This window comes from Pangasianodon hypophthalmus, chromosome 3 (genome assembly GCF_027358585.1).
Source record: "Pangasianodon hypophthalmus isolate fPanHyp1 chromosome 3, fPanHyp1.pri, whole genome shotgun sequence".
In the NCBI taxonomy this organism is placed as follows: domain Eukaryota; kingdom Metazoa; phylum Chordata; class Actinopteri; order Siluriformes; family Pangasiidae; genus Pangasianodon; species Pangasianodon hypophthalmus.
In genome coordinates this window covers 16,837,288-16,981,466 of record NC_069712.1, presented here as the reverse complement: position 1 = coordinate 16,981,466, position 144,179 = coordinate 16,837,288, and the positions used below count along the sequence as shown (strand labels likewise).

The 144,179-nt window shown below is 38.1% G+C and overlaps 1 protein-coding gene and 1 long non-coding RNA gene across 2 annotated transcripts; one reads left to right on the top strand and one right to left on the bottom strand.

Annotated features, from left to right (window-relative positions):
- Positions 1 to 40,263: 40,263 nt before the first annotated feature.
- On the top strand, positions 40,264 to 112,149 carry zgc:171482 (zinc finger protein). The gene is made up of 7 exons (XM_026933003.3): positions 40,264 to 40,628; positions 55,006 to 55,110; positions 65,170 to 65,262; positions 77,851 to 78,010; positions 85,903 to 86,133; positions 91,149 to 91,245; positions 107,660 to 112,149. The coding sequence occupies exons 2-7, from the start codon at positions 55,006 to 55,008 to the stop codon at positions 107,682 to 107,684; spliced, it is 711 nt and encodes a 236-aa protein (XP_026788804.1). The 5' UTR covers positions 40,264 to 40,628; the 3' UTR covers positions 107,685 to 112,149.
- Positions 97,701 to 135,840, bottom strand: LOC117596359 (uncharacterized). Its single transcript, XR_004577499.2, has 3 exons — positions 135,240 to 135,840; positions 134,521 to 134,581; positions 97,701 to 98,496 (listed from the first exon to the last, which is right to left on the bottom strand). It is a non-coding gene; the product is annotated as an uncharacterized LOC117596359 (long non-coding RNA).
- Between the last annotated feature and the right edge of the window lie 8,339 nt (positions 135,841 to 144,179).

Genomic DNA, 144,179 nt, shown 5'->3' with positions numbered 1-144,179 from the left:
ATGATCATCTGATCATGAATGGATGAACATTGTTTTTTGCATTGCAGTTGCCCACAACCTGGCATACACCTGCTGAGTTGGAGCCACGCTGTCATTTCCTGGAATCATGCAGCGGGAAATGGCTGGAATGAATTCCAGCACGATGACCAAATTTCCACATCCTGGGAGCACTGCGGCCACATGCACCATGAGCTCAGGGGTGAGTGCCCCTGCTCCTCTGTATCTGGAGACAGTGTGTCCGGACTGGGCGAGGCAGCAGAGTCAGCAACTCCACACCACAGTGTTATCTGGGATAAAGAATGGGCCTCCGTCCTGGAATGCTCAGGAATGTCTTCACCCCAAGGGACGTAAAGAGACTGCAATCATGGAAGGGAAGAGGGAGTAGTGGACCATTTTAGTAAACATCTTGTAAATAAAAAAAAATATTTTTAAGCAGTGTGATTTGTAAATAGCCTGTGGTGCTGCTGTGAACAGTTGAAATGGCTGGCACCACTGGCATAGCAATAATGATCACCTTATTTTTTAATAACAAATTCCTTCTAATGGGTAATTTTTTTGACACCCTGTGGTGTGAATTGCTTTATAAATGAAAATGTAATCTGTGCATATTAAAATACACTCAACAATTCTGCTCTATTTAATAGAAGGATCGTTAAAGTACTTCCCACATTATAGGAATTCCTTAGCATGACCAGACTCTGTGCTACCTGGGACACCTCATATAATTAGTACAATTATTTCAAGACCTCAGAGGGCTGCTGTGGCCTCTGGCTCTTCAGCCACCATAAATCAAATGGCTGATCTGATCTGACTCCCTAGCATCACAGTGCCTGAAAAATGTTCCCCTCTGTTTAATGTGGTAAGCTCTTACTGCCATAAATCTTCTGGTCTGTGTCTCTATCACCTTGTGCACAATCTCCTTAACTGCCAAACTGACAATATCCACAAAGACAAAAACACTGTCTGCAGATGCAGAGGAGTGTGAGAGAGAAGTGAGACCAGTAACCAATCAGAAAGCATTAGAGAGAAGAGAACATATATGTAACAGCCATGTAGACTGAGGAGAAACAATTTCTATGCTGCCTCTCTGCCCTACTATAAAGTTAAGAGTGATTAAAAAATCATGCTGTGGATTCCACATAGTCTACAGTGTTCGTCAAGGTAAAGGACATACCAGTCCATTCACAGAGCACCATGTTCAGTTTCAATTCAATTCAATTTTATTTGTATAGCACCTTTAACAATGGACATTGTCACAAAGCAACTTTACAGGAATAAATGGATAAAAAAAAATATATATTGTAAATATGTGAATTTATCCCTAATGAGCAAGCCAGAGGCGACAGTGGCAAGGAAAAACTCCCTGAGACAATATGAGGAAGAACGCTTGAGAGGAACTTATAAATTATAAAATGCAATTATAAATAAATCCCTCCTGTTATTGTGTACTATATGGACAGTGCAATTGTGCAACCAGTAAATTCATCACAGTTTTCGCAAGAAGTCCGGTTGGTTAAAATCTATCCACTGTCCACTGATGGAGTCCTGAGTACGAAAGTCCTCGTGGCAACTGCAGCCCCAAAGCCACTACAGCAATCACAGTCCCAAGCCATTACAGTACAGTACAGCTCCCCATATGCGATCCCCAAGCCATCTCCACAGCCCCCACGTGGCACCATCCCCAGCAATCCAAACAGTTCTTCAGGCTGTCCATATGGGGCCACCCCCAGCAGCAGCGAGTGAACTCAACCGATGAGAACTCCAACCAGAAGTAGGGCACCAGGATGGATCAGGCAGGTCCATGTATATACATTCACACACTCGTTCATACTTGGGGCAATTTAGAATAGACAATCCACCTATTTACATGTTTTTGGGAGGTAACCGGAGAACCCAGACAAAACTCACACAGACACTGGGAGAACATGTGAAACTCAGACAGTAACCCATGCTCAGGATGAGACCAGGGACCCTGGAGCCAGCAGCACTACCTGCTTTGCCGATGTGCCACTTTCACTACATTTTGTACAAGAAATCGGCTATGTTTACTCTGATAAATATCTGCAGGCACATTCAATACTTATTGCAATAAAGAAAGAAAGGATGCTACCTCTTGGCTGTCCAGTCACCAAAAAATTTTTTTAGATGTGTGAGTCAGCTCCCAGTATTCTTCTCAAAGAGGCATCTCATTTGTGAACCACATGTCACTCTTTTTTAACTCATCAGTAGTAAGATATTGGTTACTATCATTTTTTTTATTATTTTAATTTTTTTATTATAATTTTTTTTATTAATTACAATAAATACTGTTTACTGATTTTTGAAAGAAACACAGTCAATTATTTATATTTAGTGCGGAGAGTTTCAAGTTGGCAGAGTTCTTGTTAGCTTGGTCCAGACCTGTACGAACACACGACAATGCAACATTATAAGTCTATTGTTTGAGACTTTTAAACTTGTTAGACATTTTTAAACTTATCTTGGATTTATATTTAATCTTTACTACAGCACACTTTGTAAATATTGAGATCTTTTATGAACAGATATTTCATAACAACATGTGTCCACATGTTGTCATACCTTTGGGAGGTATATTTACTGTATCAACTTCTTATAGGAGCATGACATTCTGGTGGTCTTCATTCAGAACTATTATGAAGCACTATTCTAATTAAACTCCACTTAAATTACAAAGCCCGTATGTAAGCCAAATTAATTTTGTAGTCATAGTTAATGTCCGCAACTTAAAATGGTAATCAAATTATTAAGCACTATGTATACCTGATCTAACTTTCACAAAGTGTTGTGAATATGTTTTTAGTAAAAACGAATAATTGTCTAAAGCTATAAAAGCATAATATTAAGAACACGCATTGTCATCAAAAGCTATGCTGTGCTGATGATCTTCCCAATCTTCCCAATTATCAGGTGGTTGACAGGGTACCTCCTACTGATTCCATAACGTGCTGACAGCCTTCTAGAATGGCAGTGGTGAGGGAAGCTGTTAAGCTAAAGAAGGCCTTCTGAGTAATGCTGATGCTAAAATAGGGGTCCGATTTAATTGAGTGGTATAGGAGAGGAATAGTGGCTGTGACAAAAGCTGTTGCAAAAGCCAGTGGAAGGAGTTTGGAGAGGCCATGGAAAAATACTTTTGGGTGGCCCCAAAGATGATCTGGCAAACCATTTGGAGCATCTGGAGGGACAGACAAGCACAAACAAGTACAGGTGAGTGTTGACCTCTACTGGAGATACTGTTGAGTGATCAAAGAAGCACTTTAAGAAACTCCATAACCCAGTGGACATTCCCTCACATCAGAAGACCAGAAATCTCTGGTGTTTTGGAGTCCATCACTATGTCTGAGATTATTAAAAACATTCAAAGCAGCAAGGCTACAGGGGTGGATGAGATTTGGCTGAAGATGTTGAAATCACTGTGTTGTGTACTTAACGTGTCTTCATGGAAGTTTGCATGGAGATCCTGGGGCAGTGCCTTTGGATTTGAAGAAAGCCTATGATCCTGTGCCTCAGCATTTGTTTTGGGTTGCTACCTCATGTAATCCAGCTTCTTTATGAATGTTGTGAGAGTTCCATATTTTTGGTGTTAATTCAAAATTGTTTAAGGTGTGTCTTTTCTCTCCTCTACTGAAAACTTCCAAGTCAGCCTCCAAGTCCAAGGCCATGGTTCTCTCCAGCAGAAGATCTTGTTCATGAGTGACTGAAAAAGTGAGTGGCTTGGGCAGTGTTACACTCATTGTACCAGTTTCTGGTGGTGAGGCAAGAGCTCAGTTATTGGACAAAGCTCTGTTTTCTGGTAAATCTATGTCCCTATCCTCAGCTATGGTCACATCCTGTGGATAGTGACTGAAGGAATAAGGTCTCCAGTACAGGTGGTGGAAATAAGGTTCCTCCACAGGGTGACTGGGCTTTGTGATGAGGTGAGGACCTTGACAATCCAGGAGAGCCTCAGAGTAGACCTAGGCCAAGGGAGAGGTGATCCATCAAGTGAACAAGGAGGGAAAAGGCCCTGGAACATACAGACAGAACATTGTCTCAAAATGTTTCATGTAACACAGTAGTGTTGAATGACATAATAGACTTAGAGCAATACTGTAGGTATGATGACATTGGTATAATGAGGGATTGCAAACAAGATTTCAGTGATGCCATGGGAGGACTAGAGGAGTCAACTACACATTTCCTATATAGTAAGCCTCAATCTGTGCTCAACCTCACAACCAACATCATGCTCAGAACACTGGGCCAACATAATACACCATACAGTATATAACAACATGAATACCAATGTCAGTAAAAAAAGACTTTCTTAAGGTGTTATTTATCCAAGTTACTCCACAACTCTGGTAACTTGCAGTCTCCCACTTTTGCAATTTGCTCTGCTTTTCTGGCAGTGTAATTTTGAAATCCAAAATATGGCAGATATGGTTAAATTTTGTTGAAATGTTGAAAGTGGGACTTAGCCAAGTGGAAGTGAGATGGCACATAAAGTATGATCATTAATTAAAGTGATTTTATTCTTATTACATTATTTAATGTAATGCCTGTTTTGTCATGATCCAGCATAAATTAAGTACTGAACATATCATGATTATGACCAACTCATCCTGCATGGATGGTGTGAATCCAATGTCATTTGGAAATATTTTGTCTATTATGACAGTAATAGGTCTAGATTTCAAATAAAATCATCATAGTATGAAAAAACCACCTGGTGTCCATTCTGATACAGACAAAATAGAATTACTGTATGAACCTTTAAAATGGCTTTTTGCTATTAACACATAAAAAATCCTATAAATAATATCAGATAAAACCTTGTTTTTTTGTTTGTGTATGTGTGTGTGTGTGTATGTGTGTGGGCTAGTTAGGCTGAGCAATGTGTGGACTGTATAGCTCGCTTGTGCCTGCTGGCTCCTGGATGGAATAGATGTGCAAAAGATTGAAAAGATTTAAAAGTGCAGCTGAGTTCATCTTTTCACAGAGATCTCTAACAGACATGTTTATGCAGAAGGACGTGTAAACAAATCTACTGCTTCCTGTGAAAACTGACTACACCTCACAGAATGTGTGTTCACTTATGCATTCACCTTCCATGCACACACATGGAACAGTTGCACCAAGATTCAATTCTGTGTGTCTCCTTTTCATCAGAATTTAAAAATGTTGCTCCAGCCAAAGCAAATATAAAAACATAAACACAAAAACAAGAATTCTAAGAGACACAGTTCAGGGAGCCTGAGTAGCCTCTGGTTCATGATTTAGCACGGTCTGCACTGACCCACACAATGAGAATAAGCTTTGTCATACAGGGGTCAAATGACGTTTGTAAAATGTGTGTGGTCTTTGGGCAGGTTGTAGTGGACACACACAGAAACATTGGAGACTTTTCTTAAGCCTGAATTGTGGAGATGATCTGCTTGAGCAAAACTGGGAAAAAAGAGTCTTACAACAAAATGTTTGTCACAAACCTACAAAAAATGTCTTATAACATAATAGTTTATTTGTGTCTATAAACCAAGGCATTTTATAATGCTGTCATAGTTAATAAAGTTGCTCTCTATTTCTACATGTTTCTGGATCTAGGTTCCACATATGGGAACAGTGGAAAAGAAGTTTTCCGAAAAATGTTCTGGGCTGAGTTTTGAATGCACTTCTATCAATTTCACACTGTGCAAGTTATGTCCTCTAGCTGGTTGGTTCAGAATTGGCAGGCTAGTGTAATACTCTTGGCCTCCCTTCCTTTCGCACGCAGCTGTCCATCACCACTAAATACCCTTCGGTTAATACAGGATTTAGGAGCTCTACGCAATTCCTATAATATAGTATGTAACTTTTGATGTATACTTAATCCAAATGAGTCACATGTGTGTGTGCCATTTCATCATGCCACAAATACTAATCCAATTGATCAGAATAGGCTCTTTAAAGCATGCACTGCACATGCATCTATGGGTTCAATATAAAATTACATATATCAGCCATTTCAACTAAATGATTGAAGGCCATTTCATAGAGCACACACTATGAAATATTGGCTAATAGAGAAAATATGTAGAAATGCATATCGAGCCAAGATGTTTTTCCAAGCTACCTTTGCAGTCTAAAAAGATTCCTGAGGCTACTGTTATAAAACACTCTTATGTCTATGCAAGAGTATGAACGACTAGGGTATGAGTTTATTGGACACTAGGTTTTGGCAAGCGTTTTTGCATGCAGGGAGAAAAGCACTGAAATAGAGGCTGTAATAACAGACTTAGATATACATACAGAAGTAAGCATACATACAAAATGTTAATGCCTCTTATCCACTGTGTTTCTGAGTTTCTGTTGCTTGGACAGGGCTCAGGGTTCAGAGGTGCTGTTTGTTGACTCAGGAAGAGGACCACTGAGAGGAGAAGACAGATTCCCACAAACCAACCTACCTCTGAAGAGCTAAAGTCTGTCAACTCAGTTAAGAGGCTCCAAGGAGAGAAGCAAGCAGTAATAATCGACTTATTCACCAGAAAGCTGGCTTTATTGGTTTCCTGTCAAGACCACAGCCTTTGAGCAGAATTTATCTCTCCCTGAAGCAAGCGGGAGATAAGCACAGTCTTTACATAGCTGCATGTGTTTACAATGCGCAGTCATGTCAAAGCAGTTTTGTGCCTCGTTGACATTTAGAGCCTGCAATCATGTCCTGGGTCCTGCAACTTTACTATACCCAAGTTAATAAATCTCATGAATCGATTAGAATATGTGAATTTTTGAGCCAAATGAATGGCCCATACATTTCTCACCTTGACATGATAACCTCTAGCCAATAATGATACAACAGATTTTAATATTAACCTTTAAAAACATGGGCTGGGTAGTTTCAAGGTAAACCTTTTAGCACCTTTTTCTAGGTGCAATATCAATAGGTATTACACCAAATTCTACAAAACAGCATAAAGGAACCATAGAAGAAGCTTGGACATTCAGGCATTCAAGAGTAAATGCAAAGATGTGGTAATGTTGTCAACTGGCCAAACTACCTATGTTTTACCTTATGTTTTTGTGGCTTTGGTTTACTGTAGCTACTTGTGTATTTTCCATGCTATGTCTTATCCAGTTTGTGGATCATGTTTAATCTAATCACATTTCATCTTTTCTTAGAGAGAGAGAATGTTAAACTGAAGATTCTCTCTTCTGGAAGCTCCTGGGCTTTTTGCTAATCTACTATCTTTAGAGGGAGCAGAGTTGGAGCTATCCTGTCATAGCCATAATAACTACATTATTCCCCTGAAAAAGAATAGCCTTATAAACATTCCACAAATGATACAGTTTACACCTTTTATGTAGAAGTGCCAGTAGAAGAGGACTTGCTCATGTCTAGGTAACTTCTATTAGCTCCTGAGGAATCATTTTCTACATACCAATGTCTGGCCCAAAATATGGAGCAGGAATTTTAATACTCTGTACATTAGAGCTTTTCTCTCCATGATGCCACACAGGACGTCTCACTCTTCTGTCTAAAAAAGTTGTATTATATTTCATAGAACAAGAGAACCAAGAATTTTAATCCTCTTTGTGCTCTTTCTAGCTTTGATTAAGCTTTTTATATCCGAAGCATGGCTCATAGCTTTGCAACTCACTCAATCACTCACTCACTCACTCATTCACTCTCTCATTCACTCACTGCCATGCCCTCTCACTCATTTAGTCACTCATTCTCATTCATTCACTCATTCACTCACTCTCATGCACTCTCACTCACTCATTTAGTCAAAGTCTCTCATTCATTCACTCATTCACTCACTCACTCATTTAGTCACTCACTCTAACTTATTCACTTATTCACTCACTCTCATGTACTCTCACTCACTCATTTAGTCAGTCTCTCATTCATTCACTCATTCACTCACTCTCATGTACTCTCACTCACTCATTTAGTCAAAGTCGCTCATTCATTCACTCATTCACTCACTCACTCATTTAGTCACTCACTCTATAACTTATTCACTTATTCACTCACTCTCATGTACTCTCACTCACTCAATCACTCACTCACTCTTTCACTCACTCATTCACTCTCTCATTCACTCACTGTCATGCCCTCTCACTCATTTAGTCACTCATTCTCATTCATTCACTTATTCACTCACTCTCATGCACTCTCACTCACTCATTTAGTCACTCACTCTATAACTTATTCACTTATTCACTCACTCTCATGTACTCTCACTCACTCAATCACTCACTCACTCTTTCACTCACTCATTCACTCTCTCATTCACTCACTGTCATGCCCTCTCACTCATTTAGTCACTCATTCTCATTCATTCACTTATTCACTCACTCTCATGCACTCTCACTCACTCATTTAGTCAGTCTCTCATTCATTCACTCATTCACTCACTCTCATGCACTCTCACTCACTCATTTAGTCAGTCTCTCTTTCATTCACTCATTCACTCACTCTCATGTACTCTCACTCACTCATTTAGTCACTCAATCACTCATGCACTCACTCACTCACTCATTTAGTCACCTCTCATTGATTCACTCACTCATGTTTAGTAAGTGAAGTTTCCCCACAATAATATGAGCTGTTAAGACTCAAGTAGCCTTCGTTTGTGTGTATCACTGTGGAGATGGCTACAGGCAATGTAACACTGGTGTAGCTATACAAAATAAAACCGAGATATAATCCTGTTGTTATAGATAAAGATTCACAAGAACATCCAATTGGAGTGTTGTAATAGAGATGTTCAACCAAAGAAATTGAAATGTTACTGAAATAAGACTAAGGTAAATAATAAATATGTAGTACTGGACAATTGTAGTGATTATTTTCATGTCAGTGGTTTTCTACAGGGAACACCCTCCACACTTATGCAGAAATCTAACTGCTTTGGTGACTGTGTAGTAATTAAGAAGGCTGAATAAACATTTAAAATTAGTGACCTGTGTTCTTATACCCTGGTGTTAACTAAAATGAAATTCTCAGCTGAGTAGATGGACTTTAGAAGGTATTTACATGAGCTACTACTTGTGAAGAGAGGGAATATACTCAACAGATGCAACTATATGCATGTATATCCATATATAGACACACACAACCATGAGCAGAGATTATACAATCATTTCCTGCATGGTCTGTGAAATGATTCTCCACTCATTAGAATCCATTATCAGGAGAAGCAATGTTTAACTTTTGCATCAGCCAAGTGTTGAGTGGCACTTTCACACTCTCTGTTCCAGGCTATATCTGAACAGCAAAATTCCTCATCACTGGTTCTTCATGTAGTTGATTGCATGCTCATGAATTGATTCCGTGACAAACTGGTGTTGATTAATGATATTCTGCACAGGTTTTGAGACAGACATCTGATTTGAAATTACAAGCTAACAGAAGATACAAAAAACAAGAAAGCGATGCATCAGTGTCATTGCCGCCTGACAGCCTCAGGGTCCCTGGTTCAATCCCAAGCTTGGGTTACTGTCTGTGTGGAATTTTACATGTTGTCCCTTAGTGTGGGTTTCCTCCCACCTCCCAAAAACATGCTGGTGGGTAGGTGTGAATGAGTTTGTGAATATGTGTGCAAGGTGCCATATGATGAACTGGCATCCTATGTGGGTGTATTCACCCCTAGCACCCAGCGTTCTCTGGAAAATGCTAAAGATCCACCGTGACCCTGACCAGGATAAAATGTTTACTGAAGATGAATGAATGAATGAATGAACCCATTCTGGCCTGATACGGGAGATTTCTACAAACTTCCTAGTATACATGATAATATAACTTTAAATGTTTAAGTTGTATGAGCTAAAATGTTAGTGGTCAACTTGAGCAGCAGCAAGCGATAACAGATTTTGGTCTGATAGGATGACATTAATAACATCATAGCCTCAAACAAACTTAAGTCTAGAGGCTATCACACTTGACTTATGCTATAGTCTACCAATGAATTTTTACCCTATAATAGACAGTTGAGCCTACAGCCTACAGTCTTGCGGCTCATTTTGAGTGATTTCAGATGTACAATTGGTCACTATGTTTGAGGTAATATCATTAACCAGGTTTGCATTCAGCAAAATTTCCAAAATTTCAAAAACCACAAAAGAGACCTGAAACTATCCCAAAAAAATTGGGCATCAGAAAAGGGAGATGACTTCTTTTTTTCTTTTTCCCCTTTGCGTGGGAAGCAAGGTCATCTTTCATGATGTACAGACATTATCTCCATTTCCATAATCCCCTTTTCCCTCTCCTAATCTTTGCAATATATCTTTCAATAGAAATGGTTATGCACACCATAGGCACATTGTCTGCATTTACAGTTTATTAGATTTCATTCTGATGATGTGCTATAAAACAAGATTTTGGTGGCCACAAATTATACTACGGTATTTTTTACTTATGCTATGGTATTTTTTGATCTAATAGTTTTTAAACTAGCTCACCCTGGCAATCCTGTCATTAACTGTCCAGTCCTCTGCTCATGTCTGAGACAGAATGATTCCTGCCCCAGTGGGCCTCTCCCATTTTTGATCACTAGGTGTACCATGCACAATGCCCCATGACTGTGCAACATCTAGAAAGGTGAGCAAATTAATACAACCTCGGTTTATACACCGATCAGCCATAACACCAAAACCACCTGCCTAATATTGTGTTGGTCCCCCTTGTGCCACCTAAACAGCTATGACCTGTCGAGGCATGGACTCCACAAGACCTCTGAAGGTGTGCTGTGATATCTGGCACCAAGACATTAGCAGCAGATCCTTTAAGTTCTGTAATTTGTGAGGTGGGGTCTCTATGGATCGGACTTGTTTTTCCAGTACATCCCACAGATGCTCTATTGGATTGAGAACTGGGGAATTGGAGGCCAAGTCAACACCTTGAACACTTTGTCATATTCCTCAAACCATTCCTGAACAATTTTTGCAGTGTGGCAGAGCGCATTATCCTGCTGAAAGAGGCCACTGCCATTAGGGAATACCGTTGCCATAAATGGGTGTACTTGGTCTGCATCAATGTTTAAAGTAGGTGGTACATGTCAACGTAACTAATCCACATAAATGCCAGGACCCAGAGTTTCCCAGCAGAACATTGCCCAGAGCATCACACTGCCTCCGCTGGCCTGCGTTCTTCCCATAGTGCATCCTGGTCCCATCTCTTCCCTGGGTAAGTGACGCACACACCCCCGGCTGTCCACATGATGTAAAAGAAAACGTGATGCATCAGTCCAGGCCACCTTCTTCTATTGCTCCATAGTCCAGTTCTGATGCTTACATTCCCACTGTATGAGCTTTCGGCAGTGAACAGGGGTCAGCATAGGCACTCTGACTGGTCTGTGGCTACGCAGCCCCATGCACAACAAGCTGCAATGCACTGTGTGTTCTGACATCTTTCTAGCATCTAGCAACTTTTTCAGCAATTTGTGCTACAGTAGCTCTTCTGTGAGATCAGACCAGATGGGCTAGCCTTCACTCCCCACACACATCAGTGAGCTTTGGGCACTCATGACCCTGTCACCGGTTCACTGGTTGTCATTCTTTGGATCACTTTTGGTAGATGCTAACCACTGCATACTGGGAACACCCCACAAAACCTGCAGTTTTGGAGATGCTCTGACCCAGTCGTCTAGCCATCACAATTTTGCCCTTGTCAAAGTTGCTCAGATGCTTACGCTTGCTCATTTTTCCTGCTTCCAACACATCAACCTCGAGATCTGACTGTTCAGTTGCTACCTAATATATCACACCCCTTGAGAACTGCCATTGTAAAGAGATAATCAATGTTATTCACTTCACCTGTCAGTGCTTTTAATGTTATGGCTTGGTGTATCTGTCAAATAGCATTCTTTTTATTACTGGTCATTTCAATGGAATGTAAAATGTATAGAATTGCAAATGAGGGCTCTATGAAGATTAACATTTGTTAAACAGCTGATAAAAGGTAGGGGTGGTCAACCTCATTACTCAAGTTTCTTGCCAAGACATGAGATTCAAATAACAATTTAAAAGTAGTAAACTAAACTTACTTGAATTTTGAAGTCAACTTATTAGGCTTACATTGTATTATTACTGTTACAAATTTTTCCCCCCTTTTTTGGTACTGTATATGTGGGTGTGGGACCACAATGGCTGGCTGATACAAACTTGGAAAAGAATCACTGTAGCGACTACGCCACCCTGAGAAATCCAGGGAATCTATTGGTTTGACCCAGTAACAGAACAATTAATAGCCATGTTGCTCCCCAATCCCCAAGCCTTTCAACTAAATGAAAGAAGATAAGCAGAGATGTAAATTCCCAAAATGTTCATATTTATTGCAAGGAAAAAGCATTAAAAAAACATTTAAAATCCAATATGACAAGGAAGTAACATTAACAAAAATTAAAAACTCTCTACAACTTTACTATGATCTAACAATATCAGCTGCTCAACTAGTTCCAGCTGTACCCCAACCTTCCTGTGGAGGGGTCCAAAGCCAATGTGCTAGGGGACAATCTATTCAATTCAATTCAATTTTATTTGTATAGCGCTTTTAACAATGGACATTGTCACAAAGCAGCTTTACAGAAATAAATGGATTCACAAAAATATATTGTAAATATTTAAATTTATCACTGTGAATTTATCCCTAATGAGCAAGCCAGTGGCGACGGTGGCAAGGAAAAACTCCCCGAGATGATATGAGGAAGAAACCTTGAGAGGAACCAGGCTCAAAAGGGAACCCATCCTCATCTGGGTGCAACGGATAGTGCAATTATAAATAAATCCCTTCTATTGTGTACTATATGGACAAATAGTGCAATTGTGCAACCAATAAATTCATCACAGTATTTGCAAGAGGTCCGGCTGGTTAAAATCTATCCACTGTCCACTGATGGAGTCCTGAGTACGAAGCTGCTCGTGGCAACTGCAGCCCCAAAGCCACTACAGCAATCGCAGTCCCAAGCCATTACAGTACAGCTCCCCATATGTGATCCCCAAGCCATCTCCACAGCCCCCAGGTGGCACCATCCCCAGCAATCCAAACAGTTCTTCAGGCAGTCCATATGGGGCCACCCCCAGCAGCAGCGAGCGAACTCAACCGATGAGAACTCCAACCAGAAGTAGGGCATCAGGATGGGTCAGGCAGCGAGGAGGAGCAGAAGGGGTCAGGATCACTGGCATCACTGGCATCTCAGAAGTAGCATGTGTAGCTCGACAGAGAGTGAGGGAGAGAGAGAGATGGAGAGAAAGGAAGAGATTGTTAGGTGAGCTTTTGTCCTCTAATGGTTAAGCACGATGTACTTTGCATGCAGAGTGCAAGCAGGGACTCCGGCAAGACTAGCTATGACAGCATAACTGAAAGGGAGAGCCAGAAGCTAACGCAGACATGAGGGCACCCTGGGACATAAGGCAGCCAGCCACTCCACCGTCGACAAACCTGAGTGAACGTGTGAGAGTGGGGGGGCGACAGCATCCAAACATCCCATTTCACCACAACACTCTATGCCTGTGAAACCCTCCAGACCTGCCCCTGTACCTAAGAAAACTATTCACAAAAGGCTTGACTAAACAAATATGTTTTCAGCCTAGACTTAAACACTGAGACTGTGTCTGAGCCCCGAACACTAAGTGGAAGGCTGTTCCATAACTGTGGGGCTTTGTATGAGAAAGCTCTACCCCCAGCTGTAGCCCGCATTATTCGAGGTACCAACAAATAGCCTGCATCTTTTGATCTGAGTAGGCGTGACGGATCATAAAAGACCAAAAGTTCGCTCAGGTACTGTGGCGCGAGACCATTTAGTGCTTTATAGGTCAATAGTAGTATTTTATAATCAATACGAAATTTGATTGGGAGCCAATGCAGTGTGGATAAGATAGGGGTGATGTGGTCATATCTTCTGGTTCTAGTAAGGACTCTCGCTGCTGCATTCTGGACTAACTGGAGCTTGTTTATGCATCTACTGGAACATCCAGACAGTAAGGCATTACAATAATCCAACCTAGAGGTAACAAAAGCATGAACTAATTTTTCTGCATCGTGTAGTGACAATATATTTCTTATTTTAGCAATATTTCTGAGATGAAAGAAAGCAATCCTAGTTATATTATCTACATGAGCTTCAAAAGAAAGACTAGAGTCGATAATCACACCAAGGTCTTTTACTGCTGCACATGATGAAACAGAAAGGTCATCCAGAGTTATTATGTAATCAGAAAGCTTACTTCTAACTGCATGTGGTCCTAGTACAAGTACTTCTGTCTTGTCAGAATTAAGTAAGAGAAAGTTAATAAGCATCCAGTTTCTAATGTCTTTTACACATTCCTCAACTTTATTAAGCTGGTGTCTGTCATCTGGCTTTGCTGAAACATACAACTGTGTGTCATCAGCGTAACAGTGGAAGCTAATACCATGCTTACGAATAATTTTGCCCAGAGGTAGCATATATAAAGAAAAGAGCAGTGGGCCTAAAACAGAGCCTTGCGGAACACCAAACTTTACCTTAGCATGAGAAGAGAAGTCACCATTTACGTTTACAAACTGATAACGATCAGTCAAATAAGACCTGAGCCAGGAAAGGGCTGTTCCCTTAATGCCTACTACATTTTCTAGTCTATTGAGGAGAATAGCATGATCAATGGTATCAAAAGCTGCACTAAGGTCAAGCAGCACCAGCAAGGAGACACAACCCTGATCAGAGGCCAGTAGTAAGTCATTTACAACTTTTACCAGTGCTGTCTCTGTGCTATGATGAGGCCTAAATCCTGACTGATACATTTCATGAATGTTATTCCTATGTAAGTATGAGCATAGCTGCTGTGCTACAACCTTTTCAAGGACCTTGGAAATAAAGGGGAGGTTTGATATTGGCCTGTAGTTGGACAGTTGACAGGGATTGAGGTCAGGTTTTTTAATCAGGGGCTTGATAACTGCTAATTTAAAAGATTTAGGTACATAGCCAATGCTAAGGGAAGAATTGATTATCTTTAAAAGAGGTTTGATTGTTTCAGGAATTATCTGTTTGAGGAAACAAGTAGGTAAAGGATCTAGCATACAGGTTGATGATTTTGATGATGAAATTAGTGAAATTAGTTCAGTCTCTTCAAGGGGACTAAAGCGTTGTAGTTGTTTATCTAATATTATCATATTATCATCTACAGGGTTAGTTATAGAACTGTCCGGTTTTAAATTAATAGTCTGAATTTCTAGCCTGATATTTTCAATTTTACCATTGAAAAAATTCATGAAGTCATCGCTGCTATATAATGATTGTGTGCGTGTTTCTATTGTGGTCTTATTCCTAGTTAATTTTGCTACAGTATTAAATAAGAATCTAGGATTATTTCTGTTATCTTCAATTAGGGTGGAGAGATACATTGATCTAGCAGCACTAAGAGCTTTCTTATAGCTCAATAGGCTCTCCTTCCATGCTATTTGAAATACTACCAAGTTAGTTTGACGCCATTTACGTTCTAGTTTTCGAGTGGTCTGTTTTAAAGTTCGTGTGTGATCGCTATACCAGGGTGCTAGCTTTTTCTCCCTAATTATTTTTCTTTTAAGTGGAGCTACCTTATCTAGTGAGTTGCAGAACGTTGATTCTAAACATTCAGTTGCCTGGTCAAGTTCTTCGGGATCAGACGGTGATCCAATCATGGTTGAAATCTATCTATCAATTCCTACCTACTCAATTTTGTGAGATACACACCAATACCAAATTCCACTTCCCAATGATCTCACCATGTACTAACCACAACACATAATCATGCAATAATGTCAACCCAGGCACTGCAGAACCGAACCCTCCATGTTGGAAAATAAACAAAAACTACAGATAGAGTTCCAGAGCTACCTCCAGGGACTGACTAGGCCACAAGCCTAATGCCGTGAATGTAGCCGCCGACGGCGCAGCCTAACTGGGCGCAAGGGTGATGAACACAAACACAGTCACTCACCCAATCCACAACACCACAGCAAGAAATCATGCACAAAGAAGCAGAGCAAGTGTGGCCGAAGCAAGTGAAATGCAACGCAGAGAAGCCGCGTGGGGTGAAAGATCAGCAAAGCAGCCATGCAGCTAGCAGCCAAGCAGATAACAGCCACACAGCGAAGCAGCAAGTGTCAGAGCATCAGAGCAAAAGAGCATTAAAACAGCAGAGCAGCAGAAGGTCGCCTCTACAAAAAGAGAAAATTATAAACTAATTGTTAATTAAGAATTAAGAAGCCATACCTGATCCGAAGCATCACACAGTTTACCTGGCACTGCTTACTCCCAACACCACCACTCACAGGATGATCCTAGCAGGTATATGGCAACATGAATCATTATGAAAAAGCCTTTCAATTCAAATGCTAATTGTATGTTCCAACTGACGTAAAAAGAAAAGCATAGTTAGCATACCCAGGAGCTTCAGCACAACTGGAAAGCCAAGAACCATTTCCCCTTGCTCAATAGAGGAGCCTCCGAAAGACATCCCAAATTGCAGCGAATGATGCAATCAGCAGTGCGGGAAAACCATTAACATAAAACAGGAATAAAGGAACAAAAAGAAAACTCATAAACCTACCCTGAAGCCCTTTACTGGAACTTTAAAATAGAGCAAAGTTTCTCCTACCAACTAGGAAGGACAAAGTGTACCACACTGCACATCACTGCCAAACAGCATGCAGGTAATCTGCACACCTGTGCCTGTAAGCCTCATGATTATGTTCACAGCCAATATGGAGTAAAACAGTATTTTTAAAGGTTTTAAAGGTAAAACTTATTAAACAAAACAACTCATGTTTCATGTTAATGTTTTCAGGATTTATTGCTATCAGATATACTTTGACTGTAACACAATCTTTTGTCCAGTGAGACCTGAACTATTCGAAAGAAAGTAGATAGCAATCTGATAATGAACTGCTGGGCTGAATGTGAAAAGAGTTCAATTAAGACTTGTCTTTTACTCTCTCTCTCTCTCTCTCTCTCTCTCTCCCCATTGTTAAAAATCTCTGCCTGCCCTTCAGAAAAAGCATGAATTAAGCAGAGACTCCAGGACAGAAATTTGAAGGAAGCATCAGAAGACAATAAATGTAGAGAGAAGTAGTCACAGATGGAATAGAGTGAAAGAGAATGAAATGTGGCTGACACATAAAATCACACAAGAGGGACTTCAATTCTGGTTTACATTTGATATAATTGCTCTCTGTTGAAAATACAGTAGGTTATAATCACCAAGACTGCTCCATCACAGCTCAGATGGAGAACTAAACTCAGTTCATTTTGGCATATCCACAGTTCATTCATCCAAAAGTCACTGCACTGAACAGTCATGAGTGCATTTACCATTTATGTTTATCTCGCAAAAGTTTGTGTGTGTGTGTGTGTGTGTGTGTGTGTGTGTGAGAGAGAGAGAGAGAGAGGGAGAGAGAGAGAGAGAGAGAGGTCAGTTTTTGGACTGTTACAGAAGTTTTCCAGAGAACAGTTTCACATGAAATTGCATTATATTTTCAAAAAGGCACAATCTTATAAGAGTCTGCTGATGTGTGTAAGTGTTGAAGCCTATTTGCCAACCTCGATATGTCAGTAGAGTGTTCAGGGATCCTCCCTCAGAAATAAATAGTATCTGCATTATATTTCTATGTATTAAAAATATGGCCGCGTGTACAGAATATGTGAAAGATCAATATTTGCCAGAACATTTTTCATTCATTCATTTTTAGTAATTGCTTTTTCCTGTTTAAAGTAGATCCACAGCCTGTCCTGGGATCTGTGTGCATGAGGTGGGAATACACCTTGGAGGGAAAGTCCACTGCAGAGCACCCAAGCACGCACGCACACACACACACACAGACACACACACACACACACACACCCATTCGAACCCAAATTATGCTGTATTCAAGGTGAAATTGCAACCTCCAAAGTTATAACCACCGAAAACACCCCCCCAACTTTCAATTTCAACTTGTCCACTTGGAGTAGTCTTCTCAACTACCAGTTCCTTCCCAGTTTACGTAGTGACATCAAATCAACATGGTCATGCAGTCTGTGAACAGTGCAAAGTTCCCCTTCTCTTCTTTTATATTAGTTTATAGCAAAAATAAATTAGTTTATTGGCTTTAGATTGGTCGATATAGAGACACATCACTTGGTTAAAACATTGACCATATTAATCACTGTTTCGAGAAGGTAACTATTAACATTAAAAGAGATATCACTAATGTTAGCGAGTTAGCTTGTTGCTAAGTTACTCGCTGTTGTCCACTGGCTAGCTTGTTGCTAAGCTACACACTGTTGTCCGCTGTTATTGCTGTGCTGCAATTTCAGTCCATAATGTCGCATAAATGTTTGAAGTATAGTTCACTATAGTAGAGCAATACCACTAGCAACTCAGGCCTGTACATGACATCAATGTTTTTTTGTTTTTTTTTCCACTTTGCAGGTCGAATGTCTCGAGGTGGGAAATGACCACTTACAAGGCCCCACAAATGTAGCACTATTATAGCCAATCCACCAACACTCATGTTTTGGGAGGTGAGAGAAAAATGCAGAACTGACGGGGACAGATAGTAACCCGAACTCGGGATCAAACCAGTGACTCTGGATCTGTGAGGTCCAATATCCAGCAATTATAGTCTACACAATTTTAGAGAAAAATATACAAGATGTATTGTCATCGGTGGTTACTTCTAGGCAATCAAAGGAAAATCCCTGTAATTACATATCAACCTGAAAAAACAGAGCACCAATCCAGCATAACACTGAATGTGAAGTGGTTTCCGCTATTGATCAAATTACCATTAGCTGCTCACAAAGGAGTAGATCATTAGAAAAACATTCCAAATTTAAAAAAAACATAATCAAATGAGAGAAATATGGAATAATTCTAACTCAGGGCTATGAAACACTGGGACTTTCGGGATTGCCAGCACTATTGGCCAGTTTGGACTGGAGTTTCACAGCATCATTGCTAGAGCTTAATTAATGAAATTCACGAAGCAGTCTGTCATCACTCTCCCCAGTCCAGGTCATTCCTACACACCCTACTGAGCCACACACATGCATACACACATTCTAACTAGCACACAAGTGCACATCCACAAAGACACTGTGTCTGGAGTCTGAATATTTCAAAGATAATAATATTTTTTCTTTGAACATATTGTAAATCATCACGAGGCTGTTTAAAACACAGGTCACATGATAACTTGCATACACGGCCCATATACTGTATAACATTTACACATGCTTACATCTGAACCTACTGAATAAGCAGAGTATTGTAGTGTGTAAAAGCAACACAGGATTGTTGGCCAGTGTGGACCGAAGTTTCAGAGCAATATTGTTTAAGTTTAGTTAAAATAAACTCTGCAGTTGGGATTTCACCATGACTTGTGCATGCTGAGTGCTGTAAAGGTTTATGATCACCTTGGACACTGACCAAAGTAACTACAGGGAAGTCCAAAACATCCGCTGTATGACCCAGAGCTTTTCTTTGGACTAATTGCCTTCCCAACTGAGATGCAGTATAATCATATCTCAGTGTCCACTGCCATGGCGACGAGTCTCACTTAGGTCAACAACAGGGGCGATAACTCTCTGAGCAGCAGAGCTGAGGGATCATGCTCATGTCTACCTAGGGATGCTGGGAAAGCCATTATCTGATCTCCACACAGTCCCTATGCATCAACATTTCACCTTCAGTAGATATGAATAATATAAAACAAGACCCGAGTGACACTCACCTTAGGGTCGGTCAAAATGAGAGGGATATGAAGAGCTCATCTAGTGGTTTATAAAGGGACAGAAACTGGGTATAACCTGTCAGATCCACTTCAACAGCCATGTAAAAAAGTGTCTTATGCAACAACACAGCAGTGGAATGCAGCACTCTTGAGTAATGGCAAATTTTCTGGCTCAGGGAGAAGACATCACTTCATTCTGTCTATGAAGTGGCACAAAAGATTATTTCAGTCTCTGACTTACAAATTCTACACCTTATAAATCATGAAAAATTCTTATGAGCATAGAATAACAAGATGTGGCACTAGGTTTAATGTTCCATTTGTTTACAAAGTGTTACAAGGCAACTTATGTATAAGTGTAATAATATCCCTAATTATGATTACCTAATCTGCAGTAAAGAAATCATTGTTGGCACAAATAAGAAAATAAAAAGTTCCATGTTTTTTTTTTACAATACTCTCCTTTGCTGAGTGAATTGTGGGTAATTTCTGGAAATGAACACATCACTTAGTCAAACCATTTATTAACACACACACACACACACCTATTTTGGTAAGGATCCATTAATTCATTTAGTTTGCAGCTGTGATGAAATATAGATGATCAAGAGGACACCATTCAGACCTTAGCTGAACATGGAGAGCAGAAAACAGGAACAAGCACTGTGTTCTGTTAAGGGTGAGCTAAGCTGTTTGTTTGAATCATTGGTTTACATGGAAATGAACTAAAGGGTTTTTAGCCCCTATCATAAGTATTTGAGATTTGAAACTAGTTGTTCCAAAGGTTTTTTTTTTAACACTCAATGCAACATGGTAAAAAAGAGAATGAAAAGGCAAGAGCAAAAATGTGTGCATGTGTGTGTCCTAAGTGTGAAAGCTTTTTTCACTGTTTGCTTTGGCCTGTTATCTTGGCTAGATCGAAGGTTCAGCTGGATGAGATTCTCAGTTGGACATGAAATTCATGAGCCAGTCTGTCATCACTCTCCCCAACCCAGGCCATTCTTACATACCCCACTGAGCCACAGACACATACACACATCCAAACTGGCACACAAATGCACATACACAAAGACACTTTGTGTCTGGAATCTGGATAAGACAATACTATTTTCTCACTGAACATATGGTAAATAATAATCAGCAATGATCATCTGCTTACATCTAAATATATTGAATGCAGTGTAGTGCCATATATATGTATACATAAAAAATCACATTACACAATCTAATCACATTAAACGTACTTTCTTTCCATGCATCAAAACTTTAAGCATAATGGCAGAAGGACTGAATGAGATCCAGCTGCTGATGCTTCGGCCGAGTATACACTACGTCATTCAGGCTGCAGACCTGCTTGCTGGAGGCCCCAAAATCCAGGTAGAATGTAAATGTCACGTGGCATGGTTCAGGAAGGCTGTCTGCCCAGAAGCTCTACACCTGCACACACTGCAACCCAGTGTATAACATGTGAAGTAAAGGCATGTTCTTTTTTTTCCACAATTAAGCCAATTCCAATTTCATACAGACTAGCAGGACTTATTCAGAAGACTTTTTTTTGTTTTTTTTTCTGCTGCTTTTATTGGAATCTTTACTCTGTCATGTCTAGGTTTTTGGAGTGATATTATATTTTTCTGTCTTCACCCAATCCTCTTTAATAGGCCTTCATACTTACATGTACCTAATTAGGCCATTAACTGAACAGTAGCCATCTCTATTCGTTTCACAGGTATCTGAAAACCAGCACAAGAAAATCTGCACACCAGTAAAATTTCTTTCTTCAGAGAACCTTGTTACCTTCATGTCAGGCAAGTCTTTATGAAAAGCACGTTAATTACTACGTATTAGGCAAAATATATTTAATAAGATAAAAGACTACGGATAGATAAATATGAAGAGGCTAGGCTAAATAAGTACATTTTGATCTGGATGTAAAAACCCTCCCCCTTCACCCTCTTACCTGAACGGTGATGACTTTGCCATCTTCTCTGAGAAAAATTTAACAAAATCGGCCAAACTTTCTCTCCTAGCCCTATTCCTACACTACCAATCCCTTTCCCCCTCCTTTCTTCTTAACTCTTCTCTTACTACAGAAAAGATCAGGCAGATTCTCTTGCCCAGCAATCCTGCCACTGGCTCGCTCAATCGCATCCCTTTGACAATGCTCCAGACCATCTCACGAGACATCCTCCCCTTCATCACTTCTACCATAAACAACCCAATAACATCTGGTCATGGACCAACTGCCTTCAAGACAGCAAGGGTTATACCAACCTAAAAAAAAAGCCCACACTATACCTCAGACATCAGCAACTACCAACTGGTATCACTTGTCTCCTGACTTTCTAAAAAAATTTTAAGTACTGTATACCTTCAGTTGTCTCTCTCTCTCTTACTTTGAACTACCTCAAAGATACTAACCAGTCTGGCTTCAAAGGGGTACACTCCATAGAAACCGCTCTTTTGGCTGTTATGGGGAAGCTTCATGCTGCTAGGTCAGCCAAACTGTTATTGGTCCACATCCACCTTAACCTCCCGGCAGCATTCTACACTGTCAGCCACATTTGAGTTGTCCATCCTCATGAATCTTAGGATTAGTGGCACAGCATGGTAGCGTTTTGCTTTTTAACTGCTGGGAGAGTCAGGTGACATAGAGGGGATCCACATCTACTCCGTGCTCATACTCTCCACTGCTGTAACCACAAGACTCGGCACTCAGGGTCTGACTATACCCTGGGTCCTTCTGTTGTCCGTCTATACCCGCTCTCTCAGTGAGTTTTCATACCACTGCCGATGACATTGCTGATGACTCCCAACTCATTCTCCTCTTTTCTCCTTCAGACACTGCACGGAATTCAGCATGTCTGACTGCTGCTGTACTGACCTGCTGTATATCCCTGGAGATGCATTCACAGGCAAGATCTTACGATCTCCCGGAACAACTCTCAGATCAAATCATCTGGCAATGCACATAACTTGGGGTAGTTCTGAACAGGCACTATCCTTCTCACTTCATATTGCTAACCCGACTCCTTTACAACATCAGTAGAATTTTTTTTTACTCAGAGAGACCAATCAATGCTTGTTCACTGCCTTGTCATCTCAAGACTGGAAGTAACTGACTCCTGGCAGATCAGTCTTTGTTTGCCATCCAACTCTTGCAAATGATCCATAATATAGCTGGAAGACTTGTGTTCCAAAGTTCTCCCAAAATTACCCCATTGCACCATCCTCCCCACAGGCTTCCTGTAGCTGCCTACATCAAATTTAAAACACTGATGCTTGCCTCCAAAGCCAAAAACAGACCAGGCCCCATCTACCTCAAGACAATTCACACCGCATGCTGCACCACATTGCCATCAAGCCTCTCGTGTGGCTCGCAAGAACCCACCATCCCTCAAGATACAAGGAATATGTGCATCAAGACTTCCACTGGCTTTCTAAACAGCTGAGTCACTGGTTGTCTACAAAGGAAGACTAAAGTCCTACCTCTTCTCCAAACACTTGAATTAGAAACATTTTTTTAATATCATGTCTTTGTTTATTTCTTCCTATACTAACCTCCCACTAACTTGATTGTATTCTTAGACCTTGTCTTAGCATGTGGATATGATTTTGATAAGAATACAAAGCACTTAAATAAGTGGCTCTGCTAAATGCTGTAAATGTAACGGCATAGCGCTATTTCACTATAACAATATTCTAGGGAGTTAATGTCTTCCACCAGCTGATGATGACAATATTACTTCAAGCGATCAGCAAGACATGCTAGAGACTAACCAGTATAAGCAGTACTTTGCAGTCATTTCCAATGTAAATTCAACATGACTAGTTATAAGACATTCTGACACATTCAAAGCTAGAATTGTACTGTATGTGCTGTATATGCCATATTTAGCTGCTGAACCTGACAGAACAGGTAAGTATAATTGTGTATTGTCAGCATTCATTATGGGCATTAGGGGCATAGGGGAATTCATTCTTTCCAGTACTACCAGCTATATCACTATGACACCCAAAAGCCAACATTGTGTTTGCTAATTACATTTTATAGGAGCATTAAATAAAGCACACTAAGTAGCCTAGAACATGACCTTGTGGAATACCATATTGCATTCTTTTAATCTCAGTTGAAATGAGCATGCATATGTGTGTGTGTGTGATGCCATGCAATGGACTAGTGTCCTATCCGAAATGTATTTGTGTCATAAGTCCATTGTTTCTAGCATAGGCTCTGGATCCACCGCAAACCTAAATGAATGAACAAGCCAAATTCAAAGGTAGGTTTTAAAGTTTACAAATAAACCTTTTGTTGTACCATAAGCATTTGAAAAATACAGTAAGTAAGCCCTGCATCTATTATAATGGTTCATTTTTGAAGTATTTACCTTCTATCTTAAAATATGTTTCATTTCACTTCATCTGTCAGTAACTACTAGAATTCTCTTTTTATTACATTGGTAAACGTATATTTGCAAAAAAAAGAGAGAGAGAGAGAGAAGTAAGAAATGCAGACATTGTTCCTTTCATTAACTTTGTTGAATGCTATTAATCACGGGGTAATATATGGTCCCACAGACTCACGTTAAACTGGAAATCAGAGTAAGATTTACTGCAGAAATATTATACAAAAAGGGCGCAAAAGTAAAAATACCTGAAACACGCTGAAAAATGAGCACCAAAGGAGCAGCTCAGTGTATCAAGTAAAAAAGATAGACAGTACATTTATTAACTTTTACATTCAGGACTGTGTGTACTATTTTAATTAGCCCGCTGACTTTATCCTAACTCTTTCTCTAAACAGTGAACGCAGCAGAGCACATGACTTCAGCTGTGTACTGTTACTTTGCTCACTACTCTATATAAGTTACAAGCTCTAGCAGGCAACATGGGATTGAACTATAGACAATGTCTCTTATATGTTTGTTGCAAGGCTGATTTCAAGACAATAGAAATCTTAAATGTCTATGGCATGGTCAGCTTAAACACATATAGCAGCTACCAAACATTAGTAAGCAAGAATGCCAATTCTTAAAGGAGCATTCTGGACATAAAACTAGAATTTAATATACTATTAGTCATAGTATGTAGTATGCTGTTGTAGTATGGTATATTATCATTTAGTGTCAGTGTTTTAATAGAATTCATAATTTTGTGTCGTTTTCCTGTTTTCGCCCATCAGTGTAGCAATATTACAATATCCAGCATGCAATATGCAAACATGTAATTCATCCACTGGGAATCCCTACTCTCATCAACCAATCTGGACCTCTGAGTGAGACACGTCACCTTTCCATGCCAACAGAAAATGGTTGTGGTTACAGCCAATTTGGAGGGGTAATTTTGGTCAAAGGAGCTCCATCTTTGCAGCTCCCATTGTATCTCAGCTGAGTGGCTAACCATCAAATCAGTGATGTTGTCATGCTAACAAAGGGTTTAAAAGGCTTACCTTGCTAGTTAGCTAATATGTCAAATATATATATTACCTAGGTAAACCTACCTTGCCTAAAATCTACATCAAGCGACTAACTAGCTAACATTAGATAGCTGGGTCATGTTCTTACTGAGCAGTTGCTGAACACATTTAGCTAGCTAACTTCATTTATGTCATCTAGTTGCAGAGCACCTTGGCTTTCAACATCCTTGATGTTGTAATTGTACAACATTACGTCTTGAACCACTTGACAACTAATTAATGTCCACTTGCAAATGCTTGTCTTCACTAACTACCAGTAACTACTAGTAAGCTGGCTAGTAAGGTCACTACCACAAAGGTAGATAATCGTGTAACATTGCTAGCTACCATTATGGTGGCTTCTTGTGTTGTTCCTAACTTTAATTATTTGGCTCTGTATAACTTTGAAAGACCTACAATTACTCTCTGGTTGCCTCCTTTTGCTCTTCTTGCTAGTGCAGTTGTTCTCCTGTGTATTCTGGCTCGAACATGTATAGTTGGATGTCACCTGTGCAACACTAGCCCCATTCTGCCTCCCACCCCAATATCCACGCATAACTGTTGTAGTCAAATTATATTTGTAATTTTATGTCCATCTCCAAGATATGCAATCTGGTTGGGGTTTTCCAGTATTCCTGCCAGGAAATCTCAATATTCATCCCACTGCATCACTGCAAGATGCAAGAGGAATGTTTACAACATGATGGTTGAATTTGTTTTTATTTTGGCCAGTGTGTCTCTTTAAGTAGAAGTAAGACATGAAAGTTATGGCCTAAGAAAATACCAGCTCTGCTTTCCAACTTATCAGGCACTAGAGCACTAGAGCACTAATATATTTGATAAACAACAGTTGTCCCAAGCCAGTGAAGAGGAGGGCTTACAATGTCAACATTCATAAATAGCTTTCTCTTCTCCAAGTACATGCACTCAGAAAAGCCTCCAACATTCTGTCACCTAAGCAGGGCCAGTGCTTCCAAAATGGGAGACCAAAGTCCAGGCTACTCAAGATTGTTAACAATAGTGGTTAAGCTTTATAAGTGACAAGGGGCTTGTTAGTAAAGGTAAAACTCCTGCTCTAATCACTTGCTGCTGATGCCCAGATCTTCTTTTTATGTAATTGTACTGGAATGCTGCCTTAACCCAAAGCATGGAGAAGCCAAGAATTCTCAATATGTCTGCAAAGCCAGATCAGAGGTATAGTTTGGCATCTTGAGTAAGTATTTGTTTTTATTAACCCTTACATACCATGCATATTCAAAATCTGACCAGGATAAAGTGATTACTGAAGATGAAGGAGTGAATGAATCATGAACACTGACATTCCCTCTTTACCCCACCAACTAACATCAATTCCTGCGAATATGACAGTAATATCGCAACTTAAAACTTTGGAAGTCTGACCTTTGCAAATATGCTTGCATAACTACCCAATAGTTTATAAACAGATTATTTTAATTTTTTTTTCTGTTTTTTTTTTTCCTCCTAAAATGCTTCTATTTGTTTTTCACTTGAATTGTGTTGATTGCTATATCCAGTTAAAGGTGGGAAAAGATCTGACATGATTTATCATGGTTTCCTTTTTTTTTACTTCACAAAAACCTGCCATTTTAACAGGGCTGTGCAGACTTTTTATATTCACTGTAGTGTAGAAGAATCAGCAGCATGCAAATTTAGGAAAGAGTGTTTAGTGTTTAGTGTAGGAAAGAGAACATGTGTGTTTCTGCAGCCACAATACAGAGAGCTCATTACTAGTCCAATGCAGATTGACAGCGCACCACTGTTACCCCAGAAAGAGAGTAAGTTGTATGCATTGTTCTAATGAGACTATTCGCATCAGAAATGGAAACACCAATCGTGCTTTAAGGGCCTGAGGCTCATTTATAAAGGCAATTATAAAGCAGGATAGAGATGGTCCTTATTGCTGTATCTGCTGTTTAATAGCAATACAATGCTTACTATACAAGGAACAGAGAGAGGGGGAAAGAACAGTGCTAAGTTGTCAATCATAATTGTATACAGAAGGAAAAAAAACGATTGCTATGAATCTATGGCTGTCAAATGAAGAATATTATCACTCACAAGTAAGTTTGATGGCTTTACCAAACAAACTGTACAGCATCCTGCTGAAGTATTCAGGGACTTTTTTCCTCATCCCCAAACAGAGCTGGAGATCCAGACAGTAATTCCTGGACATTCCACCAGACATTCAACCTCTCCCAACCCACTAATGTAATTATACTTTGAGCCAGAGGAAAAAGGTGTTGGGGCTGAGTCAAAATGTTCATGCTAGCATGCAGGCTATTGTAGCAGTAACAAGCCAGAATGATTAATAGAGTCATAGTGCAGGTTTATTAGTACACATTACAAATGTCAATGTCAAGAAACAGTCCAAAGGTCCAATAGCCAGAGAAATGGAAATTCAAGTAAACAGAAACAAATGGAGTTATAATCCAAACAACAGGGGAAAATACAGTCAAAAGCAATGAAACAGGTCTAGTATAGTTCTGTCAGAAATATATTGTCTTAGCACAACTTAGCACCAAATACAATATAGATAAAATGACTATTACCTATATCATGCTCATATTCTTCATTAATTAATTACTGTGAATGGTAGGCACAAGGGTGTAGTTTAGGTTTAGGTATCATAGCTTAGCACCCCAAATCCAGAGGCCTCAACCTACTCTGTAAAGAATTTAGTAGGGGTTGTTATCTTTGTGAATTGAAATTTAGTTGTTTTAAAATTTTGTTTTAATCGAATTTTGTCCCACTAACCTATTCTAGCGCAGTGGGCACTAAAGGGAATTGCATGATGATATTTGACCGTAACCACATTCAGTCACGGGTATAGTCAGTCAAAGAACTTCTTCACTCAAACTTTCTTTTCTGCAAACAAACAAATCTGGAGGGCTGAACATACCCCAGCGTTAGAGCTTCATCTATACAGTCCTCTAGGGTTTTTGTTTCAGCCAATGAGTAAACTCAATGAGAAGCCCTAGGAAGGACCACACAGTCTCAGGGTCTATGTAGGAATAACTGTACCAGCTTTTATCCCAAACATATCGGCAAATTTGTGATAAAAAAAAAAGAAGGAATGTCAACTGGGGTGTGACTGAATGACTGCTCATCTATAACATGCTTGCTTTGTTTAAATGCATGTATACGACTGTGACTTCATTATGTGCATATACAAGTACATCGCTTCTTCATGTTCATTTAAAAGAATGTGGGATTTGTCCACTCTTGCTGGAGATATTTGTGAAAAGGATTTTGTGCCAGGAAAGTAAAATAACCTTTTTTTCTAATATTGCTTTTTCCTTACAAAACTGAAATCTGTTCACATAGTTTTCATTTTTTGTGTATGCTCATTCTGTTTGCAAGACTGTGAGAACGCATGGGTGTGACCTGCAGTACAACTGCAACACTTGCATAATCCCATCTTTAAAAGGGCGATTGTTCTGCGTGTGCTTCTCCACATGTGAATAATGGACATCCAATTTTTTTTTTTTAAATTACATAATTTAAAATTTTTAAAGTTACCATCAAAGGCATACAACATTTACATGATATTCCTGATGTAAATGTAAGTTTTTGCTGTTTATGAGTGGTGTTACAATTTACCCATGCAATTGTGCCACTTTGCTGGTACAACTGTTGTGCAGGATTCCTTTTGGTTTCAGTGAAAATGTACAGTACTTGCTGACAATATGAGTACATATGCATGATGTTATGTGGAAAGTACGAAATCTGTAATTTAGATTATTGTTGTGCAATTTAACTCAAACCAAAAATGTTAAAATTGTACTGGCTCTCCCCTGTCATGGCAAGGAAAATGATGACATGATGATTAAAACAGTGTCTGCTCCACTGGACGATCTTCACAGTGCTCATGACATAGCGAGTCATGCTGAGCTGGATTTCAGGAAAATCAGTGATCATAACGATATTGTCTCTTGTTGAAATACGTCTTTCACTTTAAACGTTCACAAGTGGAATATCTATGACTCTCAGCAACTAACACAATAGACACTGAGCCCCATCATACAGAATCATTTGCCTCTCCACTAGATTTCTCTTCTGCATTGGTGAATTGATTTGCAGGTATAGTCGTTGGTGGTATCGAGAGTACTCTCAAACACTTTTCCTCAGTTAATAGCCTATAACAGGTGATGGATAATTGATATATTGGTCCAGATTATGTAAGCATCCTCTTCAAACTTAGCCTGCAAGTCCTGCTATAGCACTTGACAATATGCAGTAAAAGAGAAAAGTTTAATTCCAGTCACTTCTGGCCGTTAGTGTTAGGAATACATTAACATATTGTATTGAAGATCTGATCTACAATATTTATCTGGCATAGTTCATAAAGTACTGAGTCTGCTTTGTGGCTGGTGAGATGATATACAAATTTTAATCATTTATAAAACTGAATCCTATATTCACTGTCAAAAAATGATTTTTTTTGGCCACCACTGTCGAGAACTGTTCTGGATGGTGGTTTTATACTTGGATTAGAAAGATCAAATTCAGGATTTTTGTCATAAATCTCAACTTATCTCATAATTTGACCTTAATAGTGAAGTGAAGCTGGTTAAGAAGTGCAGTTTGTTGGGAAGTGTTCTGAAGTTTTGTCCCACTAAGGGAACCCTTGAAGGTTCTATGCACAACAAAGTGTTTCCTCATGACAGAGGGCTTTAAGTAGAACCTTTTTAGGAAGTTAAGACCCCTCAACCTTCCAAAGAACCACTGAGGAGTGAACAGTGAGTGACTACGAGAACCAATTATGATTCAGGATATGAGTGGTGAGTGGTGAAATCACCACATACTGATGTAAAAGCTACATGCAATTGGAGATGTAGTCTTTAAAGGGTACTAGCAATGTTTCTGCTTTATTCCAATTGTACAATCATAGTTTTATGATTTATAGATATGAGAACTTTACCCACTTGGATCTGAGATAATGAATTGCATAAATTTTCTTATATTCATTTTATTTCCTTGGTTTGTTGTTTTATAGTCTGGTTTCTGCCCTGGGATCATTAGGAACATATCTAACATATTGCACAAAATACAATACGCCAAAAGGTTTGTATTACAAGTTGAATTTGGCAGTTATAGAAATTTTGAAAAGAAGAACATGGCACTGAAACAAAAGGATTAAGTGGGCCATAAAAAAGAATGAACAGTCAGCCTTGCACTCCACCTTTTCCAGCCTTGCCAGTTCATTCTGCAATTTCTATTACTCTGTATATGAGGGTGCTAGATCTATCTGCTCATCACTTATGTCATCCTGAAGACAGCTCTGACTGCAATATTAAACAGATCACAGTCTTGCTGAGTCCAGTGATGAGCTCGCGGTGCATTGAGGCAAACAGCAGTGCTTTGCACCTCCATCTATTGCTTTAGGGCGTCAAACTCACTGAGCCAGTGCAGCTGTTGAATAATTAGCATAGAGTCTTCAGGAGCAAATATATTGTGCTGTGTTTCTCCTGATAAAAGTGCCTCATTAGTTCTTCAGTAGCCTACTGTGAGTCATTTGTAGTTATTTAAATGGATCTTCAGAAAACAAAATTAAATAAGAAAGATGAATCTAGGGAGTTGCTGTAGTAATTTAATGATGTAATAAATGTAAAGAGGTCAGCAGTGATGGTCAAGAGATATGGTACATGCAAATGTATGCAGAACCACTAAAATCACAGACCCCAAAGGATTATCAAGCCTTATCAACCATCATTTCCGGACTTGTTTATTGTATCTCCCACAATAGTGGCAATCATCTGTATGTCAGGGAACCCAAGAGAAGATTGAAGAGAACTTTTGGATTTATCATTTCCAGTGGTGACACACTTCAACATCAAAAGACATAAATATTAAAGGCATCTTGTTTAGCACTGGTAGTTGTTGCTATGGCAGCAATGAAGGAAGAAATCATAGGGAAAATAAATAGATAAAGATAAACCTACTCTGTTAGAACTTTAGAACCTTGTAGAATTAATGTTACGTTATAAAAAAAATTCAATTTCAAATTTTCCAATATGTCTTCTACACTTTGAACAGCTGATAAGGGACTTTTGTCCAGTATGTCCTGCATCCCTGGAAGATTTAGTCACTATCCTGCAATATTTAATTTTACATTACACACTACACATTATTTAAAATGACTGACTGTAGCCCATTTGTTGCTATGCACAATTTGTCAGCCAACTCTCCTCAGCCCATCATTGTAAAGAGACCACAAAAAAGACCACCAGATATGTCGGTGGTGGACCATTCTCTGCCTAGGTCCTACAGTCCTAAGAGTAAATATATATATTTTTTAAGATTATACAAAGCTCTCTGGTTCCATCTACAGGACATCAACATTCACACGCACTCATTCATGTAACTGCTTTACCCTGATCAGGGTTGCAGTGGATCTGGAGCCTATCCTGGGAACACTGGGTGTGAGGCAGGAATATACCTTGAATGGCATGCCAGTCCATAGCAGGGCACTTGCGCACACACACACACACACACATTCACACCTAAGGGTAATTTATCTAAGCAAATCCCCCTACTGGCATGTTTCTGGTAGGTGGGAGGACACCGGAGAATCTGAAGGAAACCCACGCAAACACAGGGAGAACATGTACAAACCCCATGTAGACAGTAACCCGAGCTCAGCACTGAACATGAGACCCTGGAGCTGTGAGGCAGCAATGCTACTTGCTGCGCCACAGTGCCACCCGGACATCAACACAAATATGGAAATTATTGACCATAAAAGACACAAAGATAAATGTTTTAAATAATTTTAAGGATTTGCTCATTTAACAGTACTCCAGCAACTGCAGTATGCAAATAAATACTTATTGTACACTCAAATAGTCACACATTGATTTTTTCCCTTTTCACCCATTTGCACATTCCCAGTTTTAGTGTAATTCCCCTTACACTTATAAATCTTCTCGCATCTTACAGCCATGGTTTATACACTTCACCCATAGTAAATGCCTGCACTAATTTTTATAGTAATTTTTGTAATTTTTGTTATTCAGATGCCCTGAGAGTCTAGAACTAAATCTATTGACACAAAAATAGTCCACTAGATGGCAGGAAACACAAATTTTCCATGGGCATAACAGTTTTAAATACATTTACCTTAAGTTTTACCTAAAGTATTTAGTATACTTTTCAACCGTTACAATGCACTACATTATAATAAAATGTAATAAGTTATATGCAGTTAATATTTTTCTGAATCTCTCCATATTAGCAAGCTGGTCATAGATAAACAGTTCATGTTACAAAATACTCAAAAAATAATATCCTGCATGAATGAATGACTGACTGACTGACTGACTGACTGACTGACTGACTGAATGAATGAATGAACAAAACATTAGGGCAAGAAGCTTTAGAATACATGCTTAAATATTTGATTGTGTTTAAATGTATAGTAAGCCATTCATGTTAGAATACTAAATAAATCTCTCAGTCCTGTACTGAGAGACACTTGCTCTCAGACTCAGTCCTGTGCTGTCATAGCCGTCCTGTTGTACAGCTATGAGGCCCTGTGCTCCCTCCCTCTAAAGACATTCATGAGTAAAGTAAATGGTATGAAAAAGAAAGAGGAGAGCAGTACTGCTTTAATTTAACACAAACAGTTACACATGATCAAGGCTTGTAGCAATGACTGCACTGAATACATTTGTAAAGTTGCTTGGTTGCTTGGCAGCTGCTTGATTGGATCAAATCACTGAGGAACCTAGCAATCAATATAAACCACAATAATGTTGACTCTAGACTTACATTATACTCAGTGAAGCTTCTCGTTCCTTTATAGTGTTCTTTGTATTAGTAGTCTGTGCATTTATAAAATATTTGACAGGCTCATACGACTGAATCCTTGCAGACAATTGTTTAAATGGTGATTACAGACCCCAAACAGTCACAGAGAAAAAAAATACACCACCATGACAGCAGCTTCAAAATAATATGATAAAAATGCAGTACATGACCTTACGTTATCCGTGTACCCCAGAAGCAATGCTGAGCCTGGCTTGCAAACAGTTCCACACAGCAGCACTTCAAGCTTCATAGCTTCCACCAGCCTTCATTACATTATCAATGGCTGTTTTGCAGAATGTTACCGAGAGCTATAAACTCTAACAGCTGCTACAGCATCATGCTGTGAATGAGCCTACAGATCAAATTGTGCACACTGTGAAGATGTATCTAAAACATTTCAGCAACATGTAATTTCAGTAAGAGTTTCTGTTGCTTTTCCTAAATGGTTAGCATCCCACTGGTAGAAGCCAGCCTACTTGAATGATAGCTTTCTCTCAGGAGAAGAAAAAAAAAAAAAAAGGAAAAGTCAATATACAAGGCCGAGAACAAAAACGCAGTAGTATATGTACCATTATTAAAGGTAAATAATGCTTTAACTGAAATTACAGGCATGCCACTGATATGTTTTAGGTACATATTAGATGCAGGCTTGTGTCTTTTCTTGTGTTGATTATTCTAACTCATTGTTTACTGGGTTGCCGAAGAAGCTAATCAACAGGATGCAACTTGTTTAAAATACCACAGACCAGGTTCTAACAGGTAAGCTAGAGCATATGTGGCCAAATGTATGTGGACATCACATTCATATGTGCTTTTTGAACATCCCATTCCAGATTTAGTCCCCCCTTTGCTGTTATAATCAGCTCCAGTCTTCTGGGAAGGCTTTCCACTAGATTTTGGAGTATGGCTGTGGGGAGATGTGCTCATTCAGCCACAAGAACATTACAAATGACAAGAGTTTTGGGAAGACCGACATATGGGTGTAATGGTCTGGTGTCTACAAACCTTTTGGCCATATGATGTATTACAACAACCCTGGCGACATTACACCAACTCTCAGTCTCTTTTAGGATAGATTTTAAAGTACTGCTAGTAGTTTTTAAAGCATTGTATGTCTTAGCACCATCATACATTATGCATTGTCTGTCTCCATATGTTCCAAATCATCCACTAAGGTATAGCACTGCAGGCTCAATGTACCCAAAATCAACCAGATGTGGCAAAGCAGCCTTCTATATTTACGCACCTAAAATGGAATGATTTACCAATCAAGATCAGACATGGAACCACAGTACATCTTTTTAAAAAGCAGCTAAAGACATATTTTTATACACTCTATGTTGTGGTTTCTTTTGTTGTCATTTTTTCAAACTATACTATACTATGCTATATTTCTTTTCTGTTTTAATCTCATTCTTGTTTTTCTTGTAAAAACTCTATTTTGTATGATTCTACATTATCAGTGATTATTCTGTTTTAATTTACTCTTATACTTATTTGCTCTTATTCTTGTTTTTCCATGTTGTTATGTTAATTATGTATACCTTTGTGTAATTGCTGCTCACATTATGTCCACATTTATAATGTCGTTTAGTTTATAACTTCCTTGTGAATTATTTTAATATTATTTAATGCTAACATAATATTTAGATGCATTCTCACATGACTGAAGACAATGCTTACTGGCAAAAGTTACCAAATAGCTTGGTAGCACAACTACATTATTTGCAGCAATTATTAGTAATAACATTAATTTAGCTAACTTTAATTTCTTTTTTATAACTCATGATGGAGCTGTCAAGCTAAGCATCTATACATAGTGGTCCAGAACAAGCAAGCAGGCTGTAGTTGAAACAGGTCAACCTTGCTCTTTGATTTTAAGAACAACTGTTCAATATTTTGTTCAGTCAAAACTGACCACTTTTCGTTTCCCTTGCTGTCTGCTATGAAAGCCTCTCTCCATCTGGCCAGTGTGTTCTCTTCATCTGCAGAGACTGCACAGACTGTAATATTATAATCCAAATCATAACATTCTAAGAACCAATCTTATTTTTACTACATAGTTGCCAAAATGAAATAAGCATTTAAAAATGTAAATGAGTAAGAATGTAATAGGTGTGTTAATGAAGCAAGTAGTGAGCAGCCTGCACTGCTCATTGAGAAACAGGCCACAATTAATAACTTTGCAGAGGGAGATGGAATGACAGCAATATGAGCACAAGAAAGAAGAGGAACTGAAGAAAATGAAAAAAAAAAACTGCTCATTTGAGAGCTATATCTTAACATGCTTTTAAAATTGTTAATTAACAGGGAAAGAAAATCTGGTACAATATCCTGGAACTCAAAATCAATTGGGAACACACTTGACAGGGAGCGCTGTGGCGCTGTGGCTCAGCCCTGGAGCTATAGACTCCATTAAGCTCAGTCACTACCTGGCTCTTTTAAAGAGCAAATAGAAGGGGATGACAACATCTCTCTCTCTCTCGCGCTCTCTCACTCTCTCTCAGTGAACTAGGCCTTCACCTGGTGTGTTTGGCTTTCAGGTCAGCAGGAGGTGAGATGCAGGCAGCTCACAATGAAGTCCTGTTTGACCTCAGCACAGCGGGTCAGCGTTTGGCAGCACCTGCTCACCGTGGCTGGCATCAGATTTCTGCAACTGCCCAGACTGCGTGCCCTCCACCTCCAGTGTTCTCCTATGGCACAGTGATGGGAGCAACCCACGGCCTCAGAGCTACGTTTCTGACCTCAACACACACTGGCAAGCTAAATATGAAGGGCACAACGTGGATGGAAAAATTCTATCCATTTAGAGGATATGCTTATATAAATATAGCCTACTTATATAATTATGCACTTATATATAGATATTGTGTTTTTGCAGTCACACGCTCTATTTTTTTTTTTGTCCCATAGACACAACTTTCCTTTTTATTAAGTTACCACAGATCTTATTACAGCTCTATTTTACTAGAATTAGCATAATCCCCTCATTTTAGCATACATAATGCAGCCTTCAGCAGTCCTTCCAAAGCATTTGCACTATGCTCTGCTACTGAAGCTCCTTCTAAAACGTGGATCCTTAACACTTCGCTTCCTAATCAAACACATCCACATCCTCCCTGAGGAATTCTAACAGACGTAAGTGCCATGGCTAATGCAAACCTTATTGTTTGCAAGCCTTTGCAAGTCCTCTGTCGCATTGTGCAAACTGAGTAGACAGATTATTGTGCGGATTCATTTACACTTCAGATTTCACATAACTCCACACAGCAGGGATGGACACATTTTCCCATTTTAGCATCATGGTGACACATCCAGAGCTTATTACACCCTGCATGCCTTTTGTAACAAGACAGACTCAGCGGGCATGTGTGTATTCTGAAGCAGATATGCAGTAAACAAAGTACAAAATACAATTCCAATAACAGTGTTCAATATATGAGCCAAACATTTTCAGAAACAAGTTACAGGGTGGATCAAATGAGGGTCGAAATACAAAAGCATACTCAAATTGACAGGGAAAGGATGGCTCAGACCCACAGAAGAAACTTCTCAATGAGACTAGCAGCTATTGTTGTTTGTATGGAGTAGGAAGTGATTAGGAACACATGGAAATAATCAGTAACCATGACAGTGAAGTAAAATTATGGCAACCAAGACCTCTGGTGTGCAAAGAGTAATCCTGTGCACTGGTGTGACACCTTTGCTATTTGAATGAATATGTGTACTCTTCAGTTAAATATATGGCACAGCTGAAGAGCAAATGCCTCTGCCAAGAAGCATGTTACACATGAGCACAGTGTCGAATGAATTTGGCATCCGCTCGTTAAATTAGCATTCTGGTGAACTGGCTTGCTCTGTCCTCTTTGCATTCTTATTGTGTTGAGCTTGAAGGATCTGGATCCTCTACAAAAGCAGCTGCCATATCTGCTGAAAGCATGTCATAGGCTGTTATTATTGTTATTCAATTCAATGCTTCATACATGAGAGAAAACGTGGCAATTTCACGAGCAAATTCTTTATGACTAAGCAGCACTGTTGCAATTCACAAGTTAATTGGCGGTGCAGTGAAGGTGGAGAAATATATTTAGAAAATGTGTTTCATTAAACTGCTTATAATATAGGGGTTTTAAAAAAAAATTTTAATGAGCTTTTGGATTAATGTTATACATGTTCATTACACAAGGCATTTTACTGTAAGAATGGTATGAGGGTAAATGAGCAATGCTGTTTTATTCTGCTTCTTATTGTTTCATTTCTAATTCATTTCTACCAAGATGGAGCAGGGATCAATTTCTCCTCCTTTTTTCTAACATTTTTGGGGAAATTTGGAGAATTTATATGCTAAATCAATTTCTGTTGCTTTGTTTTTATTATATCTTGTTAGTGGGCGAAAGAAATAGCGAGAGGTCTGTAAGAGCATGGTGAAGTCACCATGGTTAAATGAACACCCACACAAAATTTACTCCTACAGAGTTAACAGAGTTTAACTTTGATGACAGCGTGTATAAGTGCGTGTGTTTGCATGAGTGAATAGGAAGCAGAGACAAGTACTATGCTTTACTATTAAAAAAATAAATAAATAAATAAATAAATAAATAAAGCCTTTCAGTACATCAAACCCTCTTCTAGACATTTAACACACACTCTTGAAATAACTGGCCCTTTGGATGGTTAATTGTTCTAGCTTGTTTATGCAAGCTTTTCTGAGAGGGAAACTCTTTGTTGTAATCCTTTGTTCCTTTAGGGTACAAGATTTAATCTTTTCTTTGTAGAGTGACTAAAGGCATTAGTCAGTGGATGAACCATGCTGCTCTACTGCTAAGTGCTTCTATTGCATTGCTGATAATACACTCTCAGAAATTATGCTAACAAACTGTATATTTCCTTGTTGCTGTGGTGGTACTGAACTGACTAAGGCACTATTCCAGGCTGCTAAAATTGCACTACATCACCTTCGTCTATATATACATAAGATAAGATAAACTTTATTGATCCCACAGTGGGGAATTTCACTTATCACAGCAGCTCACAGACAGTTAAAGTGCAGGTATTAAAGACTAACGATAGGAAGAAAGAAAAGTTAAAATTATATCTATATATAAGCCTTAGGAATAATGAAAGAAATAAAATTATATACAATTATAAAATATTGCACATTTGAACATCACTGTAATGTGGTGTTGTAAAGTCTGACAGCCACTGGTATGAATGACCTGCAGTAGTGCTCCTTCCTACACTGGGGGTGTAGCAGTCTGCTGCTGAAAGAGCTACACAGGGTCTCCACAGTCCCATACAGGGGGTGAGAGGTGTTGTTCATAATAGATGAACTCACCCGCCGCCTCCACAGAGTCCAGTGGGCAGCCCAGGACAGAGCTGGCTCTTCTAACCAGCTTGTTCAGTCTCTTCCTGTCCTGGTCCGTACTGCCTCCCACCCAGCAGACTACAGCGTAGAGAATTGCGGAGGCCACCACAGTATCGAAAAATGTCCTTAATAATGTCTTGCACACTCCAAAGGACCCTAGTCTCCTCAGCAGGTGGAGGCGACTCTGGCCCTTCTTGTACAGAGCATCAATGTTATCCAGCCAGTCCAGTCTATTGTTTAAGTGGACACCTAGGTACTTGAACCTATCCACCAACTCAATGTCCAAGCCCTGGATGGTCACTGGTATGTGGTGCGGTGTTCTCCTTCTCTGGAAGTCAATAACCATCTCCTTCGTCTTACTGGTGTTCAAGTGCAAGTGGTTACACTCAAACCAGTCAACAAAGTCCTTGATGATGTTCCTGTATTTTTGTTCATCCAACAATGGCTGTATCATCTGAGAACTTTTGGAGGTGGCAGGTGTTAGTGTTATAACTGAAGTCCGAGGTGCACAGTGTGAAACGGAACGGGGAGAGCACCGTGCCCTGGGGAGCCCCGGTGTTGCAGACTACCACCTCAGACACACAGTCACGCAACCTTACATACTGTGGTCTGTTGGTGAGGTAGTCGATTGTCCATGCAGCCAGGTGATCACCTACCCCCGACCGCTCCAGCTTCCCATGCAACAGTGCTGGCTGTATCGTGTCGAAAGCACTTGAGAAGTCAAAGAGTATGACTCTCACAGTGCTCCCAGTGGTCTCCAGGTGAGTCAGTACCCGGTGCAGTAGGTAGATCACTGCGTCGTCCACACTGATGCCAGGCCAATATGCAAACTGCAGTGGGTCAAGCACTGTGCTGACTAAGGAACGGAGGTGACAGAGGATGATCCTCTCCATGGTCTTCATCAGGTGGGAGGTTAAGGCAACAGGTCTGAAGTGGTTCAGCTCCCTGCGGTATGCAGTCTTTGGTACTGGAACCACACAGGAAGTTTTCCACATTATTGGGACCTTCTCCAGGCTGAGGCTCAGATTAAACATGTACCTGACCACCCCACATAGCTGGTCAGCACAGTCCCTGAGCAGTCTGGGGCTGATTCCATCCGGCCCTGCAGCCTTCCTTGCCTTTATCTTCCTTAGTTCACACCTCACCTGATCTGTTGTTAAGGAGAGGGGGGTGAGAGAGGACTGAGATGAGTGAATGGGGGTGAAAGGTTGTGAAAGACTAGGGGGGCAGTGAGGGGAAGTGTAGTGAGGTGTAAGTGAGGTGGAGGCGAAGACAGTCCGGGGAGGGGGGTGGTTGCTGGTCTGGAGTAGGGTGGAGAGGGAGAATGCTGGGTGGGAGAGGAAGTGGGAACAGATTCAATTCATTTGCCCAGAGCTGATATATATATATATATATATATGTATATATATATATATATATATATATATATATATATATATATATATATATATATTTGTATATATATATATATATATATATATATATATATATATATATATATATAGTGCACTTTTAGCATTTAGTACTTTTACTCCATCTTTTCCTACATCCAATGTCTGTACTAAACTACACTGCAGTAACATGTGAAATTGAACATGTGTATGTATATATACATTTGATGTAGTAAAAGAAGTCGTACACAAAATTCCAGAGAAACAGAACTTTTTAGACACATGTCCTTGTATTTGCACCATCAAGAGTACATCTTTTGTTCCTTTATTATGTATCTTTAACCTGGGAAGGTGCATGTGGTGAACCTTTAATTAGCTTTTGGAGTAAATCTTTAAAGGTGAAATACGTTGTAAAAGTGCCACCCCTGCGACAAGGAGATGGTAGAGTATTAGTAGCTTTATTTCTGAGGGTGTATAGTAGCTGGTAGATATCCAGTGATGCCTGCGTGGGGGTGTTGATGTAGGCAGCGAATCCCACCGCGCGCGTGGTGTCTCCCCGTACGCACGCGCACAGCGCTCGTTATTGAACTTGGCCGCTCGCTCGCGCTCAGTCGATGACATCGGCTGCGCGTCACTGAAGGCTGTTGCTCGCGCGAAGTGGACCAAGAGGATCTGATGAAGGTGAGGCGCAGTCTGTCTGCTCGCTTACCGTTTACGTGCGCGGCACCTTCTCTCGACTCGTGGCGGCTTGACGGCGAGGCACAGCAGCGAGCGACACCATGCCGTAGAGCTGCAGACGAACTCAAAGTTTGCCGCGCAATCAGGCGGATGAGTACAGCTGCGAATCTGAGGCGCTTTATTCAGGAAACAACAGCGTAGAGGAAGGTGAGTGAAGTCGCGCGCACCTGTTTCTCTTCACACCGACTTCTCTGTCACAACATAGCAACTTACAAAAAGATCATACTCAAGCCACAGTAGCACCTAGTGCTGAATAAACCTTGTGTCCGACACGACATACATGCTGTAATGTTGTGAACAGCCTATATATACATATATATATATATATATATATATATATATATATATATATATATGTAACATTTCTGTAAATATTCAGCAGTATTCATTTAACCCTGGACAGTTCTGTTCCACTAATCACGAGCTATTAATACCAGAAAACCAGTTAAAGTTGGTAAAAACCTAGCCACATCCTTTCCTGTGTAATTAACTTTGTGGCTGAATATTTAATTCATTATTTTGTTTGGTATATGTTAATCCAAAAGCATAAGGCGACTGTAATGGGCTATACTGAGGACACACTCAGGAAAACCAGGCTATTAAACTGTACCCTTCTTTGTTCCTGGGTTGGGATCTTTATCTGGGGTGGTATGGTTATTCTTTGTACCTTTAATATGTATTTACATCTGGGAATGTGGATATACTGCACCTTTAAAAAGGTTTAAGGCACATAATTGGACCATAATTAGTTTTTAGAGCACAGTTTTAAAGGTACACTACATGCATCTTTCTAGGTAAAAGATATAATAAAGGTAAACAGATGCACCCTTGAGGATACCACAGCAGTGACAAGGAAAGGTGAAGTTTAGTACTCTTTCCGAGAGTGTAGGTTTATCGAGTAATAGTGCACAAACTGCTTTATTTGTGGAAAAAAAAAAAGTTTCACCATGTACATGGTGAAATCAGTATGAATTTGTATGAAACACTAGTGAATCTTCTTGTGCAGTAAGCACTCTGATGAGGTAATGTACACGCAGTACCAAGGTCATAGTTCATAACAAAGAGGAGATAAAATGATTCCTTGTAATTAAAAAAAGCTGGAAATCTGAAGGTTGCGATGATGTCCATCATGACTGTTTGCTGTGGTTAATTAGTGTCAGGTTGAGTTTTCATTCGTCAAGCTTTCATTTAGACTGGAGTGATTAGGTCTACCAGCCAGAGATGTTATAATTTATCTCTGAGGGCGTATTGTTGACTATCATTGGCTACAAGGGCATTGATGGAATTATGACTGATGTTTTTCATTAGTACCTACACACCAGTGTCATGTATTATTGTGTGTTTCCTCCGTTGCTCATTACAATTTTTGTCAGAGAAGTAGTCTGCATCGTTTGTTCCTGCATGATCATTGCATGACATCTTTTTTCTTTATTTACTAGACCTTTTAACATTACACTTTATTTAGCTTATATATATATATATGCGCAAAAGTATGTTTGATAATCATGGTTTAAAGTATACTGTATGATAATCATGGTTTAAAGCATACCGTATGATAATCAGATTTAGAGTGTTTAGTTTAGCATTGTATAAACAAACACTCAGTCATGGACAGGTTTGCATCGTCCTTTTTTCCTCTGTATTTCAACTGGTAGGTTCTTTGTTCACACTATTTTTACTTTCTTGTTGTGTATTGCATGGAAAGCACCACACCTGATCATAACTTTATTTTTACACCATTACAGTATACTGGTATAGTGTAATATGAAAGGTATAACTACTGCAGATTTTCTTATCACAGTCACAGTCATAATTGTAATAATGTACTATTTTGAAGTAAGTAAAACAAATACAGCAATACTGCTCTAGTAGGATAGAAAAGATAACTGCTTAACATGTAAAACAAAAAAAAAACATGAACTGATTTCCAGTCGAACAAACAGTAGCAAAATATTTTGCTGTAGGATTGGTTAAAGGGTAGTAGCGAGGTTAAAACAAGAAATACTTTACTGAAATACTGAAGAGCAGATACTGCCATATGCCTAGGTGAAGCAGAATAGTTTAGTTGATGTTACAGTGATGACAGTCCCTCTCATGTATCATGTGTCTCATGTGTCCTATGCGTCATATATGCGGCCTGTTCTGTGGTTAGGGCTGCACATTGTACACATGGCATGATTACAGGGCTTGGACAGGAGATAACAGATTATTCTTCACTGAGCAGGGATCACTTTGTAGCGCCTTCCATCCTTCAGCTGTGATTGATGGACTTGGCTGGACTTTGCTGGAAAGTTTATAGTTACTGATGATTTGTTCTGCTGTGACGGATGCCACACACTGCCTCCACTTCTGCACACAAACACATGGCAACAGATGATAACAAACTTTCTAACACACACTTGGCCCATTTGCCAGAGAGAATAAACAGATATCTTGGCTTGTCCCCTGCCAGACCTGTGAGGGCTGTTGAAAAACCTCCATTATTTACTAATCAACATAATTGGTCCTTTTTTGAAGAATTATAAAGGGATGATAATTGTGGTTCATTCATAATTGAGCCTGTCTTCTCTGACCATAGTGTAATTTCAACGCTCTTATAAGATTCCATGGCAACAGGCAGCATAACCCAACTGAACCCTCTGTCATAAATAGCTTCTGTGGAGCTCAAGCTCCTTTACTTATCACTTGATAAGATGTTAGACACTGTTACATATGTGGTTGTATACCCATATAATGATATATTGTACTAAATGTAATTATTAATCGGGAAATATATTGAGTGTGTGGTGTAAATTTGTATTTATTTGTTTAGATGCCATGATGGACAGAATTACAGCTTATTGCATGAATTGTTGAATTCTCTATGAGATTCATTAGAATTTAACATTGTCACAATTCTAGTTTAAACGTGTGCTCACTAGTAGGTTAAAAGCTATTGCCATAAAATGAAAAGACATTTATTACTCATTATTAAAAGATAAGCTAAATCCCTATATATCTATGTGTGTGTGTGTGTGTGTGTGTGTGTGTGTGTGTTTTTATTGAGTAATAATGTAGAAACTCTGCTTTTTGCGTGAAAAAGACCAAGCAATGTTTTTTCCAATCTTTAGCTGTCCAGTTTTGGTGAGCCTGTGATCACTGTAGCCTCAGAGTCATGTTTTTGTTTAAAGGTGTTAGTCTTCTGCTGTTGTAGCCATCCTCCTCAAGATGTGGCATGTTGTGCATTCTGAGATGCTTTTCTGCTCACCATGGTTGTAAAGAGTGCCAGTTACCAAGGCATTTCCGCCTGCAGAACTATTGTTCACTAGATGCTTATTTTATTATTATTATTTTTTGCATAATTATGCGTAAATTCCAGAGACTGGTGTGCTTGATTGAAAATCCCAGGAGATCAGCAGTTTCTGAAATACTCAAACCAGCCCCTCTGGCACCAGCAACCATGCCACGGTAAAATTACTGAGATCAAATTTTTCTCCATTCTGATGTTTGATGTGAACATTAACTGAAGCTCTTGACCTGTATCTGCATGATTTTATGTATTGTCCTTCTGCCACTTGATTGGCTGATTGGGTTGCATGAATGAGCAGGGATGCAGTTGTTCTTATTAAAGTGGCTGCTGAGTATATATACTGTATATGTTCATTCATACAGATGCTTTAGGATTCACTTATTTAAATTTTAAATGAAAATAAATAAATAAATGAAATAAAATGCTTCGTGTTTGGGAGCATGTCAGATTCAGCAGACTGTTTAAGTGACTTAGGCTGTATATTGATTATCCTGTGCTCTGTGTGTGTGTGTGTGTGTGTGTGTGTGAGAGAGAGAGAGATTGTTCAGGCTGAAAATCACATGCAGTGTGCTGCATCTATGAGAGGAAGCCTCAACAACAAAGCAGAATTTTGTCTTTAATTCACTTCCCTCCTGTTCACCCTGTCAGAACGATGCCATGTTATCATTCCCTCATCCAGCATTTAAGCGCTGAAGGCAATATCAGGCATTTCAAGATTGATATCATGTCTAGCACTGCAGATTAGATATTTCCTGCATATCTTTGTCAGATTTGTGTAGTGCTTTTATTTCTATTTCTGTCTAAAAGAAACAAAAATAGAAGAAAACAAAGAAATTCTCATAAAACAATGCAGAACCTAAGCCTCACACACATTTGATTGGTTTGTAACAAGAATAATACACATTTAATGCAAAATATCTTTTGGTGCTAGCACAGGAATTTCTATTAGATACTTTTAACTTCACAAAACCAGGAATACCAGCACATGTGAGAAAGTACAGAGATGTCACAGTACTTCAGTTTGCATTTTTCATGGTGTGATGCATCTGTCAGATGTGTTATGTGTGATTTCTACTCCCATTTCCATGTCCCCTGAGGAGCTGGGATTGAACTATCTGTGAGGTCTTAACCTTTCATGTGCTCCACCACAACTGGATCGCATCTATTTCAAGAATGCTTTGTCTGCTTGCTTTTTCTTTTCCACTTATGCTTTCAGTGTTTTCAGAAACATAACTAACAGAGGCGGAGAGACAGCCATCTGATATGCATAGATTATGGTATGTAGAGCTAAAACCTGTGATAGTCCTATGTCTGAGGCATCAAGGAATAAAACATGACTGACAGTCTGTGCAAGCAAGGTCATCACAAGGTGTCTCCACACACAGCAGAAATTTAAATTGCTCACTGAAATGCATAACTGGATCTCAGTCTGGGATTTATTTATTTATTTTTTAAATTGAACATGGCTAAAAATAAGGAAGAATCTGAATCTATTACAAGCATATACACTCACTGTCCACTTTAATAGGCACACCTGGTCACCTGTTCATTTATGCAGTTATCCAGTCAGCCAATCATGTGGCAGCAGCGCAATGCATAAAATCATGCAGATACAGGTCAAGAGCTTCAATTCATGTTCATATCAAACATCAGAATGTGGAAAAAGTGTGATCTCTGCGACTTTGATTGTGGCATGGTTGTTGGTGCCTGATGGTCTGGTTTGAGTATTTTATAATCTGCTGACCTCCTGGGATTTTCACTCACAACAGTCTGTAGAGTTTACACATATACAGAATACATATACATTCATCTGGAGCCTATCCCAAGGTCACAGGGCAGGAATACACCCTGTATGGTACCATTCACACCTCGGGGCAGTTTAGAGTAACCGTTCCACTTATTGGCTTTTTTTTTTTTTTTTGGGAGATGGGAGGAAATTGAACCACACGGACATGGGGAGAACATGGAAAACTCTATACAGAAAGTAACCCAAGCTCAGGATTGTATTAGCAGCTGTGATCTGATAATCTTGCATGTGATCAAATTCTGTGCAAAATGTCACTGATTATCGCCACCTTGTTTGTGACAGAAGCAATTCATGAGCATGTACTCAGCTGCATGAAGAGCCAGTGAGAAAGAATTTAGCTCTTCAGATTTAACTTGAAGCAGAATGTGTGATGGTGTCACCCAACACTCAGCTGATGCAAAAGTTAAATTAAAGTTGCATCTCTGCTAACCCATGGGGAAATAAAGAATCAGATTGCGCCTGATAATGGATTCTGATGTGCAGAGAACATTTCTCAGACCATATAGGAAACGACTGTCCAATCTGTGCACATGGTCCTGTGTATATATATATATGTATATAGTACATGCTATAGTACATGTAATTGTATCTGCTAAGTATAACTTCTCTTTTAGTAGTAGATGATGACACAGATCTTTTCCAATCCCAGCTATTCAACTCCTTTCAGCGATTTCATTGTAGTTAACACAACGGTTAAATGTACAGTTCATTATTGTTCATTCATTCATTCATTCATTCCCTAGACACATGCTGCATCAGCATGATGCCTTATACTTATACATGCGTATGTTTATGTAATGTGTTTGGTTGCTTCAGAACTGTAATATAGATCCAATTCAATTAACCAATTAGGGATCCTAAAATGTTCCACATCACTGACACAGCATTTCATAATTGCTGTTTTAATGGGCCTTTTGCTTAATTCATTGTGCTCAACAGTGTGTAAATGTATGTGAGAGAGCACACGCAAGTGCTGCCTGGAAATGGAAAAATGTGGCATTTAACACTTTTACTTCCAACTCATGGAAGATGAAAAGTCATATTTCTATAACCTAGATGCTTTTCTGTAACAGAAATCATGAGCTTTAATCTCAAACGTTTTATTCCTTTGTGTATGTTCCTCTAGCAGAAGTCAAGTCACCTTTATTTCTGTAGCTCATTTAAAAGACAGCATGTGTCAGCCAACAAGTAAAATCAAATCAGTATAAGATTAAGACAGAATACAAAAAAATAAGAACAACACAATTAAGAAATCAAATAGAGTAAATAAGACAATAAGGAGACAGCAGAAACAAAGACCATCAATAACACAACAAAAACAAACAGACAGCCAGATGATGGAGAAGTGACAAGGACTCAGATGCCTTGGAGAATAAATATGTTTTCAAATTGGATTTAAAAATGTCTGTTATGGGGATGACTTTATAAACAAATAAATAAATGGTAATATAAATAATTATAAAAAATAATTATAAATAAATGGTAAAATATTCCTTGAAGCAGCAACAGAAAAGGCCTGATCACCTTTGAACTTCCTCTGTGTGTGTGGAATACTTAAAAGCTGCTGATTAGAAGATCTTAAGGTTCTGGAAGTAGAAAGGAGGCAAAGAAGATCGGAGATGCGGCTTGGTGCAGTACCATATAGAGCTTTAAAAGCAAACAGTAAAACCTTAAATTCAATTCTGTATTTAACTGGTAGCCAGTGGAGGGGGACCAGGACGGGGGATGCTTTCCCTTTTCTTGGTACCTGTTAGAAGCGTAGCAGCTACATTTTGGACCAGCTCCACTTGCGACTAGGTTGTCTGACTGATCCCAAATTAAAGGGAATTGCAGTAGTCTATACAACAAGAAATGAAAGCATGAAGGACAGTTTCCAGATCTTTAAATGATAAGATGCTTTTTAGTTTAGCATTGGATCTGAGTTGGAAAAAGCTACGTCTCACAACTGAGTTTATTTGCTTGTTAAATTTTAGGGCAGAATCAAAGATGATGCCTAGACCTTTTTTTACATAGATGTGTATATTAGATGATAGTGGCCCCGGATTATCTGCTATAGCTGTGGTGGAAGCGGGATGACCAAATATAATAACTTCAGTCCTGGTTCAACTGCAGAAAGTTGTTTGACATCTAACATGTAATATCTTTGAGACTCTACAAAAATGAGATTGAGAGAGTCACAGGTACAGTTGGAAGGTACAACTGTGTATCATCTGCATACCAGTCATAAGAGATGTTATATTTTTGAAAGATAGACCCAAGTGGAAGCATGTACAAGGAAAACAAAATAGGGCCCAGGATAGAGCCCTGGGGTACCCCAGAGGTAATAGTAGCTGAAGAAGAGGAGAAGTTACCACTCCACCTGAGAAAATCCTGTTATTAAGTGAGGAAGCAAACCTTCTTAAAACTGTGCCCTGGATGCACGTGACTATCCTGAGTTGCCACAGTCATTCCAAGGTTACATTTAACATGACTGATACCAACAAAAATAAAACATGGTAGGAAAAATGTTCTCATTGCACAGTTCATCAGTAGCGTAAGTATGAGTTATGAGCTATGCAGTGGTGTATTAGTCCTCCTTTTGTGTCACTTTGTCGCTGGGAGGACCAGCAGCCTGAGTGGTCCTCATGACTCTGATTGCAATCGTGTTGACATGTAGCTGGCTTTTGGCACCTTGTCAACCTCATCGTTCTTTTACTCAAAGTGAATGCCAGACTCACCGAGGACTTTGCAAGGCATGCTGGGAGCATATGATGAATTCGAAAGTGCAAGGACAAAGCAGTGCTTATAAAGGTTAAGGACCACAAGCACCACTGTAAAAGCCCAACAATCTGATAGGCTTTAGATTTACAGGAAGTGGCTTCATTTATGTTTTATTGTGTGCAAAATAATAACACACACTTAAAAACAATCAGCTCCTTGAAAGGTTTACAAAGTTGATTAGTGAAGCTCTTATTTGTATTCAAGACATTTGGTAAATTTAAACCTTTTTATCTCCTTTTTTATTAGATAAAATGGGCAGTTTATTTAATTTATTTTAAATAGAAAGAACATTCTCAGAGGCTCTTAGCTTATGCTCCATTAGCCACTGTTATGATGGCCATCTCTCTTGCACATCTGGGTCCTCATTTCAGAGTAGCTTATAACACTTAGCGATAGTGTTTATACACAAAATGTGTTAGAATACTGACTGAGTGGCTTTACCATCAGGGTTGTATAGGTGCTGTAGACATTAAATACCAATGTAGGCAAATAGACATTGTCTGTGTTTGCATGATTCAAGAAAAATGTAATGTAATGTAAATGTTAAGCTCAGGAACAAGCATATTATAGTTTTTTTTTTTTAATTTTTAACAAAACATATTACATATTATAGCTTTATAGTTTGTAGTTTGTTTAAAGTAAGACCTTTAATGTAGTTTTACTGAATGTTATTGAAAATATAGTCTCTCTTTTTGACTTGTGAGCTTTTCACTGGGTCCTGTGGATCCCAGTGTCGATGGACACCTCTAGCCAAAAGTTCAAATAGGAGCCTCCATAAAAAAGAGATTATTACATTGCAGGGGTCACCTTGAGGTCCAACTTATCATTCAGCAGTGATAGAGCACCATCCTCAAACCTTAAACTGCTAAAAGACAGAGAGAGAGAGAGCGAGAGAGAGAGACTATTCCTAAGTAACAAAGTGAGTAATTTAAGAGATTCAATACAAACACTTAACAGAGCACAGTGACATTTCAGAGACAAACATCAAGACAAAAATCAATACTTGAATTATGGTAGGAAATGTATATCCTAATGCTACAGACAGGGGTGTATGCTTTTAGTGCAATAAATTAAAAATTTATCAATTTGGGGTTTTCACTAACAAAACAGGATGCAGGAGTCTACCCGCAGTCTCTTCTGACTTGCATTTCCATCATTATTTGATGGATACCAAGTTGGAAAGAAGAAAATGATGATTAGCACAAAGTTTTCTGAACTTACCTTAGCTTCTTTACTAATTACCAAAACAATCAGCAAATTTTATCTGCTGTACTTTCAATTTCAAATTAGTTTTCTGTTGGCAAAGTTTTAGCGGTTTATTTGGCTGATCATTACTGAGTACATTAAAGTGTAATTACTTTAAAACCTTTAGCCAATGCTAAGTGTTTCCAAATATCTGGAGTTCATAACATCCTTAACTGTATAAGTACCATAGCTGAAGGAGGCAGAAAACCAGTGGTTACAGAACAGATGAGATAAAATGCCAAGCTGTAGCTCAGCAATCGATATGATATGCCTGGGATATGCATCTAGATCTATAGCGGCCTGCCCCACTCATCATTTATAAAATATTTGACCTCAAGTCATCTTTACAAAACTCCCCATGAACTGCGAGACTTACCGACAAGATGCACGCTACACTTTAGGATGTGCCGTGAAGTGAACTAGAAGCACTTGCACTCATCACAGAATTGCAAATGTGGTGTTAGGAGAGAAGAGATTTCTAAAGCTGCTCTTTTCCACAGGGTGGTGAGAGAAAAGGAGGGATGAAGGCAGCATGGATGCTCAGTTCACTTTCTTGCAGATGTATTTTTAATGCCCCCTTCACACAAGCAGCCCAGCCAAAAAGAGCACTCATCAACTTTTTCGGTCCATGGCGCATTGAAGAAGCATGATGCTTGAAGCTGGTGCCAGCAGCATCTGACTCTCTGTCTTGCCAAAATGAATTTCATTTGCTTACATGGTTTCTCTACATGCATCCAGTCAGACTCCCATAGTATATTAAGAGACGTTTAACTTTCAGAAATAATCCATCATGATCATGCTATCAGTATTCAGAGCACCAGAGCATGTAATTGCTGATTATTAGATTATATAATGCTGTTATGGATATCATATCAAAATATCTGTCTCTAGTAATCTTTAGCAAGCACTTTTAGCCTGAGCTGCAGCTCATATTTCACACACCCCATTATGCTGCACAATAATATCTCTTTCCATATCTGAACAGTGCATTATATTTAGCATCGATTCTGATTCTGTTGGACCAGATTTACACCGACCGCAATCTCAACAGATTACGATCATTGATCGAAGGTCCAGTGAAAGTTTTATGGTAGCAGGTGCTTCCCAGATTTGACAAGATAAGTTACTGTGGAGGTCAAGCAGATAAAAAGAAGCTCAATCTTGTGTACAGCTGACCGTGAACTGCTGCAGTAAACCCAGAGGGTTGACATTGTAAACCCTTAGGCATTGTAGTGTACAGTATGGAAGGGTACAAAGAGCTCACCTTTAGAGAGCTATGATCTGAACTCCACCTCTGCCAGTAAAAACCTACTGCATTGAAGAAAAAATTCTCTCTGAAAACCTGAGCTGTGATTAAGCCTTATAAGTGCTGCTGGCTTTCTTTTTTTTTTTTTTAGGTCAGACAGCATCCTCAGACAGTGTATCTCTGCCTTTCCCAGTTTTTCTCTCTCACTACCACTCCTAGTATCCATCACAGAGCTGTGATCATGCACAATATACCTATTTATGACAAAGCAATTCTTTATTCTCCAGTCTGACAGAGTGTAAGGGTACTCCAAAATGAGACAGAAAAGGCAGCATGGAGACAGGGGAGACAGGAGTGGAAGAATATGCTCTTGGTGTTGCCATTCGCTGCACATGAAAACAGCCCAACTGGATCTGTGCATCAGTAAGAATAGCATAACAGTGAGCTGGCGTAGACGAGGTCTCTACAGTCACACCCAACAGACAGCAGCTGATAGAGACAGATGGCAGAGGGAGGAATGATGTCACATCACAGATGAAGGCTGCCACATAAGTAACCTGTGCTCTGATTACAGTGCTACAAAATGATCATGTACTGCTGTGTCTGGCTCAGGTGCAGTGTCTTATACTACTAGGAATGCTGTCAAAAGTAAATGTGTGTGACTGTTGCATTTTTTTCCATCCCATCTCCTCAAAAAATTCTGACTAGTCTCTCCTGCTCCTGCTGTCATTAATATTTTCTAAAAAAAAAAAACTTTCTGAAGTATACTGAGCAATGCATACCTGCTGGATTCTAGCAGAATACAGTGCTGTCACTGGGAAATGACTAATTCTCTAAACTGCGTATTTTGTTCTCTAGACGTGTTCTCATGAACGAGCCAGAGAATGTTAGCATGCTAGCAAAACCACAGAGCATTAAATATACACACCGAGGTGATCAGACACCCCGGCTGCTTCACTCTTGCCCGATAAAGCAGAGTTTGAAATACAAAAATACATAGAACCACGCAAACTCCTCCCATGAGTCACTACCCATCTATCATGAGTTCTCTATTTAAAACAACTTCACAACTGGATAATGATACAAATTCCATAAAGAGCAAAATTGGCTGACTATCAGTCACTAAATTCCATCCACTTAGAGAACGAATAATTGCTTTACATGTTCAGCACAAAAAAAAGCTAAATCTTCTGAATCTGTTTTCCTCATATTGACTCTCAGTCACAGATTACCTTGTGTTTTGTTGACCTACTTACTGGCTTTCTCTTTTACCTGCTGGTTCCAGCAAGTCACCGTGTATTCAGACGTTTTTCATGTCTAAAATTGAGGTGTGATGGCATAAGATCTAGTATCTAAGATGGTGTATGATGTATGTATACAAATCAAGCACCAATCTAAACGAGGTTTCCTGACACAGTGCTGACATGAACTACTATTACAGGATTGTCAGGGTGACAAAAAGCATCCCAGGAACATGATATTATAGAGATTTTTTTTTTCATTTTTAACAAAACATATTACACACTATAGAATTAAGTTTTTAGTGTGTTTAAAATAAGTCTTTTAATGTAGTTTTACTGAATGTCATTGAGAATATAGTTTCTCTTTTTGTCTTTTTGTGAGCTTTTCATTGGCTCCTGTGGATCCCAGTGTTGATGGACACCTCTAGCCAAAAGTTCAAATAGGAGTCCAGTAAATAGCTTTACTATGTGATTACTGTTTTTTTATACCAATAGTGATTAAACTTTGAAATGTAACCTTTCAGTATAATTTTAGAACCTGTTAATCAATGGAATAGCTCCAATATTCAAGGATATCTGCAGAATTAGTAGAAAGACATTTATATACATGACATATTACATTGACTGACATGATACAGAAAGCATGTGGCCAGCTGCTGAGAGTTTAGTGGTCTATAGCAGTGTGAAGCCTCCATAAAGAAGAGAGTATTACATTACAGGGGTCACCTTGAAGTCCATCTTATCATTCAGAAGTGATGGAGCACTATCCACAAACCTTGAACTGCTGAGAGAGGGAGAGAGAGAGAGAGAGATCTGCCTTGCCTAAGGTTCCACTAACCACCTAGACTCCCTACTCTTCATGCACTCGTCTAACCTAGCCTAATAAGAACACTGCGATCTCTTCACTGTTAGGTCTACTCGGCAAGAAGAAGCATTTGAATCTTTGACTCCTTTACATCAGAGTGACCTCAGTAAGTGTCCATGTATACAGGGATATAGATATAGTGTAAAAGAATAAATTCACTGGACAGAGCTCAATATTATCTTTTAACCAAAACTTGTTATGTACATATAATAATTATAAACACACCGTCTGATGCATAGAACATCAAATGACTTGGAATAAAAAAATCAGGAAACAGCAAGTCTGAAAGTTCAAAATTCTTAGATTCACAAGATTCTAAATGATTTCTTTTTCTCCAAAGCAGACTTAATCACTTGTACATTTTCTTATGAAGTGCTCAAGGCTAGATGCGGTTTGATTATATTTGTTCAGAAAATATGCACAGATCTTGACTATGGAAACAGGTGACTTATAAAGATTAATTTAAACAACATATTGCAATATAATTATTAATATCTAGTTTAACCAAAACCCTTTTCTACATATTTTATGGTTAAATGTTTAATGAAACCTTAAATTGACCAGAGTTTTTTAAAATTCTTATTCTTTATAAGCTCTAAATTGAACATACCAGATTTAATTAAGTTTTCAGAAGCATCTGTGATATTCATACTCTAATTATAACTAAAGTGGGATCTTTTAATGAATGTAGAGCTTAAACAAAAACAAATTAAGAAAGTCTGCTGTGTTATGTTAAGCATATTACTGGTAGTGATATAGTCACAAAATAAAATTTTCCTATTTATTTTAACAAATGTGTTGCTTCTGAGGTTTCGGCCTGCAGTGTACTTATTGTGTAAAATATCCCTGTTAGGAGCCATCTGTCCATCTTTAGGAACAAGTAAATATTGATAAATGCAGTCTATAAATATTAGTCTGTCTGTGTAGGGCACACCAATCACGTTGCAGAAAGAGATAAGTTCCTTCGGGTGACTCCTAAATGAAAAAGATCATTCAGTCTTCTTGCCATTCGTGATGACAGAAAGATGGACACTAAAATGATATTTTTGTATAGCATATGATTCTAATTAACTTTAATATGTGCAACAGAGAGCACTAATGATACTTTTGATATGGGGAGATGAGGAGCAGAAAGTGCATTAACAGTATACCAGAGCAGACATCTGAGCCATCACTTCCAACAGGCTGACAGGGCTGTTCTCTAATAGTTTCACACAAGATCAATTAGATAACAATGCTATCACTGTCCCATCCTGTAGCCTGCTGTTGAGCTAATTAGTAGGTCCTGCATGTTCTCATCTGTCATGTAGAGGACATTCAGTAACAGAGGGCTAATTGTACATTTGGTGTGTAAAATGGGACTCAAACTCAACCCTGTCACTTGCAGCTCTACATTAGCCTGACTCCGGTTAGTTTCATGTAATAATTTTGCCACTTTCTACCGAAGACTGTTTATTATAGTAGCAGTTTATGCTGATACACATATACTCCTTATGGTTCGTTAGATATTAAGGTTGCACATGAGCTTACATCTTACTTGCAAAGAGTAAAAATTCTTTTATTGAATGTGTTTAATACTTTATTAATATGAAAACATTTGAGACATTGAAACAAAGTATGATTTCTTTACCCTTAGGCAAAACCCATTTGTTGTCACTGCATGTGGCACATGTGGTCCATTACCTTCAAATTTTAAACTCTAAAATTTTCCATGACATCACAGAGTCAGCAACTCAGTGCTGAAACTCAAAATTTAACTTTAATTACCATAATGAAACAGCAGTGAAATACTGTAGCTGTGAAAGTGTATCAGACAATAGAAAAAAATGTTGCCCTTGAAAACTGCTACAGCTATTTTTTCTTTGTCCTAGTGTATCAGATGACACGTTCCATAGTTAAGCATTGTCAAATTTTTTAGCAAAGACCAGTATTAGCCTAGGCTTATCAAGCACCTGCGTGGCGATTATCACATTTGAATAAAGTGGTTGATAAAGCTTGCGTCTGAACTTGACAGGATAAAGTTCATTGTCCTCTAGAAGTCCTGACCATGTGTGCTGCTGTTTGTTCTCAGATGAAATCTGCAGGAGTTGGCGATGGAGGACTCTTCACAGAGAGCTACTGTAACATCTGCAATGCTCAGCTCATCTCTGAGTCACAGCGTGTTGCGCACTATGAGGTGAGACTTCATGTAACATACACATACGCACACCACACACACTCGGTGATGTTATTCACACTTTGCATTTTCTCCCTCGGTTGTTTAACACGCTCTGTCACACACTAACACACACACAAACACGCACAAACGCACAAACACAAACACACACACACACCTGTCATTACACTCTCACTTTCCTCACTTTCTTTTATTTTCTGTGAACATGTGACTGAGATGAATTGCGGAGTAATTAAAAAGCTGGTAATTGGCACATGCTTCAATCATGGCATTTTAATTGGCTTACCATAAACACACTCCTGATAGCCCTTATATCATAGCACTATCATCAGTGTGCTCATAGGGCAAATACTCATAACTAAATAAATTAGAGATGGCACCGATCCGATATCCAGTATCTGTAGCGGGATACAAAATGCTGACTCGGATATCAGAGGGAAAAAAGAACAAATCTCATCCAATTCTGTAATAATTCTAAATTGAAATATAATTAATGTAATAAAGTAATATAACATATCATGTAACATAACAATGTATTATAATGTAACATTGCTTATTGTAATGCAACATAATGTAACATAAGTTGCCATAACAACAGGAGTAGCTAGCTATTTAGTAATTTAGTAAATTGTCTACTTTTACACAGTGTCATGTTTATTTATTTATTTACTTACTTAATTTTGTTTATTTCAACAAACAAGCAGTGGTTTTGTGTAAATCATATTGATTGCTGTGTAATTTTGGATCTTAAGTGAAATAAGAATCAGTAACTAAAGCGTAGGTAGGATAAAAAAAAAACATACACTCACCGTCCACTTTATTAGGAACACCTGCACATTCGTGCAGTCATGGCAACTTGCTAATGATTACAATCTTTGTAAAAAAAAAAAAACATCATAATTTTTATGAGTTTATAGGAATATTTCATGTTGTGGAACGTCATTGAAACAATTATTTTAGCTCTTGCAACTGCATTTGCAGTTAAAGGAATCCTGAAAGATGGGGGTGCTTCAGCACCCTCAGCACTCCTACTTCCCGTGTCCTTGCTGGTAACACTTACATTATTGTAGCTATAAACAGTCGTCCCCTCACCAACAGTCACCTTTCAGAAAACTTGAAGGAGCCACATTACATTTGACTGTTATGAAGCAATGACACTGGAGTCTCCTTCCATAGATGTTAAATATACACTATATTACCAAAAGTATTCGGTCACCTGCCTTGACTCACATATGAACTTAAGGACCATCCCATTCCTAACCCATAGGGTTCAATATGATGTCGGTCAACCTTTTGCAGCTATTACAGCTTCAACTCTTCTGGGAAGGCTGTCCACAAGGTTGAGGAGTGTGTTTATAGGAATTTTTGACCATTCTTCCAAAAGCGCATTGGTGAGGTCACACACTGATGTTGGTCGAGAAGGCCTGGCTCTCAGTCTCCGCTCTAATTCATCCCAAAGGTGTTCTATCGGGTTCAGGTCAGGACTCTGTGCAGGCCAGTCAAGTTCATCCACACCAGACTCTGTCATCCATGTCTTTATGGACCTTGCTTTGTGCACTGGTGCACAGTCATGTTGGAAGAGGAAGGGGCCCGCTCCAAACTGTTCCCACAAGGTTGGGAGCATGGAATTGTCCAAAATGTTTTGGTATCCTGAAGCATTCAAAGTTCCTTTCACTGGAACTAAGGGGCCAAGCCCAACTCCTGAAAAACAACCCCACACCATAATTCCTCCTCCACCAAATTTCACACTCGGCACAATGCAGTCCGAAATGTACCGTTCTCCTGGCAACCTCCAAACCCAGACTCGTCCATCAGATTGCCAGATGGAAAAGCGTGATTCATCACTCCAGAGAACGCGTCTCCACTGCTCTAGAGTCCAGTGGCGGCGTGCTTTACACCACTGCATCCGACGCTTTGCATTGCACTTGGTGATGTGTGGCTTGGATGCAGCTGCTCGGCCATGGAAACCCATTCCATGAAGCTCTCTGCGTACTGTACTTGGGCTAATCTGAAGGTCACATGAAGTTTGGAGCTCTGTAGCAATTGACTGTGAAGAAAGTCGACGACCTCTTTGCACTATGCGCTTCAGCATCCGCTGACCCCTCTCCGTCAGTTTACGTGGCCTACCACTTCGTGGCTGAGTTGCTGTTGTTCCCAAACGCTTCCATTTTGTTATGATAAAGCTGACAGTTGACTGTGGAATATTTAGGAGCGAGGAAATTTCACGACTGGATTTGTTGCACAGGTGGCATCCTATGACAGTTCCACGCTGGAATTCACTGAGCTCCTGAGAGCGGCCCATTCTTTCACAAATGTTTGTAAAAACAGTCTGCATGCCTAAGTGCTTGATTTTATACACCTGTGGCCAGGCCAAGTGATTAGGACACCTGATTCTGATCATTTGGATGGGTGACCGAATACTTTTGGTAATATAGTGTATGTTCTCTTTACATACCAAAGCAACTTGTTAGTGATTGCAGGTTAGCACATTTGAGAAAAAGTCAGTTTATTATTAGGCAATAATAAATGCAGAGTCTCTTCCCTCTGTCCCTGTAGTCCCTGTAAGATAATTGTTATTAAACCATATTAAATGATAACTATTTATTATTAGAACAGGCACTTTACCATACAGACATGGGAAAAAGAAAGTAAACCCTCCTTCAGGTCTACATTTTTATTTATCAGGGCCTAAATAACAATTGCGTCCTCACCAACTTCTGTAAACAAACAAACGACATCAGGTGACAACAAAAAAACACAACAGGTTTCAAGATGAAATCATTTCTTTCCCAAAAACGTAAACCAACATTCAGAAATCAGGTGGGAAAAAATAATAGACCCTTCCTACTTCCACAATCATGTCACAATCAGAGAGTAATTGGCAGTAAGGTGTTAGTAATAAAATGCACAAGATTAGTTAGATATCAAGAAGTGTGACTACCTCTATAAAAGCAGAACCTTTGGCAGGTTGGTGTTCTGGACACTCAGGTGTGTGTCTGCATCATGCCAGGAAGAAAGGACATCAGCCATGGCCTCAGAGAAACAATTTTTGCTGCTCATCAATCTGGGAAAGGTTATAAGGCCATCTCCAAACAATTTGAAAGTCACCATTCTACAGCGGGGAGCATTGTTTACAAATGGAGAGCCTTCAAGACAGTTGCCAGTCTTCCCAGAAGTGGGCATCCCCGCAAATTCAGTCCCATCTCAGACCATTTAATGCTCAGAGATATAAAGAAAAACACAAAGCTACATTATGAGACAAAAATGTACTCCACTTTATACCAGAATATTCTTGAGACAAATGTGAGGCCATCTGTCCAGCAGCTTAAGCTGGGCTGAAATTGGGTCATGCAACAGGACAATGATCCCCAGCACACCAGCAAATCAACATCTGAATGGCTAAAGAAGACAAAAATCAAGGTGTTGGAATGGCCACGTCAAAGTCCAGACCTCAACCCCATTGAGATGCTGTGGTAGGATCTTAAGAGAGCTCTGCATAAATGAATGTCCTCAAACATCAATGAACTGAAGCAATGTTGTAAAGAATAGTTTTTCCCATGTTTCACGTAAAAAGTTTACTTCAAGTTATTGTTGCTAAAGGTGGTTCTACCGAATTATATGTTGAATTAAATGCTACTGAATTATGGGGTGTACTTATTTTTTCCCACCTGGTTTCTGAATGTTGGTTTAAAAAATGAAAAAATGACTACATTTTGAAATCTGTTGTGTTTTTTTGTTGCCATCTGAGGTTATTCATTTGTTTATAGAAGTTGGTGAGGACTGCACAATTGTTATTTAGGCCCTGATAAATAAAAACATAGAATTGAAGCAGGGTGTATTTTCTTTTTCCCATGACCGTATACCTGTGATTTAGCTTGCAGGTGACATTATATATTATTGCTGTGCCGTTACTAGAAATGAATCCATACCTTTTCAGCCTTCAGAATGGAGAATTTAACGGCAATGTGGTGTGTGTTTATTTAATGGTTTTTTAAATATATTAATTAATACTTATTAATTAATTGGTGGTAGAGACTGTCCCCTCATGTCTGAAGCTGAAACTAAATCCTCGTGATTGCTTTAATATCCATGCATATAGTGCTGGCTATTTTTTTATCTCCAAAACACACACACATACACACACTAGTCTAAATGTAATCCAAAGTTGATAATCAGTGGTCTAATAATATTTTGCACTGGTAGTCTGGTAAAGTATAGCTAAACGCTAAGCTTGTGCATTTTTCACAGGCTGCTTTTAAAGCTGTAATGTAGTCCACCTCTCTCAAGACTCTCAACCTCAGAGAAAGTAATTTAAGGACTGATCATTAAAGAATCATTCCCATGCATTATTTACAGTGCTCACTTAGTCTTTCTGGACTACAAAGTATGCAATCAGTAGATTAACAGGTTTAGCTAATGAGGACAAACCCTAAGTGTAAGAATCTGTGTAGCAGACGGAGTGTCTCTGAGTGGCAGTTTAGCTCTGCGAGATTTATTTACATAGCAGCTCCGGTAACCAAAGCACTATATTTAGTGATGCAGTTTCTGGCTCTTATTTCATTGGCCTGTCATCTCTCATCTAGACTATCCATTCTCCGATTGCACATTGTTTAGATGAGTATGGTTGAATTTATTCCAGGGTGCATGGGGACCAGCTTTATATTCACTGACTCTTAAAACCAATTAGCAAAGTTGTTTAGCATTAGACTTCACTGAACTACTTATTCCAGAGCAGCGAATGTGGTGTGCACAAACTGTTCCTTTCCTAATCTTTGTGTCCTTTGAGAGTCTGTGATCTTTGAGAAGACATGTCTGCCAAAATCTATCCCAGCACCTGCTGCTTAAGCTGGAGATTGCATTGTTCAGACTGATCATCCAAGGTATCTTAAACCTGAAATCTGAGGAAAGTAAATCTAAGCTGTCTCCTAAAAGAAGAAGATGCCGTGGTGAACGGAACCAATTTATAAGCCAGATTTAATCCTCCGAACAAATCATACCGGTCTTGAAACATCCTTTTGCTCACAAGCATGGAGTGCAGTGCTACGTTTTCCATCAGCTGGGGTACGGATATGAGACTACAAAGCACTTCTATAAGTCACTCTGGATAAGCGCGTCTGCTAAATGCTGTAAATGTAATAAAAATAGGCAATTTACATTGACAGTATAATTCTTATATAAAAGTGCAGTAATCCATGCAGATTATATGATTTGAAGTCGATGAAGTCGAGGTCTACATTAGTTATCAAACAAGATAAACTTCTTATTAAATTGACACACATTTAGGAGAATTTTTTTCTTGTAATTGAAATTACAGGATATTCATGAATACCAAATTTCTTGTGTAAATGCTCCTACGAATGATTTTTGAATAAATCTGCTTGTATGTAGCTTGATAAAAGAGGCCCAATATCAGTACAACAAAGATTCAAGAAGAAGTAGAGAAGTAGAAATAGTAGAATATATAAACTCTCTCGTGGCACATGTTGTTGGCATCAGTGGCCTCTTTCATACTCTCATACTGGGTCGGTGTAATCCAGCCAGGCTCTCTCTCTCTCTCTCTCTCTCTCTCTCTCTGTCTCTAATTCTCTGTACCTTTCCAAGCCAGCCTGCACACAACCTCCTCTCACACTCAGCTATTAAACCCACTGCCTGCTCACAGACAGTGCCGGGGTGAGCAAAAATCATGCAGACTGCATGCATCAACACATATCCTTACTCATTTACAAGTTCACGCTCTATAGTTGTTATGGCTCTGACCTACATCCTCCATCTGTCTTATGGTTTACTAAGAAAAACTGCACTTATACCTCATTCAGTATTTCTGTTTGTAACCTTGTACCCACACATGCTTATTATTGGGTTATACAATCCTGGAGCATTGTGTCTGAAATACATAAATATGCTCACACACGCACATACACACAAAAATAGCTGTATATTTTTGCCTATTTCTTCTAACACCCACAAGAACAACTTTGAAACAGAATTCAGTTACATGGCTTGATAATCACTACTTTTTAAAACCAGTTTATCTATGAATGAAACATTCACACCTAAGATTCACAGCTAACATTATTTTACCTTAAATGAGAAATGCAAAGCAGTCCACAGAAGAGCACACCATCCCTGATAAAAAAAAACACACATGCATTTTTAACACACCCATTTTTAGATAAAGCTGTTCTTCTCATTCCCAGTCCAAACAAATACCCGAGACATAAGTCTGTATTCCTGGCTGATGCAATGGGCTGAAGTTGCTCGAACTTTTGACAACGCTTATACAATACAAAGTTTTTTCACCAGAAATGGCTATGTGAGCAGGGTTACTCAACCTTCATCCTGAGCTGCGGTGACCTGCAGAGCATACTGCTTCTTCTGCTGATTTAACTGATTTAACTCTTCAGGCAGGAAAGTGAGCAGGAAACTATGTATTCTAAGGATAATTTAAGGGCCTATGGGTATTCAGCGGACATTTGATAAATATCAGGAAAAACAGCCCCAAGCACTTTGCAGTGTTCATAAATTACTTGAGCAGTATCAGAACATGTTTGATGGTTTGCTTCATTTGTAACTGTTTTAGCCTGGCAGCAACATCATCAACACCAGAACTACAACTAAAGGGTTTGTTGGGGGACTGTATTTTAAATACCCAATATCACCCTTTCTCAGAGGAAGCCTGACCAATTTTATCTGCTGCAGCACTTATTTCTGTTTGTACCCAACCATGATATATTCCTGAACTTAGTTGGTTATTTTGCAAAATACAGTTAATTTAAACTGCATTGACCCTGACCAGAGCAAAGCAGATATTGAAGATAAAGCTTATTTCTTTGCTTAATTAATGAATTAAGCCCATTTTACACAGCGTCAGCACTATAACCAATAAACTCCCATATTAAGGTAGCCTTTTACACCCGAATTGTGCGGTGCACTGTGTGGTTGAAGCAAACACAAAGTACAGTATTTTCTTAAATTCCTCTACTGTTTGCCACAGTCTGCAGGGCACAGGCATCATTTTTAGCTAGAAACACTACAAAATGCAATAATCATGCTATATTCTGCAGAGTGGGCTCATAAACTAAACAGTACATGGGATATATTTCAGCCTGCAGCTCAGTTACAGCAGCAGGCGCTCTGGTGTCATTTAAAGTACAAACTTTGCGAAAGTTTTAACTCCTACAGAATGTTGGAGTGACCATCTCATTGGATTAAAGAATTTTAAGTGATCGTATATAGTGCCAGTGCATGTTAAAGATGTTATATTTACAAAGCCAGTGTGAGAGAACACAGAAATGAATGTTTCACAACCTGGGTATGTGACCCTCGTGAGCAGAGTCTGGTGTAAAATAATTACATACTTACAGCTCAGTATTTTGTTCGTATTTTGGTGTTTGGTCCAGTTGGTTGCAACAGTAACACAACTGGCAGATGCTGTGGAAAAGTGTTATATTTATGTTGGCCTTCATTCATCTATTGTTGTAGTCCAAAACAAAAAGAGACATGGATATGGTGGAATTATTGTGTAGGAATTATTTCATCGTGTAGTGAAGGAGTGCATCATTCCTGAATGCTGAGTGTGTTTTATATCTACCTGTATCCTACTAAAATATTCAGCAAGGAGCTTTTTGTCCTGATAAACACCATAACAGCATTTTCACCACACATATATCAGCAAAATGCTATAGCAGTCTGTTCTCTCTTGATGCTCTGAGGCAGTCATTGATATTACCTCTTATTCTCTTAGGAACAAATCCACACACATATCAGCTTTTAAATAGCAAGCATATTGATTATTATGAAATTAAATAATATAAAGCTCCAGCAATGTATCAGCTTAAAAACAGACTTGAATAGCTGTCTTTAGTGCTGATCTACTCAGCTAACAGGATCCTTTTCCTTTACTTCCTACACTTGTGCTGGCTGTAGGGCTTCAAATGTCCCCTGTGCATTTACTCAAGATTATTACGTTCACCAAAGGGACAGATTTCAGCTGTGTGTCATATGGCAGTTCTTTGATAGCCACATTTTTCAATTATATTAGCAGCGGTCAGAAAATGCATCTACTCACAATGAACTCTGGAAATTGCACCTCTCTGCAGAAAAGGCCGCAAGAGGCAGACATAAAAAATACAGCTCATCTTGTGGACAGAGGAATACTCTCAGGCACTTGAATTAAAATTTACATAGATATGAATTAATGACTCTGTCATACACAGCACTGTGATATGGTTTAATACCCTTTACTCTTTTACACACACACACACACGCACACACGCACACACACACTCTGTTAATGTGTCATTATTTCCAAGCACTTTCTTGTGAAAACTGCTAGCCTAAAGGATAACTCTCTCCTAAGCAAAGTACAGTAAGATCATATATACTGTATATAAAGATAGTTTACCCAATGAATAAATAGTGCAGCTGAAGAATTCATAATCAGGATAATGCCTCTGAGTAGCTTACTCCAGTAAGTAGTTTTGAAGTCTGCAATCCTGAGCTTCTCTGGCCCACCCTGACGATTTGAAACTTGAGAAACGTGTAATTATTCTAAAAGTGAAGCACGCACATGCATATTTCAAACTACAGGTGCCAGCCAACTCTTTTGGCATGCTCGGATGTTCGGATCCCTATGAAATAATAAAAGAGTTTGGGTGGCAGAGAGTAACCTTAGTGCAAGTGTTAACGCCCTCAGACTAGCCATCTGGCTGGCAGGACAAAATCCTCATTGTCTTTAGAGCATTGCTGCTTCTCAGCTCTGTGAGTGTGAGAAATGCCATTTGTTCCCTGTGAAACCAGAGATATTGGGCTAAGTAGCAAGTCCTGTTTTGTCAGTGTGAACTGCGTCCTTTAGTCATCAAACCTTTAGATTTATTTTTTGGGGAAAAGTATAGAATAGATTGTTCTTCTTGGCATGCAGTGCATTGTTTGCTTTTTTTCTTTACTCTTGTTGATTTTGACCTGGTTGGTCGCACTACAGTCGGTCAGAAGGGCGAAATCAAAGTGAATGACAGTGAATAAGAGGGCAAACACATAACAGAAGTTAAGAAAGTTTTTAATGTATAATTTCTAAACAGTATAACTGGCTGTTGATTACTCTGCAATATTGATGGCTAAAGGTTGTTATTTCCAAATATGCATTTTAATAAATCATAAACGTGCTGTGAGCAGCTTGCATATTCCCATTAAGTGTTCTGTGGGAGATATGACAAATCGTGACATTCACAGTTTTATTAAGCAAAATTTGTAACTCACATTTTACACATTCACAATAATCTTTTTCACATTCACAGTGAACACACTAATATTTATTACATCGTAGTGATACATTGTATTTAACTTATGCTCACATTAGAAATAAAGAATTTTCAAATTCAAAAAGGCTTCTTTTTTAAGCTGCATCCACTGATATGAAGTATAAGCTTCTCATGTATTCTCAGTATTCTCATGCAAACAGTGAAGATGTGGTAGAAGCAGTTTATTAACACATACACTCAAGGACCCACATCAACAACCCACAACATCAACTTTTATCACCCATCACTTCTCACGTAACACTGCAGATGTTGTATCTCTCCACATTACAGTTCTACGCTGGAGAAATGTAATGAATAGTGACTGATTATTTAGTGGAGCACTTGCAAATCATTAGTCAAGGTCTTTTCATTCTTGCTGACCAGAGACACGTTACTAGCTGTTGCTATGGCAGCACAATTAAGAACCTAAAATTCAGAATTATTTTACAAATTAATAACCTGAATTCAACTCTGCAGAAATGTATTGTACAGTAGTGTTGATTGTAGATTCTTCAGATCACTAATTCTGCTAAGAGATCACATGAATACTGTTTGCCATTATAAACTATGATCAGATCCCACATGTTATTATAAGTCTTGAAATAAGTGTTACGCTTAAAACATTTTGATTGTCATTGTATTGTCATAATCTCATAATTCTTACACTGAATATTCACTAGTTTGCCAAATTCTGCTATATTCATATGCGAAAAAGTAAGAGTAATTCTCACATTGTGTCTTGCTTTTTCATATCATCTAACAGAGCAAGAAACATGCCAACAAAGTGCGACTGTTCTACATGCTCCACCCAGAAGATGGTGGTCCTCCTTCTAAAAGACTGAGACCAGACAACCCGGTAGGTTCCAGCACACACGATGTGAGAGAAAGCGATTGTGTTCTACTCTCACACCCTGCAGCTGCGAGTGTTCGTTAACCTTTTCTGTGCAGAGCCACAGGAGTTATTGGATGTCTTTATTGACCTGGATCTGATAATGCAGTTCTTTGCTGCTCCTGCGCTCCACATGTTATCTTAGAATGTCTAGTGTTGTCAGTGTTGTTTGTGTGTTGGAATGTTTTATAGGTGACCCAAATATATTATCAGCATCTCAGTTCATAGAAATATTGGAGAAGCAAAGGAATGATTGATGCTAATTGAGAGAAGCTAAACAAAGATTTTGCAATGATTCTTTTTGATCACAGGATTCAAACCTGTACTGTGCATGACAGTTTGAGTCTAGGTTTGCCAAATAAATGCATATATTCTACAGCTGTAGCCCATAGCTTTTGATAATTTTGTTAAAAAGTAGGCTACAGCTTGTGGTAATACAGGAAAACCCCACCTTGAATGACTTCCATTTTCATCTATATAATTAACTTGGCATGCAGGATTTATTTTATAATGAAATTCTGAGTTGTTGGGTTTTTTTTATTTACATTTTACATTACCCAAAATGCCATTTGCTGATAGTGGCACCATTGGGAATTAGCCCTTGCTTGCCTAAAGTGACGGTGCAGCTTTAATGGTTTATTACATACTCTCTCACCTCCTCATCTGTGCACTCTGCTCAGACAGATCAGGTTCCAAAGCTTCAACTTTCACTGTAATACTGCCGTCAACATTGTACTTGTCATCTTATACATCGCTAACTAGCTGAACCAAGTCTCTGCCATAACGCAGAACAACTGCGTCATACAGCTGCACTGCATTCTGCAACACTGAGTCCAATGTCTCTAATACTTGAACACCCCTGGAAATGAACCTGACAAAGGAAGCTTGTGCTCTTTTGTTTTTTAGCACAAACAGCAAAACCTGACCATTAGCCCAGATGTTTGAAGTCACTGAATTTTTTTCTTCTATTAAATGCTCTTGTAATGTACTAGCAATTACTGCACTAGCAAATGCACTAGCAATGTCCTGCTGTGATGGCACTGCAGCAGACAATTACTAATTTCTCAGAGGAATAACAAAAAATACCGAATTGCTAGAATCACTAAACACATCACATCTTTAAGTATAAACATATGTAATTTGCTTCAGGGTAGAGGTTTCCTTTATAGTAGGAGTGCTGAATAGTTTACCATACTGCTCCAGCTCCACTAAGGTTCATTGCTGTGTACAGTGAAAACATGAAATTAACCCACACTGTAACAATGTGTACCATATAAATATTATTAATGTAGCTACAATTGTGTACAAAGTCTATGCATGCTTGTTAAGTGTATAGTTTGGTGACAGGTTTTTCAACAGTCAGCTTGTGTATACAGTTGAGCTGCAGCTCTCAACAGTAGGTTGCATGTCAACCTGCAGGTAAATTGCAGGGAAAACCTGTAGATGGCTGTTTTCTAAATAATACCTGCCAAAAGCTGTCACAGCAGACAGGGAGTTTTGTTTTGGCAACAGCATGCTCTTGCTTTAAGACTGAAATAAATAGGACAGTAGGGGTGACATTCTAAAGTCGAGCTAATTTGTGCCTCATTTTTGCTTCTCAAAGCAAATTCTAATATTCTCCTCAGCTCCCCTCAGAAAGAGAGAGAGATGGCCAGTGCAGCAGTCATCAGGCTGCCAGGATCAAAGTGTTCTTTGAATTAAATAGAGATTAATACCTGCTGTTTGCAGTGCGGGGAGAGAAATTGGAAAAGCTAAAAGCACCTGAACAAGAAATTGTCTGTCTAGGAAAAGTAATTTTACATCAAAGTCCCAGGCCTGCTTCTCTCACCTTCCTCAGGCTACAGCAACATCCTGAGAATTAATGTACATTAGATTTTTTTTAAAAATAGATTCAGAAAACACTAAGGCATGTGTGAAAACACAGTGACGACTGTACTCCTCACAATACAATCCAAAAGTAATTGCACCTATGGTATAGTAATATGCAACTAATTAATAAACATGACAAATGTTGTTTCTAATGTTAAAATATGCAGTAATGGTCTCCTGGAAGGAGGGACTAGATAGAAAATGTGTTTTAATTCCCATATGGCTCACCAAATATAGAATGATATTAGGGATGTAATGACACACTCTGGTTAATCACATCGATTCGATTCACGACACTGGCTTCATGATTCCATTTTCAGAATATTTTGAACAAAGTGAAAGAAGAAAAATTATGACTGAAAAGACTTTGTTAATTTCTGAATCATAAACAATGCAAAAGTGTGCATTTTTTCTGTATAAAACTAAATAAATCAAAAATGAACAGAGGTTTAATATTGTAAACAAAATATACTACAGGTTCACCATATCTTAAAAAAAAATAAATAATTTGATAAATTCTCCCAAAACTCTGATTGGATAAAAAAGTCTCTGACCCAAGATAAATGATTGATGATGCATAATGAGCTCCGTAACAGCGAATGAGGTCTCATTTTAACCAGAACTAGAGCTCCAAAGTCGGCTAAAATGCTCACCTTCCGTGACTTCGGCTGCCGGTCACTTCACAAGTATAGATGATGCTCAGTAATGGCTCAAGCTCTCCATTAAAGCATGTGATCATGTGACCAGTGTGCTCTCTAAATATTTTAATATTTTCAACTCTGGTGTTCAAACAGTGCAATTGCATTAGATGCATAATTAATAGAAAACTGATATCGCACATTTCCACAGTGCACATCGTCACATTTTTGCATTGCAATGCATCGTGTCACAATGCATCATTACACCCCTAAATGATATACAATTCAATAAAGTGTGATGCTTGTTGACATTATAGTTATTATTCATATATTATTATCACTGGTGAATTCTTGAATCTGATTGGTCTGAAGTTGTTGAGTGATTTGTATAACAACACAGCTCTGACAGTAGTGCCAGCTCCCAGGTTTATATTAATGCACTTGCTCTAATATGTTATCGTTTCTATAGTAACAGCTCAAACACAGGTGGTTGACAGACCATGTAGTATAAGGCTAATAATAAACAGATAAAAGATGCTGTTATTTAGCAAAGAAAAGTGTATAATCATTAACATGGTGAAGCATTGTGTAAGGAAAAGCTTTGATATGGTGATTAATATGGTGAAGCTGTCTGTAAGGAGACATTTATTTTACATTATGGTGTCTCAGGTGTCAGCTCTTTTTAACGGTCACTAAATTTTCCACCACAGGAGCGTCTTCATGACAGAGGACTCTGTGCTTTCTGGTTCCTCTGTTCTATGGCAGTAACATGACAAGCTGCATCTTTTTTTGGTTCTTTATTTGTTTTTTGTTTTTTGGGCTTTTTTGTCATTAAAGTCAAGAGAGAGAAAAAAAGAGAGGCTAGTTAGGGTATGACTGTTTTTGAATGTAAAAAATGTAATCATTGGCAAATTGCTGTGATATAAGGGGAGTAATATACCCATGTTATGACCAGTAATAATATTGATTATATATTATTAAATATTCAATGATATAATATGGTAATACAATAAATTAAAAATAGGTTTGTGTCAGGTCTCATCACTTATCACTGTCATTAATTATTTTCCACACCACACCCTGTTGTGTTTTATTTCTTACAAATGAAATGTCCTGAAACGCAGAGAAAAAGCAACAAGATACTACCATGTGTTACTGTCTATACTTTCTGACTGCACAGGAAGTTTCTCTGTTTAATTAATGTCCTCAAGGCTGATGTCGAAAGGGTTCATTTATTGGCTTATGAAAAATTCAGCTGATAGGTAGTCTGTGGAGGAATGTCCTCAGGTGCAGTCAGTTTGAGCATGAGCCTATGTGCTTATAAAGAGCTCATTAGAGCACTTGTTATGAATAATTCTGCTGGGGACCATGCAGTACTCAGTCAGGCCTGCCTGATTTCATATTAACCAACTTTCTGTCCTGGAGGACACATAGAGAGCATCACCACTGCTACAACTAATCAAACTCTACAGCAGAAAGAACAGAACTCGGCACTTAAAACAGCTGTCAGGAACATGGAGCACAAGGACCTCATTTGAATATGAACCTTGATTTCTGGGTGGTACTGTGTGAGGTTTCTCTTTATTATTGTGAGATCACAAGTTTGAGGTCATGACAATGCTGTAGCCTTCCAAAGCCAGGAGTCCAAGAGAGCATTACTGACCCTGTACTCTGGGTGGATAGGATCGCCTTGTTTCTCTCTCTGTCTGTCAATTAGCGTGACACTAGACAATCCATATGTTCACATAAATATGATAGGTCAATTGCTGGTCTACTCCAGGCGCATTCAGCTGCACTCTGTTGTTACATGAGCAGCAGTTAAAGGCATCATGTCTGGCTTCATGTGTCTCAGAGGAAGCATGCGTTAGTCCCCACCTTAACTGTCCTGGCTGTGCACAGCTTGACTTGGATGTATACTACAGCGCTGTAAAATTCTCAGTCCTGATCGTAAGGTGTTGATTAATTTTTTAGAAAATCAGGGAACATCTTAAAAAGCAGTACTTTTTGCTTTAGTAGTAACATGAGCTTCTGTTTTTGTCTTATTAACTTGGAGAGAGAGAGAAGTAGAACTCGACACCAACAGCATCAAAAGGGATGCCTCCACCACCAAGTCTAGTCTTTCTTTTTACTAATTTACATGCCTGAAATATCCCTAAACTATACTTTAAACAGTGAAAGGGGCTATTGAAGAAAAACTATTTCAGACTTTTGACCTTGCTATGACCTTGACCCTGTTGGATCAATTAATAAATCTAATCAGTTCATCTGCTGGTTACAATGATATTTCTGTATAAATCCTACAAACATTCAACCAGTCATTCTTTGAATTATTGTGCTAAAGAGAATCGTGGATGGATGGATGGATGGATGGATGGATGGATGGATGGATGCACAAACAGAAGCACAGATAAGCCAAAAATATAATAGTGACAAAAAAGGGAGAGAGCCTGGTGAGAGAACAACTGTGTGTAGCTGATATAAGTGATAATAAAAAGGTGTTCCCTTTTATTTATAATATTATTAATTAAAATAAAAAATAACATGAATTATTTTAATAATATTAATTGTTTAATAAAGTACAGTCCCCTCTGAAAGTATTGGAACGGCAAGGCCAGTTCTTTTGTTTTTGCTATACACTGAAGATATTTGGGTTTGAGATCAAAAATGGCTCACCTTTATACTTCTTTGCGCATTCCAATCTGGCTTTTCGATTCTTACTGCTGATGAATGGTTTGCATCTTGTGGAATGGCCTCTATATTTCTGCTCTTGAAGTCTTCTGCGAACGGTGGATTGTGATACCTTCACCCCTGCCCTGTGGAGATTGTTGGTGATGTCAGTGACTGTTGTGTTGGGGTTTTTCTTCACAGCCCTCACAAAGTTTGTCATTAACTGCTGTTGTTTTCCTTGGCTGACCCATTCCATGTCTGGTTGTTAGTACACCAGTGGTTTCTTTCTTTTTCAGGACATTCCAAAGTGTTGTAATGGATATGCCCAATGTTTGTGTAATGGCTCTGATCAATTTTCCCTCTTTTCTCCCATAGACAGCTCTCTGTTCTTCGTGTTGGTTTATCCTTTTTAACAATACCGTCTTATCAGGTATAACTCGGGGCTCAAAACAAGAGTAGACATTCAGAGATATTAAGTGTTTAAACAATCAATCTAACAGGGCACACTTGGGCAACAAGAAACACCTACCAGTCACATGTTCACACATCTCTTGAAAAATGGGTGGATTCAAACCATGTTCTAACTTGTTTAACACTTCTAGATATAAATATCAGGAAATAAAAGTTTAAATTCTGATCTATCACCACATATTGTTCTTTTGATCTCAAACCCAAATGCCAAAGACAAGAATTGGCCTTGCTGTTACAATACTTTCAGAGGGGACTGTATGTAATAGTTGGCAAACTGCTGTGGTGTAAGTGAAATAAAATCTTTCTGGTGTGCTGCTATAGGAAATTAATCTTGAAAATAATCTCGTGATGCATCTGGCCACATCACAACACCCATTTGTTAAATATATTCCTAGAGCCGCACACCCCATCATGTTTTATTCCTTACTTATCACACTGCTCATAGCCAAAATTTAATCTGCACAAAGGCTTCCTAAATGTGTTATGACTTCAGAGCCAGGCTGTATGGAATCACATGCGAGTTTATACTGTGCGATCTCAGCACTTACTTGCATCCTCTCTATGTTTTACCCCTACAAGCAGCCTCTATTGTATAGAACCCCTGCCACCATGACCAGTTAAAATCAGCATTGTACTATGAATATCCATAGACTGGTTTTTAATCTGTTTACCTCCGTAAAGCTGTCAATTTATACTAACTCCATGCCTTCAACTGAAAGAGCTACTAAGTTTAGGCACCAGTGAACACCGGAGAATGTCCTCAAACAAGTCACACAAAAGTACTCAGACTCGGGAACAAACCCAGAGAAAGTAAGTAGGACAGAAAGGTTCTTAGAGTTCCATGAGTTTTTTCATTTTTGCTTGTGTTTTTTTGTATAAGTGTGTACAGATTTTCTTGTTGTTTTAACACGTTTGAGTGATCTGTGTCTTAGCTTGAAGTGCTCATATGAGCAAGCTGGGAGGAGGGAAGGAATTTTTTTACTCTGTTCTGTTGATTTTTCCCCATCTGTATTTTGTGCACATCCTCAACCAGAGAGAATTAGTTTGCACCGTGGTGTGCAGCTTTTTTTGCAGTGTTTATTTTTAGCCATGTTTTCACACCCCTCCAAACACTGGAGCAGCAGAATGTAGGAAATGGGAGAGAGAGATAAACAGGCACTTAATTAAAAGCTCTTTGTTAAAAGCAGGGCATGGCCAGACACTGTCACAGCCTTCGAACCTTTTTTATTGTTCACAAAATAGGTCACATGTAAATGAGAATAGCCAGATGTGTATGTGATGGGGGTGAGTGAGAGAAAGAGAGAGAAATATTTGTGGATGAAGAAAGAGTGCACTGAATGAGACCAAATGAAAACGCAGACAAAAGCCTGCTACTCTCAGCAAGCATCATCAATAACGATATAATAATAATATGACTTATAATAACTTATAATAACCTAATAGCATAATATATAATAAGCATATATAATAAGTTTCCAGCTTGTGAAAATATTTTGTGTTCAACCAAGCAGAAATTCATCTTTATGCAAAAACACAATTAAAAAAAATTGTGTTTTCTTGCTATTCATGCTCCACAAATAGCATGAAATATAATAAAAATATTAATATATATATATATATATATATATATATATATATAATAAAATATTTTTTTTTTTTTTTTTTTTTTGACATCATGATGTACAGTATCCTAGGGAGCGAGACCACGGCTGACCTGAGCATGCAGAGCAGCATCAGTGAGAGTCATTATTTAAAGAGAGCACAAGATGCTGTCAATTGCGTAGACAGTAAACTAATGACTGACTGTTTTATCTGAGTTGAGAATGAATGGGAGAATAGAACCTTATATATAATATTAAGATCCCAGACTCTTCACAAGCATGGAGCATGGAGCAGTGGAGGGAGCTTCCACACATGACATCACTTCAGTTTGACACTGAATACTTCTTAGTATTTAGTACGTCAGCACTGAGTACTGAGACATACCCACTTCAGTCCTCTTGATCACCAGCATCTACACTGTTCATGACTCAGCTGAGTTCTAAGACTTTGGGCAGGGGAAAAGAGGGATCCTATAACTGGTCACTCTTAACCAGCCCCATTTATATGTCATAGCAATGCTGCATTATTAACAAAATTGCCCAGACCTGTCCAAAGCTGTTGTATTTGACTCCAGATTACAGTAGAAGAATGTTTAATCCATTGATCCAGGACCTGCAGGCTGACCAAAGGCCACTGGAATCAAGAATCAAGGTCTACTGAAAGAAATGAATGAATTAATTCATATTGTCTTCTTTCTAGTCTTGCAGTTTGGAGGACTCACACACACAAAATTTAAACAAGAAGCAAATCATAACATATATAACACAAACACCATTCTGTCCATCTCACCCACACACAAAAGCACACACACACTGCAGTACTAACCACAGCATGAGTTGTAACAGAGGGGAACACAGACGGCCGTTATTCTTGAGCTGAGCAGTGAGTCCAAGCAGGCCAGACACTTGCTGTGTCTTTAGGGAGTTGGTAGGCGTTAAAGGCTTTTCGTGTAGCTCTTCTCTTGTCTGTGCATCTCCCCTATGAACAGCAAACAGGACACTACCCCACTATCCAGCTTGCGAGGAATCAGGTCATGTGCTCAGAAAAAAAAAAAAAGGCCATCTAAGGGAGATTAGAAGTGGCATGGTGCTTGCCAAGCTAAGTATTCAAAAAATGACATGCCTAATGAATAACGAGTTTGTAATGAGATACCAACTCTCAAAATGTCACATTATCAAAACAGAGAAGAGCATTTATACACGCAGTACAGATGACAGCAGACAGTTTTAAAATGTTTAAATGCCCTAATAAAAAGACAAAAAGAGCCATAAAAATGTAGCCAAAAGAACAGAACGCAGTTATGTCCCCACTGATATAAGAGCGAACAGTGATTGTTGAGTGAAGAGATGATGATGAGGCTTGTGTTTAAAGTGATGTTTACATCAGGTGAAGAGACAGAGATTGATGTGGATCAAAGTGAAAAATCAATTCACATTTTAAACTTATACTTATTTAAAAATTTAGCAGTAATGTTGTAGTAAGGTAGACTAGGCGTTTTCAGAACAGAAAATGTCAAAATTAAACGATATGAAATGTTTTCCCAGGCTGCTACAAATATATACAATATGCTGTGCATGACAAGCTTTGTAAATGTATGTATACATGACACATTGAAGTTAAGTAAAAACAAGATACTCATTTTACTAAAAAAAGCAGGCGAATGGGGCTGTCATGATGATATATTGATATAGTGATAAGTTACTTTACATTAAAAGCTTATTGTGAGTATAATTATGTGCACATTGTGTGTATAATTCAGTACATCTTCACTGCTGACTGACTTTGCTGTTACTCTTAGTAACAAGCAGCTCTCATTAAAATGCATTTTGAAATTTCTTTTTGTAGAAAATATTATTCAGTGTCATCATATTGAATTTTTAGGTATTAATTATCAGACCTGAATATAGCCATACAGTACATATTAGGTAATGTGAAACTGTCCTCAGATATTGTGATACAATATTTTGCCATATCGCTCTCCGCGAGCTGAAACCATCGAGTGTGTGATCGAAAATGAGTGCCGTATTCAGGATCCCAGATCTGACACACAAAAAGAAATGCTGGACAGTCTGTAAAAACACTGTTGTTGTTTTTTTTATTATTTAAATAGTATTATAATTTTAAATAAATGTATTTAATTTTTTTAGTTATTATTTAGCACTATCATCATGTTTTCTGTGTCTGGTGATTTCTGTAATTTCTATGTCCACTTCATTTGCGTTTTCCTTCACCATATTTCTGAACAAAAGAAGAAAACATTCACCAACAACGACTTTATCTTTCTCTCTCTTTTGTTTTCTGGTCCATTTAATTCTATGCAATGAGAAACCAAAATCTTTTTGATTCAGGATTAATGGGTGTAAAAGTGTATCCTATTATAGGAGTATGACCACTGTGATGCGTACCAGAGCATTCAGGAATATTTTTTCAGATGCAGGCAATAAGGCAATGAAAAAAAGCTGCCAAACCAATACATATTTCATCATGGGCAATAGAGAAGAATCAGTCAGCTGCCCACAGGACATCAGGAAGAAAAAAACCTCAGCTGTGTACAGAAAGACTTATATAAGAAGAGAGGCTGCCTTAAACCCCTCTAACACCCTGCAGTGGAAGTAACAGCTTTAGGAGTGTGACTTGTCAGCTGACACATTTCACCTTTGAGTTTTATGCGGTTTGACACCTCCGTTTTAGGGAACAGTGTAAAAGTGCAGAAACTGAGCAAAAGAGAGGTGGTTGTAGATGTTCTGTCATCTTAAACAAAGCAGGATTATAAGCACCATTATTTCAGAGTAAAAAAGACACAACAAAACTAAAAATACACTAGGAGTCTGTTACAAATGACATATTAACCTTGAGCAAATCTCTATCCATGAAGTTCTTATCCAGCACAAAACTAGGACTTGTCTGTAGTGAGATACACGTTTCCTGCATTGTGATTTTCACATATACTATATAATAATGTGCCCTTAATAATGTGAACTTAATCATCTTTTCCTAATCTATTCAGTCTCAGTCACACTTTAGGTTCACTATTGCTCTAAGCAACACAATTTCTCCTTGCAGTTCTTTCCAACTCAGAGTAAAAACATCATTTTTTTTCAGTTAATCTTCCAACTCACTAATATTCCTCTGTCATAATTGTACATGCCAAGATTGCCAGTTTATTTCTGTTAGATGAGTGATTGACAAGCTAATAATGTAGTTAGTTGTGAACAGCATCTTGGAATGTGTCACTCTGTATGTGTTTGATACAGTCTAGTGTCTGGCAAAATATTTGCGCACAAGTAATTATGAACCATGCTCTATAATTTGTAGCACATCTATGTTACGCAAGTCACAAAGAAAAACAACAAACTATAATAAAATGTAATTGTTTTATTGTTTTGCTATGGTCAGTTAACTATTTTGACATGATGTAGTACCCCTGCAGTTTGTAGATCAATTTGTATTAGCTACATGACATCAGTAAGATCACTCAAGGTCTGTACAGTGGGGTCCAAAAGTCTGAGAGCATTAGTGAAAAATGTTGCATGCTTTTCTAATTTAATACAACAAATTTCATTACAAATTATATTATTGATATAACTTGAGTGAAAAGTAGAATCTCTGAAATATTTACATGAATTTCAGAATTTCCTAGTATTTTGTATGTCCGCTTTTTGCTTTAATGACAGTGTGCACTCCAGCTGATATGGACTTCACAAGTTTGTGCAAAACCTTATGATCCATTTTAGATCAAATCCATCGGAATGTCACCTGAACACATGCTTCAATAGAAGAGATTAGGCATGAGGAAAATCTGACATTTGTACAAAGCAGATAACATGGTCAGTACCACAAATTTGCTTACATTTAAATTGTAACCTAGAACTAGTGCAGAATTGTGAATATTAAATATTCAAGATATTGAACATTTACTTTCTTTGTTTTAAATATTTAAAAATTCTAAAACCTTCTGTTTATTTCCAGTTTTAAATGAAAAAAAATATCTCAGATTTTCAATGTGGTCTCAGACATTTGGACCTCATAATAAATATGTTAGTTAAATATGCTCAGTAGCAAAAACAAGTGAGGATACTTAATACTGATGTCCTCTGTCTCCTAGTTGCTGCTATAAACTATATTTATAATATATAAACTGAGAAATCTGGCAATGAGCAGGGCAGGTTTCTGCACTACATTGCATCAAATTTATTTAAAACTGACCTTCTTAGTTTTGTAAGTAAGGCTGTAAGAGAGACGAGCCAGATCTGAGCAGAGCAGGAATCTGGGAGTGCGCTAGACCCTAGGCTGTTTTAGGTCTGCTAATGGCCCAGTAATGTCCTTTCTCCAGAGACAGTGAGGTCAGAGCAAAAACCATGCAAAAACCAACAGGACATCCAGACTGTGTATGTTTATTATCTGGAGTCTTGACATTAAAAAGTAAGGAAAATCATTAGGTTTAACTGGTAATGGTTCAGTTCAGTAACTAACTGGTAGTTAGTGAATAATAGGGTTTGGTTTTCCTCTACTCTTTGATAATTGTAGACTGCTACTGGTATGCAAATGTAGGCATATTTAATTGTTGTATATAAAGCATAAAAATCCTATGCATAAGCAAATGTAAATTAAAAAAAGATACTAAAAAATACCTGTAAAACAGTTTGGTAATCAAGATTAAGATGAATTGTGATATCTATTGTTTTAAAATAATCAATTTAATTTCTTATGAATCATTCATTATAGTTTTTTTTTTATTTTAATGATTGATTGTATGTTTACTCTTCCTGTATTGTGTATTGTATTGTGAACTCCTTGTAAATTGTACATTTTTGTGTGGCAGTCAGGGAAAACTTTGCACATGGTAAAATTTCAACATTTTCTGCTATATATTGTTCTGAAAACTCACATTTCAAACACAAGTAAAATTACAGCATTTTCAAGAAGTGAAAAAAAGGAGGATTTTATGTAATGAATCCATTCCAACTGTGGTGCAGGAGAATCAAGATATTTTTTCAACCAGTATTGATTAGAAATTGATTAAGCCTGACTCCATGTTGCTACGTTGCTCTCCTGCAAAAGATGACATTGTCCCGGACTGTGTCAGATATTTCATCTTTCTGGCTATAATTCAGCCTGTAATGGTCAAGGTAATTCAGTCAATGGGTTTTCTCAGGCCACCACACACTTACCTTAATGAGCTCATTTTGTGTCTTTTCAAAGAAAGTTTTACATCCTCGATGATGTTAAATCATAAGACAGTTTCTAAGCAACCTTTTTTCTTGTGCTTCCTTATCAGTCAAACCTGCTCTTGTCTCTCCTCCTACAGGACAGCGCAGAGAATGAGGTGGACAGGAACAAATGCTGCACGCTCTGCAATATGTTCTTCACATCTGCCATTGTGGCTCAGTCGCACTACCAGGGTAAAACACATGCTAAGAGAGTACGCCTTGTTCTGGGAGAGCAGCCCAGCTTACCTACCCCCACAGGTCAGATTAATATGAGCAATGTTTATTCATCATAATTAACATCTGAATGTGCTTTGTGCTTCTCGCTGTGCATTTGATTACTGTAAAATCAGTGTAAGCCAGGGGTCATGTTACATAATGCACTGGGATATTAAAATAGTTTTCTTATGAACTACTAAAATGGATTCTTATACCATGCACTGTAAAGCTGGTCAGTGGAGGCTACATTAGCTGTGGTCAGCAGAGCCCTGAAGCTGGGCAGATAGCATGCAGAGGTGATGATGCACTGTAAAATACTCAGCAGACTGGAATTAGGTGCCTAGTGTTGTGCTCTTTCACCAAGTAATGAATCAGAGCTGGCCTGTGAAAACTGGGGCAGGGGATTGGTGTACTGTAAAGGTAAATCCTGCGTGGCATGCAGCTCTGGCTGAAGGCACGCTGAGACAAGCAGGCTTTATTTAATGCCTCTTGGCTTGACGCTTAACTCAGAATTAACTCAAACTGAACTGAGCCCCTTCACTCAGGCTCCAGACTGCATGGAGACAATGGAGACTGATGTAGTCCACTGGGACATGAGCACATCAAGGCTGCTAACTTCTACTAACACACAAATTTAATTTCATTTATCAGACGAGTAACTTAATCTGCAGCTTTATTTACTATTGCAGTCACACTTCATACAGTATGTCCTTTATATATCAGGATCAGTGTTCATATATTGTGCTTTTTGCACCTGCTGTGAGCTAGGGGGAATTCTCATGAGGCTGGTGTGTGAGGTGGAATCCCAGGTCACAGTCAGTGTGAGTGTGAGTATGAACAGGGCTGACGCTTTCTGACAGCACCATTAATCTTTATGCCAGTGACAATATCCCACTCCATTCAGCTTTCAATTCAAATGTGAGTCCAGCAGCAGATAATAGACTAACGCTATTAGTGTTGTGCCAATAGATATTATCTTATATTGCAATCATTTAAGTAAAACCTGGACTGTTATTTCACAAATTATCACGTTCTTTTGATTCTCTCTCACAATGCTACAACAACTTTTCACATATATTCACATAAATATTTTGCCAAAGCACAGCTTCCCAAGGAGTGTTCCTTCTACTTTATCCACCCATTTAATTTATGTAATCTTTATCATCTGCAGTTCTAAGCTATAGGAAAGATTATATTTAATTATATAAAAAGACTATTACTCTAAGTACTGTATATTAACTGAATGTCACAAACTGTTTAACTAGATACATATAGATTTAACATTTGCAACAACTATAATGTGAATTTTCAGTTTGTTATTTATGTTAGGTATATAGAACATTTCAATGAGAAAAACAATAACGAAGTTACTGTGCGTGTCCTTTCCTAAAACATTTCTGGTTGTTCCATTTTAAAATGTAAGTAGTTGAAACAAGACTGTGAGAAAACAGCTGAGGAAAGTGACTTACCATGATGTGTATTATTACTTGATATGTTGATGTCATGTGTTTACATTAGAGAAGCACTGAAAGTGTATTATAGTTTGGATACTTACAACTATACAACATATACAATATTTTTAGAGGTAAGGCGTGAACTACGATCAGCCGTAACATAAAACTACCTGCCTAATATTGTGTAGGTCCCCCTTGTGCCACCAAAACAGCTCTGACCCATCGAGGCATGGACTCCACAAGACCTCTGAAGGTGTGCTCTGGTATCTGGTACCAAGACATTAGCACCAGATCCTTTAAGTCCGGACTTGTTTGTCTAGCACATCCCAAGATGCTCGATTGGATTGAGACCTGGGGAATTTGGAGGCCAAGTCAACACCTTGAACTCTTTGTAATGTTCCTCAAACCATTCCTGAACAATTTTTGCGGTGTTGCAGGGTGCACTATCCTGGCGAAAGAGGCCACTGCCATTAGGGAATACCGTTGCCATGAAGGGGTGTCCTTGGTCTGTGTGGTGAAGCTAGAAATAGGGGTTATAGAAAACCAACAAGATCAAAGTGGTAAATGAAAGAATTCAATTGACTACGCCACCCTGGGAATTACACCCAGGGACATATTACTGACCACACAGATATTAACCCAAAAGGTCACAAGGTCATTATACGCTGAAATAAAGGCTAGAGACGTGGGTTCCAATGCCAAAAAATAGAAGTCTTTATTAACACACCAATATAATTTAAAAATCTGAATTTGTCCAAGTCAGACAGAATCTAAAACACATTCCACAGGTGACAACATCAAACAACCAGTGGTCTGAGGAAACAAATTAAACAGATACAAAAAAAAAACAACAAAAGAAATTAAATAAACAAATACTACATTACCTACCGAAGTAGTGCTGATTAATGATGTTTATGCAACCAGCAGCCGAAGATACAACTTCACTTGGAGAACAAACATAGTCATTAGGCCTACACACTAATCCTAACTGGAACTTGATAATTTACCCCGACAAAACCTACCTGGGAGCAAGCAGCCTATCACCAGCAGTAGGTTTCATTGAAACAAAACATTGTCTCCAAATTACACTACAATCATGTAGAAATTTGTGTTATTACTTAGTGTTATTACCCAAGGGTTCCCAGCAGAACGTTACCCAGAGCATCACACTGCCTCTGCCGGATTGCCTCCTTCTCATAGTGCATCCTGGTGCCATCTCTTCCCCAGGTAAGCAACGCACACGCACCCGGCCGTCCACATGATGTAAAAGAAAACATGATACACAGACCAGGCCACCTTCTTCCATTGCTCCATGGGCCAGTTCTGATGCTCAATCGTCCATTGTAGGCACTTTGGGCAGTGGACAGGGGTCAGCATGGGCACTCTGACCGGTCTGCAGCTGCGCAGCCCCATATGGAGCAAGCTGCGTTACACTGTGTGTTCTGACACCTCTCTATCATAGCCAGCTTTAACTTTAGCAATTTGTGCTACAGTAGCTCTTCTGTTGGATCGGACCAATCGGGCTAGACTTCGCTCCCCACATGCATCAGTGAACCTTGGGCGCCCATGACTCTGTCGCTGGTTCACCAGTTGTCCTTCCTTGGATCACCTTTGGTAGATACTAACCACTGCATACCAGGAACACCCCACAAGACCTGCCATTTTTGGAGATGCAATTAACCCTCGTCTAGCCATCACAATTTGGCCCTTGTCAAAGTAGCTCAGATCCTTACACTTGCCCATTTTTCCTGCTTCTAACAGATCAACTTTGAGAACTGACTGTTCACTTGCTGCCTAATATATCAGACCCCTTGACAGGTGCAACTGTAACAAGATAATCAATGTTATTCACTTCACCTGTCAGTGGTTTTAATGTTATGGCTGATCAGTGTATTTGCTTCTATAATGTGGATCTGTATTGTGTATTGTATAGTTGGAGCAAGTCAAATCCTGTCTAAAACGTACTCAGCATGGGTTATTGCTAGAAGGCTGAGGAAATTAAAAGTGGACACTGTACGTTTTTGAACGCTGTTTAGTGTTCACCAGATATGTTCTAGGAACAGCAACAGCACCTGCTGCTCTCATGAATATTTATTTGAATCTGTCTATATTAGGGACGTATTGAACGCCTGGCTGCTGAAAATGGCAAAAACTGAAAAAAAGGTGTTCAGCCAAAAGAGTGAAAATGGGGAAATTTTTGACAGAAAAAAAATTACCATTTCAGGCAAGGACCTTTCCACTACAGGTTTGTAGTTTATGATATCTGATTTAATTATTGTCAGCTCGGTGAAAAAAAAAAAAATTTTTTTTTCTTTCAATACCTTGTAGTTTTTCAGTCAGGCAGTAATTAATGAATGCTTTTAATTCATGTTTCAATGAGGCAAGAAGAAGCAAAATAAGAGCCTCCACCAAAGGAAACACCATTGAACAGCATTGATGGCCATTACCACACTGTAATAAAGAGAATAACAAAGAGATATAGCTGATAAACATGTGTGAACAGGAGCTAATTACTGAAAGAGAAGGTGATACATTTAACTAGTAGTGTAGAAATAAAAAAAATTAAATTAAAAAAAAAAACCTGACCAGAATGGGAAATGTTGCATGTAACTATTGTTTCAACATTATTTTCATATAAAGATAAATAAAATAAATTTCTAAACTAGTAATATTTAGTAATCACATATATGATAAATAATTAAATAGAAGTGATAGCACTTACTGTAATAATTCCACAGATGATCATCATATTATTCAGATTGCATTATTTACCAAACAAACACCACCATCCTGCTTGTGATGGTCACAGGCATTAAAGAGCTCAGTTTTCCTGAACTGTTTTCTCAGCGTCACAAACTGAGCTGGAGGCAGAGGCAAGTGTAATTTTTTCATAAAAATTCTAAATTGACAGGCACATTCATGGTCAGAAACAAGCTCATTGCAAAATTCCATAAACGACAGTAAAGGGCAAGATCAGAGTCGGAAAACAGATAACGAAAGTCAAAACCAGATAAACCATGGAATAACTCTCAGAAATGCAAATGAAATGGTCATAAAACAATCAAATAAAACCAAAAAATAAAGTAATATACACTCACTGGCCACTTTTATAGGAACACTTGTACACCTGCCCATTCATGCAATTATCCAGTCAGCCAATCATGTGGCAGCAGCTCAATGCATAAAATCATGCAGATACAGGTAAAGAACTTTAGTTAATGTTCACATCAAACATCAGAATGAGGAAAAAATCGTGATCTCTTTGCCCAAGGCATGGCTGTTGGTGCCAGACAGGCTGGTTCATTTCAGAAACTGCTGATCACTTGGGATTTTCATGCACAACATTCTCTAGCGTTTACACAGAATAATAAGAAAAACAAAACACATCCAGTGAGTGGCAGATCTGCAGGTAGAAACACCTTATCAATGAGAGAGGTTAGAGGAGAATGACCAGACTGGCTTGAGCTGACACGAAGGCTACGGGAGCTCAAATAACCACACTCTAAAACTGTGGTGAGCAGAAAAGCAAATCAGAATGCACAACACATCATAACTTTGAGGGGGATGGGCTACAACAACAGAAGACCACATGGAGTTCCACTCATGTCATCCAAGAACAGGAATCTGAGGCTACAGCGAGCACAGGCTCATTGAAACTGGAGTTGAAGATATCACCTAGTATTCTTCCATCTCTAACTGCCCAGTCTCGCTGAACCTGTGCTCACTCGACCTTTATCTGCTTGATTTTATTCATTGCGCTGCTGCCACATGATTGGCTGATTGGATAATTGCATGAGTGTGCAGGGGTATGAGTGTTCCTGTTAAAGTAACCTATATACTAAAAGTATAATAAAGTATCTATATTCACCTGGATAATGAATGTAAATGAAAGACAGGTGTGATCAGTAGAAAGCTTTCTGGGGATGATGTAATATGTGGACTGGAGTTGGTGCTGATGTGGAATGTGAATGGCAGTGGAGATGGACGTGTCATTAGCACAGCTATGCTGTAAATATTGGATGTTTGTGAAGGTCAGGGTCATACTCATGAAGGGTTTGCTTGAAAATTCAACTTGTATGTGATGTATGGAACAGAGAAGAGGAGAGTACGCTATTTAAGCACTTGTACCATTCTGATTGACAAGTAAATGTACGACACATCTACAATGAGTGATTGATGATTGTTTAAGTATTAAGGATAAATATTAAAAGGAAAAGTCTCAATCACAACACAGTCCAACTACAATTATGTTTAATGGCCTACTTTGTGAACTGGCATGTTATACTTACGGCAATTAAGCCATCCATTAGTGTCTGTGTCTTAGTTATTCTCTCTGTGTGAATGTTATCTACCAAGCAAGAACTTGTTTGGTGCTTGTTCTAAAACCAAATATTAAACTGGCGACACTTAATGTTGGCATTATTAAGGCTATTAAAAAAAAACTGAATCTGTGAAAGTGAGACAGAATCGATTTCAGAAATATGCTTCAATCATCTCAGACTTTGCAACTGGAAATAAGCCAGTGCTGGGGAAAGCTGTGAGTTGTGCTGAAACTTGGCAGCAATACTGGTAGGTTTGTTTCCATTTAATCACAGTGTGGCACATTTGTTTTCATGTAGTTTGCTCAGTGGACATATTTGAATATGCTCTATTTCAAATACAGTACAGACATGCCTAACACTTATAGTAGAGATCGAATATATTTAGCCTGTCAATGCTATTAAGCGCAATTTCCATTCATCACGCTGCAATTTCCTGCAAGCAAGATATCTCAGGATTAGACAAGCAGAACATGCTTCATCAACATGTACATCTGTTACTTTACTTCTCTCCACTTTACTTTTAGGAAGAATTGTGTTAGGGTGTGGAGGGCAAGCGAATTCTGGAGAGATTAAATTCAAAAGTATGCTTCATGAAAATGCATACTTTGAACTCAAGACAGATGTGATAGATGTGCATTGGTGGTGACAGTTGAGGCAGTGTGATAAAGAAGCCTTAGAGAATTAGTTACCTGGCCACTCATCATCTCGCTGCCATCTATCTGTACTTCAAACTCATCTCCTGGGATATACCACCATGCACTGCCAGGCTTTCTCAGTAAAAAGCTCTTACTCATGCATTGTACATGCAGCAGGAGAGGTAGAGATGGCAAAAAGAGAGAGATATATAGAGTGCAATTTTCTTCTTTCTTCGTTTTCAAGCTGACCAGAAAGGTCAGCGTGAAGGAGTAAATCTTCCTCTCCCATTTCTCTTTTATCCTTCCCACAATTGGATAAAATTCAAATTTCAATCTTTGTTCATTTTTAATAACAGAAGACATCTGCCTAATTCCATGCACACATAATGAAATCTCTTATTGTAAAAGAAAGCATGCTGAAAACTCCATTTGATCTATTCACATTGGTTTGAATCATCTCACTTATAACAGCATTGTGGGTGGTGAGAGGAGGAGAGAGAAGCATACTAGCTGTAACTATGTGTTCTTGGCTTTGTGTTGGTTCAGTATGACTAACTAATGAAGTAAATGCACTAAGCACAACCTTGACAAACCAAAACATTTGACATTCAGTCTCAAAAATTAAGCAATGAATCCCTAATTATGAGGCATACATTAATGCCATACTCCATTATCATAGGTTCAAGGATTATTTAAAGACAGTGTTAAGTTTCTTTTTGGGCAGTCTTTTCCATTATGAAAACGTTAGCAAACGTACACACACCCACATGCAGTGTGCCAGTGTATTTAAACTAATCTAAGGTCTTCTCACCAGTTACATTTGATCTGAGGAAATGTCTTTTTTAGACTTGAAGCTGCCAGGTCATTGTAGCACTGGTGTAGTGGCCCAGATGAGGTGCCACTGATGCTCTTTAACTGGAGTGCACACAGAGTGCTATATTTGATATGTTAGAAATGCTGGAGCTTTCTTTCTGTCCACATTGATATCCTAGCAACCACTGATGCGTGCCTGGCAACCTACACTATGCTGCACTTCCATTGCCTTCTCGATTCTGGTTTTTTTTTTTTTTTTTTTTGCACTTCTGTTTTTGTGCTTCATCTGCTCCACTAGTGTTTTGTGTAAATTAGAAATTAGGCTTTAATTTTATGCTCCAGTTGATGCAGCTTCTGTCCTGCCTTGAAAGACAGATGAACCTGCAATGGTGTCGAGGCCTCTAGGCTCTTTTGGGGCTGGTAACCGTGGTAACAGGTCTGTAGTGACATGGAGAGTGGGTCACCTGCAAGACTACAGTCTCTGTTCTCCTCCCTTCAAAAAAAAGGATGAAAATTCCCAAACATGCAAAGAAATATGTCTCTGGAGAGCTGCAGGTGTTTTGCTAACCTGCATCTCAATTCAGTATTTTACACCTTGGGCAGTTACTACTATAGCAGTGCTCCAATGTGTATGTGTATTTGTCTTTATAAGCAATGCATCACAAGCATAAAGATTGAGATTCTAAGGTGTCGTAACCTTCCCTCTACAGATTCAACTGCAAGCACCCCTCAGGCCACAGACCCACCACCACCTTCACCTTCATGGCCCTCCATGGGCAACAATGGAGAAGCAGGCAAGTACTGCTGCCTGTGTGGTGCCTGGTTCAACAATCCACTGATGGCACAGCAACATTATGAAGGCAAGAAGCACAAAAGAAATGCAGCAAGGGCACGGCTCCTGGAGCAGCTAGCAGGCAGTCTGGATGCCACCGAGAGCACAGGTGAGTTGGCTGTTTGAGGGTTGAGGCAGCCTGCCATGGCAGGAGGAAAAACGGTGAAAGGGGAACAGTGGGGAATGAAGAGCAGATGGGGAGTAAAAAGTAATGGTAGAAAAAGTTTTATGTTTAGACGAGCTAAACCCAATTCCAAGTCCAAGTCCAACAATATCCAGTAACGGAGTGTTTGCGATCTTGGTTTGTTCTGATATAAGCTCTTAGGCAGTGGTGGCTCAGTGGTTAAGGGTTAAGTGACTCTGGGTTACTGATCAGAAGGTCAGGGGTTCAAGCTGCCGCTGTTGGGCCTTCGAGCTGCTCCAGGGGTGCCATATCATGGCTGACCCTGTGCTCTGACCCCAGCTCCCTGACAAGCTGGGATATGCAAAGAAAGAATTTTACTCTACGTACTGTAATGTATATAAAACCGAAATAAAGGCAAAATCTTCTTTTTTGAATGGGACAGACCAACTTAGACTAGCTTTGTTTTAACAGATGTTTAGCCAGTTTTCCTATATTCTAGCCTTTACGAAGCCCAGACAGCCCACACCATACTCAGTATTCTTAATTAAATTGTCACTGTGTTTCTGGGCTAGTAATGAGACTTATAGAGAGGATAGAAGAAAAATGTGAACCATCCGGGGGTCACCAAGTAATAGACTGGGAAAATGCTGTAGGGTATCAGTGTCAGCTCTTCCCCACTGGGGTAACAGCTGGCGTCAAGCTCAGCTAAAACACACTGGCAATATTAAAGCACTGTGACCAACCAAATGACAAGTGTCATTCATTTTAGGTTCCAAAGATATGAGGAAGGCAGATTCTTCTATTCAGGGTGAAGACTGTATGTATTTTTTTTTTAAATACACCACTGTAATCATAGCTCATGCTTCTTCCAGCATCAGCATGCTAGACTGCTTTTCACAGAGCCACTAAGTCACCATCCAAAGGCAGCTAACAGAGGAACAGCAGGTGTATGGTGATAGTTTCTAAAGACAGAAACACCACAAGCTGCAACATAAAAGGTGTGAGCCAAGAAGTCATAGTTCATTTTCACAGCTGTTCTGTAGTCAAGCCTGGCATGGAGATTTAAAGGGATTTAAATGTTGTCAGGGGATAAATTTACTGTATTTGCACCAACAGCAAATTTTTTACTCTACGAGAACATACAGCAACAGCTGTGTGTATTCTGGTCATCAGAGCTGCTTATGAAATAGTTCACCAAGACAGCAGTGATAAAAATTCTTCTTCCATACAAGCATCTTAAAAATCTGGAACTCTATAATCATGCTGTAGGCAGCAACCAAGTGAACTGATGTATTTGTTTATAACATTCCACTGTGAATGTCACCTTCTATTTAAATCTCACCAGAAATTATTTGCTGTTGATTACAACACCCTGCAACGGAGACGCACAGGTCTACCGCTTCTAAACTGGTGATGTTAGAACAGCTAAATTTAGCCTGAGAAATACCACAGTTCATCCTCTTCATTGAGTCAGAGAGAGATCTGCTGAGAGTCCCCCTCTCTTTGTATTGCTAAACCTGAGCATGGCTATCCCAAAACCTTGTCACCTTGAGTTTGGCTGTTCCTCAGGGGACTGTCAGAGCTCAGCAAGCATGCCACATCTCATTCATCATCCTCATTAGAAGCCTGCAACATGCAGTGTGTGTGTGAGCTGAATACACGTAAAACACAGACACAGATACGAAGCACTGCATTGCTTTTATCATTCCATGTGTGTGGTTTGTTTGAGAGCCAGTGGCTCATTTAGAAGACCTCCCACTTGTTCAAGCCATCAGTGAAGTGACTGCTAGGAGATTACAGCCTGGCCTGTTTATGTGGAAGCCACTTCAGTGTAATGGCCTTCTCACTGAGGCTTTATTTTGACGTTGAGATCACGGGAACACTGGATGGCCCTTGCTGGTGTGAAGCAGGTGTTAATTTCCCCTAAATGTAAAGGAGAACGAGAGGTCCTTATGGGATCTGTTCATCCCTAGACAGCTCAGACTGTAATTTGAGTGCTCATGTGGTTCACTGTGGACTCAGATTACAGTATGAACAGCCCAGATGTCTGTAGATATGGTTATAATCGAACAAGTACAAGCAAATGAATACCAATTAGTAACCCATTTAACATACATCTTGCATATCTAGTTTTCACTGCAACCTGCCTGATCACCAAACATCATGTTTAACATTGCTATTTATATAAACTCCTTGAAATTTGGTGTGGTTCTACTGCAACACACCAGACTCCTGCTTAAAGTAATTTACTACTAATTTACAAATTAAACAGGGTCTTTGTATTGAACTGATCCGTCTGCCTTGGCCTATGGAAGCTGGCTCGCTTTCTTCCCATTCACTGATGAAATGATCCTCTCACCTGCCTCTCAAAAGGCCTGGATGACTTATTACTGCAATGGAGAGGAAACAGAATGAGTGAGTCTCTCCTCTCCATGTGGTACATCACCACATTAATGTGCTGCATTACAAATGAGCGTCATCTTGGACTCTCTATGAATCTATGAACAAGAGTGCATGTCAAAAGTCAGCCCACACATTTATGTATATACGACATAGATTGAAAACACACAGTTATAGTGTCTATTTCAGCATATTTCTTTACCAACATTCTGGTCAAGGAGAAAATAATTTTCAAACAGATAAATTGTGATGATTCCATTTATGCAGGTTAGGGATGTAAACTACGAATATGAATTGATTATTTGAAATGAACAGATGATGTGTTACAAATACAGATATGAATAAGAGTCACCCTATTGTTTATTTATTTATTTATTTTTTATAAAGCTGGCCAGAAAGGTTCACGTGGCATCTGGGTTAAGACTAGAGGTGTGCACTGGGACTGGGATGCAACAAAAAAAAGTCATGCAGGCGGGAGGTTTTTACTTTCATGTGGGTGGTCTGATATCAAGTACGTGGGACAAAGAAAAAACACATTCATTAACATAAATGTGACCAATGCATTTACAGCGCTTGTTCATTCATCCATAGAAACTGCCTGGTCAGCGTCACGGTGGTGTAAATTAGGTTATAACCTGTTTATATTTTGGGAAATAGATCCAAGTAAGTTCAATAGAATATTTTGCAGGCTGGTACAGAAAAAAAAAAAAACCTGCAAGAGCAGAGGGAAAAAAAAACTTTCTCACACCCACACCCACTTTGGGTTCAAATCTGAATATAAACACATATACAAATATTTGGAACAATAAAAAGATACAGACAGTGGCAATGTGTTACACCCTTAATCCAGGCATAGGTACTGTTACTCTGTTCAGTAATGTGACTAATTACACTTGGCTTTTTATCACTGTGCCCCTCATGAAAAATTCAGCTGTGTGTGTCTTAAATGTACAAGGTATAAGGAAGGAGAGTTGAATAGGAATATGCTATATGCACATTAAGTATGGTGACGCCTTATACCTATGACAATGACTTAGCATCTCAAATGTCTTATACGTCAAGCAGCTCTGGTGCAATTTAGTGTTAAACGAATGCATCCAAAACAGATGAAGTGCCAAGACGGAGCTATCACCTATCTTTCTTTGTCAATTCAACGAAGACAGATCAAAAATGCAGTGGAATTCTTCAAATGTTTTTTTTTCAGCTTTGCAGCAATTACCAAAGGAAAGGTTTTAGATTGATGACCCACTTGTCTGGAAATAACAGGTTTTTTTTCCCAACAGCCAACACTCATCAACAAACCTTCATCTACGTCCTGTGAACATTCATCAGCCTGGGTTCTCTCCCTCCTTCTTATTCTCAGCGTGGTTCTTTCTGGCATGTGGGGCAGTTTAACTACCAACAGTTATAAACTGCCGTGGTGTCTTGCTAGACTGGTTTATTAGCATCATACTGTGAGGTCATTAGCTGCCCACCATGCAGGAAACATTCATTAAAGAGAGCTTATTAACAGAAATAAATAATTAGTCCTGCTATTAATGGAATGATGTTGCTTCAATCACATAAGGTAGAGAGGCTAATTCTGGTACTCTTTGGGCTTTCACTTAGTTTCTAATGTGAAAGACTATATATATATATATATATATATATATATATATATATATATATATATATATATATATATATATATATATATATAATTTATTTAATCATTTTAAATAAATTATTTTTATTTAATTATTTTAATGTATTTTAAATTATTACATTAAATATAAACATTACCTTGGTATAAGCAGTGATATTTAGGGCGTCATTCATTTGCTTCAAAAGCCATTAGTGATCTGAAGTACTTACAGCAATTTAATCACCAAGTAATTTAGGAGAATATATCTGCAGCTCTCGTGGGATAAGGGTGCTGAAGAATGTTCAATAGCAATAAATGTCATAGTTATCTGAAATAACTCAGCAGATGTCTTACAGAAATGAAGCCACTACATGTAGCCACGTGGTTTGCCCATATGTGACGAATGAGTGTTGCTTCACTCATTCTCCTCAGCTTCTCAGCTCTCGCTGTCTCCATCTCATGTGCTTCATCTCATCCATCCATCTATTTTTTTAGGCCACTGCTGTTCTTTACCACCTGCAAACCCCTTAATTAGCACGCATCTGTTTTGCCTCCATTGCATGGCTGCACACATGGCTTCTCTCCATTCTGCTAAACCAGCCAATCAATTTTCCCCTTGAATCAAAAGTTCAATGGAACAAAAGAAATTTTCAAATGCTAATGCACACTCAAAAATTTTAAGGGATTGAAAAGAAATAATTTAATAGGAATTGATTAGCTAGAGATCTGGTGCGATAATTACTATATCCCATATGACACTGATATGGTCAATTGATACACTATACTGTGCAAATAATTATTACATGATGTGATACAAATAATACAGATATTTCATCACAAATTGCAGCAATCATCCAAACTAGTCCAAAAACAAACTGAGATTTATGTTGCTGCAAAAGAATTGACAAGCCATCATCACCACAGGGCCTTTAACAATAAAAGTAATGGTTTTTTTTTCTGTTTGTGTGTATTGTAGGCCTGCGCAGCAGTTACTCGTGCAGCATATGTAATGTGGTTCTGAACTCCATTGAGCAGTACTATGCACACCTCCAGGGCTCAAAACACCAAAACAAGTAAGTGAAATTCACATATCTCTCTGAGCAGTTGTGACTGAACTCTGCGTACCCTTTTTTATTACTTTTTTCAGTACTAGTGAACTCCTCAGCCTCCACAACATCCCTTATGTATTCATTCTTTTTAAAGTTTCTTTCTTTAAAATTGCAGTGAACTTGGATTATCCTTCCCTTTAAAACTGACCAGGGTAATATTGGATCCTCGGTCCACTAGATGAAGCTGAGTGGGTGATGATGGCCTTCCAGCTTTACACCTCCACTGTGTTAAATGAAAGCCAGATCAAACATATTTTCTTTACTATGGCAAATAGGACTAGAGTAAACAACTCATTCCAGTCAGAACAAATTGGAGAAAGGCTGTTGATCAAAACTGCCATTGATTGGCTTCCTCTTAATTATGAGCAGATAAACATGCCATTTTATTTTTTATTATGTGTTGTATCGACTTGTGAGTTTGCCACTGTCGTTCAGAATGGAAACATAAAGACATCTAGGGACTGAAAGGAGGCATGAGATTGAGCGTAAATATGTGAGAAAGAGAGAGAGAAAGAGAAGAGGAGAAATCCTGCTGTGTAGATGCTTGACAGACTGTCTTTAATAGGTCAGCCAAACACTTAATGGCAGCCACAATTTATCATTTCTCTTATGGAACATTGCTGGCCTATTTTGGAGTCCTGTGTAAGTAGACTCTAATGCACACACACATATGCACGCACACGTGTGTGTTTCCTTGTGAGGATCTTTCATTGACAAATATTATTGCAGCAATAATATGTAATGCTATGAAAAGTAATGCTATGCCTGCACCTAAATCTAACTCTGACCTTTTTCTCAGTAACCAAATGGGTTTTTTGTTTGTTTATGTTTTTTTTAATTGTTGGGATCCACCAAAGGTCAGAACTGTCAAATATTCCTATCTTTGAGGGGACATTTGGTGCCCACCAAGATATAAAACGTGCCCACATACACACCACACACTATTAAACTCACACACACACACACACAAACTGCACCACACCACACCAACAGTTAACATGCCACCAACTTAACATGCCAACAGTGCAAAAGAGGCAGAGGAGGACACAAGCAGAAAGCCAAATCACCACTGCCTTCTATCACCTTCCACTCATTCATGGTAATTGCAGCTACATCCTCGCTAATGAGAAATCATTAAAGACAGAAGTATATCTGTGAAAGGGTAGAGAAAGTCATTCTAACAGGTCTAAGGGCATTCTAGTCAGCTAAAGACTATGTAGGTCTATTTTGCATCAATATACAAAAGAGACTTGTTTATCCACAGAAGCTTTTTTTTCTTGAACACCTCCTCAGTGAGTCAGTGAAGCATGATGGTGCTGAGTAGAATAAACAGACTTCAGATCTTTGCCCAGATTTATCAGATGGAGTCTATCTAATTAAGATAATTTGTCACTATTTCACTGAAGCTTTACAGGACAAAATTGTTACTGGCTAGAATCAGGCAAAACTATGATCTCAAATGCATGCCATAAATTGTCAGATTTTTTTACTCCTCATTTACAACCACAGGAGTTGAGTGAAGATTGTGAAGATTGGCTGATCATTTTGTTAAACATCTTGAAATATCAGACACAGGGAAATTGAATTTCCTAGCCATTTTAACAGCAATTGACATAATACTGAACCCAGATGCTAGGTCTTAATGTAGTATCAAATTTACTCTTAAGCAGCTGAACATGTTCAAAACAAAATACAGGATATACATACCCAGGCTCTGATTTATCAACCATGTATACCCATAGTTTTGTGCATAAACCATGCATACACATATTTCTGTACATAGAATGTTATTTATTACAAGTTCCACTGGTGCATAAGGATGTGTGTAGATTTACACAGGCTCCTGACCATGCAAATGCAGGAACCCCTAGTGGGAGAAAAGTGTAATCACGAGTAAACTGATTTTGAGGAGCTCTCATCCCACTTGTTGTCAATCATTTCAGCATAACTGACAGAGTAATTACTGATTTCGGTGCTCACAAGGTGCAGACAGGCATCACAGATGAAATGTAAAGTAAAATCTTATAAAAGGCACATCTAAAGATTGATTGGGATGATTGCTTGATTGCTTGAAGATTTGGCACACAATTTTTTACAATTTTTCACAGAGAACGTTTTGAGGAGTGCTGAGAGTGATGAGTGGCTCATCAGTCGATTTCATTTGCCCAGTGTGGATTTAGTTCATCTCTGTTCTATGTTTTTTTTTAGCCAGAGGCATTTCATAGAAAAAATGCAGCCGGTTCTGGCATTTCCTAACCAACTAAGAGTCAAATAACAATATTATATGCTTTATATGCCTCAAGTTGCAATACATTTCATTTCCAAATACGGCAGCAGAAAGAACAATAATGAGGGATTTTCACACCATTGCAGTTTTTCTAAATACATTATGTAGCCGAAATTTAAGAAAAAACTTTTAAAAAATTGAATTTATTCCTTAGACAAACAACGCATAAAAGTGCCTAATAAACCATGTCTGTTTTATTCTACTTCAAAACAATAGTATCTCTGTTTCATTTCTTGATTAAGTTCATCTTCTTAGACCTTTTAATATGTTTTTTAAAGGGAGGTTGTTTACGTATATGGTGATTTCAGGGTGTTTCATTATGCAAATGAGTGTGATTATGCATGAGCAGAGCAATTTAGAATCTGTGTAGAATTTATCAATGTCCATTGCATACAGCTGTGTATGCGCACATGTGATAAATGCCAATTACTTTATGTGTACTGGCATTCTTACACACAGATTTAGAAATTGTTCTGTGCACACTTTGATAAATGAAATTCCTGGTTATACATTAGGTTTTGCCTAGGTACACCTTATGTCATTGTCTAAAGCATTGATCACCCACTGCGTGTTCTAATGGCAGAAGTAAACAGACGGTAGATCATCACTGATTACTTTGAAAAAAATAAATAAGTAAAAGAAATTCTGAAAATAAAATCACTACAGAAAATGTTTGCAGTATGCAAGACAAATTTGAAAGGATGTGAACATTCTCTAAACAAGAGTGGGTCAATCAGTCTAAATTTAAAACCACTCATATTTGAGTGAGTGTAAAGGAATGAAGCTCTCACATTAAAAGACTCTGCTCTTGACTACTGGCAGTAAAATAACACCATATGTGTACTCTACAGTTTATGCTTTATGACTGTTGCCAGCATTCCCTACAGTAATTGTTTTGAAGTGCAGTAGTACCAGTTGGGTTGTAAAATAATGTTTATATTAATCCATTTCACCTACCATCTGTTTTTTTGATTTTCTAAAAACCATTGAGAAGAAACTTACCTAATCAAAGCCCCTGACATCAATATGTTATATAATCATCAAACTGCAGTAGATTCAGTACAAAGATATAGAGTTTTATACTGTATGTTGAAGATAAGATTCAGCTATGAAGAAGCAAATTATCACACACACTGTGTTTATGCTGCTATAAAGATCATCATAGTACATTAGTCCTTAATATATTGAGAGTTGTAAAAGGTTTTTTTGTGGGGTTTTTTTCGTATTGTTAAATAAAACAGGGCATATTCAGCCTAAAGGACCTGGCACTTATGTGGAAGAAATCGATTTTTGAAGACCAGGCTGAGTAGCAGTCTAAAATAAGTCATAAATTAATCATGAATTCTTATCCAACTGTGACATTGCTATGGGGGAAGCTTCCAATTGGTTTTTAAAAAGTCTTTTGAACTTTTTACTGTACTGAAAAAAAAGCATCAATACATTTGACATACACTTGTACCGTAAACTCGGAATGACAGCTCAAATTAAGGAAAGCCTCACCTGCTTTATGATATAAAGTGCAGAGTTGGACTCTATTTAGCATTTTAAACAGCCAGAAAATACAGTATGTCCCTATTTTGCAGATGCAGCACTTTGTTGATGGATTTAATGAACTCTTGGGTGTTTTGGCTTTGCCTATTTCCCCTAGCACATCTTTTTTGCTTTTATCCAATCTCATCTTGCCTGATCAACTATTCCATGAGGAGCAACAATGACAGTTCAGTGTGCATCAGCTATAATTATCCCACTGCAAAAGGGGTAAAAAAAATGCAATAACTATTTCCTCTGAGTTGACAGAAAGCTGTCACATATAGCTTAGCACTCCCTGCTGTGTCACATCTGTGCTAAATTACTACCCATCAATAACACAAATCCTGAGGCTCTTTGTTGCTGTTGTCAAATTAAAGTGGAAAATGAAGTGTATGTTGAAGGGGATGAAGTGTTCACATGTAAATACATCACAAGTCTCACTATAGAGAGAAATGTCTGTGGCATCATGTCCAGGCAAGGGGTGTGTTTCTGGTTCAGGAAATCCAGTGCAATTTATTTTGCAGCACTGTTATTTCTCTCAGCTCTGGAAACTGATCTGTTTGAGGTGCAATACTCTTATGCAGAATATAAGCAGATACACAAAAAGACACACACACCATTCTAATACAATGTCCATGTGTAGCCTAGCTGATATATCAGCTGATATTAAACTTTTGTGGACTTAATTGCATTAGTGGAAAGTATGTTAATAAAGCACAGACAGTGTCTCTTTGAATGTATTGTAGCAAAAACATATTCATGAATATCATGCTATTTTGAATAACAACCAAACTGTGTGATGCTACAGAGGACCTAATAGCTAGTTTTGTGTATATGGGTCCTTGAATGACCATCATATATACAGTATAAATAAAAACCACAAGTTCATGACATGTTCAGGCAGTTGATGTGTGAGTAATCTAGCGCAGAACACTATGAATGGACTGAAAGAGCAGTGTATTTGACACTGTGCTCCTTGTTAGTTTCCTGTCATCATCTGTCAAGATGTTTGTGCTTATGAATGAGGACGGAGTCATATACCACTAGTTGCTAACTTTAACATTCACATATTGCCAGTAATCAAATCTGTAGTGCTAGTCCACATACTATAATGTTACAAAGTGAATCAAACCTCCTCAGTATCTAACATGTTTCATACCATGCTGTTAAATTTGTTAGTATTTTGTGTTAGTGGTCTCAAATTTGTCAAACCCAAAAATATAGCTTTTGGGCATTTTAGTAACTATTCTCAGTTTCATAATTTTCAGTTTCACATTATTTCGATTTGTTCCACGGCACTCGATTCTGATTGGTCAGAAAATGATGACTAATTTGCAATAGCAGCATCTGACAATAGCTCTAATAAGGTATCATGTCTGTAGAAAAATCCTACACAGAGATATATAGCCAAAAGTACACTATATTACCAAAAGTATTCGGTCACCTGCCTTGACTCACATATGAACTTAAGGACCATCCCATTCCTAACCCATAGGGTTCAATATGATGTCGGTCAACCTTTTGCAGCTATTACAGCTTCAACTCTTCTGGGAAGGCTGTCCACAAGGTTGAGGAGTGTGTTTATAGGAATTTTTGACCATTCTTCCAAAAGCGCATTGGTGAGGTCACACACTGATGTTGGTCGAGAAGGCCTGGCTCTCAGTCTCCGCTCTAATTCATCCCAAAGGTGTTCTATCGGGTTCAGGTCAGGACTCTGTGCAGGCCAGTCAAGTTCATCCACACCAGACTCTGTCATCCATGTCTTTATGGAGCTTGCTTTGTGCACTGGTGCACAGTCATGTTGGAAGAGGAAGGGGCCCGCTCCAAACTGTTCCCACAAGGTTGGGAGCATGGAATTGTCCAAAATGTTTTGGTATCCTGAAGCATTCAAAGTTCCTTTCACTGGAACTAAGGGGCCAAGCCCAACTCCTGAAAAACAACCCCACACCATAATTCCTCCTCCACCAAATTTCACACTCGGCACAATGCAGTCCGAAATGTACCGTTCTCCTGGCAACCTCCAAACCCAGACTCGTCCATCAGATTGCCAGATGGAAAAGCGTGATTCATCACTCCAGAGAGCGCATCTCCACTGCTCTAGAGTCCAGTGGCGGCGTGCTTTACACCACTGCATCCCACGCTTTGCATTGCACTTGGTGATGTGTGGCTTGGATGCAGCTGCTCGGCCATGGAAACCCATTCCATGAAGCTCTCTGCGTACTGTACTTGGGCTAATCTGAAGGTCACATGAAGTTTGGAGCTCTGTAGCAATTGACTGTGAAGAAAGTCGACGACCTCTTTGCACTATGTGCTTCAGCATCCGCTGACCCCTCTCCGTCAGTTTACGTGGCCTACCACTTCGTGGCTGAGTTGCTGTTGTTCTCAAACTCTTCCATTTTGTTATGATAAAGCTGACAGTTGACTGTGGAATATTTAGGAGCGAGGAAATTTCATGACTGGATTTGTTGCACAGGTGGCATCCTATGACAGTTCCACGCTGGAATTCACTGAGCTCCTGAGAGCGGCCCATTCTTTCACAAATGTTTGTAAAAACAGTCTGCATGCCTAAGTGCTTGATTTTATACACCTGTAGCCAGGCCAAGTGATTAGGACACCTGATTCTGATCATTTGGATGGGTGACCGAATACTTTTGTTAATATAGTGTATGTGGATGCCTGACCATGTCCCCCATATGTGATGTGTTCTATTCTTTACATGAAACACACTGTCAGAACTTAAGCTTCAGATTTTCCTTGTGGAATAAAGTGTCAGCAAATATTCCAGTTTTAAAATTATGTTGAGCATAATCCTGAAATTGCAGGATTGGCAAATGGCAAATTTTCCATTATTAAAGGAAAATTTTCAACTACTTGTTTTATATTTTTTATTTTCAAATGTTTTGAGCTTCTGCTTTTTATTTTTTTTATATTTAAGAAATTGGCTTGTTGTATTAGTAAATCACAGTTCAGTTAAAACTATTGATGTCTAATTTTATTTTTGACCATAAAAAATTGTCTCCGCTGATTATTATTTTATTAGTATTAGTTTTATTATAACATTATATTAGTTAGCAGAGACAAAGGAAAATATTCAGAATAGGACTATTTGTGAAGAAACACAATCAGTTAAATTAAGATCAATCAGGGCCGATGTGAATTTAACACATTGTTCCATGTCTAACAAAAAGTGACATACACACAAATTGGATATGTAGGTTAGGCCACAGACACAGTGTAATGGCCAGGCAGAGTTAATAAGCACTAATCAGCTCCACCTGGTCCAGTCTGTTGGTGATCTGGCAGAGAGGTGCGTCACTCCATGCCCCCCTTGTTGTTACTCCCTGTGCCCTGCAGTCAGGTGGCCAGATTGTTATCTCCAGTCATGAACATCAGGCAACCTGCAGAGAAAAGAGCAATTTTATTTATAATCACCAAGCTCCTCTCCATGCTGCCTCTCAGCTAATCATGCTTACTGACCTTAGTACAGCCATGCTGGGCTCAGCTCCCTTGATCTGGAATAAAGGAGCCAGGCTAACAGGGTCAGGCCCGGCTGCACTGCCAGATTAACTTAGTTGTGCTTATACGCCAGTGGCTAGTACTGTCCTCCACCGGGATGCTCACAGGGTGCCACTGCAGGAAAGAATGGCACTTTGCCTGAACCCCCTTCTGTTAAACCTCACTGTGACCCTCAAGCCAATACCACCAGGACATGGCCATCATTTGCATAAATGTCACACTTCATATAGCACCACAGTCTGAGTGTGCATGCTCAGCCACCCTGCTAATGCTGGAACAGCTCAGCCAAACACACCCCATTGTCCTCTGTGATTCCATTCAATGTGTGTATCTGTCAACTAGGGGTGGTTTGAAATTTTCATGTTATGATAACCTATTCATGGTATCGTGATAATAATTTATCATCTAAAACCACACAAGCCACTGGTTAAATTTAAAGTAAAATTTATTATAAAATCTTTGTTCACTATATGACCAAAAGCATGTGGACACCTCATCATCACACCCATATGTGCTTGTTGATATATATACACATACAAAACAAATGGCTGCAAGGAAAGGTGTGCACTGAGTAAAAAAATTTAACTAGTGTGGCAGTATGCAGTGCTGCTTAGCCAAAAATAGATGTTTGTTTGATTATGATGTGCAGTGCCATTTTCTTCTACACATTTGATAGCCATTGTGTACAAAGTTAGGAACATGCTAACATGTTTACAGCAGTAGTGGATTATATAGCAGTCAGTGTAGTTGGGTTTGTTTTTTTCCCCAAGCACCTAGTAGTTACCATAAAACCCCAGATACACACATTCCAGTTTTTACCACGGCTGACTTGACTGTGGTGGAGAGACCAATGGGAGGGTGTTGCAAAATTTTTGGGTAGTCACAGTCTACAGTCAACATAAGGCTTGAGAACCACTGGAGTAAGGAACTTGACTGGGTATAAAATGAAAATGTAGGTGTTGATAGATGCATTTTTATCAGTGTCTTGAAAAGGTCACCAGTGAGGTAACTGTCTGATCATACACTGTGAAACCGTGATGCCGTAACAACCCTACTGTCAACTGTAAAGTGGTCTGGTGTTAGATAAAAGAGCCAGTATAAAAAAGCATTTTAAAAAGCCAGTTAAGCTCATGTCTGTCCTTACAGAAGAGGCAGATTTAGCTTTGAAAATTTCCATCCAACACATTTATCACTACAGAATAAACAGCAGTATTGACATCAGAACAGTGGCTCAGTTCCCTCCTGTATTTACAACCATTTATCAGGACATTTGCTGCTGCTCTACTAGTAGGCACATTTCTTGTATCGCAAGCAAAGAAGAATTAAAGCTATGCATGTGGGTGCTGAAAGCACTTGCCCTTCAATGATATATACCTCTGCCCACACCAAACACACAGACACACACACACAGACACAAACACGCACACACACAAAACACACACACACACTTTTCTTTCCTGCTAAGCTTGGCTTATCTCCTTCGCAGCCGAGGAGTACAGGCCTGGTCTGCTGTGATTACACGCCTGTTATCTTAAAGGCGGCCAGCTCACCACCTGCTACGTAACTTTGTGGACAGGAAAGTGTGCTTCTATTCAGGGTCTGTTCACAGTTCAGCACTTTCAGGGGATTTTACTGCCATCCCAGCGGCTGAGATGTAGATAATGTAGTTATTTACTCGAAAGCACATAGTGGCCAAGAGCAGAAATACTGACAATAAAGCATTTTACTGCAAATGGTCAGGAAGAAGGAAGACAAGCTGTCAAGGGCATGATGGGGAAGATGTAGTGTGTCACAGATTGTGCTTAGAGCAGATTCAGACTGCTTAGAGCTATATGGATGAAGAGCAGCTTCCGAGAACATGTCATCTTGGACAAGAGAGAGAGAAATGGGTTCTGCAATACTGAGAAATGAGGAAGTGACTTATACAGAGAGAATACTGGGCTGTTTAAAGAGCCATGCTGATTGATTAAATGAGAACAGTGTGATCTGAGTGTTCAGTACCAGTGTTTAAATCCCCAGCTTCACCCATTTATCTCCTGGGATGTCTGGAAAAAGATATGGGGTTCCAGCTCAGTGGCCTCTCTCTACCTGTGTAATCACTCTGTCTGGGATGCATACTCCCACTACACTGAGGAAGCCCCTGGGAGGAGGCCAGCGGAGGCGGAAAGATGGTGTTCCTGCTGCCAAATAAAGACCTGTTCTGTTTTCATCAAAGCGAAAAGAAGGCACAGCAACCCAGCTTCTGCAGTGAGGACAGAACTAAGATGCACAGAGATGGTGACACAAGCAAGCTACTAACTTTTTTAAGGCAAAAGAAAATGTAAATTCCTTACTAAAATGTTCCCAGGTAAAGACTTTCTTTTTTTTTGGTTAAGCAAAATGTCCAATATTCAACTAAATGCTGACTAAACATGAAATATGATGTGGTATCAGTAAAATTATATCCTGCTTAAACCAACCGTTGCTTATTTTTCTTCTACTGTGTCAGTGGCCCATTTTATCTTTAGCTTTAATTTTAGCATAAGTTTGAAACACTTGGTTTTAAAGCAGGAATGTTGTGATAGGTTGCAGTATAGAAAATATGAGTTCCTCGATGTGGAGAAATATGTTGCGTGCTGTTTTACTGCTTTTACTACTTTCAAATGTCTTTCTCACTAGTGCAGTCTATTTAAAATAAACCACAAGGCAGCAGTTCTGAGAGCTCGAGTGGGGTTCTGTGTTAGAGCCTCATTTATGCACTGCAGTAACATGTGATCTTTACTTAGCAGCTCATCACAAAGAGTGACTCTTAAACCCTGGAACACTTGCAGTGCAGCTGTGCATTTTTAGCAGCATTGTGAGTTCCTGTCTCTTCTCTTGCTTCCACCACTAGGAACAGACTAGAAATAGACTTTCAGCTTTATTTTAAGAGGTTCCACAAAAATATGGCATTTACCATTTAGGAATTACAGCCATTTTAAGCAAAGTACTTCCATTTTCAGGGGCTCAAAGGTATTTGGACAATTGACTGACAAGAAGTTAATTGACCGGGTGCAGTCCATTCCCTCATTACTTCAAGACAAATGAAGCAGATAAAAGGTCTGGAGTTGATATCAGGTATTGAGTTGGCATTTGGCAGCTGTTCGACTGGAGCTACCAATATGAAGTCCAAGGAGATCTCAATGCAAGTGAAGGAGGCCATCATTAGGCTGAGAAAACAACATAAATCTATAAGAGAGATAGCAAAAACCTTGGGTGTGGCCAAATCAACAGTTGGGTACATTCTTAAAAAGAAAGAAAGCACTGGTGAGCTCAACAACATCGAAAGGCCTGGAAGACCATGGAAGACAACTAAAGTGGTAGATGGCACAATCCTTTCCTTGGTGAAGAAAAAGTCCTTCACAACATCAGCAGAAGTCAAGAATACTCTGGAGAAGGCAGGCGTATCATTGTCAAAATCTACAATCAAGAGACGCCTTCATGAATGTAAATACAGAGGGTTTACAACAAGGCTTATGTTATGTTATGGCAAGGGCATGTATGACTGCCAATGCCAATCTGAGTTTTGAGAACATGGGCTCCAGACTTCAGGCAGTCATTGACTGCAAAGGATTTTCATCCAAGTATTAAAATTATGATTATATTTACAATTATGTCACTTTGTCCAAATACCTTTGAGCCCCTGAAAATGGAAGTACTTTGCTTAAAATGGCTGTAATTCCTAAATGGTAAAGGCCATATTTTTGTGGAGCCTCTTAAAATAAAGCTGAAAGTCTACACTTCGATCACATCTTGATTGTTTTATTTCAAATCCATTGTGGTGGTGTATAAAGGCAAAATCACAAAAACTCCGTCATTGTCCAAATACTTCCGGACCTGACTGCATGACTTCATATGTAAAGAACTTCATCAATCAGTTATGAAACTAAACTCCTGTTATTCACCTCCAGTATTCTGCCCCTGACTGTATCATATTGTGTGTTGCTATTTCTGTCTTAGGTACAATATATCTTTACTCAATAACTTCTTCCGTGAAAATAATTGTATCTATGATGGTAAATGGGAATGTCATGAATTTAACATTGCTTTCTGAAGTCTTGGTTTATTCTTCAGAGGGTACAGGCTCTTATTTCAGTGTTGTCCATCAACATGTCGAGTGAATGGAAGTTAAGGATGTCATAGAGTAATATGTACCAAGCATAACAAATGGTCTATACTTAATTAAAATGATGTTGGGTAAAATGAGCAGATGATAAAAATTTGACCACATAGGAGTGCCCATTCAGTAGCCAGTACATTGCAGCATGAATCATGAAAGTAAGTATAACATAAATTAAGATAGATACATAATACGTAAATAGTAGTTAGATCTTAATATTGGCTTTGAATGCCTTTCCACTTTTTGAATGTATTTACATTGTCCAAAATGTGTTTCAGGATGAAATGTTATGGTTGTTACTACAAATTATCTGTCAGAAACGAATGAGTTTTACTTTTGTCTTCTTGTATGTAGAATTCAGGAATAATCTGCCTAAAGTGCAGTCAGGCGTAGTGTGAGGGCATAGCTTTAAAGATAATACCCTTCAGTCTCCCTGGGATCTGTGGGCCACTGAGCCAGACTCTACCCTCAATGTACAGCCCTGAGCAGGCTGAGTGAGTGTCAACTCATGTATGGAGCTTTGGCGGTGAGACAAGTGGTTGCCTGACAGTCACTGAAGATTAGGTCCTTGTGGAAAAATGGGCATAAAGACACTGGCTGTAAAAAACGATTTCTCTCCCTGTCCTTCAGCAATGGGCCTTTAATCTCTGTCTCCCTTTTTTTTCCATAATCGCCTAAAGTCTGGCAAAAGACAATCTCAGCAGTGCACTGCATGTGTAATGTTTGATTCTAGAAGACTGATGAACAGTCTGACATAGATCATTGTGAGCAAACATTACTTGTATTTTTAAGATACAAAAAAAAAAAAAAACCAGCACTGTTTTTTGTGTAATCCTTTATTTGAACTGACTTAAACTAAGGAAGAGAACATTCCAAAAATCTTATTAGAGAGGTGACTTATATACTGTAAGTGTATTGCTACTAAACTTCCACTAAATGGCCAACAGCAATACAGCATAATTTGAAAAATTCATATTCGTTCTTTAATTTTGACTCCAGTATATTGTGGCAGACAGCTAAAATAATAATAACTTTGTTAGTGTCCAAATATTTATGGACCTGACTGTATATATATATATATATATATATATATATATATATATACATACACACATTCAGGGAGAATGTCTGTAATTTCTCTCATAATGTCTGAGTCCTTAGGCTTTTTTACAGTGTCTAAGGGAATCGGATACTGGAAAACACATTCCACCTTTACAGAAGATTAAGTTAAAGTTAAAAGATTAAGGTTTTCGACTTTAATAGCATATCATATAGATTTGGAAGAAATGTAGGCCTTGATGAGTGACTCATTGTAGGTAAGCCAAATTCTATTAACTACTCTGAAAGCAACCAAGCAAGGACAAATTGATTTCACCAGCTTAAGGGAGCCACTGGAGTGAGACAGGCTGTGTAACATAAGCACAGGTTGGTAACAAGTCTGCCCAGCAGAAAAGTACATTTATCCAGGAGTTGTGACAACTCCAGCAGGTATTGGAGTCAGGTATCTCCCTGATGTTACAGATGGCAAATGAGAGCAATAGATGCTCATCTGTCATTACCCCAAGTTTCCTAGTGGACCTTGATGATAATAACAAGGACCAGCTGAGCTTGATACAAAGGTGTGTTGACAAGAATCTCTGTCTTTGATAAAAATCAATGTCAGTATCAGGGCTCACCTACTGAATCACATTTTTCAGTTGGGGTGAAAGATGTCCTTTTATGTCAGGTATTATCAGTTGTTTTTCAAGTGCTTTTAAATGCAATACATATTCCCTTGGTGAATCTGCTCATTCCACATAATATCACTGCTATAGATATAATCAGGTCACCTACCATTATTTTAACAATATACAATTTGGATTCATCTATCTAATACGAATGCAGTTATGGGAAGTTAAAAACATTTAGCTGTATGCAAAAGTTTTGGCCAAATGACATATTATGTTGAATTTTTTTTAAGAGAAAAGAAGTAAGCACACCCTCTTCAAACTATTTGTTTAATAAGATTTTTTTTTTGCAAATATTGATCCACAGTTATTTTATATTTGATGAATTTGCAACTGCTTTTTGTAGCTAGGAGTCTTTTTTATCCTTTATTAATGAATTTTCACCTACTCTTCTTTGCAGAAGTTCTAGTTCTGAGATGGTCTTGGGCTGTCTTGCATGTACAGCATGCTTAAAATCTACCTATATATTATGAAGGGTACTGTGAGGGCCATTCTAAAAGCTTCAGCTTACATTTCTTGAAGTAGTTCATAGTAGATTTTGAGGTATGTTTTGGATGATTGTCCTTTTGCAGAAGCCATTCTGTTTTCAGCTTCAGTGTTCTGACTGACAGTAGTCACATTTACATGGACACTTTTTGTTTCAATCGGAATGAAATCAATCAGATTGATTAATCCAATCGCAGTGTTTACAAGAACGCTGAATAAAGTAATCGGGTTGATATGCGCGTTTACATGACAGAATCTTCTGACATGCGCACAGTGCGCGAATACACGTTTCCCGCCGTTCCAACATGCAGATACTAGCAGCCGCTCTCTTGCCATTGCTTCTTTTTTTTGTTTTAAAAAGCAGACTTAACATTTGCCTATTTCAGCTGCTAATTAGAAGACGACGAGCGCGTGATGTGTTGTGCGGTACTGCGTGTATTTATCAAGCAATTAAAATGCCCCTTCCCGGGCCCAGAACAAGGCGTCTGTGGTTGAGGGTCCAAAGCAAGGACCGGTGGGACAACGTCGTCTTGCACCACTTCACAGACGAGGAGTGGAAGGAGAATTTTAGGATGACACGACAGTTATTTATGACACTATGCTCAATGGTGAAGTGGTACATGGCACCTGGTGAGGCTACGGTCAGAGCCCCAATACCGCTGACAGCCGTGCGCCATACGTCATTACGTGATTTGTACGTCATTGCACATGCGCAGAACTATCTGGTTTCATTTTCAATCCGATGAAGTGTTTACACGTCCTCTCCATCGGATTAGAAAAGGTTTAAACCACCCCTTACGATCCGAATGAAATTTTAATCGGTTTTGGCCAATTCATTCCGATTGACGTGTTTACATGTGACTTTTTAAATCTGATTGTGCTTCTAGTCCAATTACGATCGGATTATTAGTGTCCATCTGATTCTAGAATTTTTTTGATATTTAGTAGAATCTATATCTAATCTTATTCTTCCATCTACCCATGCAATGTTTACTGTGCCACTGCTGACACACACAACCCCAAAGCATAATAGATCCAACCCCACGTTTAATAGTTGTCAAGGTGTTCTTTTCATCAAATGCTGCTTTTTTTTTTCCAAACATACCTTTTGTGGCCAAAGAGTTCCATTTTTTCAGTCACTTCATCAGTCCACAGCATTTGTTTCCAAAATGCCTCTGGCTTATCTAGATATTGTTTTGCATAGATCAGATGTTCACTTTGGTGATGACGTCACTTCTGATGATTCTTCCATGCAGATCATGTTTGTGCAATGCTGCACAGTAGAATGGTGCACCACCTGTGCACCTGTGTCACCTAGACTTTCCTACAGATCTTTAGTGTCATATGGGGATTTTGCTTTGTCTTTCTGGCCAGCATATGGGCAGTTCTATCTGAAAGTCTTCCAGATCTTGCCTTGACTTCCACAGTTCCCCTTAACTGCCATTTTATAATGACATTTTGGACAGTGGAAATTGTGATCTAGAAGCATTTTGATATCTTTTTATAGCCTTTCTCTACTTTACAGGTAACAATTAGCTTCATTTTCAGATCCTCAGTCAGCTGCTTAGAGGAGCTCATGGTTGTTGAGTGTTAGCAGTAGGTTTGAAGAGTCAGAGAATTTATTACATTCTGGAATTGTTATTGCTAATGACAATTCTTGACCTGCCTAATGAGTCCAAAATGAGTCAAGTTAATTAAGGTCTGAGACAAACTTTTCCACATGCCACAATTACTACTTCTTCCTATTTTTTAACTTCATCACATATAAAGTAACTGTTCATTAACATTTGCAGAAAAATGTTATTTGTTAAAATAGTTTGCTGCAGAGAATATGTTTACTTCTTTTCATTTCAAAAATCAATAAAATATGTAATTTAGCTATTGGTGCCCCAACTTTTGCATACTACTGTATTAACTTAAAATACGCCCAAAGAGACATTATCCTGGATCCCTCACATTACAATCTGGCATATGGCTGGAAAGAAACCTGCACTGCAAAAACCATTACACACTCTGTGACATTCATGCATTTCCCAAAACAGCAAACACCACCATGTTTCCTGCTGCCTAGGAAACATTCTGTGTGACATTTTTTCCTTAACACTGGGAAGAAATTAAAAAGAATAGACAAACAAAGAAAATATTGCCTGTAAGTCCAAGCAGGAGAAAGATCTACAGCTAGGTTTATTAAAATTGATGTTTCTGTCAACTTAATGAAAAATGGGTTTGCATTTATTACTTTTCAAACAAGTCTTTTTAAATACAGCTGTCAACCAGGTGAGCATAGTGATGTTCATATATAGACCCTTCACATATGGACAAAGCATTGACATCACACTAAGGCAGGCAAATATTATTGCACTGATATATATAAGAAACCTTGTAGTTGTATGCAAAGAAACTGAAAGACTGGGTCCCTCAGGTCTTTGTACACCCAGCACTGTTCTATAACTTGCATATAACTATATAAACATGGTATACAGTATGAACATTTATCAGGAACTAAACTCAGTCTTGACCTATCTGACTCTATGTGCAACTTTTTACACAGGATTGGACAAATTTTCATAACGTGGAATGATTGTGATACTGAAATAATTCTTCACTCTGTTACCTTCTTTACTGTTTGCAACTGTGTTACAGTTTAATTCTGTTTTAGGTCTTTAATACTATATTTTTCTGACTCTTTTTCAGTCTTAAACAACAACATCAGCAATGAAAGTTATTGCTGGACATATTGAAGGCATTGCTGCTGAAGCTCTGAAGAAAACAGGAAATGGATGTACTTGCAAACATTTGTGGAGATGCGCAGACATTAAAGGGACACCTCAGACAATACCTCTATCTGTCACTGAGTTTCTTAATACCTTAGAGGCTCCTGGACTGTTTTGTGCTTCATGTTTGTATTCTAGGTCAGTGTAAACTCGACTGTCATGAGCTGGGAATAAACACTGTTATCCTGTAGGACTAATGTATGAACTTCATGTCAAATTGATGTCAATCTGTGTTACAGTGGTTCTGATAATCACAATGGCACTAATCGTGTACAAGCACTAGCCTGAAAAGACAGGGTCACTGAGTATTTTCTTACATTCACAAAGTCTATATAATTAATACAAGTATGTAATTATCTATGATTACTGTCTTTTCCTTAAAATCTGCAGTCACTGCTTTGGTGAGCTGTTTAGGCATTTGGAAATGGAAAAAAGCACAAAGAACAGGAGGTTGGACATTTAATGAATGCATTTTCTTAGGCAGTTGTCTTGCTTGTGTTTAAATGTTTCTAGTAATGGTCAGTGATAAAGCAAATAGACTGCTTGTGTGGGAATTTTAGTACAGAAGTGGACATAGACAAGATTCACACACAGATCACATTATTTTCTAGTTAACAAAGCTATTTAGTATAAACCATATTCACTATGAAGAAAACATTCCTACAGTTCTCTGCAAAGTAGTATTGCAGAGAGTGGATTTAGAGCTACTGAGTGTATGAAGCTATGCCTTACTTCCTGTCCCAACAGATTCATCATTAGCAATGCAAGTATTTTCCTTCCCATTAGTGGTTAAGAGGAAGCTTGATAAGTGAGTAATGCTATGTCAATATTTTGAATTCACATTTACACAGTTTACTACTGAGTTGTTGATGGCATTGAGCTTTGTGTACTTTTAATGATGTCAAAAGGACTGCCTTTAGTGAACAGAAATTTGCAATGTTTTCTTCTTCAGAAAAGGTACAATTTTATGACTTTATTCAGGTGGCGGATAGTTTATGCAATCAAATTATTAACCACCACAATGGTTCTGTTTTAAATTGGTTTAATTATGCAAAAAACTGTAAATAAATAGTATCAGGAAAAAAATGTTTTAAAGCCCTTAAGTGTTATTATAGGAAGACTGTAATCTTTCAGGTGTGGTATGAATTGTCTGCTGCATTCAAAATCATTTGTGGTTGAGTTTATTCATTTGGGATGTTGTGCCATCAGATCATGGACAGGGACCTCATTTTCATAGGTATGTATGTTTATACTACAAAACATCTTAATAATTCTGTCTGCAGCTATGTGGATGTTATAAATGACATTAATGTTAAATGGAAAACATGGACAACTTTTCACTAAATCAGGGTTGGGGAATGAAAGAAATTCCGTTCAGAGGATTTATTCTCACAGCTTTGTACTACTAGACAGTACTTCATCAGCTAGTTGCCGGGGTAGACACACTGTTCCACCTTATCTCCGTGTTTATGCTGTTTATATTGTTGTGATTTTCATCTTGTGTAATGAAATTTCAAATGAATATGAAACTAAATGTGTAGTTGGTTATGGTCTCAATGGGGTGAATCAGGGGTACGATGTACTAAAGAGTCAGAGTCCAATACTGTTTGGTAAATTTCCTGCTGTAACACACTTCATTAACATGGTCATTAACTGCTGAGTTAAGGCAGATGTTGAGCAGGTCAGCCAGGTGAAATCATGTCAAACTGTGTTGAACTCCTGAAGTCTGGTGTCTGGCATTCCAGGTCTAAATTGTGCATTTATTGGTTGCACAAAACATATTGTATATTTATGAAAAATGATATAAATGGACAAAGTATGCTACAGAAAGGGCTCAGGTATAAAATATGAGAAACTACCGGACACACTGAAATACACCTGATAATCTATTTATTTCTTTCAAATAAGAAATAATAATGAATAATAATCAGCTTTATTTTTATAGCATGCTTCATGCATAAAATGCATCTCTAAGTTAGTGCTTTACAAGAAAATTAAAAAGACATTAAAATATATAACAATAAGAATCAAGTAGGGGGATAATATGGGTAACAATAATAATAAAATATAAATCATTAAGAAAAAAACATGAGAAAAACAAGGATGTGAGTAAAAGTAATCATAAAAATAAAAGTAAAAGTAATCATAAAGATTCTGATCTTATTTGGGAAACTGTTCCATTTCAGGTGCATAGAAACAGAACGCTGCATTGCCAAATCTTGTTGATTTTGGGTAAATTGAGCCTGCAGTGCTATAGCACAGTGAATTATTTGGTGCATAGGGGGATAGACAATCCATAATGTATGATGGTGCTAATCCATTAGGTGTTTTAAAAATTCCAATTTACAATGCAAAAAATTATCGTATACATAGAAAACAGAAGAAGGGTGAGTATGGGTCAATATGGAACATCATACAGAATGTCATGGTTTTAGGAACAATCACTAAGCAAAGGATTCCCTAACTAGTAAGTATGAATAAAACCACTTCCCTGATGTACAACCCACTTTTCATGTCTGTCTAGTAATATAGAATGATCAACAGTATCAAAGGCTACATTGTCCTGATCAGCATTGAGTCTCGGGTCATTAACTACCATTATCACCACTGTTTCTGTACTGTGACATGATCTGAACCCTGACTGTTTTTTTTTTTTATTGTTATCACTGTCATTACAACTACTCATTTAGCTACTAGCTGAACAACAGGAGGCAATGTATTGCCAGTATTTTGAATAGCATTGTGCAGCATCTTGAAGGAATGCCCTTCAAGAGACAAACAGCACATGCAAAACTCCACACAAACACTATTTGCTATGGCACCATGCCACCCAATCTTGAATCAGAGACTTAATAAACAAAGCTTTACTCAGTTTTGAAGAGTTCAGTGATTTGGTTTTGATTGACAGCTTGCATTGAGAATCCACGATATTCCTCTTACGCTCCAACCTACATAGTTCATAACAATTATCTTGTAGTATTCAATTCAATAACCTTTACCATGCACCAGATAGCACAGAGGTGAAGACGTATAACTGAAGTACAAAAGTTCAAATTCTTTCTTGTTGAGGTTTGAGGTATTTTTATGCCACCTGCTCTTGCAGAATCTGTGACCACATTCACCCTGCAGACACTCTTGACCACTTCTACCTACTCTTGCACATACTTTGATCATTCCTGCCCACTCCCATAGATACTTCTGTTTGTATCCACCTACATTCTTTTAAAATTTAATCAGTTGCTCCAATCCCCCAAAATACATACAAACAAGCCTTAAGATTGGCCAGACCACACTTGGATCAAATTTATCTAGCAAAAAATAAAAACAAATTCATTTGAATAGGAACAGACACAGGATGCAATAAAGAAATTAGTGTGTGATCATGTTGCTTTGCACTGAGTTCATCAAGGTGAGCTTTAATGCGATTTAAATGAGCAATTCAGCAGTGAGTGGCAGATGGCCTTGAGATCCATTATGGCCATTAGGAATATTTGGTGATACATTTTGTATTGGTAAACAGTACATTGGTGTTAAAGTGCTTTGGAAAATATTTCATGATATTTTCTCTTTTTGTAATTCCTTATAATGCTAATATTTTCCACCCCTAAAAGAGTACAGCTATGAACAGTGTTGTTGAGGCTACCGGGAAATGAACTGTATGTGAAATTGTTGATTGCATAAAACCTGATTGCCTTTGTTGGACACATACTGAATCCAGTTGGGATCCAACTGGAGCAAAGCAAGGTCTGGGCAGTGTTTGAATGGCAAGTGCCCCAGATGATAAACCAGTTATTTAGAGGATTAGGATTTGTAGGATTTGCTAGCTTTTACTGGAGGTTTATTAGGACCTTTAATAATGTGGCTTCACTTACCGGCACTGCACTGTTTTGTATGCCATTATAGAAATCTAGGGTATATATATATATATATAAGTTCACTGTATTACATCTTGCTCTCGTTTTGTATTGGTGGCTAACCTTAAACAGGAAAGTAGAAGAATAAGTGCAGTTCTCTTCTGTGCCTGCTGGAACCTTTAAGCCTATGTCTGTTGTCTCATGTTGCCTCATGTCTGTCTCATGTTACTGATCATTCTCTTCTACCAATCAAAGTATAATAGCTCTTCAATATATGCCATCAGTGGTATGAATGTCCACAGGAGAAGAAGGCATTGTAGGCATTGTAGACACTGTCTTTTGAGAGAATTCTCTGCTGCATCAGGAACAATGCTGTGGAAGCAGGGTATTATAATCTGTCACAGTTCAACCCCATTCCTTCTGCCTTGAATTCTAGCCACATTCCATTAAGTAATGCTCTACTGATATCTGTCTTAATTTTCCTTGGACTCTTTTGCCTGGTTTCTGTTTACTGCATTGGACTGGTTGTTATTCTCAGTAAACTTTCATACCTAGCAGCCACAGTCTGTCTGTGTGTTCATTAGACTCACGATTTGACAAAACATTATTTCAAATCAGGATGCTTGACACTCATGTCATATGTATCTGGTAATGTAAAACAGTAGTCACACCAGGCATGTGTAAAACCCTCCTGACCTGTTCACTTGAATGGAAGAGGACTAATTTTGATTAATTTTGCTTTCACCTCCTACATGTAATTTAAGCCCACAAATCAGACAGTCTTGGAAGTGGGGGTCACATCTTTCTGGAAGACTCTACATAGAGGAACTGTATATTATTAGTGTTTCATGGCACCCTATTTTATACAACAGAAGCCTGAAGGACTAGAAAACCAGCAATAAACAGAAATCTGACTGGAATCCGGTTAGGCATTGCTACAAGATTATCTGGCAATTAGTTACTGGATGCTAACAAGCTCTAATGATCTGGCTAAATGACTTCCTGCTAATAAGAAATCTGCAGTGTGAAAATCTGGTGTGACTTCTACTTAATTCTATAACTATTGATTGGCTACAATTCACCATTTAGTGGAAGAGCACTTAACAGCCCACTCGCTGAGACAAATCAACAGCTTGCATTGAATTACCTAGCCTGTCAATTTCACAATAATGCCTCTGATGAGCGCAGTATTACAAACTCCAACATATCAGAAATTGGCACAGACAACAGAGTCTTATCAGCTTGTGGTGTTTTAGCTGTCTCTGCATCAAACTATAACTAATAATTCCTTTTCCATTCAGCTGCATGTTGCCATTGTTTACTTTGAAGTTCCTGAGAAGTCTCTATTGTAAGAAACTGCATTATAAAAAGTCCTTGACTAATGGAGCTTTTCAGGGAAAACATTTTTTCTCTAATCCATCAGCATTAGCTATTATTATGTACAGTACAGCACAAATCTCACCTCTGCACTGTAACTGCATTGTTTGCGCTAGCCAAATACTGCTGTGCGTTTTATCTAATGTACCATTTTTCTCTTTTCATGCCTGCATTAAAATCTTGTTCATGCTTTGACAGTGATAGCAATGTTCAGAAATACACTATATCGCCAAAAGTATGTGGAAACCTGACCATCACATTCATATATATTCCTTCCTCAAACTGTTGCTACAAAGTTGGAAGCACACAATTTTATAGGACGCTGTTGTATGCTGTAGCATTACAATGTCCCTTCACTGGAACTAAGGGGCCCAAATTTGCTCCAGCATGACATTGCTCCTGTGTACAAAGCAAGGTCCATGAAGACATGGTTTGCCAAGGTTGGAGTGGAAGAACTTGAGTGGCCTGCACAGAACCCTGACCTCACTGAACACCTTTGGGATGAACTGGAATGCTGACTGCACACCAGGCCTCCTCGCCCAACATAAGTGCCTGACCTCACTAATGCTATTGTGATTGAATTGGTAAATTTCCACAGCCACATTCCAACATCTAGTGGAAATGGAATGTTCACAAAGCACATATGAGTGTTATTATACAGTAAGTTTCAGATTATACAGTATATATATTATACAGTAAGGTCAGAAACAACTGTAATTATACAGAAGCTCAATTATATAGAAACACTAATTAATTTTATGTTTTTTTTATTCATCGCTAAAGACACTAAGGCTACAGTTACATTCCATTTTAAAATGCAAAAAAAATAAATTCAATATAAGAGTTGAGGCTGAGTAATGTATTTTTCATAGGAAGATCTGAAGGTTGCCGTATTGATTTTTGAGACTGTCAAATCTGAAGGTAATTATTTTTGTTCTTTCTCTCCACAGTGGCTTCTAGCAAAATAGGCTATATCTCAGCACAATTAACTTCATATGAGGTTTTAGGAACAATAAATTTTCCTCAGAAATGCAGACTCCACATACCTGAAGTAACTGAACTCAGAGAAAATCCAATCGAACATTTTGGTCACAGTCAGAGGTCTTGGCAGAAAGTTCTAACTGTAATCACTTAAAATCTTTGCCTTCTTTATGGTCTCTTTAGGCTGTTTAGGCTGCAATGAACTGAAATGCTAATATCACTGCTCTTTAACTGTACTCAGTGACACAACAATCCATGTCTTTGGTTTTCTAAAGTTTTACCCTTAGAACCAATGTGTTTTAACAATAATTAAATTACCATAAAGGTGCCTCTGAAGGGACAAGACCCACCCCAAAACTCTAAAACATCACAACTGTTCTGCCCACAGCATTTTCTTTTTCAATCCAAATATCTGAGTAGTTAAATCATCCTTTGATAATAAATTGTATATTTGACCTGGAGATTGTTTCAGTTATCATTCTTTTTTTTTTCAGTGTCCACATACTGTATGCATGTTTGGCATGAATTGCTTTTTAGATGTAATATAACTTTAACCTATTGCTGTAAATGTCAATGTAAGCATTTATACTAAAATAGAATAACAGGTCAAAAAAGGAAAGAATAAACAGACAAGAGATTGAACTGTTCAGTATTTGTATGGTGGGACACTAATGACCACTGTAAAGAAATACCATACACTAATACAGTCAAATTTCATCCATCATTGTGTAACAGCCAGTGTACTGAAAGTAAGCAGAAAAAGAGAAGTATATAGTTCCTCATCTACCATTATCTACCATTTCACTCTGAAAGGCCCTTAATATCTGATTTGCATTACTTGCTACTTCAGACTTGCTGAAGCTGAAGCCAAACTGTAATATAGTACTCAGTTACATCAAATGTTTACAAAGAACTGTTGTCCAACTGGGACAGATTAATCTACAGCTGTCAGAGCATACTAATATTATGCCAAATCAGCCCCAGAACAGCTAGCAATGATTGCTTTAAAAGCAATTTAATGTCAGTCTAGAGTCTCCAGTAAACATTCACATTTGTAGTGCTGGATTGTGCAATTCAAACAGACAGGTGGGTAATATTGGATTTGGGTTGATCATAAATACTGTAGAAATAAAACTGATAGCTTCATCTGGAAATAATGGATGGTGTTTGTGCAGCTTGCCATGGTTCTGTGAATAACATGTAGTTGATGCGTTTATGCATACTGATGTGTTCATTTTTTTCTTTAGAGACGGGTAAAGGAGGATTCTTTTTTTAAAAAAAAAAAACATCATTTAAACTTTAGTTAGAAATTGTTGAACTAGGCCATGGATGTTTTGAACAGAGGGTGGGGAACACATTGTTTCAGTATTAAAAACCAACAAGTGAGATTCTCTGTTTAGAGCTTATTGCTGAATTACTGCTGTACTTCATCAAACAGTGTTACTGACAGCACACACAGATGTCAAACAGCGTGTAACTGTGAATTTCCGTCCTGGAGCTCTCAGTTTCTTTTTAAATAGTTACTTTAAGTTCTTGATTCATTTTATACCAACTTTTGGCCTTTAAATAACAATATTGTAAGAGAGGAGTAAGTAATTAGCTATGATATTATACAGTATTTACAAGGATAAAAAAAAATACACAGCAATCTCTGAATGAGATACGAGATGATGGATAAGTTAATGAAAATAAGATTTGTTTAATATCTGCAGCTTATGTCTTCAAATGGAATGTATTCTTGGTCTGTGAAAAGCAAAAGTAAATACCAAAAGGGATTTGTCATGAAGTGGACAGATGCAAGTGCCGGTTTACTGGTTACATTAAAACCAATGGAGCAAACAAGCAGGCATGAATTAGACAAGACTCCATTGGTACATGTGAAGCAGGCTACATTATATAGCCTAAAACATGTGGACACCTGACCATTTGGATTTTGTCCATCTTATTTTTTTGGGTTAGCATGTTACAACTTAAATATTGTACAGAAATCTGTCTGACTTTAAATTGTCTTGTCATGCATGCGTATTTACAAAAGATGTGCAGCTATGTGCTACTACAATCCATCTGTAACAGGTTACATATTGAAACATTTAGGGCCTTACTTCAGAGTTTATCTATAATATTCATATAATGTTCATATTCATAAACAAATTAGAGTAGTGGTTCTCTGAAAACACATCATTACCTCTCATAACTGTTGTTAAGATGTTTTAGGATGTTTTTCTTACAAATCAGTTGAATTTTTAGTAATTATGAGCCATAATTATTACAGTTAAGGAAGAGAAATGATTACATTTAGACTCTTTGAAAAAGAGACATGTAGGATATGATGTGTGAGCTAAGCAGAGTTTCAGAAACCTAATTATTCAGTTATGCAAAGAATTCTGATTGCTCACAGATGGAATTATAGATCCCTAAACAAGAATCATTTAAAGGACATTATTTAATTCATTTGAGTCACTTGCAATTTCTGAAACAATACCAATATTACATTAAAATATTCCACTGCAGTCTTATGTAATGCAATACAAGGAAAATGACCCATTGTGAATGGTTAAAGAGTTTGATCAAAATATGTTTAATTAAACCAAGTATTTAGCCACTCCAAGAACAGGCCAGTAATGATTCCCCTGATTTCCAGGAAAGTCCCAGAAGCTTTTAATTTGCTTCTGTGTCCTAAATACAGCACCTTATTTCACCCCTGTATGAAGCAGTTGGATAGATCATGAAAAAAAATGGAAAAAAAAGCTCCACAATTTCATAACTGAAAAGCATATTTATGTCTGCTGTGCTAGTGTGGTAATGTTTTTATTATATGAAAATGCATTTCATAACCCTACTATTTTTATTCATCAACACTTGTCTTTTCTGCACATTTCAAGAAAGTACTTAGGCCTGTGTTTGTACATAGGGTCATCAAATGTTAGTCCCTACAAGACCCGAAATGCTGAAACATCAATGTCAAGTCAGCTTTGGACTATGTGTGGGTGGAATATGGGTTAAAATAAGCAAGTGGAATATTTATCTAATGTGTATTTATATATATATATATATATTATATATATTATATATTTATCTAATGTGTATTCTGTAACAAACTTTAGCCAGAGGTTCCCTGAAAAGCAGCTTTAAAATAGCACAGCAGCAGCCTGGTATATTTTAATATACAGAAATTTATGAGAAAGAGATAGAGAGAAAAAAACCTGTCTCTTTCTTTTTTTTTTTTTTACATTACCTGTCATATTTTAATGTGTCTACCTTTACAACTCAATTAGAATATTTACTACAACTTCCATGGGATGTTTTTTCCTGGGAACAATGCCCACAAATTGGAATTGTAACAGGGAGCCAAATTAATCAATTCATAAACTGTATATGGAAGATTAGTGAAACTCTAGAATTTAAACATGTCCTGCCCAGACACCAGAGAAATGTTACACATATGAAATGTAAACAAATACACCTGCCTGGTATAGAGGCACAGTGGGTATCATTGCCATCTCACAGCTCCAGGGTCTCCTTACTGTCTGTGCAGGTGTCCCACATGTTCTCCCCATGGGTTTTGTCCAGGTTCTCCTGTTTCCTCCGACCTTCTAAACAAATGCTGGAAGGTCTGACTACACTAAATTGGTTATGAATAAGGATGTGAATATGTGTGTGTGCATCCAGGGTGTATTCCCACTCATGCTCATTGTTCCTGGAATAGGTTCAGGATCCACCACAACACTGATTGGAATAAAGTGTTTACTGAAGGTGAATGAACAAATTAATGAAATATTACACAAACATAAATAGCTTAGAATATTGTATATGTTAATATACAAAATATTTCAAGTTTAGGCCTGAGAAACATTCCCACATAATACACATTTGACAGACATCCTTATCCAGAGCAACTTGCACTTATGTCATTTATATAACTGAGCAGTTGAGAGATAAGGGCCTTGCTCAAGTGGCAGCTTGGCAGGGCTAGGATTTGAACTCATGGCCTTCTGATCAGGAGTCCAATGTCTCAAGCGTTAGTCCAATGTCTTAGTCCAATGCCTATGCCGCAATTATGCAAGAAGCTTAACCCAAGCAATGCCAACTTTTCTCAAAATAAAAAACACTAACCTTTCACACTAACCTTTCACTAACGTGTCCCAGTCCACTGAGCAAATTTCTTGCAACCGCAAACACAATTTGTTCAACACAATGGTTTTATCTATAAATTTGTTTCTTTGTTTTCACACTGACATTTCATAGATTTATGCTAAATGAACGACCATGCTAAGCTTTAATTAGAAGCCTAAATTAGAAATCCTCAAAAAACAGCAAAGCATACTAGAACAAAATACTTAGATATGCTAATAGAAAGGGTAAGAAAGAATTTGTTAGTTGCATCCTTATGACAAATATCGCAAGGTCATCAAGCAATTATTTTCCATCTTAGCTTCAACATTCATCTGCTGCAGAACAAAGGATCAGTGGCATAGATAGCTATAAGACAAAGTGCTTCAGCCTGCAGAAAAGTGGAAGACTGCTATTAGAGATTATTTACAGTACGTTATACAGGTTTTGTATAAAAAGCATTTAGCTATATCCGTTTCTGCACTTCCCCAGGCCTCTTTTGAGGAGATGCTTTTTCTAATCAAGCCTACGATCATACTTTTTCTCTTTTTTTGTTACACACAGAGAATGCTTAACTGTCTACACAGCACAGATGGAATTTTGTCATGCTTCATGGGTTACCTTCAGCTGTGGCTCCACCACCCCCTCCCATGAGAGAGAAGAGCACTGACTACAGGGAAAACTGGGGCAGGTAGTTTCATTACACTAAACCCAGAGACCAAATCCCTGCTGGGAAAACTGAGGAATATGGCCTATATTTAACTGCCAGCTCCTGCATGTATAACATTAGAAATTCTGGATTCTGCCCCATGATTAAAGTTTATACTGATACCTACCTATAATACATGGCAGGTTACTGAACACTTATAAAAGCAGTGTTCAAATAATGCTTTATAGGAAGAGATTTAATATATTACAATACAAAATGTAATAATATAATGAATTCACAGAGATAATATAGCAAAAGTCCAAATCCTCCTGGATGCATCACTCAAGCAAGAAATGGTTTGAATAAAAGCGGGAACAATACGTTTTTTTTCTGACTTAATATTTTAGTTAACGGAGATATGATTTCTAAGAGTTATAATCGTCCTCTTTCATGATAGAGCTCAACAACCAATATAATGTAATGTAATAATGTAATTAAGAAGAACTGGCTTCACCCTTACCTGATATATGTAAGGAGTATATTAGAGACATCTAAGCCTGTTAATATGCCAGCTCCATCGCTTTTTCACAGCTATGCAAAATAATATATGGCACCACTGTGCTTAGTGTAGCTGTTTTGTAGCTAAGAAGATCCTAATTAATCAACCCCCCTCCTATTTAAATTCCACTTCACCTAGCCCTCTTGCACATAGCGCAAATTTGCACACTGTGTTTTTTCTACACATTTACAAAGGTCATTGCAACTGTCTAACAAGGATTGATCCCAAAGGCTATATATATATATTGTGTGTGTGTGTGTGTGTGTGTGTGTGTGTGTGTGTTTGTTGGGGGGGGGGGGGGGGTTGTGCATGTGTGATATATGGATATGTTCATGGGCGGCTGGTATAAGTAGGCTAGCTTTACCATCAGAGATAAAAGACAACAATATATATTTCTGACATGTAAATCAGACTATTTGCCTATCTAAATATTGTCTGAGTACCTAAATACTGTCTTACCCTCCTCACCCCATCCCCTACCCCAGTTATAAAATAGTAATTACCTGTTACTGTTGCTGTACATCCATACAATACCACACATTTATACACAAACTGCATATTTTTCATGTTAAAATGCTACTCACGTGTATGCCGTATTCATGCTTGAACACAACTTTTATTCCTGTAAGCCCCATTTAATTATCTTTACAGGCACTGTACCACACAGTCATATTTTCATAAGAATGGTCCTGTATATTTTTCATTTCAGTTCCACAAGTGCTAAAGCTTGGAAAAAGCTGGCACATTTTGGGCATAGCTACACTGAAAGGGGATGACAGCTGCTTAGAAGCAGAGTGCAAAAAACAGACAGGTTTAAGAAATTAATGGGCAATATTCTGTCCACTTTCTACAAACTAAGCAATGCCTCTGTAAGCTTTTCTCTCTCCACCAAGACTGTCCTTCAACAAACAACCTTGCCAGATTTATGTGCTCCAAGAGAAATCAGCATTTCTACTTCATTTTCCTTTTCTTTCCTTTTTTCTCACAGCTATAATCTACATCATAAAGCTGTTTGATCACATGTTTAATTTTAAAGTGCTGACAAAGGCTTATCTAGTGAAAGAAACAAGCTGATTTTATTGAGAAAATTGACCTCAGGGTCTTACAGCAGCTATAAACAAAAGCAGCCGCACAGTCAATAGACATTTGTAGTTGTGGTCTGTTCCAATAGCTTGTGCCCTCTTAATGAGGAGAGGAAAGGTTGAAAGGTGAAGTGTGTCTGAAGGTCAAGATGCAAGAAAATGATCATGTCTCCAAAGGGACAAATGAGTCATATAAATCAATAGCAGGAATAAATAGGCATTAACTGTGGCCAAGTCTTTGGGGATAAACAGTTACCGTTGGATTGCATGCTTTCATTTCCATGTAGAATACATTATGAGTAATGCAACCAAGGTCAGTATCTCCACTGGCAAGAGCACAAGCAGTTTCCAACACCTCATATATTGGCCTTGGTACAACAACAGAAATGAATAACCATATCTAGTAAGTCAAGGGTATATCCATGGAAATGTCATGAGAAACATATTTTAAAAATGTTTATCTGATTTTAAAGACAACAGTTTTGCACTGTTACAGACCATATTTTTGACATTAAAACTGACTCAGTTTACTAAACAGGCACAAAAAGTAAAGCAGGAGAGAAGTCATTATTGTTTTGGTTCACTGCATTTGCATTTACATGACTTTACTTCACAAAGTGCATAATACTTAGCTAGAGATTATTTTAATGAGCTGCTCTTTCAGTTCATCAAGGCTGATATTAATTACTGACTTTGTTACTGCACATGTTATTTATCGCCAATGAAAAGCTGGAGTTATTATTGGCCACGGGTGTCATCAGACTTTGGCTGATAGGTCTAGAGCTCCGAATGTTTTTACACCACAACATTTTATAGATCATCATTTGCACAGTTGCACTCAAGCAAAAAAAAAAATTTGCAAGTGTCTGGATGTACTTCCGATATGCGATGTAAGTGGGAATTGCTGTCAATTACATATGGTGTGTGTGTGCAATAGAACAACATTTCTGATCAGTCCAAGTTAATTAGTTACATTTGGAGAGTGGGGGTGAGGGGATCTTTTCCCCTGGATCCAAGTAATGGAATGAAACATGCAATATTTCCATAGGTATAATATTTTGTTAGCCCTCCAACAAAACAGAAATCACACTTACTCCCTAAACATTCAGGTTGTCATTTTTTATCCTGGTCAGAATTACAGTGGCTCTGGAGCCTGTCCTGGGAAAACTGGGCATGAGGTGGGAATACACACCGGATGGGACACCAGTTCATTGCAGAGCTCCTACCAGTCCTGGCCAATTTAATATGAATTGTGCAGGTAATACAGAGTGGACACATTACTACTGGTGTGTACTTGCATGATTAATATGAGGCATAGCACTCCTGCCAACAATAAAGCAGCATCTTGCATTTAATATGAACTAAGAAAGATCAGATAACAGAGCAAACAAAATAAATAAAGAGAAAAAAATAAAGAGACCTCACAATCATATGTTGAAAGTCCTGCAGGGATATTTATGGTTATTTAAAAGCTTGTGTGATAGTGAACAGGTCTGTCTAATGAAAAGTCCAGCAATTATGAATGGGTACATGTGTCAATCAACATGGCATGTGAATTGGCTGAGGATCATGGGTGTAGAAGTTTGCCATTTCAGTGGTGACAGGTGCCATTACTGACCTGACATTATCACCAAATATGTAATCTAAAACTCATATTCTATGGCTTCTTTTCTCCTCACAGCCAGATTGCTATCCTGTAACATGCAAAGAAAGGATGAGCATTTTCTCTTCCAGTGAAAGCAACAGGTCAGTTTCAGAAGGCACACATATGAACTCATATGTGACTGGAAATAGACTGGAAATAGAAATGTGCAGTATACTGTCCTTAATTAGCAGGTAGCTTTAAAGGTGTTTAAATGTGATATACACAATGATGAAGGCATTAGCAGCAACCTTTTCAGAGCATATGAATATATTAATACTCAAATGTGACATTTAAAAAGCATTTGTAGCCTATAACAAATACTGCAATCTCCTTCCCTGCATGCACAAGTAATGCATCCAAATGAAGTAGTATGAATAAAGCTGAAGGTTCAGTGAGTGAATATTATAAACCGAAGCAGCAACAAATGTGGGGTCACCATATTAAATTCTAATTAGGATTAACAGAGGATTAAGAGAAGAATAATGCTGCGGTTGACGCATGGTCACAATTTGATGCATGGTCACAATTGTAATTCCCTACCTCCAACCAGAAAAAGCCAGAGAAACACCCCCTCAACTTGAAATTCCTACTCATCATCTGGGGGTAGTCTTTTCAACTATGAGCTCCATACCAGCTCATGGAGTGACGGCAAATCAACACGGCGTCAGAAGCATCAGCATCAGAAGTAAACAAAGTAGCATTTCTTACCTTCAAATGATTTATACTGTAAATACAAGTATCTAGATGAATCACTAACAGACTTCACTTGTTAAATACATATACAATTGACCATAGAGTTTATTGTGTTGAGTAGGAAAATATACAGCACTCTTACAGTTAGCTGGCTGGTTTGATGCTTACAAAAGACAATCATGGAGGCATCTATGTTTTTTTTTATATTCCAGTTCATCTGTCAAACGTGCCACAATCAAAAAAGAGGTCATTCCAACCAGCGAATTACATCTGAGTCGAACACAGCAGCTTATGGTTAGGGCATGAACTCAAAATAGATAGTATGACAGAATATTGATTCATCTTTTCTATACTATATCACAACATTTATGTCCAAAGGTGTTTTCTGCAAGCGGAGATGTTAGCACTGACTGTGTGCCACAGAGTTGTCCTTGATATCTATTATTATCTCTATATCAATACATCTGTTGACCTTGGGGTCCTAAATTTTCCCATTTACATATTACATTCAAAGCGTTTGGTAGATAGCCTTATTCAGAGTGACTAACAGAAGTGCTCTGTAATATCTATCAAAAACATATCTTCAGGCTAGATGAAATAGGCCAAGGTCTAAGAATCCTGTACAGCAAGAAAAGGACATGTCATTTTTTTAAATTAGTGTTCATTTAAGTGCGTGGTAGAGGTATGTGTTCAGTCTTTGTTTAAGGATAACCAGTCTCTCAGGTGTTCAGACAGCCAGGGGAAGTTCTTTCCACTACCTGGGTACCAGAACAGAGAAGAGTCTTGATGCAGGTTTTCTTTTTATCTTAAGGGATGGTGGGTCATGTTATGGTGGGGAGAATGGTTGATCCCTGTTAGAGGCTTGAGGGGAAGCTGGTGCATATACTTTATATATGCTTTATACTTATTACATACTTTCATGCAGTGTAATTTGGTACTGTGCTTGCAGCATGTCTAAGAAATATAGAGGGGTTTGCTTATATAAATCCTTATCTGGCAGGTTAAAAGCCCACGCTAAATAGGGCTGAAAATAAGTGTACTTTTTGTGTATGTTTTCCTTTTTTGGAAGGGATGTAGCAAACTTCTTAAAGTGTTCACTAAATAGTTAAATATCCTTTTTATATATCATATAAAACTACATATCATATTAGCTAGCATTGTAATGTGAGTTAAATGAACATCTTTTATTCTATAAACTAGTTAGTTAGCCACTCATTATTTCATTTGATTTACAAGAAGCTTTAATGTGGGAGTAAGAAAAATAAACTAAAATTCAACAGTGTAGCATTTACTTTTACCAGGCATTTACCTGTTTCCCTGCTTCTATCTTTTCTCTTTCAGGAAGAAATTGCACAGATAAACACTGGTTGTAACCCCACAAAAACAGATCAATCAGGGAGCTGCAGAGCCTCCAATAAATGGAGGATCATTGTTTTAGTGTTTGAAAACATATTTTGCCTTTCAAGAACTTTCAGTGCCAGAATGATCCTAAACATGGTTCTGGAGTCAGTAATCATCTGCTTTCAGTGAGTTTTGAATAAGCAGGCTGCTTCCACAGATAACACATTGTACACAATTCTTCTTCTTAGGTGGTCACTCTGCAGACTAGCATGTGTTTTCCTTCATTGTAGCCCAAGTGCTCTTACTAACAGAATACCCACACTGCTCCAGGATATGTCATTTATCCTCACTCATAATCAAAAGTCTGGAATGACAAAATTCATGGCACCTGAGTCTCAACAGTGGGGACAAAAGCTTTCAGCACTCAATGAGAAGTTTTTAATGCTTCATTCATCAAGAAAGCGAATAAGTAAAGGTATATCACATGTGATTTGCAACATTTGCACACATTTCAGAATGATTTTATGTGTTCATGATTGGAAATATTTTACAGTGATAAGAAATAACACAAATTGGTCAAATAAAAAAATCATTCACGTAAGTTGTTAGTTGTTAGTTAAATGTCTATTAAAAATTGTGTGAAAATCTTTCTTAGCGTTATCATGTTTCATAAGAATATCTCCTCACATGCAACATTTCTAAGTTTATTTTGCAATGGAACTGAGTAACAGTTGCATATGTTTACTTTAGTAAAAACATTTAGTAAAGACTTTTAGTTTTTGTGGGCCAAAGTATACTAAAATTATTCCCACCAGATTTGCAACATTTTTGGTAATGCCTATTTTCTAAATGCCTTTCACCCATAAATTACCAAACATATTATATTTCATATAAAAGTCATGTATGAAATTAACTAGTTTCACAAAATGTTCATTAAATGTGTGTGCAATTGAAATAAAAAATAATTAAAACTCTGGAGCTTTCATAGCATATGAACATTTTTCTGAGCTAAATGGATTTTCATGAATACATGAATGCACAAATGCATTCATATCCTCTTTCAAGGTGCCATGTCTGCAGTAAACTAAATAAAGTTCTTAATGAAAAAGATGCTATTGGAGTGATTAATATGTCTCTTTTTCTGTCATCGGGTAAACAGTTAATAGTGATTTCTTTCTGTAAGGCATTACTTCTATTTCCCAGTGAACCTCTCAACATTTTTCAGATAGTTCAATTTAATTCAATTCAACGTTATTTGCATAGTGCTCCTATCAAGACACATTGTCAAAGAGCAGCTTTACAGACATTCATATTTAGATTTGATCTCTAATGAGCAAGCCAGAGGTGACAGTGGGAAGAAAATCTGCTTGTGACAACTTAAAAGCAAATCCTGTTCTGTGGGATGCCAAATAGTAGCATTACAAATCAGTACAGCTGTAGTAGAGTGAAGGGAAACAGTAATAAATATGCTGAAATGATGTTCAGTATGAGAATATTATTAATAGGAGTCCTGGAATAAGCACAGGACAGCCTTTATGATTCCAGTAGCAGTACAAATCTACAGTTTACAGGTGCAATCACTGACTGAAGCAAGGGTCAGGCTTGAACATAAACTGTTTTTGGAAGTGCACATTTTTTGGGTGTCTGTGTGTGACCATCCACAACAGAAAACTGCAGAATCCCAAGCAGAAATAGAGCATCAGGATGAGTCAAGCAGGTATGGAGGGAGAGAGGAGCCACAGCAATAGAAGTGTGTCAGGATCCAGCAGCAGGAGCACACGTACTACCTGACAGAGGGAGAGGACAGATTATTGGGTATGCTCTTATCGTGTAGTGGTTTAAAAGGGTGTACATTGTGATACCCTTTTCAAACCATTGCAGAAAAGCATAAAGTAAGATAGTTCATATGTGGTACACTCTCTGGCAGGATATCCTTCAATATGTAAGAAAAGAGGCTTTCTTTCTGCACAAAAAATATCCTTAGCCCAAGCTGAACTGAAATTCAGTTCCTCTCTGATACATCAAAGAACAGCTCCAGTCACATTTTTAAAGTTGAAAGCACATCAGAAAACTGTCTTTCAAGCTGGGTCTTCTGGTTTGAGATCAAGAAATCTCCAAGACAAAGAAGCTGCCAAGGTGGCAGTCAGTTCAGGAAAAAGTTGCATTCATTCATGAGAGTTTTCACCATTGCCACACTGTGCAGAATGCTGAGGAGTGCCAAAAGCCAAAGCTCCTTTATGTTTCCTACCCTCATGGCTTTGGGATTATGTTATGTATCTCATTCATGTCCCAGGTCCAGTTCCATCTCCTGCTTTGTCTTTGTCTCTCACCAGCCTGCTGCTGCCTGCCACATCATTAGCCAGTCAACACTGTGTTTTGCTCTGTTTGTTTGTATCTATATTCTCTGTCTATTTGCTTAATACCATAGTCCGTTATTTCTTAACTGAGATATTCCCATCCTTTCAATTTTAAAATTATCTAATTAGTAATCAATGAATAAAATTATTACCTTAGTATTATATCATATAGTCAGTTCATGTATATTTCTAAATAGTCACTCACTGGAAAGCGGGGATCGGCTGCATTTTGGTTAGGGAGTTACTCTGTCTATCTCATTTTATATGGATGCACCAATCTGACTAGTTTACCGATCTGATACTGACATTCCCTTAGCAACCAAACTGCATCCCTGCAAACTTATTTATTTAAATATGCTTTAAAAACAGGTTAAGCCCTCTGTTCACGTGAAAGTCATCATTTCATCCGATACAGCTAATGTTTTCACTGCAGTGTGAATTATTTGTGCTACAAATTCTGGGAGCTTGGCCAGGCAAAATGGCTGGCAGGGAGCTCCTTTCCCTAGATTCAGAGAACAGTCACACTGTCAAATGATGAATTTGATCTCAGGAGATCACCCTGGAAATGTTTGAACAATGTTTTGGACAAATGCTCCATGCAAATTTTTCTTACTGCTGCACCAAACACATCAGGCCCACATAACATTTTATGGCTCATTGAATCTTACAAAACTTGATGACTGTTTATTGGCGCAGGGGCCAGAAGGAAATGAGGGTAGCAACTCAATTATAGCACAGCTTGGAAGAATCCTATGATTCCAACTCTGCCAGAAATACCAGCTGAATGCTCCACTTTGCCCTTTCCATCCTACTGAGTCTTATAGCCAGAGCCAACACAATGACAAAACCTTTGCACAGTGTTATAAACAAATATGTGATGCAGCAAATACAATATACAAAAATAACTCAGAAATTTGTTGAATCCAGCATGTCAATATCATTGCATCACTGGTTTAGAGGGCATGACTCAATGGCTAATTTAAGACAATATGGTCAAATACTTGCTAGCAAAGTTTTAGGTGGAGTTATTGGAGTTATGGAGTTAATTTCCAGATTTAGCCACTGCCATAGAAAATAATCAAACAAGAAATTTTGACTGATTTAAAGACAGCCTTCAGTGTAGTCATCCATCCCATAACCTACAAAAACAAAGCAATGTTGTATAGTCAGTTGAACCAGAATTTATACTGTATGTTACACACAAGTGATACATGAGCATCCATTTTGGGTCTATTCACTTAGCTCTGCGACTATGTGTTGCGCAACCATAACACTGTTGTAGATTATATTAGTATCATAAAAGGTAGACTGAAGTAGATGCAAATGCAGTTAGAGTTTATTAAAAGAGCTGGCAAACAAATCCAAATCATGAGGCAAAAGACATGAACAGGAAACAGGCAATAGTCAAGCAATAAGCAAACCACAATAACAGGGCAAATTCAAAACCAAAAACCAGGTAGCAAAAGCAAGATCAAAACCAGAATATCAAAACACAGAATGAACGACTTGGTAAGGTCAGGTAAGTACACACTGAGCGTTACTTTGCATCGAGTGAATGTGTGTTTTGTGAAGTGTGGTCCAGGGCAGCCATGTTGTCACGATGCGTTCTGGGAAACAGAGTTCGATACCTGAATTGACCTGACAATTAGCATACACTTCAGAACCTACAGAGAAAGTGGGAGTGGTGTGATCTAAATGGATGTCAATGGAGTCTATGATTCACACAAGTGGAAGAAGAAGTAGAGATTTAGCACATAGACATGTGCCCCTATGTTGGTGTGGACTGAAAGATAGGTTTAAATGGAAGATTATATGTTCCTGGAGACAGCCACCTAAAAATACATCAAAAATGCCTTTAGTCATTAATAGATCAGCTTTGGGAGTTTCATAACACTTTAAGCAAGGGAAGAGTTCCAGATGTCCTGCCTGAAGGTGAGTGAGAAATAGTCCTAGCTAAGCCTAGTGTATATTTTTATCTCCAAGAGAGAATGAAGCTTCATTGTGCCAAATTTTGTATAATACTTTGACAGCTGCCTGAGTCACGCCTGAAGGATCTGCAAAGTTTGGAAGCTACATTTGAAACTCTGCAACAAACAGGTAAAAATGAGCCCTGAAACAGTTGACTGCTTATGAATTAACAAAGGTGATTGCAGAGAATAGCCACCTTTCATATGTGGTTTCATCTTGATGCTTCCAAATATGAAAATGGTAGATATCTTTGTCTTGTGGGTTTTTATGGCCTATAATTGTAATTAGAAGAAACCATATGTTGAGATACAAGCAATTTTGATGCATGGATGCAATGAAAGTGAAGTAATGCATGGATACAATGCATTCTTGTACTTGTACATTTATGTACTACCCAACAGTGGATATTTTACTTATATTCATCACATAAGCATACAACATCCAAAACAATTTCCTTTAATAAAAGACAGTTTGCAGACTCCAATATGATATGCTTCAGAAGTAATCTGAGTGCTCACTGCATTACACACATCTCAGACCTCTGAAACATTTGTCAAGTGAATCGCTCAAGTGAACATGATGCAAGCTGTACGTAACCTAACATAGAAGATGGGATGTTTCTTCAGAAGAAGCCAGGAAATGGATTTGAAATATCTTGTAGGCACCACTGCACAGCTTCAAACAAATGTGATGTTACAGGGCAAGTGTTAACATCAATAAAGCAGCTAGTCTGAAAGTTTTAGCTCAACTTTTTATCCTATAAGATTGGCACTTGGAATGGCCAATTCTAGGAATTAATTAAAAAGAAGTATCCAGAAAAAGGCATCTCATTTTGCCAGAAAGGGGAATTTTGAACAGACACATGGAAAGCCAGCAGAAAGAACCTTCCATAGAAAGGATATTACACATAAAACATACATACACACACCACTGATAGATAACTGATTGATAACTCTACTCTGACAGGTCCTAAATCCCTCTTAGATACCTAACAGTTCCTGCATCAAATCTATGAAAGAAGAGAAGAAACAGAGCCAAAAAGAAGAAACTGTATCTCTCTTACACACATGCATATAAATGCCATGTCACGGCTTACTGCTGCAAACAGAAGACAAACAGGATTCATATACAGACTTTATGGAAACCTTAAATATGCACAGCTTGTAATTTTTGCTATAGCTAAAATGCTTTGCTTTGTGCATCTGGTACTATAAAATGTGTGCAGTATTACCTTTAACTTGTAAACCACCTCCACAGTGCATCATTTATGTATGCAATAAACTCAAAGCTGGTAGATTGATTTTCACTCAGTGTTTCACTCAAAAATATTGAAAAACCAATACAGCCAAACTGCAATTAGTCAACTATATCAATTATGTCAAGTGTGTTCTTGACCTTGTGTAGTGGGGTACATAACATAATTGAAGCTCATAATAAATATACTTATGTCACTGGCTTCAGTGGCATGGCTTAGGCTATTCATACTGAGCTATGCCTATGAGCCAAGCCCATGATACTTATGTAAATCTTAGACCTTGCTTCCAGACCTCTCAGATCTGTCTGTCTGTCTTGATGATTCACAAGTCGGATCTGTGTCACATTAAAGCAGAAAATTTGATTTGTGTCACTTGTAACCTGGTAATGCGAACATAGCCTGAGATCAAGTTCAACAACTGAGACCCCGTATTACACAAGCATCTGACACTTATCTCAACATCAACATCAACAAGGGCTACTTATTGCTATAAGCTGTAAAAGCAGTTGCTTAGGGCCCCTGGACCACCAGGGGGCCCTACACTTTTTAAAATAGATATGCGAAAAAGCACACTGTCATTTGGCGAAGAGGTTTATGTATCATGCAGTCACAGGGGAACCCCTTGTGATGTGAAAAGAATACATAACTAACTCGAGTGATGTAAGAAGATCATGAAGAAGTGGCAATCACGAAGTGTTTATATCTGTCTGGTGCTGAAAAAAAACAGAAGAAGAGGAAAAATGGAACAAAAACAATGGTAGGAATTAGTCAATTTGTCTTCACTTTTTTGCTTCTGCTTGTTGATGTAATGGGAAAACAGTGGCTAACTAGCTAGTTAGCTAGAATCTAGAGCACACACAAGGCCTGTAGAGCAAATCCAGCCCGCAGGTTCATTTCATTTGACCCATGTGAACTTGTCTGAAAACGATTCAGAAGCACGTTGTGTGTTGTGCTGGCAGTGGCCTAACCAGAAATGAATTTCAGTGGGATGAGGAAATACATAAACGATAACATCACAATTGATTTCCTGATCTGTTCAATTAAATTGGTAAGTGTGATGCTCTTGTGCATTTCAAAAGAGACAGGAAAAATGCATCATCTCATTTGCTAATCCTGTTTCCCATCAGCAGCTGGTCTCCAATAAAAAGTGATTAAACAAAGGAATGAATTAATAAAAAAAATGGTGCATACATTTTAACAGTTTCTGTTAGCCGTTCTCTTTCCTAGAAACATTCTTTTCTAATTTTAGAGCCCAGGATACTGGTGTTAGTTGACAGAATATGTTAGGGTCTCATGAAAATGCTGATGTGACCTGGGCAGGATTTGTGTTCGACACCCTTGATCTAGAGTTAGCTAATATTAAGTATCTCGTTCATTTGTTTTTATTTTATTGTTTATTAAACTGCTTTTCCCTCATCCAAGATACTGGAGTATTAATTCTGTTCATTCTTGCATGTAAAATGTTATATGATGGATGTGGGGGAAGGGCCTCTGAGTTAGTTGTCGATTAGGGCCCTCAGTGCATCTCCTGGTTCTATAGAAGTTATGTGATACAATAGTGGCGAAACTGTCTCCTGAGTTGTTGTACCAAGACATGGCAAGCTCTCTGCCTGATTGATGCAATTCATTAGTGAAGTGGACACAGATCATCTTTGCATCCAAGACAGCTTTAGTTACATCATGTTCTATGATTTATGATATCATTGTCCCTGAATTGAAATAACTACTGCAAGATACGATTCACTGATCACATCCAAATCTCAGTTTCTTTATATGAGGCCTCTGTGCATTCCAGGCCACAAATATCCTGCCGAAGTCTCACTGCAGTTAAATTTTTAATGCAGCTTCTTCTCATCTGCAAGTAACATATGCTGCATGGCAGCTTGGTGCCCCCAAATATACCCCACTGAGGAGAGTTCCTCTGCTCTAATTCTCCACCTGCCCCTCCTCACTGAGCCAGCAGCTACCCTGACTCATGACTCTCATGTCTCTTTAATTCAAACTTGACCTTTCATCACACACTTAGTCCTATGGTATCAGTCCCCCAAGCCCTGTAACCACAGCCCGCAAAGTCCTCTGATTACTGAAACAACCCACAATCTCATCAGCACACCACACATCCCCTGCATTAATCAAGTCTTGTAATCAATAAGTCATCTGCTTTTGATAATTAGGAGCTTTGTTAAATTCTATCTGGACAGAGTCAGGGATTTCATTCATTTTTGCCAATTACAGCAGCACAGAATCTGGGTTTCTTTATTTTCTTCACAATGCTGGCTGGATGATTCTACAGGCCTTAATCATGTAGTCTGAAAGCACAAAGAATACTCAATACTACCATACCTTTTAAAATCCATTCAGCCTTTTACATGGTTTCATATTTTATAATGTTCAAAGCTCACAGAGACTGTTTAGTTCAGGGTGCATTATTACATCTTATAAGGTAACTATTAAACATTTTGCTCATGATAAAAATAATAAGTGCTAAAAATAGTATATAGTCTGTATATAGTCTTGTTAGTCTGTGAACTTTTTGTTACTCTCCAGTAACTTGAGGCACCAAACAAATGAAAAGTTAAGAATTTTGAAGGACAGAAAACAAATCCTTTTTATGACTTTGGCAGATATAAAATCTAGAATCGATGCACTGGCCAGCATAATCAGCATCAGAATTTTGTCAGGTTATTTGTCAGGTTGATTATGCCAGACTTACACTGTATGATTTTACAGGATTTTACAGTCATAATTTTGCTGTCAGCAACAATTCTTTTGCATCATGGCTAAATGATGATGGTAGACAGATGGTACAAAAGTGTTAAGTGTAATGTTAAGTGACCAAGAACCCAGTGGCCACACTAACAGAGCTTCATAAGTCATCCACAGAGATGAGAGAGCAAACATCTCAGAAATGGTCCATCAATCAGGCTTTTATGATAGAGAGGCTAGATGGAAGCCACTCCTGGGTAAAAAGAAATATGGCAGACACTCAAGGTCTCTGAGAGCATGAGTAAAAAAAAATCCCTGATGTGATGAGACAAAAACTAAACTTTTTGGTCTGAACTCCAAGTGCTACATTTGGCAAAAACCACATACTGCTCACTTACCCAAGAAGGCTCAAGCGGTAATTGATGCCAAAGGTGCTACAAAGTACTAAATAAAGGGTCTGAATGCTTATCTAAATGAGAGATCTCAGTTTTTGATTTTATAATTCATTTGCAAAAAAATACAAAAATGTATTTTTGCTTTGTATTTATAGGTTATTGTGTGTAGATTAATGGCCAAATAAGTATGTTTAATCCATTTTAAATTAAATCTGTGCCACAATAATGTGTGCAAAATGGGAAAGGTGTCAGAATATTTTTCAAACACACTGCAGGTGCAAGATTTATAAAGTATTATAAAAGTATAGTCCAATGTCATACAGACAATGGCAACTACAGTGATGTTGTCTGCAAACTTCACAGACGGGTACCTGGATAGCATACAGCCTTGAGGTGCTCCTGTACAGAGGGTCAGAGTGTCTGACGTGTGTATTCCTAGCCACACCTGCTGTCTCCTGTCTGTGATCCACCAGCAGATTTGTATTTCTAACCCAGACTCCAAGAGTAATCCACCAACAGATGGGATCTGGCAGAGTCAACGAGGAGAGCATAACCTGCAGCAGCTCTGAGTCAAAGGTGTTAAAAGCCAAACTGAAGTCCACAAACTGCATCATGAACAGACATAATGGTGCAAAATGCGGCTAGGAAGACAACACCCTTTTGTGAATTGCCTTCTCCATAGTCTCAAAAACAGATATATACTGTGTGTGCAGGGAAAGAGCACATTAGCACAATTTCTTTCTAAACAGTTGGGAGGAAATTGCTTCCCCTCTTAAGGACAGAAATAGTTTGCCTTTTGAAATCTGTCAGATATGAAATGTCTTTTGAAATGTGTCTTTGCCTGTGCAGCTGGTGTAAAGTTTGTGTTTACCTCTGGTTACAAGTGATTGTGTTGACAAGGTAAATCATACCCAAGGAGTTTACTTACAAATTACTGCTTCCAACTGCAAAAACATTAACTGTGAGGCAACAAAAGCATGATGATGTAAGGAGCTTCCCTTGCTCATAACACACTATTAAGCAACAGTGAGCCTCTCAACATAGCAATATAATTCAACAATAATGTCAGTCCCAAATAATTCACAAGTTTTCTATGGAATTGTTGCCTGGTGGTTCTGCAGGTCAAATTGTCCCAGTGTTTTATTAAGCTTGCCAAACAAGTCACAAATAGATCTGGCAATTTTAGAAAATATATGCTAAGTACTCTTTAAGATGAGAAGATAAGAACAGAGAAGTAAATGAACATCAGATCATAGCATGCACCCAGTGCATTGCAACAACAAATTTTCTCACGCAATGTCTTTGACATTATTCTGTGCTAGAGTAGAGTAATTTTATGTATTTACTCTAAGAACTATGCTGTTGAATCCTGTCTTCCTCCAGTGTATTGGTGATTTGATGCTGAATGACCTACATGAATTAAGTTGCCCGGAAATAGTCACGTTATTAATTCTCAAAAAGCTTTACCAGTCTTGATAGCTCTGTGCCTCCCAATAGACTAATTAATGTGGCTAAATGCACTTTCATTACATTAATATTAGGAAGCTGCATAGACCAGAGGTAATCTTCAGTGAGAGAAATGCCTTCATCTAAAATATTTTTTTCTGTCATTATTTTAACTCTGCCCCATGCTTCATCCAGCTATTCATCTCTGAAGTAGATAAACATTCATAGACCCATAAACATCAAAAAATAAAATAAATAAATAGTCAAATGGCTCAACAACTTGTCTGTTCCACGAGTCAAAATCACAGGAATTATTACTTTTACTGGGAATTTGACAACAGATATATGTCTTATGGTACTTACCTTTTCTTTAATCGAATAATTAAAGGTGATCTCCTTTTTTCATTTTTCACGGAAAAAGTGCCTGTAAAACCATATAAAAAGGAAAATATTGTATATTATATATTTAAAAATTGTTTGTAAATGATTTTTATGTATTTAGTCACCACAGTTTTAACTGTGTTTAAATGCATGATGTGCCCTAATGAAAAAAAAATATGCTAAGTATACTTGCAGCCAGACTAACTGTCAGTATACTTTAAGTGTGTTAATGATTAGTTAACTTGAAGTGTGCTATTTTGGAACAACTAATTTTGTGCTAAGTATATTTTAGTTGTAATTAAATTGTAGTAAAGCATAATTTTAAGTGTATTTAGTGTACTTTTATGTGCTAAATTGGAACAACTTCAAGTATACTTAGTACACTTTAAGTATATGCCTGTGTAAGATAATTGCATGCTTGATATTAAAGTGTACTTTTTTGTATTACAAATACATTACAAATTAATTAAGAGTGTCTGCAAAACACTCAAGCAATATACCATAAATATATTATTTCTGAGTAAAAGTATGCTAATTTTTTTCCCCAATGCTGAATGCACTTCTTGTCAGGGTCATTACAATAAATAACATGTAACTTCAATAACAGACATCTGTATTTCCACCCAGTGGCATGACAACACCAGGAATCCTCCCGCTGCTCCCGATTAGCCAACCCGGGCCTGCTACCACCCGTCACTTACCCTGCTCCTCATCACTGACCAACAATTGTTACTGTTGCCGTTGGCAGTAAAACTTTTTGTCGGGTTGTTCACCGAGTTTCTGCCTCTTCTTTTCCCTGAAATCTCCGTCGTAGCCTTTTCCAACATCGCAGGCATCTCGAGGCACAGCACCGAACTTTAGCAACATCTCTCTCTCTCACTCACACGACTAGCTAGCTAGCTAACAGGCTAAGCTAACTGGAGACTGAAATGATGGCTAATTCGCCGCCTCGCTGTCAAAAACAAGAAGTGTGAATAGCAACTTTAAAAAATGCACAAATTCCCTCAGACAAGAGCACAAACAGTTAAACATCAACTACCAAGTGTGTAAACTGCAACGCTGCCTTTATAAATAACTAGCTCTGTGAAGTTAGCAATACCAAGCCAACTAAGTTCCCCGAACAATATTAAGGCTATCGGATTAGCTAGTAGGCTAACTGTTAGCACTCTGTAAGCTTCAGCCACAGCACTGATAGCGAGCTAAGCAAAATAGCATCGGCTAATGCTAATTTAATTGCTCATTTCGCCCAAAATTCATCTGAAACATTTCAAAAACACATTCGATAAATGTTACTTTCCTGTAGAACACATTTTCTTGTGTTCGTATGGTGTGCTGTTGGTATAAAATTAGTCATGGATTGATGTTCATACATTGGAGCTCTCTGTGACATTGCATAAATTTATTAAAATACTTAAATCACAATTACAAGAGTAGCCTTTTGTGGAGTGCATACACTTTATTTAAAAATGTTTTAAATGGGCTTTCAACGCATTTATCATAGGTTTTATTACTTTCTGTAAGCAGTAATGAAGTGAATTGCAAGCATGAAGAAGTACACTTCAAAATTACTCCAAAATTGAACTTAAAGTATACTACAACTTCAGGTTATTTAATAATGCACTTTGAAAGTATACTTTCAATGCATTGTTACAATGGTCATTTTCAGCACACAGTTAAAAATAATACTAAAATATATTTACATAAAGTGCAAATAAATACACTTTTTAAAAAAATAAACAAAACTTTCGATTCAAGTATATTTTTGTAAAATATATTTTTAGAAAATATACTAAATTACAATTATTTTAAAGTGTGTTCAAAGTTGTATGGTAAAAATAGGTAAAAGCATAGTGGTAATACACTTTTTATATATTTAAAGTTAGTACAATTTTTTGTTAGTATATTTGCAATGTACTATTGAAACAGGAAATATATTACAAATACAATAAAGTATCAGGCTTAATATGAACTCACACACACACACACACACATTTTTTATATATATATATATATATATGACTTATTTGTTTATTTAACCTTTATGAGTGTTCTGTGCTCCTGCTGAGCCTCTGTTGTCAGAAGGAGTTAAAGAACAACATTTCTGAATCACACTGATGTAAATAGCCTCAGTGCTGAGGAACAAGCTGTTGATTTTTGGCCCAGTGCTTTGTGTTGGCTGTAAACAGGCTTTTAAGTGTCAGAGTAGAAAAATAAGTCATCACAAAGTTGTTACAGCATCTAAAGAGCGTTTTGATGGCAGTACAATGAATGTGAATTTGAAAGCTGCTTGAAGGAATTTGAGCAAGACATTTTTTTCATCCTCTGTATCCTGCCAAAGCACCCTGTTAGCAGTATTAATGGAATTACCTTTGATGTTGGGGGAACAAAACTTTAAGAATAAACAAAATAAACTATGTGTGGAACTTGTGGAAATGGATCTGCATAAAAAAATTGGCTCTGCATAAAAAAGGCCCTCATGCCTAGCAATCCAACAGGGAAACAACATGTGGCATTATTATAGCTTCCCATATTATTGTAGCTTTGCCTTACCTTGTTGCTATAAATTCATACTTTATTGACCATGACAATTGCTATAACAAAGTCCCTTATAACTGTATTAACCTGAAAACTCTGACACAGTAACATTTTCTGGCACTGTTTTTTCTACATGATATCAGGGTCACCATATTAATTAATTAAGCATTCTTATACATTTACAATGATGATATAAATTAAGGTAAATTGTGAATATGCTATGTCTATGTTGAAAATAAATTAAAATATATAAATGAAAATATTCTAGCAGACCTAGGACAGGACCTATGATGAAAATTCAGATTGGCCATGTTGGGAACTTTCTTTTTTGACAATGAAGCAGTTTTCACAACATTTTTTTTTTTTTTTTTTTTACAATTTTAGCCATTTAGCACTTTTACACTACACTGTTACACTACACTGCACAACTTTGTCTTAGATGCAGACTACTTGCAGAGATGCTTTAAGAGGCTACCTGCAAAAATGAGAATTCATGAGCATAGCAGTGTGTCTATTTTAAGGATGACTAGTTGTAATATAGCCCCCAGCAGTGAGTGGGTAATTTTGTGGTTCTTACTTGCTGGAAAATTCTCCTGCATACAGTTCAAGAGAAAAAAGGTAATTAAAAAAACCTGTGTGAATACGTTTCATAGCACTTCCCAGTGGCAGTTCACCTCACGCTGATTTAGTGCATAGTATGCTTCTGCTTGTTAGACTGTTTCAAATTTCACTACAGCAGTTGGCTTAGACCTTAAATAAAGCCTCATTGAGACCTTACTGAAGAAACCACAATATACCCAGACAGACGATTTAAAAAAAAAAAAAATTTACTACCATGTAGAACCACTTATCCTACAATGGTTAAATTATTTAAATGTAGAAGTCCATTCATTTATGAGAAATATCAGACCTATCCATGTATGGACATACAAGGATTGATTTACAGTGAAGATAAACAAGTGTTAGAAGAACATCAGTAGGGGCAGATAAAGAAATCTATCCACATTCATCCTGTCATTTCGTGACATTATAATAAGCAAGTGAAGGGGGAGCAATTGTACTGTTTTTCTCCTCAACTTAAAAAAAATACTTTTAGTGTAAATAACTGCATTAACATGAGTTTAACTAAACAATTTGCTTCATGTAATTTTATCACACTTTCCTAAAAACAGAACAGCTACTCGAGAAATAGTGCAGAAAAGATGTCTTGCCCTTTGCCATTAGATTTGGTTCTGTACTTCACGCCAGCAAGACACAACCATGGCAAGTCAAATTTATTTGTATGGCACAATTCATACATTGAGGTAACTCAAAGTGCTTCACAATGACATGGCAATAAAACCAGATAAAACAGAATGAAACAACAGTATAAATAAATAATTAAATAAATAAATAAAAACTGAAAGACAATTAAAAGAAAATGATGCAGCACTAAGAAAAAATAGACAGTAAAATACAAGATAAAGTGCAGTACAATGCTAGCTCTGAGTAATCATTTAAAGGCACAAGGAAACAGAAATGTTTTTAACCTTGACCTAAAAAAATTGGAACAGCTCTTAGTTCTTCTGGAAGTTGGTTCTAGCTATGGACAGCACAATCTACATGCAGGTTCTCTCTGTTTGGTCCTGACTCTAGGTAACATTAGTGTACCTGTTCCCATAGATCTAGGATCCCTGGTATGTTATATTTTTAAGCACATTTGGGATGTATTTTGGTCCTAGTTTGTTCAGTGAGTTATATAACAGAGCTGCACCTTTTGAATGGTCTTTTTGGGAAGACTGGTTAAAAGGCCATTGCAGTAGATGACCATGCTGGTGATGAAAGCATGGATAAGTTTTTCCAGTTATTGTACATGTATGAAGCCTCTAATTCAGGCTATATTCTTGAGATATTAGAAAGACAATATACGAATTGCTTTAACGTGGTTACTGAAAGTAAGGTCAGAGTCTATGAGGACACCAAGGGTTCTGACTTTAGACTTTAGCATTCTGGAGTTGAGGTGAGTACTGATATAAAGTTGTTTTGTTACTGCAGGAACATGCAGAGTGCAGAGCTTTAGGTGCCCTTTTTCTTCTCAAAGGTCATGGTGCCCTTTCTGATACCCTTTTTTTGTTTTTGTTTTTTCCAAATTTTTTTTATTGGTAAAAGCCATCCACAGGCTGAAGGGGAAGTTGCTGGTCGCCGTGGGTTTGTTACATTATTGATCTGTGTGTCCGCCTCCATCTTTGAGTGAAGGCCCCTTTAGCCAATAGAAATTAAGCACACAACAACCAGCTCATGTGTACCTGTGAATCTGACAAAGCAGCAGTAAGTGATCCTGGCTAACAGAAAGGTAAGTCATTTCTTGTAATCCATAAATGCCAGTTTAAATTAAAATCTGAACAGTTATAATATCTGATGTGACACAACAAATGATCTATTTGCGCACTTCATACAATGATGGCCTAATGGGAACATAGAGAGATTGAAAAGTAGGGGCCAAAGAAAAGACCGTATGGAGAGCTCAGATGGCTAAAATGGCTTCTGCCTTGAATCCCATGAACACTGGGTATGAGGCTGGAATACACCCTGGACGCCCAGTCAATTCACATACTCACTCACATCTAGGGTCCATTTAGTATAAAACATACCTGCATGATTTTGAGAGGTAGGAGCAAGCCTGAGAACCTGAAGAAAACCCTTACAGACACAGGGAGAGCATTTGAGACTCCACAAAGGCAGCAACCCATGCTCAAGATCATCCCTGGAACCCTTGAGAGAGCAACACTACCCACTGTGCCACCTATAATTACTTAATTTAATTAATTAATTTAATTAAAGTAATAAATTAGTTAATTAACTATCTAATGAACTAATTTAATTAAAGTTTGCTACAATGGGAAAGAAGCATTAATTTTTATTAAAGGAAAATAGAAGTAACAATGAAAATTTTCGAGTCCAGCTTTGCTCCCTCACTTTCACACAAAATCAGGTACCCGTGCAGTTACTGTACGTGACCAACATTACCCAGAGGAATTAAGAACAACTGGAGTTGACTTAATTGGAGTCTGAAAATGCAACACAATAAAAGATTATATTCAAAATATTAAAGTAGAGAATATTAAAATGATACAGCAATCTGTAAAAGCATATGTCCCAAGCAGGGTGCAAAACAAGTACTGCCGCTGATAATTTACAGTAGTATATCTCTGTCATCACACTTCCCAGAAGACAAGAGTTGTTTTCATAGTCCAAGTAACAAAGCATAGATTCTGAGATTCTTATTTCTAATTAAACAGAATGTTTACAGTTTGCTGTGATTTATTCAATTTTAAAACACTGTTTTCCTCTACCATTGCTAGTCTCTATTCAACAGATACCAATGTATCTGATCATATAAGCTTTACTGCTTTATTCTGGTGTGGTTTAAATTAATAATTTGTTTATATGTTGGGAAACTAAGAACTATGTTCATTAGTTGCAGGTACAAACAAAATTAATAAATATGTGGGTGGGACTGGTAAAATGTTCTGCAGAAGCGTGATTGGGAAAAAAAAATCTTTTGCACACCTCCAGCTCAAACTATATAATTATACTATTTTAATTTACATACTTTACCTGTTTGTAGTTATAAGCAAAACTCTTGACAGGGCAAAAGCGTTGCTGCCATTTACAATATTAAGATTATGTATATGTATTATGCATTGTGCTATACCAGCAGTCTTGTGTATGGGCATTTATGTTTGTTTTTACAAAGAGTAGTCATAATCACTCTATGGGATAAATACATTTTTGCAGTTAATTGAAATCGCAATTTCTACAGTTTCTAGACTCCATGGGCTTTATAAAATACTATATACAATAATTTCACATTTAACAAAAAAGTTCTTTTTGTTTACTGACAAAAATGCAATAGTTGGTGATTTCAGATATGGAGAAGGAAAGCTTTTGTGTCCATTCTGAACACTTTTTGGGTCAACCAAATGTTTAATTACATTCACATTAAACCAAGTTTCATCACACCCTATACGCATTTCTAACTTTTGCCATCAGTGGTAGCATAATACATCAATGTTTTGAATTTAAAATGAGTACAAACTCTGGCAGGCCCATACACAGATATTTTCAAAGGAAGGAAAGGTCACTTTCCTCTGCCCATGGGGCCTGTTCAGAGTCTACTGAAACACATTATTCCTCTACAAAATCCCAGTTTTTAATATTTCCAAGAAAAAAAAAACAGTCTGCGCTCTGTTGTTTATACTAATCCAGTGGCTCAGTGGCTGCTTCAGGAAAGGAATGTTACTTCAAGATGCAATGTAAAGGAATGAACAGGAATCTGTTCATGCTTTACAAATTACATGACCACATTTTTATTTATTTATTTATTTATTTATTTATTTATTTTAACTGAAGCACCAATGTTGAGTAGGTATGAAACTGAACAATATTTTAAAAAGGGCTAAAGAAGGCCAAAGCAAACTTTATTTAGTTTCAGGTAGTCTCATTTAAATGAACACTGTCTGTAAATGTATTGTATTGTACACCCTTGAAGAGTACAATACAGGAGATTCTACAATTCACTTCCAAAAGCTTGCATTTTTACTGTTTGGAAGGAAAAGCTTTATATCAGAGCTGTCTTATAAATCTTCTAGTTTTCTTAAATAATTTACCTCCACAAAACAGCAGCCCAGGCAGTAAGGATGTAAGTGATTTGAACTAAAGGTGATTGGTCACAAAAAATGTACTGCCCATCTGGCAGCCAAAGGGGTTCTGTGCTTGTAACATGTTTTATTCATCTGAGAAAAGAAATGTAATGATACCAGTGGAACATTGCTTTCCTCCAAGAAATTAGGCCACAAATAAGGGAAGTCAGAAAAATATTGGCAGAAATGTGAAACTCTTGCTTATATAAACCATGAGTGGGGAATTTCTTGGTGGGGAATTTGTAAGGAGAGTAAAATAGATTTTTTGAAGACTAAAACTTTAAATGTTAGGCAGGTGTCCAGATATTTATTTCTTACGACTTAAGACATCATCTTAAAAAAGTGCTCTGAAATATGGTTCAATTCTTTATTTAATTCAATGTTAAATTATCACAAAGCCAACTGACAAGTCACTTTTAAAGTGTAATACTATTTCACTATTAATCTGTTATTTGAGGTTGGATTGATCAGAGACCATGATTTAAACATCCATTTCAATTCCAATGATTTTATGAACAGATAGACAGACAGATAGATTATAGATACTTACTCACTGAGCACTTTATTAGGAACACTATACTAATACTGGGTAGGGCCTCCCTTTCATTCCACAAGATTGGAAACATTGGAAACATTCCTTTGACCTTCTGGTCCATGTTGTCATAATTGCAGCACACAATTCCTCCAGATTTTTCAGGTGCACTTTCATGCTGTGAATCTCCCGTTCTACTACATCCCGAAGATGTTCTATTGGATTCAGATCCTGTGACTGAGATGGCCACTGAAGAACATTGAACTCATTGTCATGTTCATGAAACCAGTTTGAGAAGACTTTTGCTTTGTGACATGGTGCATTATCATGCTGGAAATAGCCATTAGAAGATGGGTAAATTGTGTCCATGAAGGGATGCACATGGTCAGCAACAATACTCAAACAGGCTGTGGCATTCAAGTGATGATTGGGTCCATGGATTCATGATGTTGGTGCCAAATTCTGACCCTACCATCTATGTACCTCAGCAGAAATCGAGATCCATCAGACCAGTCTTCAACTGTCCAGTTTTGGTGAGCCTGTGCCCACTGCAGCCTCAGCTTTCTGTTCTTGCCTGACAGTGAAACAGACAAGTGAAACACGACATGGTCTTCTGCTGTTGTAGCGCATCTGCCTCAAGGTTCGTCAAAGTGTTTTGCATTCTGAGATTCTTTTTTGCTCACCACAATTGTACAGAGTGGTTAAATTCATACAATTACAATTTATATCCTGAACGTATTTTTTTCTATAAAGCTGCTTTGTGACAATGTCCATTGTTAAAAGTGCTATACAATTAAATAGCTATTCAATAAAATTGAATGAATGAATGAATCTGAGTTACTGTAGCCATTCTGTCATCTTGAACCAGTCTGGCCATTCTCTGTTGACCTCTCCATCAACAAAGTATTTCCACCCGCAGAACTGCCCCTCACTGGATGTTGTTTCTTTATTGCACCGTACTGAGTAAAGTCTAGAGACTGTTCGTGTGAAAATCCCAGGAGATCAGCAGTTATAGAAATACTCAAAGCAGCCTGTCTGGCACCAACAATCATGCCACTGTCAAAATCACTGAGTTCACAATTTTCCCCATAATGATGTGATCATTACCCAAAGCTGATGGCCCGTATCTGCATGATTTTATGCATTGCACTGCTGCCGCATGATTTTTTTAATATATTTTGTATAATATTTTATATATATATATATATATATATATATATATATATATATATATATATTCAAAATTTATTTATTTATATACATATACATACAGTGGGGTCCAAAAGTCTGAGACCACTAGTGAAAATGCTTCTATTTTGCATTCTTTTCTAATTTAATCCAACAATTTTCATTACAAATTATACTACTGACAACAACTTGAGTGAAAGTAGAATCTTTCCTACTTTTGAAGATTAGAAAAAAAGTTGAAGATTAGAAAAAAATCACATGGTCTTTTTCCAGTCTTGTCTGTCCAGTTTGGGTGAGTCTGTGCCCATAGTCTCAGGTTCTTGTTCTTGGCTGACAAGAATGGAACTTGATGTGGTCTTCTGCTGTTGTCAAACTATATGGTCATCCAAAAATGCTAAATATATTGACATTTTTTGTGTGTTTCCTGGCCACATTTAAAATAAGTTAAGGAATCTATGAGACTACAAAAGGAATCTGTAAGACCAAAACATATTATTGATTTCCAAATTGCTAAAAGGAAGCAAAATAGAGTAATAAAAACATTGCAAGACATTACACAATAATCCAAAAAAAAAGTAAAGTTTAATGTTTTACGATTTTAAGGTGGGTAAAAAAAAAAAAATCTAATGAAAAACAACGATTTACATTTCAGGCTGGAGTGCTATGGCCTGGAGCATAGCAGGGGACTGTTATCACCATGTTAC

What these genes read in the sequence shown, in the direction of transcription:
- zgc:171482 (XM_026933003.3), top strand. Translation starts at nt 55,006, where the DNA reads ATGAAATCTGCAGGAGTTGGCGATGGAGGACTCTTCACAGAGAGCTAC. An exon ending in CAGCTTACCTACCCCCACAG is followed by an intron (nt 78,011 to 85,902) that starts GTCAGATTAATA and finishes TTCCCTCTACAG; the next exon opens with ATTCAACTGCAAGCACCCCT. An exon ending in GGATGCCACCGAGAGCACAG is followed by an intron (nt 86,134 to 91,148) that starts GTGAGTTGGCTG and finishes TGTGTATTGTAG; the next exon opens with GCCTGCGCAGCAGTTACTCG.